Below are 144,179 nucleotides of genomic sequence, written 5' to 3' on the forward strand. Positions count from 1 at the left end.
CCTGCTGGCTTCCCCATTGAGTTTGCTTGTGAGAAGCCAGCATGGACGCTCACAAAAGGGATTGTGAGATCCTTTAACTGTCATAAGTGCAAGCTGGTTGCCAAGCATCCAGAACACAATTTCATACTGCTGGCCTGCTGGGACAGTTGGAACTTCAAGAACTGGTCATAAGAACCATCATTCAGTGCCATTGTAATTTCTAATGGTCACTGAACGAGTGGAGACACACATACATACTTTACATGTGGATTTGCAATCAAAGAGTAACTGTTGTAAATTAACATAACTAGCTTTTTTTAAGCAATGAATTTCTTATGCAAGTTTACCTTTTATTGTAAGCTGGACTCTCTGGTTAGGAAGCAGTGAAAAGGGAAGTATTATATTCTAAAGAAAATCCTATGCTGATTGATTACAGAATATCTTTTAAGATTTCTCCTGTCGGTATTATCTCCCGTAATATCGCTGTAGAATAGACACATATGTCCTTCCTACTTTAAATCTGAGATAGCAATTCTACATTTTTAATCTTATTTCCAAGATGCAATGTTTATAGCACTTATTCTAATTATCAGCAAATTCTCTTTCCTTTCCCCATTAAAATAAATTACATGTGCTTGTTTTTCTAAGTTCTGTCATTGTTCTGATGTTTAGATTGAGATTTATTCTGCTCTCCAATATATTAGCATTGAAAGCCTCTCTTGCGATGCAGATGGCTACACTTTGGCAAAGTAGTTAAACAAAACCCGAAAAAACGCAAATGTGCATAGAAAGACCAAATGCTTCCAGCTTAGCTGCTGTTGCATAAAATTCCTTTATCTGTTTTTTTAATCTACTACAGACTTTTGATAAGTGTGTAGAACTAGGCAAAATATTCTTAGTGAAATTAATGGAACCTTTGCAGATGTTTGAAAAGATATTTACTTAAAAAGTTATTTATTAATTTTGATCACTTCACTAAAAGTTAACACTACATATTCTGAAGACGTTAAAGCTACATTTGAATCTGTAAAATGTTTTATAATGGAAACTACTAATAGATCATTAATTACGCTACATGAGAATGGAATTGCTAATTTCTTCATATGCTAATAAATGTCAGTATTTGTGTGGCTAAGTTAGTAAATATTCATAAGTGGGAAAAGTAATAAAAGAAAGAATGTATATTACAGCATCTATAATGGTTGTAATACTTTCACACTCTTACCATCCTGAAAAGAATAGCATAATTAATCCACATCCTTATAACTTCTATCCTAGTACTTGCTCAGTTGGTCAGAACTGCATGCTATATCTGCCTTTTTCAAATTGACATTCAATGTTGAGGCCTATTGGTGATACTTTAGTACCATCTGTTTTTCATGGTAAGCTGTTTACAGTCTTTGTGTGTAACATTACGTTCCCTATTTATTTTGCAGCATAATTTTAATGGGTTTCTTGATTGATAACATTATTTACAGTACAGAGAGAAAAAGAAATCTAACAAGGAAATCTCCAGCAGTGTGTGGAATACATATTTTTATGTCTTTAAGCATAGTTTTTTAATATATCACATGGTGTTTTAGTTGTTTCCTTTCCTTTAAAAAAAGACATTGTTTTTGTTCTGAACTTGGTTTTTTTGTTCTAAATATAGTACCGTAATTATATGAATGAAAAGCTAATTTCTAAAAATGCGTAATAAATTCCAAAGTCGCTAGATACTAAAATATTAATTTTTGGAAGATCTTAAGCCTGCTGCATCAGGATTTGAAATACCGTTCTCCATGTTGCTGTGATATGTTTTCAGTGTATTTTTAATGAATATAATAGATTGCACTCTGGTGTTCATTTAAATATTCTAGCATTTATGTGCAGGTCTGCAGATATATGTTTTGTTGTAACAGATTTGGGTCTTTACTTTGGAGGTGGAAAGGACAGGAGAAGTTTTAGTAAGAAGCAGTAGGAAATGGCAAATAAAGAAAAGAAAAGCAGACCGAAATTTAGAATACTGAAATCAATTTTATTTCAGCTATGAAAAGATAAGGACTAGAAGACCACCAAGGTCCCTTCCAACTGGGTTATTCTGTATTCTAAGTATGTGATGAACACTAAAGGAGTACTAACACATCTAAATCCTGAATGGATGACAGGAAGGACTTATTAAAAGCAAGTCGTTTGACAAGTCCTTCCATGACTTATTTGCTTGACACATTTTATATGAACAGGATAAAGAATTCATGGTACATGTTATGTCCTTACTTCAATGATGGTGGGAAAAGATATTATAATTTATTATTTTATTATTTTATTTGTATCCTGCCTTTATTATTTTTACAATTAATTCAAGGCAGCAAACATATCCAACACTCCTTCCTCCTATTTTCCCCACAAGAAGGAGATGAGTTGGGATGAGATAAAGTGAGTGGCGCAAAAGATATTCATCCAGATCTGTAGGTTTGTTGTGTTTGATACTAACCCATTGGGGTTCCTTAGATTGTTTCTTATGGGAAATTGAGACCAGTAGAAGTTGCTGGTTCCTTAAACAATTTTCTGTGGGTGGTTAATAAATTGCTGTCACTGAATACTTTTTAAAAATGCCTAATTTTCTTTCACATTTTCTTTAATTTTCCCCAAATCTCATGTATTTGAGAGCTGTTTTTCATGTTAGAGGATTTATTTTAGCCTTTCATTCAAGACAGTTAAGAGTTTAACCTACTGCTGATTTACTTTGGTCATCATAATAAAGCTGTACAAACAGAATGGGTATATATTTGCAAAAGAGACCATCTGTGTGGTACATACCTCATTGAGTGGGGCAGCTCTCTTTAGTGTATAGTACAGCTAACATGGATTTACAGTTATGTAACATGGGAAACACATTTAAGTCTGCTGTCTAAATAAGAGATAGCATATATATTTCATGATGCAAACTGATGCTGATTTTATTTTCATTTGAACTTTAGAGTTCACTAGGTTTACCAGTTAAAAGAACCTCCTAAGGTAAGGATGGATATAGGCAAAGTATGTTGGGTTGTAAAGTACAGTGCAGAAGACAAAACATTTGCTGTTTGTTCTTAAGTATTATTAAACTCTTAATGTTGATTACGTGTCAGAAAGTATTTCAAAGTTTTATGGATTTTATTTTATTTATTAGTTGCTTGGTATATTGGTGTATACTTTTTAATTTAATCATAGAAATGCTTTATTTATTAAGTAGATTTATGAAATGCACTGAGAGATAGCCCAAGAAGATGTATTAGAAGATGAGTTTATTTTAGACTTCTATCTCCACCTTTATATACCATATTACAGATCCACTGTGAACACTGTGTGAAAGATGCAGTAGTGTTGTATAAAGCAGTTGCTTTACATCTTAGTTGTAAGTTGCTTCAATACAGGAGTATATTAAGCTTGGAGAAAAAAATACTCATAATAAACATTTCTAAGTGAGAAGCAGAATTCACACACTTGTGGAAATATAAAATACTTCAGCAAAGTTCTTAACTGGGAAGCAGAATTCATACATTTGTGGAAGTATAAAACACATCAGCAAAATCTATAGCTATCTGACCAAAGCCAATTACTTATGACATTTGAGAGAGCAAAGCACTAATTATTTTATAGTGGGGTACACAAAATCAAACTGATTGGTTTTCAAAGGCCATTTCATCTATCTTTGCAAAAACATTTGATCTTTTTTATTTGAGAAAAACGTGAATATATTTTTGTAGTGTCTTGACCTTTAGCTGGTCATTCTCATTTTTGTATTAATTTTCCTATAATTTATAATTTCAACATCATGTCACTGAAAATGAATACATTTATTTCTGTGTATCATGGCGTCATCCAGGGTAGTTATAAATTCTCATATGTACCCAAAGAGTCATAACTAGTAGTAATACATTAAAGATCAATATTTTGCTAGGGCAAAACAAGTTGCATTGTTTCTCTATTTTTACTTTATTATAGTCATCCTTTATTCCCATACTTCCAAGTAGGTTCCATTCTCTTGAAACAGCTTTGGGATTGTTGTATGAGCTATAATGGACTGGCAAAAATCAGACAGTCCATTTTCTGCAATTTTACCATGAAAGGGTAAACAACAATATGCAGATCTCAGAAAAACAGTAAAAAAAAGGAAAAGAAATTAAAGGCACGTGATCAGAACAAGAAAATGAAATCTAGCTAAAATTGGTTCACACCAACAACATTAAATATACTTGCTCGTACTAACTGTATTTACTTCACTATATCCTCTGCTCCATAAAAGCCACATTTTATATTTATACAGTATTCATTCTTTTATTGTATACATGCTTGAGTTGACTTATGCATCAGTCACATATTCAGAACCGACCTATTTCTAAACTGATATCTATATACTACTAAAACTGTGTATAATCTTTAACTGGGCAAAACAGTGCACTGTAGGATAACAACTTTTGCACCAAGGTACCTCAAATGGGCTAATGTTTAAGTCTACGATCCATGACTCCCATGGCATTGAACTTTAACAAATGTTGTAAAACATTTTGTGACATACAATTGCCATAAAACATTTTATGACATAATAGAAAATGTCATAAAATATATTCTGTAGTGAAGGAGCAGTTGCTCAAGTGCCAAGCCATAATAAGTAAGTTTCCCGAAAATTGCCTGTTGCTAGACAGACTGAAATTAGTCTGTCACGAGCAATGGACTCTGTCTTGATGGGGGAAAGTGGCATTTGAGCCATAGGTGAGTATGTTCTCACGTTCAATTTTTTTTGGCTCTGCTAGGTAATGTAATATTTTAAAACACAATCAACTGTGTTTAGTGATGTTACAGGCTTTTTCATTTATAGGGGTTTTCAGACTGAGCGATGCACTGAACTCTGTATACATAATCAAGCATGCTGGTTGAAGGAAAAAGGAATTGTGGGTCAGCATATCTAAAATGTCTGTTTTTATGTAGAAATTAATTTATACCAATTAAGACAAAATGAGGCATGAAACTTGTAGGAAACATTAATGTTCAAGTCCATTTTTTTAAATACAAGTAGATTAAATATCTTCTATATGAATTTCGGCTGGTTCTTTTGGCATTTCTTTGATGGTAGTGATGCTAGTTACTTGATTTAGTTGCTGTAAATTTATATCATACACATTTTTGCACATCAGCATAATACTGTATGAAGGTTTTAGCTATAAGATTGCATGCAAAAGTAGCTAAGCCTGTCCATGAATATTTCTTGTTAGTTTAAACTTAGTCTATGCACTCAAGAATCATTTTGTAGCTTTAAACGGGCGAAGTGCATTTGATAATGATGGACTAAAAAAATCTTTCCAATGTATGCAATTTTGGTGGCCTGCTGTGAGCATATTTTATTGTGGCATTTGCATGTATAGCTCCACATTTTAAACAAATAAACTGGATTATTGCAACATGTTTTATTGAAGAGTTTTTAGAAGCCCTAATAGAACAAAATATAACCATCAAATTTATATTTGGGGTAGGTTTTATGAAAAATCGGAACGCTGTTCATCTGTATATTTGTTATCAATGGAAGCCCCCGGTAGAAAGTAAAATTACTTCTACTTTTTATGGATCTATGGAACTCATTGCCATAGGTCAGAAATTATGAATTCAAAGTTATTGAAGGATGATATTAATCATACGCTATATCAATCTTCTTGCTCCTAAATATCTAAATACCAAAGCTTTGATAACTTACATTTTAAGTCATGATATTTTGTTTTCTAATAAATAGTTAAAATCATCATTCAACTGATTTATGATGATGGTTCCCACTATTTCGTAGAAATTATAGTCATTTCCAATATTTCTTTTAACACCATGGTGATTTTACCCACAATTAAAATAAATTATATAACTACTGAATTCATATACAAAAATGTCTTTAAGAGGGCTTTATCCTGTTTGTGTTTATAGGAGCAAACTTTAGCTTTGCGGAAAGAAGGAATTGGAGTTGTGTTAGATTCTGAATTGCCTCACTTAATAGGCATTGATGATGATCTTCTGAGCACAGGTATCATCTTGTATCACTTAAAGGTAATTCAATATTTATCTGCTTTCCAGTTTCTAAAAGGACAGTTGTATTTTAGTACTAATTTATTTTCTGAAGAAGCTAAACATCTGTTACTTCTCTGCAAAATGGGATGTCAATTATGGAATATTCTAACTTATTTAATATGCTTTTATCAGTCATCTCCTGCCTATATCTGCCCTGAGGATTAGTGATAGATGAATGACATTCTTTGTTCTTAATTCATTTTATTCTGACTAGGAGTTGTTGATGCTTTGAAACATTCAATTTGCTTTTCCTTAATAAGCCCAGAACTAGAAAGAAATAATAATTTCTAATAATATTAGAAATCATTTGGTTTTAAAATGAATGTGAGTAAATTAAATAATAAATATGACTAACTGTCATGGGAAGCATGAGATAAACAATACATCACTAACTAATAAGACCTCCAATTCCAGGAAAATGTACCTTAAGCTTGTAGGAAGAAACAGAATAAGTCAGTTGGTGTTTTGTGATTTTAACAACCTGAAATTCAGGAAGCAAAAGTGTTATTTTTTTAATCCAAAATTCACAATAAATTCAATAAATTCTTGAATGTAAGAATTAAGAGCAGCCCTTTACCTGCTTATAGAGCTATAGGAAGAGAAATTAAAAGCATAAGATAATTATTGCTATAATTTTCCTTTGTAGCTTGAGCAAAATAATTTTTCACATGCACTCATCATCTTTCAACATAGTAGTGACATATAGGTAGTCCTTTTTTCAGGATAATTTTATTAAAAGTTATAATTGCACTGATAAAAAACTCATACAAAGTAAAAAGATTAAAAAGAAACAATAGAAAGTGCAGAAAAGAAAAATAAATTAGAAAAGAAAAAATAACATAGTAAAGTTATATACATAACTTCCCTCTTCATCACAAGTATAAACAATTTTAATAACTTATTACCTTTTCTTAAAATACAACAGGTGATCTCTTCTTCCCATATCCCATATTTTATCTATAAACAAATCCTTAAAATCTCATCATTTCACCTTGATCAGCAAAACTCCATTAAAGATTACCATTTTAATCCTGATCAACTAAGCCAATTTTTATATTCCTTCCTTTTATTTTTAATAATCTTGATCTTTAGTCCCCTCAAATTATGTCCTAGAACTTGATTTCTTTTCATTTTTACTTTGTCCCTTCTCACAAAATCCAGATCATTTGCTTGGTTTGTTATTTGCATACTATCTCTTTTCATTATAAAGACATCCACTAAGGCATTTTTAAATCCACTTTCAGATCAATCTTAGTCTTTTCTGGTAAAAATTGTTCCTCTTCCATAACATCTTTTAAACATAGTGTCTCTATAGAGGCAGATATCTTAATATTAACTTCTGGATCCAGGGTTCAAAATACCCTCCAGTGTGCCAAATGTTAAAATGTTTCCTTCTCTTCTATATTTGTAACTCAAATTTAAGTGTTCTTTTCCTTTAATTGTATTCTTTAGTTCCTTCTGGTTCTTCCCAGAGTCCAACCTTCAAAGTCCCATCCTATCATTTAAAAAAAAAAAGAATTTAAAATAAAAGCATTTTCCTGCAGGAAGATTTCTTATAATTGACTCCAAAATCTAAGTTCAAATTCATCTGGAGCCTTAGTCCGTTTGTTATTTTCCAAAACCAAAGTTCTGATAACCTTTGGCTGTTTATTCCTATCAGTCTCCCCATCCCCAAATTTTTTAAAGCCCTTAAACTTGTATTTAAAATTCCTTTCACTAAGGTTGAAAGGAAACTCACCCAATGGTTTCAGGTTTTTTGATCCAAAGGTTCCTAATAGCTGAAAAAAAATTACCGTAAATGCCGGCGTATAAGGCGACCCGGCGTATAAGACGACCCCCGTCTTTATAGCCGGGCCGCATTCCTAGAACGTCGTCTTATACACCGGAAACTACCAGTATTTCCGGCGTATAAGACGACTCGGCGTATAAGACGACCCCCGTCTTTGGCGCCGATTTCAGCGCTCGCGGAAGTCGCCTTATACGCCAGCATTTACGGTAGTAACAATCTTGACTGGTGATGTAAGCCCCAAGAATATTTGGGAAAAGATTTAAATTTCTAAGAAAAAGCATAACTTTTATTATAACTTTTAAATAATTTTATGATTTTACATACACATAGTCCTTGACATACAACTGATCACTTAGTGATTGTTCAAAATTACAAAAGGGCCTGGAATAGATGCCGTGACTGTCATAACTTGTCTGCCATACCATAAACTGCCACATGAACAAATTTCAGGCACTTGGCAACTAGCTCACCTTTACAATTGATTGTGGTGTCCCATAGTCACATGACTGCAATTTGCAACATCCTTTGCCAATTTTCACTAAAAACAGCCCCGTTTGGAATATTGGATTCACACTTGTAACTGGTGTTCTCATAACAACCACAAAATTTGCTTAGCAACCACAATGATTCACTTAATAACTCCCTCAAAAAAATATTGTAAAATCAGGTCCGGACACATGAGTGCCTCAGCTTAGGACTATAACAAATTATGACCAGAAATCCAGTCCCACTTGTAGTCATAAGTCAAGGCCTACCTGTAGTCACTATAGCATGTCGACTTTTCTTCCTTAGGAGGGGCAAACACATGTTGGCAGAGAAGACGCTGCAAGAGAACAAGATATTGGTAAATGTGCTTGCTTTCTCTTTTATTTTAATAGATGTTCCAGCAATTGTTGGTTGCAGGGGTAGGGGGATGATTTCTAAATTTATAAATTTGAAAGGGGTTTTAGAATTACTGTTCTAACACATATACACACTGACATACAGACACACATTCTTCATTTCCCCCATCCATGGATTAGGGTTATGCGTAAAATACTCATTGCCATCAGCAGATATCTATTGTAGGATGCTTACAGAAGAAATCATACCTGTGGTTTTTGGAAGAATGGCTGATGTAAATAAAACGCTACATTATTTTTACTAAGGTTTATGGTACTGGAAGTAAGCCATTATATTAGCCCTTCTCTACTATTTTATGAATTCCTCCCCGTTGTTATCAGTATAATGCTGCATATGAATAAAAGTCTCTGTTCTCATAGCAATGCAGATTTATATTTTTGGTTATACTTCTGTAGCTCTCAAATTAAACCAGCCCTATATGTAGTCTCTCTTGTTTTGTGCCCCTGCACATCTGTATATACGGTAGATTTCTAAAAAGATAAAATTCAAAATTAAAAGTTAAAGACAAAAATAGTACCGTTGTTGAATCACAAGTAAAGGTGCCTGGTACATATATAAGCACAAAACCGGACAATATATCAGAATCTTGGCTGGAGCAAAAGAAGTAGTGAATAGAAGTTGTACTCTCTACCGTGGAATTTCTTTAGCATAGGCTAGAAGTCATGCAGAGTTGAGTAGAAAAGGTGCATATGGTTCTACTGAGCCACCCCCATGTGGATATCTATGCTGATGAAAGGAGGCAATTTTGTAACAACCTAACAAAACAACAGAGGGCAATGCTTCCAACTTGTCCAAAGCACAGGTCTGATTAAATTTTGGAATTGTGATTCAAGTAACCTCAATTTAGGACTACGATTAAGAATTTCTGTTGTTAGGTGATGGAGTCACAACATCATGTGACAGCATTGCTTAGCGGCAGTCATCCCAGAGCTCCCTGTTGCTGTTGTTAACTGAATTCCACTGGTCATTAGTCAAGGATACATCCCAATTTAAGCCATTCCCAGCTTGGTCTGTCCCAGCCCTGAGCCTTGTTTCTTCCAAGGTAAGGGAAAACTCAGCAGCACAATATGAAACTGCAGTTACCCAGAAAACCCCAGCTGCTCCAGGAATCCCCAGCAGCGTGGCATAAAACAGCCACCCAAGGAAGGCCAGCTGTTCCACAAAACCCCGGCAACAAGGAGTGACACTACAGTCCAACAGTGTGAAACAAATACCCACCCAGCAATGCAGCACATAGCTACTGCCCAGCAATGCGGCACAAAGTAGCTGCCCCACGAAGCCCCAGTCACCTCAGCCCAACTGCCCAGACTGCCTTGTACTTTGATAATCCTGCTGTCCTGCACTCCACCATACTAGATAACCTTTGCCAACTTCATGATCCCACTGCTGCTGAGGCATGCCTGCCCTGGCCCTTTGTAAGGCAGCTGTCTGTCGTGTGAGGCCCTTTTCCGCAAGTCTTGTGAGGAAACTGTCATGTGCGACCTGAGGAAGATAGCTTAGTGTGGCCAGCAACTGCATCTCAAAGGGTCAGGGTGGGCATGCTTGGTCAGGAACGGGAGCAAAAAGATAGTAAAGGGCAGCTAGGGCTGAAGGGGGGAAGGGGTCAAAAGGGCATTAGACGGAGAGATGATTGGAGAGAATTAAAGCCACCCTTGCAGTTGTAAGTGCAGGTGGGCTGCAAAGCACCCAAATTTTGATCATATGACTATGGGGATACTGCAATGGCTGTAACTTCAGGGACCAGCCGTAAGTTCTTCATTCAGCCCTACTGAAACTTTGAATAGTTACCGAACAAATAGTCGTAAGTCGAAGACTACCTGTAGAACAGGCACATACCCTTTACAGAAAATTCTATGATTTCTGAGGCTGAAGCCAGGCTTAGACTGGTTTGAAAACCAGTGTATAGGATACACCATTTAAGAACCCTTCTGTCCATTTCAAAGGGAAGCAGCTGACTCTCCAAAAGAGTAAAGACACTAGAGCAGTAGGAGCAGCTGTTAGTCATGTTAAAAGAATGATAAGGGGTGCTGTTTCCACTTAACTGAATGGATAAGACTTCTAAGTGTGCATAACTGCCCATTAGATGAAGGAGTTGTGCATTTTGTAATCAAGCCCAAATTCTGAAGAATTTGACATTATATGCTAATAGGACCAAATCTCTTTATGTTTACATTATGATATTCAGCACAATTTATTCCTTCCCAGGATTCATAACAGAGATCAAGTTATCTTTGACCGCTTCCACTACCTTAATGATATTTCAGGAATGATAATTGTTACAGCTGCACTGATCCCCAAAGTAGAAGAGGTTTAAAATATTATTTCCTGGAGAATATATATGTATATATAGCACAAAATTACTTAAGAAGCCAAAAAGCTGATGATTTTATTATTATTGAAATCATATATGGTTCTCTGTATCAAAGTTCCCCAATCCTTCCGGCTTTGCAGACCAGTGGGGGGGAGGTAGGGGAATGGTTCCACGCCAGCGATGGGCATGCATGCTTGCCTCTTTGTGCAAATGGAGCGTGCATGCATTGCTTGCTCCCCCAACTTCCGTGGCCTGGTTTCAAACAGCTCAAGGCTTGGTAGTGGGTTGGGGACCCCTGCTCTGTATGGTTCTCTGACACAATACAATTTTCAGTGTCCACTGATACCTAATCAATTCCATATTTGAATTATTATTTTAAAAATGTATACATTTTGATCTGGTTTTTTTTTTTCTTCTATCTAGACCGGTTTACTTATCTTGCTTATTTAAAATATTCTTTGTATACAGGCAATACAAAGACAATATGAAATCTGGGAATTAATGGGATCAGTGCTAATAGATTTAAACTTTGGGATTAGAAAATAAAAATCCTGTTGTAATAGTTATTACAAATCTGTTTTTGTGTTTTAGTACTTCATGGTCTTGATTTGGAAAGCGAGCACTGCATTTTTGAACACTTTAATGGAACGGTTCATTTGATACCACTTGTTGGAGCCCAATGTTCTATCAATGGAATTCAAATCACAGAGGCTACACAACTCAACCAAGGTATTACCCTAGATTTTTTCCCCCTTTTCTCAGTTCAGATTTCTTCTACATATTTTATTGCAGTTCAGCAATACAGATGATACACTAATGAGATGCAAGTACTATATTTGTCCAATCCAGCCTTCTCTGGTGCTTTTCAAATGTGTTTAAGATCGCATATTTTTATCATTACCAGGCCATCATGCTTTCAGTTCCAGTGCATCTGAAAACCGTCAGGCTGTGAGGAGGACAGATAGGCAGATAAATATAGTGAGGCAGTTTGTGTGTACATGTGTGCGCTGGTGGTAATAGAAACTTATTTTAGTGGAGACCAAAACACTTTGTGATTTCAAGGGATCTTAGGTCTAATCCAGTGGTTCTCAATCTTTCTAATGCCGTGACCCCATAATACAGTTCCCCATGTTGTGGTGACCCCCAACCACTTATACATCACCGGGTGCCAGGGGCGTGGCCAAAGAAAAGGGGGGAAAAATGGCGGACAGCCTTGTTTGGCGACCCCCGTGAAATTGTCGTTCGACCCCAAATGGGGTCCCGACCCACAGGTTGAGAACCCCTGGTCTAATCTTTCCGCAAAGTGAACAGAAATTAAGTCATCCTAGCCACACTTTGGAATATAATATATGCAAGTACTTCCTGCTTATCTTAAAGAACAACAATGGAAGCACCTCAGTTCCTTGCCAGTCCCTTGAGGATTTTGACGATGCAAGGACCATTTAATTCGTCTGTTTGCACTGAACTTGTGCCTGCAGCATTGTTCAGTTTGCTCAATTTCATTTTCAATAGTGTCTTGAAAAAAGCTGTTCCATTTTATTTGTTCCTTTACCATCCCTATTTCATCACAAAATCTTTCTTCTGGCTTCTGAGTATTAAAATGAAGGAAGGAGCGAAATAATTACAAGACCGCTATAGTTTTGCACGTTTTAAAGAATTCAGTTACTCTGAAAAATGCAAGGCTTTTCATCAGTTTCCTCACTGATCTAAGGACAAAATCAATATCTCCAGATAGATTATAGTATTCCAAATGCTTGAATCTTAACCCCTAACAGAGCATGCATCTATTTTTAATGTGCATTTCTCTCTCAGAGGTTTATAGAGCATCCACACACTATTTAAGTTTACTATCTGCATGCTGAGGAGGATAAAAAGAAATACTATGCAATTTAAGGTATTTCAATTCTATAAGTATGTTAAATTGAGACTTACGTGTTTTTGTTTTTCTTAATGACATTATGGGTTTAATCTGGAGAAGACATGTTTTAGAAAAAGATTTATATATTCTGGATTCACTAAGACTACTAGCTTAAATACAGATAAATGACAACTGTCATATTTCATAAATTATTAGCATTAGATTTAAGAACCATGCATTTAGAACTATTTGTTAAATATTTTTAAGTCTGGAATTTTAGGACCTTTAAATACCTGTGTCAGAAATTTTAATTAGCTTCTTCATGCTTAACTGTACCCTTTCATTTGAAAAATAGTATTAATTTGAAATGGTTGGGCAAAGGAGTAGGAGGGAACTTTATTATAAAGATGATGAAGTAAAGACTTGAGCATAATAAGACTTGCTAATAACATGAGCTATATAAGTAGTGTTATACAGGTTTAGAGCTAGTCAGTAAACAGAAGAGGAATGGAAATTCAGAGACAGTTATTGTTGTATTATTATTGTAGAGTAAGGGGTGTCCAGAAAAATTATTTATTTAATTAATTTTTTAAAGTACCTGTATTCTACTTCCTATTTTAAAAATCTCAGTTACAATTAAAATTCTAATGTTATACTAAATAATATTATCTTTCTATAGAGAGTGTGTGTGTGTGTGTGTGTGTGTGTGTGTGTGTGTGTGTGTGTGTGTACAGACTACTCCCTGCAGTTTTCTTGCCAAGATTTCAGAAGTGAGTTACCATTTCCTACCTTCTAGGGCTGAGACGAATGACTGTCCCAAGGTCACCCAGCTGGCTTTATGCCAAGTTGGGATTAGAACTTAAATTCTGCCGATTTTAGCCTTATGCCTTAACTACATTAGGCAAAATGAGTAATCACTTAGCATAAAACTAAGGTATGGAATTTGCTATTAAAGGACATTGTTTTCCCAAAGGGTGCTATTATATCAGATATGGGGATACAATACATCAAAGTATTAATTGATTTATTGACAGCTTCTATACCGGGCCAATAAGCAATATCCAAAGAGAAGTGGGTTTACAAGGCCTTTTTGTGACTTATGCAAATCTACTTTTGTTTAATTGGTTGTATTATATTCTTAGTTAATGAGCCACAGTCCATTAGGATATTATTGTCAGGGTGATTAATAAGATTATCCTTACTTATTAGGTTATTTATATGCGTATTAAAATATTCCATAAAGGGTGGATCACAAGAGATGATCCACCCTTTATGTTTTCCTAAACATAATGGAGTTCTTACCCCAAACAATGTCTAAGAACTTATAGCTAATAAATGTTATTTAACTTAAATAAAAAAACTTGGTTTCCAGCACTAAATGTTTCCAGCCATCTAGTGTACGCTTTAGTGACTTGCTTGCTTGCATTTTACTTATCCTGTTAGTACTTTGTTACTTTAGGCATGGATGTAAATGCCAGCTTCTGCTGACTTAAAAATGTGTGGTTTGTTCATTTATTTCACTGAGTTTATTGAAATTGCTTATCAGAATGTATAGGAATGTAAGTTCAAATAAAAAATTATCCTATTCTTTTCCAGGTTGTAGTGATGATGACCATTAATTTGGATAATTTTGAAAGCAATATTACTAGGCAATTACCACTAGCACTGATGATGTTACCTTATTTTGGGTATTGAAATATTTGCAAGAAAACAACCAAGCTCAGAGAGCATCCATTACTACTTTGCTGTGATGGGACAGTTTAATAGCATCAGTGACTGGAACAGGAATGCTTGCAAGAATGAGAACTCTTAGCTGGGTCATCCTTTTAATGAGGTCCAAAAGGGAGGAGGAGATCTTTGGAGTAATCTACCACAGGGTGGAAGTAGAACAGGTGGGCTTTGCAAACATGGGACAAACCAACTCGTATAGGAGAAGAACTTTAAATTCTAAATCAAAGTTGAAATAGCAAACCATTTTTGTTTCATTCTGCCTATGTCTGCAAAGTTTGGATGAATTAGTGATGCCAGATGTTAAGACTCACAGTTTGGAAGACTTTCCTCTAATTACAGGGGAAAAGCTTTGAACTTTTAACAAGCAGATCTGGAGACAGAAGTATGGCCTGAACAAAGCCCTAATAAATTCTATCAACAAAGGAACTACTATTGAAAGAAAATTCATATTTTAGTAGGAGGTACTGTATATCATTGGAAAATGAAATATGAGAAGCATAAACCAAGGGGAAAAAATGAAATTGTCAAAAATGAACCATTTAAAATCAGATACATGCTGTACTATTCAGGTCATGAAACTATGTACAGGAATAATGAAATTTGACCTACAGAATTTAGAGTCAGAATATAAGATCAATGCAACGAAGCAAGTACCATACATGTACTTTATATGAAAGAGAACTAGAGGGGCTATGAATGAGAAAACTGAAACCAGAAAAGATTCTGCCACATTTCACTTTTGTATTCACGTTTGTTATCCATTTATTACTCTTTCATTTATTTTATTACATATACGTAAGTAGTGGGAAGCTGACAGTGGTTTATTTGGCTTAAAAGGTGGCCTTTAGATGAGAAACCTAGATTACATAGAATAATATAAATATGTTTGGAGTAAAACAGATGTGTTTGGGCTTTGGTTGTCCTTGCAGTATGTTGGCCAAACTGTATGATAACTTAATGATATTGTGCCCTTACTATTAGCAGGACATTATGCATGTTGCACAGATGTAACAAAAACCTAGTCTGCTTCTTCTTGAATTTACTAATTTACTAAAAAAAAAAACCCTCTCAGTTTTCTATTCTGACCGAGAACAACTGGTTATGATGGCAAACATGCATATTTCAGTTACAATGGAGTTACATTTATACAGTTACAGGGCAATGAACATTAAGCAACTCCTTCTCCTCTTCTTCTTCCTCCTCCTCCCTAATATTACCAAGATCTCAAGAGTCTTCAGACTTTGCTTAATAACTATTGAGATAACAAAAAAGACCATATATTAATTGTATGGACATAATTGGTATCACATTTCACTTGCCCTTAAGAAATACTTTTAAACTCTAAATCCCTTTTGGTTGTACAGTTGACTTTGAACAGAATGACATTTCCTTCAAATGAAGTTGGAAATACTGAAATGCCTTCTCTTGCACTGTTTAATTGCTCTAAAGTTAACTTCTTTGTCAAAATAAATCCTACAACCAAAGTTTTCTAAATTATTTAAAGCTATTAGTTACAAAATATTAAATTCTGTATATGCTTGGGAAAATGTGATTTTTTATATAATATTGTAATATAAATGTGCCATATACAATGTACTTTTCCCATTGATTTGAAACAGTTGAGTGAGTACCCTTAAATGATTTCCTGAGCTTTCAAAAAGAAAATAGTAAATTTAACTTTTAAAGAAGAAGAATGTTAAGTAACAAACATCTGTTTAAGAGTTAAAAGAAACTATTCTATGGCATAGCTGCTGGAATTGTAACTTCGGACCTAGTAGTTGCAAAAGGAGTATACGAATTGAAAGTAGACCAACCCAATGCATCACATAAATTACAGTGAGAATATTGAAATAGCTTTACAGCAAGAAGTTATATGAAAAGTAAATCTTTAATATTAGCCTGGGATAAAGTTTAGTAAGAATTGTTAGTATAATTTTGAATGGAAAGAGAGCACTAGAACCTTTTTCTCTAAGAAACGATGCAGTAGAGTCCTACCAACTTTATTACATTTTTATTTCTATAGTGGATTGGAATATTTACATGAAATTAAAGGCAAGCCAAGGTACAAGTATTTGAAGAAAAATGAAAGCCATGTTACATGGAAATTACATTTGTTTGATACTGATTTCTATCTATAAACTCTATTGACAGCACTATGCTGGAACAAGAAAATTAATAGAATTTACCAAACAGAATGTAATCACCTGGCTATATTCAAGATCACTTAATTTTATGCCTCCTCATTTATAAACGATATTCTGTTTTCATCTATGAAAATTAATTCTTCCAGCTTCTCTTGCCCTGCTGAACTATTTAATTTTCAAGTCTTTTCAATCCATGTGATGGTTCATAATATTTATAGAATAGAATCTAGGATTTTAATTTGAATCTCCAGATAACTTTTTATCTCTCCAAGTCAAGAAGAAATGTTTGAGCTATTCTCAATTTGAGCAAACTAAAGCAGAACATAGAAATCTAATGCACTTGGAACAATGGTATAGAGTAGACAGATCAGATTAAAAATATAAATTCAGATTTATTTATTCATTTGCTAAAACTTACAAAATCACTCTAAGCAACTTCTTTCATTCATTATAAATCTAGCATTAAAATAGAATTGAGCCAAAAACAAAACCAGTAATGATGCAAAAATAAAATTATTATCATAGTGATACTTGTCATAATTCACAACAATTGCTATTTTTTCAGGAGCAAAACAGCAGTCATCCGTCCCCAAATAGCCTCCAAAAAACCCAGGTATTGTCTGTCTTAGAAAACAGCAGCAAGGATGACCCCAGCATTATAAAGAATCAGATTGTGCAGAGGGTATTTCTTAATGGTGATATTCCTTAGGACCGCTGCATTCTGTAGCTTCCATATGATTTTCAAGGGTAGCCCATATAAATGTGAAAGAATAGAGGCATTAGTGATGATTTACAATGCTACATGGTCTGAAAATGAACACAAGTTGTACACAATATAGAGCAGGGGTCTTCAAACTTGGCCCTTTTATGACTTGTGGACTTCAACTCCCAGGCATGCTGGCTGAGGAATTCTGGGAGTTGAAGTCCACAAGTCATAAAAGGGCCAAGTTTGAAGACCCCTGATATAGAACTCTGCATAGGTCTTCCTGACCATGGTCTCCATCTCCCCTTACAATAAGCTGTGATTCCAAGAGGAGTCATTCCCCCCCCTTGACCCCATATGGATATAAAATAAGACAGAAGAGTGTCAAACCCCATGACATCCCATAGTGGAGGGCTCCAAGCTTTGACTTCTCTTGTATACATCACCCTCAAATGAAACTGCTTATCAGAAATGATTACTGGAAAATACTTCCAATTCTGACTTCACAAGAATGCCATGCTCATTACTGAAGGTAACTGAGAGATCCAGCAGACCAGAAAGGCCATACTCGCTCTATCCCCTGTCCTACCACAGGTCACCGCAAGAGCAATGATTGTAGTCTTATTCCTGTATCCTGCCCTGAAACTGAGTGAAAAGGATTTTGATAATCTGCTGCATCCAAAGCACCGTGTAAGTAGAGGTCTGCTGCCTTGTTAAGAACATTTTCCAGAAAGAGAAGGTTGGAGAAAGGCTAATAGCTGGGTCAAGGATGCACTGCCACTTTCTTCAAATCAGGTAGCATGATCTCATTACTCAAGGATGCATTTAGCCACAGCACTTCACCAAGATGAAGTTACCTTATCAGTTTTCACCAACCAGATAGGAAAATATCTAATCCATGGTGCTGATGTCACAGAAGATCCTGTTCCTTCTTTTTTTATTTTTTTGCAAATAATTTTGCAAGACTGACTGTCATCTCTTTTAACCTTGCCCAGCAGTTTGTATGTGCGTGTGTTTTTTTTCTGGATGCCTGGAAAAATCATCACAGCACCCCAAAAAACTATCTTCCTACCAGAATAGTTTGAATTCCTCTAAATGGATGGCAATCTACGGAAGCAATAAGTGCAAAGTATTAATGTTTTGCCACTCTGATTGCCATAAAGTGGACCTGAATCTGTGCTCATGTTTGGTTGTATTTGTTCTTTTTGATCACTGATGTTCAATCTATTCTGCTACTTCATCTACTCTCTCCTGGTTGTGAGAGAGTAGACATAATAATATAGTCAAAAGCATTCGGATCATTGTCAAAATACTTATACAGCATATATGTGAATGAAATCTCTCCACTAATTCAGACTTATCCTTCCTGTATACAAGAGAAAATCCCAAACTAGGCTGTACCACAGCTCGGCATGGAAGCAAGCTGTGGCAATATGAGGTTCCAATTTGTTGAAATGTTCTCCTATGCATTTTTCAAACATGGACCCCAAGCTTCATTCAACTTTCTGATTAATCTATTTGTTTGATGATAACATGGAACAGATGTGAGATGTTCCATGCTGTAAATAGCTCATAACTTCCACATGATCTCTTGACAGGAAACTAAGTTGCTGTTCAACCCATTCTGGCAAAAATATGAATTACAATTTGATTTACAGTCTTAGTAATATTCAGTTTAGAACTTAGTGGTGAAGGCCGCAAGAGTGGATACAAAGTGGTTGTCCTGAGGGATCTTGTTTGAAATTTGTCTTATGTTGACTGTCTACCAATCTCTGGTATAGAGCTTCCATGATAGAGAAGGATTATAAAATGCCATTATTCCTGCAATTCTCCACCCTCTGGTAAACTTCACAGGATTTTAGATATTCGGTCAGTTCCCTGCCATATCCAGTTTACTATAAATATGGATTGATTGATTGATTGATTGATTGATTCTACTCATCCTCTTTTGTCAAATGGGTAGTTATGTATGTGTTAAGCTTGATATACTTATACTTAAGCTTGATATACTAGGCACAGAAATCTCTAAGACTTGCTTCACTGTCTTGAGGCAGATACCTGAACTAGAGTGGGAGGATGGTCACTGATTCATAAAGACCCTTTCAACTTTTATGATTCTATCATCCCATGTAATTATTAAAGTAATGGGGGAAAACACTTTTTCTGATGCAGAGTATCATGGATTGCTTTGGGAGAAATTTTGTCTTGCCAAACTTTTACTGAAGGTGATCAGTTAATATAGCAGTTGATATGATTGCTATTATATAGTACAATTTATTCAAATAATCTGGTACAAAACCAATGCTCTCTATGTGAGTTTTTATGAGCTTCCACACAGTTTTTCTTTTCAAATATATTTGAGTTTCTTTATGTTTGTTGCAAAATAAATATTAAAAAAACATGGTTATGATGACTAAAACACACTCTATTCCACTTGAATCATTTCAAAAAGCCTGGAGGATTTCTTTTAAATTGGGAGAAACGTTTATCGCCAATAATGGTTTTCTCTTGCTCTTAAAACATCTGAGTAAGCAATTTTATCCAGCTTAGAATACAAACATCATACATTTCATTTTTAAAAGTGGGAGTCTACAGCTCATTTTTTAAAAAATGTATTTTTCATTCCATGATGGAGTAAACAAATTTTGTTTTAGTCTGAATTGAAGAAATGTTGCTGCCTTTGGTTTGCTTATGGCTTCAATGATTTTCTTGCCAGGTGCTGTAATATTACTTGGGAGGACAAATATGTTTCGATTCAATCATCCCAAGGAAGCAGCCAAACTGAGGGAGAAAAGAAAGGTGAAATTATTGAGTACATAGGAAATTTCCATTACTTATAATCATAAGTACCTGATTGATCTTGGTGCAATAAGGTGAATGAGATTAAAGTACAATGTGTATGCTTCCCACCCCAAAAGTTTCTTATGCAAAAATTATTGTCATGGAGGAAATCATCTATATAGTTACTAGGAGTCAAAACCAACTTGATAGCTTATATAAGATGTTTTACAGGTGGCACCTCCCCCCTGTGAGAATAGCTAAAATGGACAAAAAGACCTCACCGAAATGTTGGAAATGTAAAGAATCGCTCGGACCTACTACCATATGTGGTGGGAATGTTCAAAAGTACAAAAATTTTGGCATTTGATAAAACAGTGGTTAGAAGAGATACTAATGCAGAACATCGAGCTAAAACCAGAACTCTTTCTCCTGGGTATCAGTAAGGATAGATACAATAAAGGATCCCTATACCTATTACTACACATGCTAATAGCAGCAAGATTAGCCTTTGCACAGAGATGGAAGGATAATGAGACACCCTCAGAAGAAGAGGTAATAAGTAAGATTTTATCCTGTGCGGAAATGGATAGGCTGATATTAGAACTCAAGGATAAGAGTGAAACAGATTATTATGAAATCTGGAATAAATTGTAAAATTGGTTGAGGAAAAATAGACGGAAAAACTCTCTGATTCAGCAAAACATATTGAAAATATTAAAATGAAAATTAAGAATATAGATGACAGGACCCACCAGAGAGAATATTTAAGAGAAAAAGAGACATTTGTTTGAATATGTGGATTACGAATTATAGAAATCAATTGTTAACGATCTTTCCTTACAAATGTAAACTAAGCAAACACAGTTAACCGACTATTATGTGATTTATGTTTTAAAAACTAATAAAACTTATAAATAAATTTAAAAAAAAACAACTTGATAGCATATAATCAGTTAGTCAAATAAATATTAACTTTTCTGTTGTCTTTAACAGAGTGGACTGCTTTCTTCCTTCAGTTTGTCCATGTCAGATCTTTCAAAATCTTGCGAAAGCCTCTCAACAGTGATGCTCTATAATCCAGGGTGGGTTCTTTTCCCTCAAATATTTTTTATGGCTGATACCAATATATCATATTTGTATTTGAACATATAGTGATTTTTAATTATCCTTCATATCTGAAAATAATACGTCTTAATATTAATTGCTGAGAGAAAATGGAGAAATGTGATAATCAAGTAGAAAAAAAAATCTGCTTGATAAATATTCTAACAGCAGAATTGTCTTTACTAGTGTGACTACTAGCAGACTGCAAATTATAAATAAATTTAACCTTTGTAATAGGACGTTGTATAGGTATGAACATTTCCCCCAACAAAAATATTTTGAATAATAGTCTTATATTAAGAAATGGTCCCAAAAGTTTGAAGATATAAAATCGAAAATAAAAATAAAAATGGAGGATTTTAAAAATACGATTATACATAAATATATGGGATTTATTTAAACTTATAATATTTTTAAAATTCTGTGCAGTTGATTGTATTAATTGTAATTGTATGTAACTGTATTAAGGTTACATGGTCCAGTATATACTATGGTCCAGTATATTTTGTGCAACATTTACTGTGGTCCAATATATTTTGAAGTATAACTGCAAAATAGCAATTGTAATCTTTAAAAGAATTGTTTCATGTATGAACTTTAGACCACTATATAGGTGATTAGAACAATTTTTCCCGATATTACTTGTTCCTTGCATGGGTCAGGTGACCGGAAATATCTCTTCCCTCTTCTGGGTGAAAAAAAATAGCTTACGATTTTTAACTAGTTGCACTCTCATAGCTTGTACCTCAGTAATCTAGTTAGTATTTCAGTCTACTTCTTTTAACCTAATACAGTCTACTTTTAACCTAATGCAGCTATGTCTGTAATTTACTTCTGCTTAATGTGTTTTCGATCTCTATTGTGCAGAGCAGATATATCTGTCACTTCAAATGGTGGTAGTGGAGAATAAGGCATTCAATAAAATGTCAAATTTTGCTCTGTAGCCCCCAAGTTGCTTATTCTTTTACCTTGTAAAAAATGTTCTATATTCACTCTCTGTATTTTTGTCACCTTCAGTGGGCAGGAGGTGGGGGCAGTCATATAAGTTTTTGAAGTTTACTTAAGTTTCCCCGAGTTGCAGTTTGCTTGGGAGTAGATTTGCTATTTAATTAAACTACCACCACAGCAAAAGAATACAATCATTTAATATGACAGGTAATTTGCTCCCAAGAAAAATGGCCCCTCAGTGTCAGACCAAAGTCTGTCTACTTCAGCATTCTTTCTTCAAGAGTGACCACAGATGATTTCTGGAAAGCACACAATCAGGCAGGCCTAGGCATAGTTTGTCTCTCATTGTTTGCACTTGAAATCATCTTTTCTCTGACCCTTATATACTACAATCATTAACAGGCATTAATCAATTATATCTTTCTGAGAGTGATGGCCCCATAAAAATCTAGTGGGGGGAAAATTGGAGTTTTCCCTGGCCTTTTTTTCTGCAAGGCTTATTTTTGTTGCCAGAAAAATTGGATTATTTCCTAATATTTGATTTTCAACTGAAGCATAAATTAAGGTGCAGAAACAATTATTGCCAAAAAAAATCAACTAAAATTTTAAAGTGTGGCAAATCTTTATTTATTTTACAGTATTTATTAACCAGTCCCAATTCCAAAGATTTTTTTTGGGGGGGGGGGAAGTATAACATTAAAAAAAGATAAAATCAAAACCGTAATAATGAATAAGTAAATGTAAATACCCCCCCAAAAAAAGAATCATAGCAAGCAAAGATAAAGCCCCAGATGGCTGCACACAGTCAATCATTTGGAATTAGAAGCACATTGTCATAAAACAGCTTTAACTTGTTTATGCAACTGTAGCAATTTAGAAGTTGCACAAAGTTCTAGAAGAGGAGAGTATTCCAAAAGGTGTGTGGGGGGGGGCTGTTACAGAGATGGTTGCCATTCATTCATGCCCTGTGGACGTCATGACAGGAAGAACTTTCTTTAGAAAAAGAAGGAACTGCTGATAGAAAGTATTTCAGATTCAGCAAATGAGACTTATTAGATGTGTATTCATAATCTTGTTCCATCTTTCCACAACTTTCCTTCTGAAAATTAATGTTGTCTGTATCCTGAGTTGTTATTTTTGTTGTTTTGTGTGGTAACCTACAGTTAGATTTACAGTCAAAGACTGGTGGAAACTTAATAATGCAAGTCTTCATCAAGAATCCAAGATTTATTAAGGTAGCATCAAAGAATATAGGCAATTCTAAGCAGGATGAGTCTTTTTTGTAAAATTAGGATGTTCAGGTCTGATAAATTTGGTAATTCCAGTTGTGGAGGGAGTCCTTTAGGTATTGTTCCAGGGGTTCTAATCACAGTTGATATAACAATGGATTTCTTTTTCCGTAAGCGTTTTACTTTGATCTGCAAGTCCCAGTATTTTGTAATTTTTTCCCCAATTTCCTCAATCCTAGCATCAGCCAATATAGCAATATCAATGAAGCAATCTTTCTTCTTTTTGACAAATGTTATATCCAGCACGCTGTGAACAAGATGCATGCCTGTTTGGATTTTAAAGTCCCATAAGATTTTAACCCGCTCTTTTTCCAAAACCTTCTCACTTGACGGTCCCAGTAGTCTCCCCTAATCCATCCTTACTGCTTATTCTTTCTTAAATGCTTTATAAAATTTCTTATGCTCACTGAGTGATCAAGAGGAACCTAATGAGGACATTTTTTGCTTTATAACAACCTGTATCAAACCAAGGTTTACATCTCATATGAAGGAGGCTAGAACTAATTGATAAAACTCTACAGTGAAGGAAAACATTATTTGATCCCCTGCTGATTTTGTACTTTTGCCCACTTACAAAGAAGTGACTGGTCTATAATTTTAATGATAGGTTTATTTTAACAGTGAGAGAAGAATAACAACAACAAGAAATCAAAAAATGCATTTCAAAAAAATTATAAATTGATTTGCATTTTAATGAGTGAAATAAGTATTTGATCCCCTACCAATCAGCAAGATTTCTGGCTCCCAGGTGTCTTTTATAAAGGTAACGAGCTGAGATTAGGAGCACTCTCTTAAAGGGAATGCTCCTAATCTCAGCTTGTTATCTGTATAAAAGACACCTGTCCACAGAAGCAATCAATCAGATTCCAAACTCTCCATCATGGCCTAGACCAAAGAGCTGTCCAAGGATGTCAGGGACAAGATTGTAGACCTAGAGAAGGCTGGAATGGGCTACAAAACTATTGCCAAGCAGCCTTGTGAGAAGGTGATAACAGTTGATGCGATTATTCGCAAATGGAAGAAACACAAAATAACTGTCAGTTTCCCTTGGTCTGGGGCTCCATGCAAGATCTCATTTTGTGGAGTTTCAGTGATCATGAGAATGGTGAGGAATTAACCTAGAACTACACGGGAAGATCTTGTCAATGATCTCAAGGCAGCTGGGACCATAGTCACCAAGAAAACAATTGGTAACACACTATGCCGTGAAGGACTAAAATCCTGCAGCACCTGCAAGATCCCCCTGCTCAAGAAAGCACATGTACAGGCCCATCTGAAGTTTGCCATTGAACATCTGAATAATTCAGAGGAGAACTAGGTGAAAGTGTTGTGGTCAGATGAGACAAAAATCGAGCTCTTTGGCATCAACTCAATATGCCATGTTTGGAGGAGGAGGAATGCTGCTATGACCCCAAGAACACCATCTCCACCATCAAACATGGAGGTGGAAACATGCATTGGGAGTGTTTTTCTGCTAAGGGAACAGGACAACTTCACTGCATCAAAGGGACGACGGACGGGACCATCTACTGTCAAATCTTGGGTGACAAACTCCTTCCCTCATCAAGGGCAATGAAAATGGTTCGTGGATGGGTATTCCAGCATGACAGTGACCCAAAACACATGGCCAAGGCAACAAAGGAATGGCTCAAGAAGAAGCATATTAAGGTCCTGGCCACTCTCCAGACCTTAATCCCATAAAAAATCTGTGGAGACGGCTGAAGGTTCGAGCTGTCAAATGTCAGCCTCGAAACCTTAATGACTTGGAGAGGATCTGGAGAAGGACAAAATCCTTCCTGAGATGTGTGCAAACCTAGTGGCCAGCTACAAGAAACGTCTCACCTCTATGATTGCCAACAGAGGTTTTGCCACCAGCTACTAAGTCATGTTTTTCGAAGGGGTCAAATACTTATTTTACTCATTAAAATGCAAATACATGTATAACTTTTGAAATGGGCTTTTCTGGATTTTTTTGTTGTTATTCTGTCTCTCACTGTTAAAATAAACCTACCATTAAAATTATAGACTGATCATTTCTTTGTCAGTAGGCAAACATACAAAATCAGCAGGGGATCAAATACCGTAAATGCCGGCATACAAGGCGACCCGGCGTATAAGACGACCCCCGTCTTTATAGCCAGGCTGCATTCCTAGAACGTCGTCTTATACGCCGGAAACTACCAGTAGAAGTAACAATTAAGCATATTTTAAAATATTCAGCTAGCAATTATATATTTCTGAATGAAGTATATTTTTACTTTTAAATACTTGTATTTTCAACAAGTAAACCATGATATGAATGATATAATCTAAAATATAATAAAATGATTGCATATCTATAAAGATAGATTTAAATATAAGTTCTTTCCCCCATCTGTTTATGTGCATGTAAGATTTTCCTCTGATTCACAATTCTATTGAAGTTCCAACTGAGCTGAGATCTAATAAAGTGATCATGTATAACACAATTACACTGAAGATAGAAGTGTTATATCTACTGTTGATTTACAGAGTAAATCCGTCTTCTGTATACTAAATTTCCAATAATATATAAATTGTATCTCAACCTGTTTGCTGCTTGCAATTTCCCCTAGAAAATTGCACCTGAAAGTTGGAAGCATGAATCTTTTGCAATGTGTTTCCAAATATAATAAGTAGTATTTTATTAATAATGCTCTTCATGTTTTTTTATCTATCCGTGAAACATTTCTGTTCTGTAGGTGTTATTGTTGTTTTTCTTTTTACTTAATTGATTACTTTATTTCTCTCCACATCTTCTGGCAGCCTTTTCCCTATAAAAGGACCAGTCTTTTTAAGGTAGAAAAAAATTAAATTCTTTATATTGAGTGCTTTACTTGCATGGACCTAACATGTAGAACAAATGCTGATCATTCTTCTCTCGTGTTTAATGTTTCTCTAACATGACTACAAATTAGATTTTACATTAAACTCATTTTGTTGAACATATTAAATTATAGAATTGCAGTTCTAATAATTCATTAAAATTCCCCTAAACATTAATATAGCTCTTTCTTTTTTGAAACAACAGATTAGAATTCGAGAGACAACAAAGAGAAGAACTAGAAAAATTAGAAAGTAAAAGGTAACTTATATTAATATTTCTTTGTAAATTTATATGGTTGATAAGTGATAAGAGAGTTTTTGATTTTGCTAGAATATTTTAATGTTAAAGCTTAGGGATTGAAAATAAGCCGATTTCATTCTGTATTATTAACTTTCTAACAGTTTTCTTTTAGAGAGGTCTAATGGCATTTATGTTGTAATTCAGTCTGATTTTATTTGAGCTTTGTAATAATCATAGGAACAGATTTCCATAGCCTCTTAATGTCTTATCAGTGGTTTAGAGATGAAGTCTAATACATAAGATTACCTGGACCCTTGTCCCGATGGAGCAATTGAGAACATTTTGCATATATTATTGCAGTGTCCTTTCTTTCAAACATAAACTTTTGATCTATTTGTGCACCCATTAACCTCATGTTTAGGTTAGTCCAATGAGTACACTTCTCTGATTTTGTTAGCAGACAGTTTATAGAAATCTTCAGAAGGGTTGCTAACTTTTGTTTGATTATAATTGCTACGAGAAGACTTTGATTTCATATTAACATTGCCTGATTTTTGGAAAGTCTATAATTCTATTACTTTCCTGGACTTTCTCCCACTCTTTTATTTTTATTTAATTGAGTTATAATGCATTTGATATTTTGCTCTTTGAGCATAAGAAAATTTTAACATCTTTTCTGGAGAACAAAGACAACGTAATTCCATTAGGACAATGTTACTTCTATGATCACAGTAGAAAATCAATTAAGAGAACATAATTACATCATAAAGACTAAATCTACAGAAAATATTGCTTCAGGGATATGTAACTTTCATTCCCATAATTTTGAATCCCATATGTATTAATATGGTTAATATTTATTTTAAAACACATGAGCTTATGATTTATTCAGTCATGGAATGGGATCAAAATCTGCAGTGGCAGCCATGGAAGTGTGATCCATGCCCACTCCTTTTACACATGCATACACTGTACCTGCTAACTTTGCAGATGTTGACCCCTCTTTCAAATGTCACTGATTCTGCAAAAGTCTCCCACAAAAATTATTTAAAAAATAGTAATAATAATCAAAGGTATGTTTTCTGTGTAGTCCAAAAATTTGGCGTACACAACCCCAAAAAAATCAGTATTCTAGGCTAAACTGGAAAGTTGAAAAAAAGAAGGTTGTGGAAGAATGCATTGGCAAATCATTATAATTTTATTGCAAAAAAAACCCCAGAGATATTTGTAAATTCACCAGAACATGAACTGTATTTGAGGGAGACTTTACTTGGATCAAAATCATGGAAAGAGATGGCACTATAGAGAATATTGGAAGCGTTTGAATTAAATTCTACATAGGAATGCTTCTGTTGGTAAAACAGAACATTGTGCTATGCGTATTTTCCTGAACATTCATAATAAAGGTTTTAAAATATATATTAAATATTATGGTAATTTCTACATTTATATGTAGAATGTTATATATACTGTATTTATTTAAAACATTTAAAACATTTATATAGCCATCCATCTTATAACAAATTCTGGGTGGCTCCCAATCAGAAATTAAAATAATATAAAATCATATTAAAACTAAAAATCACATTAGAAACAAAAACCAAGTCAAGCTTCCAATATGTAGTCATCTCATCCCAGGTCTTCAGAGCTTTATGGAAGGCTAGGGAGGTAGAGGCCTACCAAGCTTCAGGGGGACTAATGCAAGGGCTGCCATGGAAAAAGCACACCTTCTACTTTCTATAAGATGTCTTATTACTAGGAGGCTGCCTGTCCTATCTGACCTGGTATGATGGGTAGATACCCTTGGGGAAACATGGATAACTGATAACATGGCCCTGCTTTAAAGATGATGACCAGCATCTTGAATTGCATCCCGAAAGAAACAGGAGGTTGGTGCAGCTCGCACAACAGAGGTGTTACATGGACAAACCTAAGAGGACCCATGATTGTGCATGCTGCTGCATTCTAGACCAGTTATAGTTTCTGGTGATATTCAAGGGCAGCATTGCATAAATCCAAACGGGAGGTGACCAAGGCATAAATAACTGTGAGCATGGCCTCCCAGTCCAGGAAAGGGTACAATTGGTGCACTAGACGACTGTGCAAAGCCCCCCTAACCACAGCTAGTACCTGCTCCTCAAGCAGGAGCCTTGAGTCCAAGAGGACTCCCCAATTGTGTACCAGCTTAGTCCATGGAAATGCCACACTATACAGAGTCAAAGATGAATTATATAATTATTTTAATCATCAAGGGTTGTTTCTGAATAATTCCACTGAGAAATATAATTCTCCAATATTATTCTTCAAATATAAGGGAATGTTATATTTTTAGGTAACAGTCATTAGGTATATCTTTAGATAAATGAAATCTTTTTCGTTAAAATATTTTAGGAAACTCATAGAAGAAATGGAGGAGAAACAAAAAACTAACAAGGCTGAATTAGAAAGAATGCAACAAGAAGTAGAATCACAACGTAAAGAAACTGAAATAGTTCAGCTAGAAATCCGAAAACAAGAGGAGAATCTTAAGAAGAAAAGCTTTCACATAGAAAACAGGATGAAAGATTTATTGGCAGAAAAAGAAAAATTTGAAGAAGAGAGATTACGGGAACAGCAAGAAATAGAGCTTCAGAAAAAGAAACAAGAAGAAGAAATTTTTGGTAGCGTTAAAGAAGAACTTCAGCGATTACAAGAGCTTAATCAAAATGAAAAAGTAGAGAAAATGCAGATTTTTCACGAACTGGAAAAGCTTAAGAAGGAAAAAGAAGAACAGTATTTGAAATTAGAAGTGGAGAAAAAGAGATTGGAAGCTCAGGAAAGAGAACAGGCATTGCTGGTGGCAAATCTAGAGGAACAACTTAGAGACAAACAAATCATGATACAGCTGCTAAAAAGAGGGGATCTGCAACGAGTTGAAGAAGAGAAGAAGAACCTAGAAGACATCAGAGAATCTCTCTTACGAGTCAAAGAAGCTAGATCTGAAGCAGAGGAGGATTGTGAAGAGTTAGAAAAGGTGCAATGCAACTTCATGGATTTTAAGAGAAAACAACTAGAACAATTGACTAGTTTAGAGAGAGATTTGGTTCAAGAAAGAAATCATCTAGAAATACAGAAAATTGAAGAGCAAGAAAATCTGGATCATTTAAAACAGGTACACACAGAACATTTAAATTGTGACAAAAACGCACCAGATACTGCATTAACTGTCGAAGAATGTAACAAAATAAGGTCATGTGAATATAGGTTGCACCATAAAGAACAACAACTTCTGTATCTCGTTAATAATCATTTACCAGCTTTGCTGGAAGAAAAACAAAGAGCTTCTGAAGTTTTAGACAGAGGCTTGCAAAGCTTGGACAATACACTTTATGAGGTTGAAAAAGAAATGGAAGAAAAAGAGGAACAGCTTGCCCAATACAGAGCTAGTGCCAGTGAGCTGCAGCAGCTTCAAGAAACATTTGAATTCACGGCCAACGTAGCTCGTCAAGAAGAAAAGGTTTGGAAAAAAGAGAAAGAGATTCTCGAATCAAGGCAAAAACAGCAGCGGGAGGCACTGGAACAAGCAGTTGCTAAGTTGGAAAGGCGGCATTCTGCTTTACAGCGCCATTCTACCCTAGAAATTGAGGAGCAAAAGCAGAAACTTGCAACTTTGAACAACAGTTATAGGGAACACACAGGCTTGCAAGCAACAGTGGAAGCCCAGCAAAAAGCCCTGGAACAAGACCGAGAAAAGTAAGAAGGATCAATTTTGCCCTGAATGTATACACAGGCACATATTCGCATTCCCTGTTGTTTCATTGAAAATAGTTTTAATGCTGTAATATCAGTGGAAATATCCTGATTTTATTGTAACTGTCTTACTTCTCAAGAGGCTCTTGGGTCAATAAAGCAATATAGCATTGCTCCCTATGTAACTGCATCCTAGGAAGAAAAATTCCCTCACCCCATTTATATTTTAAAATCAAAACATGGTAAATATAATAATATTTTCAAGATCATGCATAGTTTTGCCCTCAAACATTTTTAATTCGGTTTCTTGGCTTCTCCTTTATTCACAAAATCATTAAGTTCTTTTGAAGAGGTTTTTTTTTTTCATCCCATTGGAGAAATATATAAAGCCCTGAAATATTATAGAACAAAATCTATTCTTATCTTGACTACTTTGAGGAAATGTGGACTTATGTGAAAAACGATTTATGTAAACGTGGCTAGTCTATTCTACAGAAAAGAATGAGTGATTCCATCTTTATCTCTGAGGTTGAATATTCATACCTGAGTAATGAATATAATCATTTCTGTAGAAAGCACATTCTTGCAAATATCCTGTGGTAGCTTGATGGAACTGAAAGAGCCAAATTCAAAAAAAGTTTTCTATTAATAAAAATTCCTTACTATATTTTAGTGCAGGTTTTAAATGATTGTTTGTGTGTCATGTGCAGTAAGGTGTGCAAATTATTTTGTTTTGCACTGTTGCAAATACGAGATAGTATATATTTCAAAAAATATTAAAAATCCTGAAAGTTAGTTTTCCACACCAAATACTTTTGTTTTTTTATTTAACAATACATAAAATACAATTTTATGGTAGATTTCAATGAGGTATCAACTGACAATAGACTTTCAGATATACTTAAAAACATCTGCATTCCTCAAGAGGTGAAATGCTTTAAATAACATCTTAATTTATATCTGCTGTAATTTAAATACCCTATTTTGACTTTTGCCAGTTCCTGTAAAGTGATTGAAATCATGATTTTAATTCTAAATAAAGCAACTTTGACGGATGTTACTTATGATCTGAGACTTGCAGATAACTATCTTTTAACGAGCTAAGATATTTGAAAGTTGCTACTAATTGTTAGTGTATCTAATATATTCACATCCAAATGTAGTTCCCTGTTGACAAATAATTATTTGATATTTAAGCAGTTTGAATGCCTCTTTTTGTTAATAAATTTATGTATTGAAGAAATGTCCTCATCCAGTAACATTTTAATCTGTTTGTACAGTATTGGCTCTAGTCTTGTTTCTGTCAATTTATACTTAAACATGCTTTGAAACAATACACTAAAAGTAATGCAAAAAAAAGTATCTGCTTAAGACAGTATAAGCATTTTACAGGCAATTTATTTTTGCCTGCTGGCACCTTTCCTACTCAACTCATCTTATTTGTGGTAAGGACTGTTGTATAACCCCTTAATTTCGCAGCTAAGTTTGAGACATCCTACTGCGTTGAAGAATCTTAAAGAATATGTATTGAACTTTCTTGACAGTTTGGATTTGCAGATACAGCAGTTAAAACAGAAAATATATGAAGGTGATAGAGTTGAAAAGGGATATCCTGGAGCTGTAGAAGAGAGGCTGACTCATAATAGTGCCCCTTCTAACATTGCAAAATCTCAAGCTCATTTTATGCCATTGGTTGATGACAGGTAAGTATATCCAGTTTTCTACTTTAGACTACATTTACTTCTAAAGTATTTTTAGATTATTAAAATATTATTCCTAGAATGGTTACAAGCACAGTAATATGGCATGGCAGATTGGCTTTAAAAAATTGAGATGTTTCCCAAAGAAAAATTTGAACTGGATTTGAACTGAAACATTTAAAATTGTGCCCGGAAACTCGTACAATTTTCTGATAATCTTTTTATTTTCAACACTTGGGAAATGTTGTGATTCTGCCTGCCTGCTCACCATGTGTGCCTTGTAGCCTTCTAATGCTACAGGCACTGATTTTGCCCCAAAGCAACATTCATATAACAGGACAAACACTCTGCTTGCATGCAGTATTTGCTTGGGTTTAATATTTTGGGTGATTCTGGCTCCATCTTTATTTTCTATTCTGAATAAAATCTGGACAAATGCAACCAGACTGTGTCTCCCTTTCCTGTTGCCATTTGTCTCCTTCCTTCCTTCCTTCCTTCCTTCCTTCCTTCCTTCCTTCCTTCCTTCCTTCCTTCCTTCCTTCCTTCCTTCCTTCCTTCCTTCCTTCCTTCCTTCCTTCTTTCCTTCCTCAAGAGCCAGAGCTCTGCATATAGTATTGATCTCTGTCTACCCACTTTTCCACCCTATGGCCATCCAGAAATTTGCAACCTCAAAGTTACATACTGCCTCCCCAGCGGGTCATAACCTACAGTTTGAGAACACTTGGTTTACTGCCATCTAATCAAGGGCATATGAAATATCCCCTAATAAATAAAGAGCTAAACCTTTTCATTCCTCCTCTCTATCAACTATAAGATAATGCTGTCTCTTTTTATTATAAATGAGTAAATCTCACAATGGGAATCTGTGCTGCCTGCAGTCTTGTTGCTGTTGAAAACAATACAAAAGTAAATCCCCTTTTGAATGTTAATGGAGGATTGGTATTGACAGCTCTCACTATATGCTTTAACCTAATAGGGGAATTGACTATTACCAATTTTTTTTGCTGACTACCATTAATAATTGTTGTAAACTTAAGCTGTTTACAAGTGTAAGTTGTTTTTGCTGTAGTTTTAGAGACATCATGAGTTTTATATCCCAGGCAGGTAACAATACATTAATGCCATAAATCTGCTAGTTATTAAACTACAATCATCATGTCCTATCCCTAAACACCAAAAGCATTGAGATCAATATCTGGTTTAGTTTTATATTCTACATTACCAGAATAGCAGTGTTCCAATTTCTAATGAATTATTTCTTGTTAATCTGCGATGTTTAATATTTCTAGAATAAATACCTTTATTGAAGAAGAAGTTCAAAGACGCCTTCAAAATATTCAGTACAGCTCTGGAGAAAACAGTATCAGTCTCTTACAGTCTACAGAAAGCACAAGGGTAAGAAAATACAATTGTTGATTATAAAGTTTAAAATCACTTCTTTCATTTTCTCCAGAGAGTTGATGTAATATAGTAATATTAGTAAAGTTGGAAGGGACCTTGGAGGTCATCTAGTCCAACCCCCTGCTCGGGCAGGAAACCCTAAACCATTTCGGACAAATGGCTGTCCAGTCTCTTCTTAAAAACTTCCAGTGTTGGAGCATTTACTGCTTCTGGAGGCAAGCTGTTCCACTGATTAATTGTTCTCACTGTCAGGAAGTTTCTCATGTAAGAAAGCAAAATTACACCTTATAAATGAAAGATTGTCATGGTGGATGATGAATATAATGTAATCTTGATGATGACAATAACAGTAATGCTTCATATCAAAATACATGGTAATTTAGAAATAATAAGATCATTTCTTGATTTTTACTTAGTATGCTGACAATTAAATTTTGTGTGTGGGGTCTGTGTGTTTGTATGAGTATTTAAACAGGGAACTTATTCTCAATTTGGTCTTGAAAATCTATTTTAATGTAGCTTATGTTATCTGATCTCTGAAAATCTAAGAAACATCCTTGTGTATATATGCTGTGATAGTATATATATTGTTATAGTTACCCTCACCTTCTCCCAAAAGTGTAAGGCTCCAAGGCCATTATGCACATTGGCAGAAGAAAGAGATATAAGAATTGAAACTTCTTTCTTGCATTTTACAATTTGCAATTGCTAGATTTACAACTTTTTTAGGTGTTGCACTGAACATAGTTATTGAAGTTTTGTATCCAGGAATGACGGACCTGTGAGCCTTCCCTTCTAATATCAGCCAAAAAAAACTTGATCATAAATAATATTAGCTAATATATAGCTAAATGTCAATACACAGCAATAAATATACTGCTAAAACACTGGGCACAAATTGCATGAGACTGAAAAAATAGGAGCATCCATAGTCTGGGAGTGCAGTACCAATGGAGGGGCCTCATTTACGAAGGATTGTAAGATGGGGGCAGGACTAATGAGATGAGTTTACTACTCTATTGCCAGTCTGAATATATGACCAGCATTCAGTTTTATTATTTAGAAGGTCATTACTCATTTTCCTAGATCTTTTCAATTTCATTCACCCCCAAGATATACTAACTAGTTAATTGTTATTATGAATAATATGTCCTCCTCAGCATATCATTGCCAAGACTTATGAGTAAGTATCTTCCTATAAATAGGATTGTGCTAAAGTAGGCATATATTCACACATATTTCTGATTTAGGACTATGTGTGGTATATTTGGAGTCCTGCATACCTCATTTGTACACAGAGGTTTTTTTGTTTTCTTTTTCACAGGCTGAAGGTCAGGATTAGTAAACTGAAATATGTAATTGCTTGGTGATACATTTCCATCTTCCTGTTAAGCCAGTAAAGAAACTTCATCTGACGATGTCAAATATTTAACTTATAAATATAATGGATTAATTATGTATTGTTTTGTACTTTTGAGACATTTTAGGCATTTAAAAAGTGAATACAGTTAGTCCTTGACTTAGTGATCGGAGCTTATGTCATTATGCAGTGTAGTCGATAAATTAGTCATGCTTGATTTTACAACTTTTTTTTTTTTTGCTATGGTCAAATAAGTGAATCAGAATGGTCCTTAAATTGGTCACACAGTCATAAAACTAATCACATAGTTGTTAATCTGGCTTTCCCTGTCGGCTTTGGTTTCCTCATGGGAAGGTTGCAAATAGCAAACATGTCACCCAGGGAATGCTGCAAATATCATAAATACATGCTGGTTTCTAAGCACTCAAATTTGGATCCCTTGACTGTCGGGATGCTGTGACAGTCTGTAAGTGCGAGGATCTGTCCTAAGTCACTTTTTTCAGCGCCATCATAACTTCAAATGGTCATTAAGCAAATAATCACATGTCAAGTACTATCTCTATATGGCAAACCTAATAATAATAATAGTAGTAGTAGTAGTAGTAATAGTAATAATAAAGTTGGAAGGGACCTTGGAGGTCATCTAGTCCAACCCCCTGCTCAGGCAAGAAACCCCATACCATTTCAGACAAATGGCTGTCCAGTCTCTTCTTAAAAACTTTCAGTGTTGGAGCATTCACCGCTTCTGGAGGCAGGTTGTTCCACTGATTAATTGTTCTAACTGTCAGAAAGTTTGTCCTTGGTTCTAGGTTGCTTCGCTCTTTGGTTAGTTTCCATCCATTGCTTCTTGTTTGCCTTCAGGTGTTATCATGTCCCCCTCGTCCTTCTCTTCATTAAACTAGACATACCCAATTCTAGCAACCATTCCTTATATGTTTTAGCCTCCAGTCCCCTAATCATCTTTGTTGCTCTTCTCTGTACTCTTTCTAGAATCTCAACATCTTTTTTACATCGTGGAGACCAAAACTGAATGCAGTGTTCCAAATGTGGCCTTACCAAGGCATTGTAAAGTGGTATTAACTTCACGTGATCTTGATTCTATCCCTCTGTTAATGCAGCCTAGCACTGTGTTGGCATTTTTGGCAGCTTAAGTACATTGCTGGCTCATATTTAAGTGATTGTCCACTAGGATCTGAGATCCCTCTCACAGTTACTACTATTGAGCAAGGTACCTCCTATACCAGGGGTAGGCAACCTTGGCTCTTTTATGATTTGTGGACTTCAACTCCCAGAATTCCTGAGACAGCATGGCTCAGCTTGGAAACTCTTCCTTTCCACTTAGCATGGCTGGCTCAGGAATTCTGGGAGTTGAAGTCCACGAGTCATAAAAGAGCCAAGGTTGCCTACCCCTGTCCTATACTATACCTGTACATTTGTTATTATTCTTATTCTGACAATCCCTAAATGTAGAACCTTATTTTTTTCACCGCTGAATTTCATTTTGTTAGATAGCGCCGTGTTCAAATCTGTCAAGATCCTTCTGTATCTTAAGCCTGTCTTTTGGAGGGTTGGCTATTCCTGCCAGCTTGGTGTCATCTGCAAATTTGATGAGTTCCCCATCTATCCCCTCATCCAAATAATTGATGAAGATGTTGAAGAGCACTGGGCCCAGAACAGAGCCCTGGGGCACCCCACTACCCTCCATGTAGATGCAGTTCCATTGAGGACTACATGCTGAGTATGGCTGATCAGCCAGCTATGAATCCATCTGGTGGCGATGCTGTCTAATCCACATTTTTCTATCTTATCAAGTAGTAGGTTGTGATCTACTTTATCAAATGCCTTACTGACGTCCAAATAAATTATATCCACAGCATTTCTCTGGTACACTAATTTTGTCACTTGTCAAAGAATGCGATAAGATTTGTCTGGCATGATCTGTTTTTGACAAACCCATGTTAGTAATTATTCAAATTATTAAATATTAGAAACTGCAATTACTAGGTAGCTAGTGTATTTTCTCTTGTCTAATTCTACAAATTGTAAGACTACTTTAATATCCCTAGTTTAGGTTATATTGCCTTTTATTGATAATGTACTAGTGAACTGAGCTACAGTATTTGTTATTTTCCTTTGTGCAGCTTTTTAAAAAAATGGACATTTTGCTTTTTAGGATAATGAGAAGTTTCATAATGGTGCTGTTCAACGCAAGTTGAAGTATGAGGTAAGTTATAGCTTGTCAGCTTGAAGAAGTGCTAATATTAAATTATGGCATGCTCTCTAATTAAATTTCTTAACATTTCCACAGCATAATTATAATTCTATATTCCAGCAAGATTAATGGCGGTGGGAAAAGCCTTAAAATTAAATCTTCTAATGTGGTAAAGATTTGGGTAGTTGTGATTGTGGGAATAATATACTAATATTGATGCTGCAACAGTATCCCTTTCATATGTTTTCAGATAGGAACTAAGTTTATTGTTAGAAATAACTAATTACAAACTAGTAGTAATACTGCACAGAAAATTACCAAATTCCAGTTATACCCATGGATTGAGAGAGGTCATTGTTCTAATCAAGAGGTTAGATCCTGAAAGCAAGACAAGTGAAGGTTCAACAAGACAATAGAATTAGAACATAATGTAGAAATATTATGTGCAGCATTGTAGATGTTTTTCTGCTAGCGGCACATCTATTAAATGGAAGGGGAATGATTTGCAATTTCCCATTTGCCTTCAAAATCTCAAGAGTGGAATCTAGCTCAGCATGCTACAATGGGAAAGGATGAAGAACAAGTCTCATGGTGCAAGCAAAAGTGTGTTCTCACAATGTTGGATATAATTCATCCCTACTTACAACAAAACATAATCAGTTTCTTGCCAATGGATATTATGTACCCTGTTCCAAATAAAAATACAGTAAATATTTACCAAAATATTTTCCTAATTATTTTTAAAAATTTGGAATTAGACGATACAGTCCTAGTTCATAAGGTCAGTTGGAACACTGTTCTAATTTAAGGGTATTGAGTGATCCTACAGAAAAGAAATGGATACTGTTCTAAATGCAAGATGATGGAAAAGAAGAATCATGGCTTTTCTTTTTGAATCAGATCCTGTTCAACATAATTTGATTTTTGCTATTTAATACAATCATGCTTAAAATGACAAAATCCACATCTAGAAATTTAAATTTGAGTAGCTTTCCTATTAAATATACAAAAGCACTTTTTTTTTTACATTTTAAACAGAAAAGAGAGCCTTGGCTGTCCTTTCATGGCTTTCTGACATTGTCTAATGATGACAGCAAATATAACCAGGCTGGAGAAGACACAAGGGTATCAAGAATCAGTAGACAGGACAAAGCCATAGGAACATTTAGCCCTTTCTCAAGGACAATTCAGGATCTTGGTATGACTCAAGAAAATACAAATCAAGAGAAAGAGATAGAACAAGAGTATGTCAGCTGGAGATATCCTGATGGATGTGATTGGAATCAACCCAAAGACATTAAAAGCAAGAAAACTTATTCTGACAATCCCACAAAATCAGTTTCTGACAGATCTGGAATGTTTGATTTGTTTGGTAAAAAATCAACATTTCTTCATTCTAGAAACAAAAGTCTTCTCGGTAATCATTGGGAACATAAGAACATAGAAACAGAGTTTGATTCATTTAGTTACCCCCACATGCCAACTTCAGAGCCCATATTTTCTTCTGAAGTTCAGCCTGGTGCTTCCCATTTTTGGTCTCTCCAAAAATACTGTAACAGAATTTCTCAAATAAATCAGCAGACTTCAGACAAGACGTTGGATGAAAAAGCAACAAATGAAATCAAAACACAACTACCCGAATCACTTATTGGATCAAAACAGAATTATGGGCTGGGACGTCTTTTTAACTTATTCTGCAATTCTTACCGTGGTTTCATTTGTCAAGAATTTAGAAATGGTTGGTTTTCTAAATGGATCAAAGATCTAGTCAGTGTCTATCACAAAAATGAGAAATGCACTCGACTGACATCATTTATTAAAAGCTGTCCAGTTATTAAAGATGTACAATTAAATCTGAGTTTAGGTTTGAAGGTAAATAGTGCAAGCCTTGGCCCAGGAAGGCCTTTAGAAAAAGAAGATACCATGAATTACTTATCATCACAAATCTCAATTGATATGCATACAGTAAATCATGCTGCAGAATCTAGTAACCTTTGCAGAAATGATACATTAATGAGTAGCCTGGTGCTTAGGCAAAAATTTGTGGACTTTTCAGAGGATCTTCTGAAATTACAAGAATATTCTTTGGAAGAATTGCTACAATACTTGACCTCAGCCTTGCCAGAAATTTGTGCCAAGACAAATGAATTAAAAAGAATATACTGGATTGCAGTGGGAAACCATAAAAAATCTGGACCGGAGCCTGCTTGCTTGCTTTTATATGCTTCTGTCTTGTATGCCATTATTCCATCAACCAATCAGTTAGAAAGCAATCAGAACTCTTTGGATATTTTTCATGTTTTCTCAATCAGTACTTTAAAAGAAATCCAAATTGGTTATGCTGGACAAAGCATTTCACTTTTGGGTCCCCATGTAGGAAATGAATTGAAACTATTCACCTTTAACAAATACCTTACACAAAGAATGTGCCATGATATACTTAGCAATATGATATCTCCATTAGATCATCCTTGCTTAAATCACCCACTCTTAAATGATGATCTGTTAAAACTTTCTGTTGATTGGAGTTCGGCAGTCACCAACTTAGTTTTGGAAAATAGTGTGTGCCTGTCCTGCAATTTTGAGAGTGACTCAGCTGACCTGCTTTATTTACTCCATGAAAACATGGACATCAACAAACCTTTTTTAGGTGACATTCAGGTAGTGCTCTATACAACAGTGAAACTCGCAGGTGACATCAGATCTCTGGTCCTTACTAATACTCATATTGGTCTTATGAAGGAAAACGGTTCCTTCTGCCTAATATCTAGAGTGCCGCATTGCGTAGACAGTCAGTCACAGTGTGCCCAAATTCAGCTGCACTCTTTAAGTGAACTCAGATGTGTGATTATCCCAGAGAAAGAGAATCTAAGAAAAATCGAGTTGGCATTTTCAAAAGCAGATAAGCTTGGTTCATCCAGTAGTTTACTGGGTCCTTCTCAAGGAGAAAAAAATGCTCAGTTGGAATCTGTTTCATCCTTTCGTCACAACCAACCTAGCAGTCAACCTTGTATCTGGAGACTAATTTTCAGTTCAGATGAAGATGCTGTTAGGCTAATGTTGCATTTGACGGGACAGTTAAATTTAAATTCTCTTTAGAGTTCAAATACAACCTAGTCTTCGGGGGGGGGGGATACACATAAAACAAGTATGTTTCTCTTTTTGTCTCAGTGCCTCTTGGTGAAAATCTGCCAGCGTTTCAGCTTAGAGTAGTTTATAATATCTTAAATATTTGTGATCACTATTCCTAAATACCAGATTCATGCATCAATATGTGCTTTTTAGGTTAATTAAGAAGCACATTCCTCTTCTCTACCTTTTTACTTGTGTGACAAAAAGTTGACTAGAATTATCTACGTAGTTAAAAATATAGGAACTAAATTTAGACTCACTTCCTTACTGCATATATCTTAGATAATTTGCATTTAGAACACTTCCATTCAGACATGAGTTTAAGGTTGAGTTATGATGACAATCAGTTGTGGTACATGTCCATACATCTGCAATAAGGAGAACAGGTTTCAACTAGCAATAAATAAATGGCTTAGTCATAGATCCAGATGAATGTGTGTTCTCTGTCCTTGGCAAAAAAAAAAAAAAAATTAGCTTAAAGACAGCTGCTTGTCTTTGAATATAATCTACCATTTCTCCTTCTCACCACATTTATTGCCCTATTTCCTTTCACTAATAAATTATTGTCTGTTCTGATTGCTTGAAGTCTTTTTCTATGTTATGTTGCCTGCTTTGCAAATTATCAGAAACCATCAATGTCTAGTTTGTTTTTCATGTATAAATGCTGAATTCTGAATATATGCTGCAAATCAAGACTACCTAGCTTAATTGTTCACTTGTTATGTGTGGATTACTGTGTATTGTTTAGAGACTGCCTTAATAATTATTCACTGAACAGTAGTATATATTAACATTTTAAAAACAAACATGTTTTATAGGATAGAAAAATGTATTTAGTTTTTAAGTCTATATATACAGAGATACAGACATTCTTTCTCTAGATAGAAATTGTATTATGAAATTTTTTTTTTATCTTGAAAATTTTTATTTTTTTAAAAAACATACAATCATTTACAATAAAATTTTAAAATAGAGAACCCCCCCCTTACCCTCCCTCCCACCCCCACCCCCCCTCCCTTCACTTCCCAGAGCAGAATACAGGGTTAAGAAAAAAAAAGAAAAAGAAAATTATAATAATTAAAAAAAAGAAAAAAAAAGAGAAAGAAAAAAAAATATCATAATTAACCTTTAACTCCATAACTTATAAAACAATTCTCTATAATATTTGATATTCATTCATAAAATAAATAAAACTTTTTAATTCCATATTTTTTCTGAATATAATCTATCCACCTTCCCCATACAGTAATATATCTTTCTTGTGTATGATCCTTTAAATAAGCAGAAATTTTTGCCATTTCTGCAAAACTAGATACTTTAAATATCCATTCTTCTAAAGTAGGCAAAGAATCTTTCTTCCAATATAGACCTACTAGTAACCTTGCTGCAGTTAATAAATTCAACATCAAAGTAGTTTCTTTTTCATTTAAGTCAACAAAAATACCAAGTAAAAATAGTTGAGGAGTAAACTTTATCTTCTTTCTAAAAATCTTTTGAATGTTCCACCAAATCATAATCCAAAAAGCCTTTACTTTTTTACAATTCCACCAAATATGAAAGTATGTCGCATCATTATTGCCACATCTCCAACATTTGGGCTGTATGTTGGAATACATACAAGATAATTTTTTAGGATCTAAATGCCATCTATAAAACATTTTATAAAAATTTTCTCTCAAATTTTGAGCTTGTGTAAATTTAACATTTCTTATCCAAATTATCTCCCATAAATCCAATGAGATCGGCTCCTGTATATTCTGAGCCCATTTAATCATACAATCTTTAACCAATTCTGTTTCCGAATCTAACTCTAATAAAACATTATATATTCTTTTTATATGAGCCGGACCTTGGTTTTTAATCTGAATAACCAATTGTCTATCTTCTAGTGTTATTCCCTCTTTCTTGTCTACAGTCCATCTATCCATTATTTGTAAATATTGAAACCATGACTGTAGAATATTTTGCTGCCTTAATACATCTAGGGATTTCAAATGCCAATTCGAACCAGAACAAATTAACAATTCTTTATATGAAATTTTATCAAAATTTGTCCCCTTAGAGGTTCCCTCAATTGCATGTCTGGGAATCCCCCAGATAGGTATTTTATAATTTAATCTATAATAATACTTCTTCCAAACACGAAGTAAGGCATTCCTCAAAATATGTGATTTAAAAGTCCGATCAACTTTCTTATTAAAAATTAAATATGCATGCCAACCATATATTAAATCCCAACCTTCCAAAAAAAGAATATCCATATTTGTTAAATTAAGCCAATCACTTAACCAAGTTAGGGCGGCTGCATCATAATATAATTTCAAATTGGGTGCCTTAAGTCCCCCTCTTTCTCGAGCATCCTGTAATATCTTAAATTTAACCCTTGGTTTCTTCCCGGCCCATATAAAATTATTGATACCCTTTTGCCATTCCTCCAAATTTGCCTCTTTTTTAAGAATAGGTATCATCTGAAACAAAAAAAGAAACTTTGGTAGAACATTCATTTTTACAGCTGAAATTCTCCCCAACAATGACAATTGCAATTTTTTCCAATCTATTAAATCCTTTTGGACTTTTGCCCATAGTGGTTCATAATTGTTCTTGTACAATTTTCCATTTGAAGCAGTTAGATATACTCCCAAGTATTTAACCTTTTTTACCATCTGAAAACCTGTGGCTTTAATCAAACTTTCCCTTTCTTTAACTGACATATTCTTAGATAATATCTTAGTCTTATAATTATTAACTTTAAAACCAGAAACATTCCCATACTGTGTTATAAGTTCTAATAAACCATCAATCGCCTGATTCGGCTGTTCCAAAATTAAAACCAAATCATCCGCAAATGCCCGCAATTTATACTCATTCTTCCTTATCTTTACACCCTTAACTAACTTCGATTCCCGAATCTGAATCAATAAAATTTCCAATGTTAAAACAAATAACAATGGGGATAATGGACATCCTTGTCTTGTCCCTTTTTGAATATTGAAATTCTCAGTCAATCCCCCATTTACAACAATTTGTGCAGATTGCTGCTGATATATAGCTTTAAGTGCATGTAAAAAATTATCCCCAAAATTCATTTTCTCTACCAAAGAAAATAAAAATTGCCAGTCCAATTGATCAAAAGCTTTTTCAGCGTCCAAAAAGATAAAAGCCACAGGAATCTGATTATTCTTATCCAAGTACTCAATTAAGTTAATAATTTGTCTAACATTATGTTTCATATATCTCCCTGTTATAAATCCTGCTTGATCACTATGAATCAAGTCTTTCATAACCTGCATTAATCTATTTGCCAAAATTTTTGTAAAGATCTTATAATCAACATTCAATAATGAAATTGGCCTATAATTCTTAGGCTCTGTAAGATCCTGATCTTCCTTCGGAATCAGTGATATAAAAGCTCTTTTCCAAGAAGGAGGAACTTGCATACCCAACAAAATACTATTAAAGAGTTCCTTTAGTGGCTCTATCATTTCTTCAGATAAAATCTTATAATACCTAGAAGTCAGTCCATCTGTTCCAGGAGACTTTCCAACCTTTAACTGCTTAATAGCTAAACCAATTTCCTCCACAGTAATTAAACTATTCATCCCATTTTGTTGTTCCTCTGAAAGTCTAGGAAAATGTACTGATTGTAAATATTTATCTATATCCAAACCCCTTATATTATCACTTGAATATAATTTTGTGTAAAAGTCCAAAAAGCTTTTTTTAATCAAATCTTGCTGAAAAACCTCAGTACCTTTATATTTTACTTTCTCTATAATTCTAGCTTTCTGTTTCTTTCGTAACTGATAAGCCAACCACCTCCCAGGCTTATTCGCATTGCAAAAAGTATTATGTCTCATATACGACAGATTGGTAGCCACCTGATCTGCCATCAACATGTTAAATTGTTCCTTAAGCATCTTTATAGATACCTTTAAATTATTATCAGTAGGGTTAAGAACCAACTCTTGTTCTTTTGATTTGATCTCTTCTTCTATTTCTCTACGTCTTTGTGACCCTTTTTCCCTAAAAACTTTATTCAATTGAATCAAAATTCCCCTCATATATGCTTTACTAGCGTCCCACACCATAGACATCGATGTTCCCTTATTCATATTTATAGTAAAAAAGTCCTTTAAATGTTCTTTACACTTTTGTACGAACTCCTCCCGATTAAATAAGTTCTCATTCAATCTCCAGGATCTTCTATTCCCGTCTTCCGAATATAACTCCATCCACACCGGACTATGATCTGACAATGTTCTAGGAAAAATTTTCACCTTCCTCTTCTTAACATGCTACATTAAAAAATTCTCCATGGTTATCTTATTTGCTCTTAAGCAATCATGTTACAATGCACTTCGAAATTATAATATTTGTAATGGCCTTTAAAAATGGCATTACTAATTTATTGTTATAGCGTGGTTCAAAATTCTTGGGGAGGGGGGAACATTTTGGCTTTCTTTAAATACAAAGAGGGAATATAAGACAAGTGTGTAGAGGAGATAAAGCGAAGGACACTAAAGATTGCCTATCTTTAGATATTGCTTCAGGAATGCAACCTGACATTCTGCTGGCTTTCCACTTTTGTAATAATGAAGCGAGACTGCTTACAGCCCAGCCTCAGCCTCCAGTTCTGAACCTTCCCCTTAATCTTCTATCTTCATTAAGTAAAAGAAATTAATATACATGTACATTACGTCAGTTCCATTTATTTTACATATAAAAAAGGAAAGAGGAAAAAACTTTTATAAATTGATCTAGTTAGATCAATTACAGCTTTACAACTTTCCCACCGGAATATAATTTAAAATAATTGGCTCATTCATGGAAACCAAAATAAAATTAATGTTTAAATAACTTCTGTCCAAAAAAATGCTCCTATAGCACAGGATCTCTTCCCATGTTGTATTTTGAGTATAGCACCTCTGTGAAAAGTCCCCTAGGTATTATACTCTTTTTGTTAATTTTTTTTTAATTTTTACAATTAATTTTAAATTGATACAAATTTGACATCAGATGCCTAAAAAGTCTCCTAATGATTTTCATGCTTGGATACTCAGGATCCTTATTCCATTCTTCCCTTTATTTTTGAACATCTAATTTAATATATTTTAACAACTGTTTATTTTAGATTTATTATTTGAAAAAAAGTTACATTTTCTTGTACTAGAGGTGGCTCTGAAGCACTTAGTGCAACTGCCCTATATCCATACATCGAAGATGTTACAACTCCAGGTTCCATCTATTAAAAGCTGTCATGTTGTGGGATGGAGAAAGTATGTCTTCTCTATCATTGTCCCCATAGTTTGGAACAGCAGTTCCATCCAGAGGTACAGATGGAACCTTCTCTCCTGGGATTGCAGAAAGCCGTTAAGATAGGCCTAGGGTTAATTTGTTTATGAGGCCCCTGTTGTGGCCGTTTTTTACTGTCATGGTTGTGTTAGTCTGGTCTCTCTGTGATATTTTATGTTTTCAACTGTTTTTATTGTTATTTTGGATTATTGTAAACTGCCTAGAGTAGGCAGTCATTTAATCCTATTAATTAAAGTCTGGAAGTGCTTGTCATAGTGTAGCCTACTGACTACAGGTGGTTTGTACAGATAGATCATGTCTTCCCCATTGTTCACTGGTGAGGACCACTGCAGAAACTCAATCCCTCTTCCCTGTTAGCTAACTTCCAATAGTTAGCTGTCCTCTCTCTGACTTAGACCTTACTCTATTCATTCATCAAAAGGATGTTGGCCAAAGCTCATTTTCAAACCCATATCTCATATCTCCATATATCCTGCCAGTTAGCTGGCCAGACCAGAGTTCCCCACATTCACCATCAGCCAATTTGTGAAAACAGATTCCTGTTGAAAGCTGGTTAATGGCAGCATGTAAGCACCAATACTTGTAGCAGTCCAATTCAGAATACTGACAATGCTGAACAGATCTTATGTTCATTTACCAGCCATGAGTCCACACATGCCAAATAGAGCTGTGGAACTATGATCTAATAAAATCAGCGCCCAAAATAAGCACAAATAGTTGATGCAAAATTCCATTTAAATAAAACTAGAGACCCATACATCTGTAATCCGTTAATATTCAGAGATTTTATTCAAGAAGATTCTTGCCAGTGTGTGCTAAGAATTGATGTTACCATGTCATAGTATACATAAAGTAATTCAAGTTGTGAAAAATACTTAATTTGGGACTAGTGTAAAAAATATAATTTATAATAGCAATAGGACTTAGACTTATATACCGCTTCATAGTGCTTTGCAGCCCTCTCTAAGCTGTTTACAGAGTCAGCCTATTGCCCCCAATAATCTGTGTCCTCATTTTACTGACCTCTGAAGTATGGAAGGCTGAGTCAACTTTGAAGTGTTTTAAAAATGAAAGGGATGGTAAGGTGTACACAAATGCAATAATTACCTTATTCACTGAGAAACATAAACTCCTTTGTTCTTAAAGAGAAAAATGTAGGAGAAAATGTGTTTAATTGGACTGTGATATAACAATTAATTTCCAACCACCTTCTATAAGAGCCATATTTTTATCTGCTCTGGAAGACTGAGATGAGAACTACATACATTTCAACAGGGAAGCTGTTCAGAGGAAGCTATAATTTAAATTATAGCCTGCCATTGAGACTCCTTATTCCTCCTGGTAAGTGGGGATTTTCGGCAGACTTTCTTAGTGATCTAGATAGGATGGCTGAAACTATTGAAAAAATAGTGGTCCCCAGAATGCCGAGACCCAGAGCCAATAGGACATTTTAGAAAGTACACTTGGAAATATAATGGTCACCAGTGTAGCTTGTGCAACAGAGGTATAATGTGGCAGTGCTTTGACTGATTACTAAGTATGTGTATTGCTGCATGCTGAATATGCTTAAGTTTGTGGGTAATCTTCAAAGAGCAAATCGCAAGAGAATATAAGGGCATAAGCAACCATCTTCAGTCCATCCTGTTCCAGGTAAGGATGCAATTAGTGCACCACCTGAAGTTATGCAAAAACCCTCCTGGTCATGATATTTCTCTCCTCTTCAAGCAAGAACTATGAGTCCAGGAATGAACTTGATGATCACGCTCCCTCCCTCTGAGGGAGCATGACCATCAAGAGCCAGAAATGGTACAGTACTAGAATCAAGTAATTCCATGCATCAACGATCACTCTCTCTTGTTTGGATTGAATGAACATGTTTTTCTCTATCCAAAATCTTAACCTCAGACATGGGTCAAGACTTCCATTTCATCTTCCAGTAGGCTTGAGGTGAAGTTGCCTAGCTTTATTCTGCACCAAAAGGATTATCTTGGTATTTTCAAGCTTTCATCTCCCAGAATGTTAATTAAAGATGATTAAGAATCAGTTGAGATTTGGTATAATATTCCATTATTGCTTTTTCTAGTAAAAAGTATAAAGAAATAAATATTTCATTCTTTTCAAAGAATTTGGAATCTAGTAACCTCACTTTTATAACCGGTATCAAAGGCCAATTCCAATATGGTCCATGAGGGCAAGTTTCCATGAAGGCAAAACCAGGCATTCAATTTACCCAAGAAAGAAGATACACTGTGATAGAAACTTACATACCAATAAATTAGTATTATCTAAGTCATCAACTAATTAATTTAGCTGTGGAAAATTTAGGTTTATCAATGAACAGTAATCATCTGGAGAAAGAGCTATGTATGCCAAGAGTTATTTAGTTTAGAGCAGGGATCCCCAAACTCTTCAGCTCATCAATCCCATCATGGTTTTAGATCAGTGGTTCTCAACCTTTTTAATGCCGCGACCCCCAATCGGTCGTAAGTCGAGGACTAAACCGGTCGTAAGTCGAGGATTACCCAACCGGTCGTAAGTCGAGGACTTTCCCTGCCCGGGAGCGCCGCGCATGTGTGGTGCCACCCCCTGCGCCGGCCGAGGCGTAGCTGGCAAGCGGCAGAGACAGAGCAGGCCGACCACCAGCTGGCCCAGCCCAAGGGAGGTAAGGCACCGACCGAAAAAGGGGAAAAAAATGGCGGACAGCCTTGCTTGGCGACCCCCGTGAAATAGTCGATCAACCCCAAATGGGGTCGCGACCCATAGGTTGAAAACCGCTGTTTTAGATTGTTCATCAACCCCCAAACAAGAAAAGCACAATATCTGTAATAAATATTGTAACTGCATTTATATTATATTTTAATGCAAAGATGATTTATTTTAAAATCCAAACAAGAATAACTAATGTAAGAAAGTATAATCTTGTTTAATAAATTGTTGTTGTTAATTGCGAAGTCGTGTGCGACCCCATGGACAACGTTCCTCCAGGTCTTCCTGTCCTCTACCATCTTCTGGAGTCAATTTAAGTTCACACCTACTGCTTCAGTGACTCCATCCAGCCATCTCATTCTCTGTCGTCCCTTTCTTCTATTGCCCTCAATCTTTCCCAGCATTAGGCCCTTTTCCACTGAGTCCTTCCTTCTCATTAGGTGGGCAAAGTATTTGAGTTTCAACTTCAGGATCTGGCCTTCTAAAGAGCAGTCAGGGTTGATCTCTTCTAGGACTGACCGGTTTGAACGCCTTGCAGTCCAAGGGACTCGCAGGAGTCTTCTCCAGCACCAGTTTAATAAATACCTCATACCAATTAAACTAGCCTTTTACATTTAAACATTCAATGTTAAACTGAACTGAATACTAATTTTATATGAACATTGCCTAAAATTGGATCAAGAATTTGATTAAAACACCCACCAATTATCAAAACATTGGAAGATAATCAAGGCAAGATGGCTTAGACAATTATAAAATGCACCAATTGTATCTAAATTAGGAATATAAGTATTAGCTGGAGGGAATTTTTTTCCCCAACACTTAATTACCATAATGATAATGGCCTTTTACATCTGTTATCATTCTTAACATAAAGTAAAGTGCTTTTATTAAAAGAGCCATACTTTTTTATATATAAAACTACTAATATAAACTTAGCCCATCCAATCTTTCTGCTACCTAACCTTTATCATCAGTAGTTATTTGTCTCTTGCAAAGATGCAAGAGCCTTGAGTCTTGTGAGTTTTACAAGGATTTGTTTTCCTTTGTCAGGGGTTTCCAGACTACTCACATAATTGAAAGACACAATCCAAGAAATATATGTGCATACAAAAATAATATTAACACAGAAAAATTAGGAAACCCAACTAAAATACTCGGTAAGTTTTGAAATCTTGGAAGTTCACAATGATTATAGGCCTTTCAAATATCGTGATAAAAAAGAGTTATAACATATACAAAATTAGCATATTAATTAAAATGGAACAGGAGACAAATAAGTATAGGTTCAGGATAATTAATTTTCTCCACAGCTGCTGTCATTCTTTCAAGATACTTTAAATCATTTCATTCATGTTTGTTTGAAAGAAGTTTTAGCGGGTCAATGCAGTTTCCTCCAAGATTCCAGTGAAAGAACATCTATCCATATATGAACCTGCCCTTTCTTTGATATCTACCTGGCTTTTCCCACCTTTTTGAAATTAGATGGCTAGCACTGTTGCCCTCCATTGAGGGACTTCAGCTGGTGTTAATTCTTTTCTTTCCTTCCTTTAGTCCCTAAGTTTTTTCTACGCCCTGTCCCCCAGGTGTTTGATGTTTTAAAATCTGTTATGATTTTTTAAAAAATATTTTAAATAATAATATAAGATTTATATTATTTTATATTCACATTTTTAGTGTTTTTCTGTTTCTGTAAGTTAACAAAATCTAAAATTAAAAATGTTTTTCAATGGTACATCTTTCATCTTAAATTATGCTGCTGGCTGAATATGTATTCCTAAACCAAATGTTAACTTAGAGCCAACCACCTTTCCTGAGAAATGTTTACTCAGGTTAAAGTTGATGTTGCAAGTAATAGAACAATGGTATTTCTTATTCCCTGTGATAACACATTTTCAAGGCTGTCTTTCTAGGATCTGATACAATTATAAAAGTCACTTTTACAATAAATTTTCTCCTTGTTTAAAGCTAGTGAAATTGTTCTAGAGCTATAAACATTTCAGTGACATCTAATTTTGGCAAGTTGTCAGTGATGGATACTACTCTAGACAATAAATATAGAAAATAACTATATAATTTAGATTTCAAACATAAGCTTTTGTAATAAATGTTTAATGGGAAACTTGTCTCTGTATTCTTTTGTATTCATGAACAACTAGGGTAAACTGTATACTATCTGAAAATGATCTAAAGATTCCGCTCATTAGATCCTCTTCTTCACTGTTAGATTTAAAGTTAGGAATATATGGAGCTTGATCTGCAGAGGTTGTATGATTTTTGTTGTTTTCTGTGTGATGAAATATTATCCGAATGTTATTAAGTTACAAGATAACAAAGTGCTTTTTTAAAGGAATGAAATGTTTGCAAAATTTCCAGATTACTAAAAGTGTTGTTTGATATCTATTATATACTAACATTTTTTTCTGATCATAAAAAACTTGTTTCTGATCTTAAAAGCTTTTGATTGTGAATTGTATCCAGAGCTATTCTGCACAAGGAAGTTTCTCTTTCATCTATAATAATTGAGGTCCAATAGAGTTCATGCTATCCAGTTTTTTTCCAATTCTTCCTTTTTCCCTATCAGTTTCTGTTTTCAGAAGATTGCCCAATCTCCAGAACAGAAAGAAGAAATTTGCCTTCTTCTACCGGTGGGATTGTACTATTAGTGAAATTATTGCTATGCAAAGCCTTTTGCTTCTACTGAAGTTACATAAAGCATAAGACACATTTTGCAGTGGTATTCTTCAGTAGCCATTCTATATTTGAAAGTCATGTTGACCATTCATGAGAGAACTATACTTTGCTATCATATAAATCCTTAATTATCTAACTAAAACTTTTTTTTTCTATTAATATATTCTGATTTCATGCAATGCTGTTTACGAAATGATGCAGTATTTAATTCCCTTTTAATATTCATTTGATAGCGCATGTTCTGTCGCCCTGTTAAAACAAATCCAGATGACATAAAGAATCCAGTTAAAATTAGTATCCCACGTTATGTCCTTTGCGGGCAGGGAAAGGATGAGCATTATGAATATGAAATCAAGGTAAGGTATTTAAATATTTTTATTTTTGGTGGTGTGCATTATTTGTCTACATATGAAATCTTTACATGTTTATAACTAATTATGGAAAAGGTTCAGTTTGGAAAGTGAAGAGTAAGCTAGATTGTAATGCATAATTGTCCTTTACTTTCTCTCTTTGCTATATTTGATCTTTGAGTGTGTCCATTCCTTGAACAACAGTCATAAACTGTAACCCTTCTGTTAGGAGATTTTGAGTGTTTCTAGAACTCTACTGGAAAGCATTTCTGCAAGATAGGGCACCAATTTATCCCAGCCAAATGTCTTCTGTACACCTCAGAACACTGATTAGGACAGGTATGAAGGGAATGTTTTAAATAGTTGAAGTGGGAGACTGAAGAAGATACAAATATGTAAACTTGGCAAGTATAGAACACCTAAGACATATTCTATACTAAGTAGTAAGAATACTGAGTATTTCATAGGAAGGTATTAGCGTTCCCTGCATCTCGGCATATAGTCATACTAACCACGGAAGTGTCTTCAGACATCGCTGGCTCCCTCGATTAACAAATGGAGATGAGCATTGCCCCCTAGAGGTGGACACAACTGGACAGGGGAAACCTTTACCTTTTATTTACTAAGTATAGAAGTTTGGTATAATCCCAAGAATCTTGATAAACTAACATATTCTTCAGCTTTATATTCTTTATTGTTTTATTCCATTGGGTTTATTGTGTCATACCAGTTCTCTTGAAGTGGTATCCAGGATTCAGGAAAGATGGGATGGGATGGGGTGGGGTGGGGTGGGGTGGGATGGGATGGGATGGGAAGGATAAGACAAAATAAGATAAGAAGATAGCCTTTATTTCCACTTTTTTCAGTGAACACACTGGCACACAATAAAAAAATGAAATTTTGATGCCTGCTATCAAAAGAAAATACATATGTATCCAAGGAAATATATATATATATATATATATTATATATATATATATTATATATATATATATATATATATATATATATATATATATCAGGGTGAATATATATATTCAGGGTGAATATATATATTCACCCTGAGGTGAAAATAAAAAGGAGGTGAGACTGATGATAGCAGCTTTGTAGCCTCACATTGCATCCTAATCCTTTACTGCATGCTTCATCACAGCATCACATATGCTGCCAGAAGGGACAATTTTTTTCTTTCCTCATTTTGAGGGAAAGCAACAAGATCCTGTTGATAATGCTGTTCGCTTGCAAATACTTATTTGTTTAATCAGTTAATGTTGATGTATGTGTATTCCATTGTATGATCTAATGCAGCAGTATTCTTATTCCATTTCAATTGCATAACTTATTCAGATAATTGGCACTCTTCCTCCTGGTTGAGGTAATGTCAAGTGATAAGAAGTCATAAAAATAGCCCTCCTTACAACAAATCTTCTATATTCTGCCCATAATCATAGAATTTACCTCATGGGAAAGTGACTTCCATGCTAATGCAATGATATATTCAGTGTCTCCTAGTAAACTGAAAACATTGGTTTATTCTGCTCCAAGTCAAATTTTGGTGTGTGAATAATCATGCTTAGTCAGGGAAAATTATCCATTATGAGAAGCCTTGTAATAGAAACCTTTATGTTCCTTTTCTGTTAATTATATTGTTTACTTTTACAAAACAGATATCAGTCCTAGATGAGACATGGGCTATATTCAGGAGATATAGCCGCTTTAGGGAAATGCATCAGACATTAAAATTAAAATTCCCAGAGGTAAGTTACTAATTAATTTTAATCTGTAAATGTATGTTTATTTCCTTTTGGTTTATACTGATAGCAAATACTGGTGAACTTTCCTATTTACTTTCTAAGAAGCTATTACATTTGTGACAGAAAGTGTTGTGTATGTTTGGATTTTTTGGCAGTTTTTATTTTACATTGATACTTGCTTGGAAGACATTCTACAAGGGATTGCTATGCTGTGTTTTGTGAGAAAAAAAATCATCTCTTAGTTCCAAAATTTTTCAGTCTTTATACATTTCTTTAAAATTATCAGACTTTTTAGAAATGACCATTTTTATGAGACCCTTCAGAGGTCTTTTTTGAAAGTGATGAAATTAAATCTGCTGTTTCACATTCATGGAAGTGAATTAAAACCAGCAGAGTTTTCTGCTCCACTAAGTGGACTTCCATAGGTTGAAAAAAGGAGAAGCAATATTTTTCTTTTTAATTTATTTCATTTCATCAACACCTCCCACTAATTGTGTTCCCAGCAATTTGGAGTCAAGGGCAGGAGAATTTACCTTCCCACACTCCCATGAAAATCCAAGGCACAGAGTTTTGTTCTGCGAAGTTATGAATTGAAATCATTTTTTGTTGTTACTTCTTTTCTGTATTTTATTATCTTTTATTCTTAAAGTCTCTATAGTTTTATGGGATTCTGAATATTCAACTACATTTACTTCTGTGATTTATCAGTTATAACCAGTTCTTTTTTTTTTGAAGGACCCTCATTTATCCTCCATTCTATTCACACAGGTGCTTTATGAGACACATTAAGCTGACAACTAATGATCAGCTCAGTTTTACTGATTTTCAGATTTGAATGCAGGAGTCATGGAAGGAAAATATCATCCCAATCCTAAACTAATTTTCTAATCATTACTTTGAAGAGTGGAACTGAAATATTAGCCTCTAAGAAAAAAATAATGATCAAAGTCATTAATTGTCACGACTTTGATTAACATCAATAATAAATATAATTAAATTAAATCTATGTCTTAGATGAATATTGCAGGTCCCAAGTAAAAATATGTGTTCCATGATGCAACCTAGCCAGGGTATATTGGTATTTTCAATAGATTCTCTTCTCTATTCATCAGCACTACCCAAGCATACATATATAATGTTTATATATATATTGAGGATAATAATTTATCCACCTAACACTGCCATATCATACCACTATCATTTATTGTGCAAGTCAACTCTGTGTAAGTAGCAATATCTATTGTCCTCAGCCATCTGAAGTTAAAACAGCACACTTTTTCTACATTAAAGTTATATTTTTCCATCTAGTTATCAATGTCAGTATAACAGTTGATAATGGAAATGTCTTTCTATGTCTTTGTGAGCATGTTCAAAGGATGCAGGGGATAGTGGAAAATGCCATCTTTGTGGTTTTGTTATTCTTTTTTAGAAGAAATGAAATTACTCTTTATTAAAGATTTAGGAAGGAATTTAAAAAATGGCTTTTATTTTCTTCACAAATCTAAGGAGATTTATTTAGCATTTCTTCACCCTATTTGATATTACATCACATAAATCACTTCTTCCCATATCTCAATGTTTATCCTTCCACAAATTCAAAATCTATTAACGTTTCTGTCTAGTATCAGCAAAATTAAATTAAAGTTTTATTTTTCCTAGAACTTTATAAACATATTTCTTAACCCTGATCATTATATTTCTTTCTTTGGTTCCTAACATTCTTTATCTTTGTTTCATTAATATGCTGTCGTAAGATTTGATCTCCATCAAAATTTTCTTCCATCTCAGGCATTTCTTTACAGCTTTAACAGATCTCTTTTGTAAATCCAATAATGAATCATTACAGGATCATTTTTCATCTCTTGACTTAGAGTTTGTATTTTCACTTTAATTTCATCTCTGTCTTACAGTCCACAACTATATCTGCCAGAGCAGATATTGTTGCTGTTATTGTATTGCTAAGTTTCTTTATCATTTCTTCAAAAATCCTATGAAATGTAATATTTGCAAGTGTCTCTACAGGTCATCAAATACAAAAAATAAGAAAGAGGAGGGTTTTCTTTTCTTTGTTTCTTCTATCTGGAATCTGTAGTCCCCTTTAGTGTGTCCTTTCTATAATCACATATTCTGCCTCAAATTTATTTTGCTTCTTTATCAACCAATCTTGTCTTTCCTGAAAGACTAAATAATTTATCTTCCACAATAATACTGTTTTTAGATGCTTATGTTACCTTCTTTTTTGTATACAATCCAAGGTGGCAAACATACCTAATATTCCTTCTTCCTCCTATTTTCACCCATCTAATTTTTTATGCCTAACGCAGAACTAAAATTCACAATCTCTTGGTTTCTAGGCCGGCACCGTAATAATTACACCAAAAGTCATACTATTTCAAATATTATGAAATATTTAAAATCTCTCTTTCCCCTTAGTTTATTTCAATGTTGTTAAGTTAATTTGTTATCCAGTTTTTTGCGGTTTATTTTATATTCTTTAATTTTTTTTAATTGTTTTTCCCCCTTTTCTGGAATGACGGATCAGTTTCTTGATATATTCACTTCTATTCTTTTTCTTGACTTCAGCATGCTTGATACTGTCAGCTTGAATGATACCCAGGTATTTATAGTGATCATCTTCATCGAGACTTTTGATGTTATTTCCATAGGAGATATTGATTCCTTCAGTTTTCACTATTTTTCCCCATTTGATGGTGAGCATTTCTCCAATCCAAGCTCCAGTTTTCTATCTGTTTATATTATTATCTTTTAACAATAATGTAAAGTCACAACTGCCAGTTCTTTAGCTAGTGTTGGCTTTCATACACGTTGAGTTCTTCACAAGAAACTAAGACGCCATAATATATCAGTGTAGTGTATGTGCAGATCCAAGCAGCATGAGCTTTGGAAGTCACCAATGAAAATTATGTCAATGTACAAATTTTCTATGTGTCATCCAAAATTTTTTGGTATAACAGCCAGTGTGCCAATAACCTTTGGAACCACCACAGCCAGTTTGTATCATAATAATTCTTCAATTTTCAGATCTTGGTACTTTGTGATTCCCAACTCCTTGTTAATAATTCTACTAATTATTATTTAACTTATGGATCATCGCACAGTCAGCCAGATGTTCAGACTGGATTTGGCATTTTGTCTACCTATCGAGTCCTTACCCAGGACCTGGGATAGGCAGATGTGGATGTTTGATGGTATTACAGGTATCGTCGCAGGATGGAAGCAGTTCCTAATAAGGCCGCCTTTTGCAATTGACTAATAGCGAATTTGTCAATGCCAATGGTGTTCAAGTGGTGCTCCAGTTGTTTTGGGATTGCACCCAAGGAGCCTATGACTATTGGTACTACCCTTGCTTGCTTTTGCCACAGTCTTTCTATTTCTATTTGTAGGTCTTTGTATTTTGTTATCTTCTCCAGTTCTTTCTCTTCTATTCTGCTATCTCCAGGCACTGCCACGTCCACTATCCAGACTTTTTTGTCTTTCTTATCGACAATTGTTAAGTCTGGGGTGTTATGTTGCAGGTGCTTGTCTGTTTGAATTCTGAAGTCCCAGAGCAGTTTAATTTTATCATTTTCTATGACTTTCTCTATTTTATGATCCCACCAGTTTTTGCTTACAGGCAAATGATATTTTTTGCAGATCTTCCAATGCACCATTGTTGCTACTTTGTCATGCCGCTGCTTGTAATCAGTCTGTGCAATCTTCTTGCAACAGCTTACCAAGTGGTCCACTGTTTCTTCAGCTTCTTTGCATAGGCGGCACTTACTGTCTGTTGCTGTCTTCTCAATTTTGACTTTGTATGCATTTGTCCTTAAGGCTTGGTCTTGTGCAGCCAGAATTAGTCCCTCGGTCTCTTTCTTCAATTTTCCTGCTCTTAGCCATTGCCAGGTTTTATTATTATCTGCTTTCCCAGCTATTTTTTTCATGTATTGGCCATGTAGTGCTTTGTCTTCCCATGCCTCTATTCTGTTCTTCATTTGGTCTTTCTTGTAGGCCAGTTTGGTCTCTCCAGTAGTTAGTAAGCCTTCCTGATATACTAATTTCAGTGCATCTTCATCATTGTTCTTCAGATATTCTTCCAAAGCCATTTTTTCTTCTTCAACCATCTGATGTACTTGTAGCATTCCACGCCCACCTATTTGCCTTGGTAGATAAAGTCTATCAATGTCACTGCGTGGATGAAGGGCATGATTCATTGTCATTATTTTTCTGGTCTGCCTATCCATTGCTTTTAGTTCTGCTTGAGTCCAGTCCACTATTCCAGCTGTGTACCTAATGACTGGGATTGCCCAGGTGTTGATTGCCTTTATGGTATTTCCTCCATTGAGTTTGGACTTTTAAGATCTTCTTCACTCTCTTGATGTATTCACCTCTAATCTTTTTCTTGACTTCAGTGTGCTTGATGTTGTCAGCTTGAAGGATACCCAAGTATTTGTAGTACTCTTCCTCATCCAGACTCTTAATGTTATTTTCGTGGGGCATCTTGATTCCTTCAGTTTTCACTATTTTTCCTTGTTTGATAGTAAGTGTGGCACATTTGTCCAAGCCAAACTCCATTACAATATCTTGGCTATATATACGGACAGTGTTGAGCAGCGATTCTATTTCAGATGATGTTTTTCCATACAGCTTCAGATCATCCATGTAAAGGAGGTGGGATAGTCTGGCAGATGTTTTTGATGTTTGATAGCCATGTCCTGAGTTATTCAGTATTGTTGACAGAGGAAACAGTGCAATAACAAATAGTAATGGTGATAATGAATCTCCTTGAAATATTCCTCTCTTGATATTAACCTCTCCCAGCTTCTCACCATTGATCTGCAACTGTGTCTTCCATTGTGCCATCGATCTTTGCACAAATTTTCTGATGTTTCTACTGACTCCTGTTATTTCTAGGCACTTGATTATCCAATCATGTGGCAGAGAGTCAAATGCCTTTTTGTAGTCAATCCATGCCACATTCAGGTTGGTCTTCCTTCTCTTGCAGTTTTCCAAGATCATTTTGTCTATTAGGAGTTGATCTTTTGTTCCTCTGCTATTGGGGCGGTTTCCTTTCTGCTCAGGTGGAAAGAGATTGTTTTCAACTAGATGCTGTTGTACTGCATCAGCTACCTACACCAGTTAGTAATTTGAAAGTTGTTGGTAAGCAGGTAATTGGCCTGTAGTTACCTGGTGTTGCCCCTTTTGCTGGATTTTTCATTATTAGGTAGGTTTTCCCAGTTGTTAGCCACTTTTCAATTTCTCCTCCTTGTAGTATATTGTTGAACTGCTTGGCAATGAGTGGGTGTATAACAGTTAGATGTTTCAACCAAAACCCATGCAGTTCATCTTCACCTGGTGCTGACCAATTTTTGATTTTCTTTGCTCTTTTTTCTACCATTTTTGTTGTTATTACTAGTTCTTTCATTTCAACTTCTGTTTTATTTGCATCCACCTCTTTTAACCAAGCCGCATCCTTGTTGTATTTCTTTGGGTTATCCCATATCTGCTTCCAGAACTGCACTGTTTCTTCCTTGTCAGGTACTGCCTGATTCCTTGCAGTTTCTCCATTGATGGATTGGTAGAAACGTTTCTGATTGGATTGAAATTGGAGGTTCTGCCTATAGTTTGCAATTCGAGCTTCATATCTACTGATTTTCCTGGCTATAGCTGTTATTTGTTGCTTTATTATTTCCAGTGCTTCCTTGATCTTCCTTGTTTCTAAGTGGTATTTCTTGATTAGGTATTCTTTGGTCTTCTTGTTCTTCAGCTTCTTTTCTTTCATCTGTTCTAGCTTGCTTGCATGTGATCTTAACTTGCTGATCTTATTTTCTAGTCTAACCTTCCATTTTTGTGGTGCACTGTTTGTTTGTTTTTCTTCTTTGTTGATTTTGCATCCCAGGTATTCAGTTATAACTGCAGCTGTGCTGTACATTAGTTGGTTTGTTTCTTGCAGTGAATTGGTGCTTATACTTGCTATTGCAGTATTTGCATCTTTTAATGCTTGTGCTAGCTGTTTCTTTGGAACAAGCTTCAATGCAGGCAGCCTTATTCTGTTGTTTTTGTGCTGTTCTAGATGCTCAGTTATTCTTTGTTTCAATTCTTTTATTTCTTTAGTTAGAGGGTTTTGTTCTTCCTGAGGAAGAGGTGCCTGGTTTCCAAATGAGAACAGTTGTATATCTCTACTGGATTCTTTCACTGCCAACTCCCCCTGGTTTGCCTCTACATTCTGAATTACTTCTTGTAAGGCTTTGATTTCTTTGCCCTGGGTAAACCTTTGCAGTTCGTCCAATTCTGTTTCTGTAAATACTTTATTTCGTGTTATAAATCGGCGTTGATCTGCTAGTCTCTGTTCTGTTATTTCTGATTCTGGATGTTGTTCTTTCCAGAACTGGTGCATTCGTTTTAGATATCCTCTTCTTGTTGGACTTGATCTGTAGTAACAGATCATTATTTCTTTGTTTTCCATCACTGTGTATCTGCGACGGGTAAACACCTTTTCTTCCAGTAGTTCTGCAGCTGCTGGCCCTGGTTGCTCAGCCAACAGTCCTGAGTCCTGTAACCATTTTTCACCAGATATCCAGGAACTCCAATATCTAGCGCGGACCTTGTTAACCCGGGCGACATCCGAGCCGGTATGGCATTCTGAATTTACGTCTCACCATATTTTTATGGGAGAGACACTCTTTGTCTGACTCCTCTGATGAGACCTGTCCAGTATGGTTGAACCTCTGGCATAGCTCTCATCTTCCTCAGAGTACACAAGCCCCACAACCACGTCAAGGTAGTGCCTCACTGGGGGATTTAACTTATTATTATTATTATTATTATTATTATTATTATTATTATTATTATTATTATTATTATTATTATTTACTAACTCAAGAACAATCACATTTATATGCTACTTTCATTGTGGAAATCAGCATTTTATATATCTCTTGGATCTTGGTAAAAGTCTCCCAGTCAAGAAAAAGAAAAAAAAAGATGGAAGCTCATTAGTGCAAGATCCTTCTTGGCGTCTCAGGAATTGCATATCAGTAATTCCCACTAAACATTATATGTTGGGTTGTGAATGTTTCCAGAATGCTTCAGAAGAAATACTTCAGAGTTTGCATGAACACAACACCTCTCTGCTGTTCATAAAAGCAGCAACATCCTTTCTCAATTGAACAACAAAGAAGTGCTGACCTTATATGTACAGATAGTCCTTGCTTAGCAACCAAAACTGAGACTGGCAAGTTGGGCTGTAAGCAGAAAATCATATAAGTGCCACTGGGCTTACAGTGTGAGTTCCCCTTCAGTCATTAGGCAAAGTGACAAGGTTGTTAAATTAAAAATTACATGACTATGACTTACAATTTTACTTCGACCTTCCATATTGTTCAGTATTAACTCTGTAAGCAAAAATGCATACTGGCTGTAAAGCACTTGAATGGTGATCCTAACACTGGGATGCTGCAGTAGTAAATACAAGGATTGGTTTTCAAAAGTTATTTTTAGCACTGTACCTCTACATTTAGCACCTTGACTGTAAGCTGAGGTTGTCTTCGACTTACACCACAATTGAGCCCAAAATTGCCGTTGCTAAATGAGACATTTATCAAGTGAATTTTGCCCCATTTTACAATCTTTCTTGCCAGAATTGTTAAATTAACTAAATCACTGAAGTTCTTAAGTTAGTAACATGGTTTTTAAGTGAATGTGGCTTCTGACAGTGTGTAAGAATGTATGAACTGGAATAGCCGTAGCAGTGAACCAGCCAATGGGAACTGTTATTTAACTGAGACATAGGATTGGCTGTGAGAAGCATGTGAGCCAGCCTAGGTTGGGCGTGGTTTAGTCTGTCCCTGTGTCCTGATCTCCTGAGTTAATTGTTGTTCTCTACCATGTTGCCAAGAACTGAATGAAACTGTGTGTATCATATTTATGTATACTTTATAGATAAAGTTTTTCTAAACTATGCCTCCTGCTCATTTTGAATGTGTGCTTATTTTGGGGGCTTATTTTTGTGCTGGAAAGCTGTAAAACTTTTTAACAGTTTCCCCATTGACTTTACTTGTCAGAAGGTCACAAAAGGGGATCACATGACTCAGGGACACTGCAACCATCATAAATATGAGTCAGTTGCCAAATGTCTGAATTTTGATCACGTGGTCATGGGGATGCTGCAATGGTTGTAAGTGTGAAAAATGGTTATAAGTGACTTTTTTCAGTTCTGTTGTAACTTTGAACAGTCACTAAACGAACTGTTGTAAGTCAAGCACTACCTGTAATAACTATAACATTAAGTGAGGACTACCTTTAGTCTAAAGTATTTCTTCCTAATCATGTTTGAAGCATAGGCATCTCTCTGAAGTGCAGACTAACCTTCTTTTTGAGATATTTCAGGAAGCCTGTCAACAGTAGTTACAAAGAAGTCACCCAATAGATTGACTTGCTTGGCTGTAAAAACAAACTATTGCTGTAAAGAATGTATGACTAACTTGTTGAACTGGAACTCAATTAACTATTAGAATTTGTCATGCATTACTCTTCTCTGACATAAAGCATTTTATCAGGTTTAAAATAATAAAGTATACCAATTGTTAATATCATATAACTTAAATATTGCATAATATTCTGTGAAAGTTTAAATTCCGTAAATAAAGGCATATTGTGAGACCTGTTTAACCTGATTAGCAAAAAATGCAAGCTGACCTGTGCTGGTAATGTTTAATTCTTTATTGCCAATTTTTATATCATGTAGTTACACTACTACCATATGATTCATTTTAAAGACTCTTGTTTGATATTCTGGTAGTACGGTTTTCTGGGGCGGGGGTATGAGACAGTCCAAATTCTGAAAGGCCGTGTTTCATAGTTAATCTTTTAAACATTAGACTTAATGAACACAAAATCTATTCTTTTTCTTTTCATTTTTTTTATTTTCTATTATTACGTTTGATTAGTGCTTAATAAACATTGTGTTGTCTGGGTTAATTTGTTTGCTTAATAATACAAGTTACATTCTTAGTCTCTACCCCTTTTTTCTAACCATTGATAAAATCTGTATCTTCTTTCTCTTTGATCCTCAATGTTAGTCTGTCCATTTCAGCACAGTATAATATCTTCTTGATTATCCCTTCATCTAATGTTTCTGCATTCTTCCAGTGCTGAGAAAATACAATCCATGTTGCTGTTAGTACATGCAATGTTAAATATACACTTTGCTTATCAGATTTTTCTGATATTATACCTAGTAAGAAAAGTTCAGGTTTAAAATCTACATGTTTTCCTAACATCTTTTCTAGCCAAATGTGTATTTTTGTCCAATTCTTTTTTTTTTTTACTTTAACACACACCCACCACAAATGATAATATGTGCCAGATTTTTTATTTTTAATATATACTATACTTTATGTAAATGAATCTCAATCTTACTGTTTTTGATTTAAAGTGACATGGTGTCTCTGCACCCCATTTTTAAGAAGAATATATATTCGTTTTTGGAGCGGGTAAAATCCTAACATTTTGAAAAAGTGAACGACTGTCACCTTGTAATTTAACACTATTACATTTTGCAGTGTATAATTTTGTTGAATCATGCACATAAATCAGATAAATGAATTGAAATTGATACCAGATTCAAGCATTTGATCAAAATAGGGACATTCTAATATGACTGTACTTGAGATATCATAGGTAAAGCACTGGATACATTGCTAATTATGCATTGGGCATTTAACCATAACTAGCTATATACTGTGCACCTTAAGTGCTCAGTATTTCTTGATCTTCTAGCATTTGATATAACAGTGATATTTTACAATATAATTCCAATGGCAAACAATAAATGTGTATGGTTACCATAAAATCAAAATTTCAAATAAGGGTGCACACTGCCATCCTCTAAATAAATAATTTAGTGAGTCAGTGAGTGTCTTTAATATACCTATTTCTTTTTCAATTTTACAATGAGAGTTAATGAAATACGTAGAGATACTAAAAGTCTAGAATAGCCTACCCACAAATTTAGTTCAAATATACTAGTAATTATTTACATCAATCTCATAACATTTTGAAAGAACTTTAGTTTTGGAATTGCTTATCTTATGTTTGCAGTAAGTCTCTGTCCTACGGGTCCCTAGATAACAAAGATGCATATGTTTGTGATATCCCGGAATCTCTGTCATAATAACACAAATTGCTGCAACTGTTGTGATTTTCTATTAGTAATTTCTTTAAAGAGCTTCCTGAAACAGGATTGTACAATACTACGTTTCCAATGTTATAACTAATACATAAGATATCTTGATAATAATCAAAATCTATTTCTTTTTCTGTAGATGTAATTCATTGACTTTCCCTAAAGTCCAGCTGATCTGGACTTTAGGGTTGACATTCTCCAGGTGCTTTCAGTTAAACAATGTTATCTGTTGGAACCCCTTCTCTATAACATCATCTGCCCTTTGGAATGAAGTTGCCCCTGAGATTTGGATAGCCCGCACTTTGCTGTTGTTTAGAAGAACCGTGAAAAGAGAGAGAGACAGAGAGACCCCTCACTTCATTCTTACTTTGATCTTTCTTTATGTTTTATTGATTTTATTGTAATTTCTGTTTGATTGTTGTGAGCCAACCAGAGTTGTTGGAAGATAGGCAGCATAATATAATAATAAGGGAATGTAGCATGGAAGACAAAGAATTGAAAAAGATCACAAAATACTAAGAGCTTAAATTTGAAAGTAAAGATTATGACATAAACTGGCTGTGATGATCCCAATAGTTATCGATAATTTGGGTGCCGTACCAAAAAATCTTGGGTGGCATTTAGAAGCTCTGCACACTGACAACAGTTCCATCTATCAGTTACAAAAAGCTACACTACTTGGACCCATGCATATACTATTTCAATATATTACATCATCCTAGATTCTCAGGAAGAACTTCGTGCATACGAAGGCCAACACAAGCTAAAGAACTTTCAGCTGTGACTTGACATTTGGTGTGCACTGATAGTAATTATAATACTACTAGAAGTGGTAGTAGAAATAGTAATAAACTCCAAGAGAAAGAAGACCAACTTGAATGTAGTTTATATTGATTACAAGAAGGCATTCAACTCCCTGGATAATTGTGCCTAGTAATAACAGGCATCAGTAAGAACATCAGAAGCTTTATGCAGAGATCAATGGCACAACAGATGACATAGTTGGTAGTTAATGGTGATAGATTGGAAGAGGTTAGTATCAAGAGAGGAATCTTTCAAGAAGACTCACTATCACCACTACTGTTTGTTACTGCATTGATTCCTCTGTCAACATTATTGAAAACGTCAGGCCATGGCTATCCCACCTCTTTACATGGACAGCCTGAAGCTGAATGGAAAAACATCGTGTGAAATAAAATCACTGCTCAACACTGTCAATGTCATAACTCGAGGACTACCTGTGCGCAATAAAGCTGCTTAAATTCCATTAATGTTCAAGATATTTATATGATCTGTTGCCAGTACAATCAATTCATTACTCTATTCATGATATAAACATAACAGAGTGGCATTTTTATTGAGTGCTTTCAGCAACAATCTGAACTGATGGAAAAATAAACTCTTCCCCCCCCCCCCCGGCCAAACAATGGTTGATTATTATCGAACTATTCATCTCTGGAAATTTAATATCCTTTCCATCCAACATTTGTATTGATGTCCCAGAAAAAGTGAGGTGAAAACCCTGACCAGATGTGCATATGGTATGTGCAAATAATAATGGCTCATACCTTAACTGATAAGAAATTGCATAATAGCTCTTAAGAGTTAACTTAATAAGGTCTAAACTACTTGTAGAGTCCCTAGATAGGCTGTAGGAATGCATGCTATTTACTCTATGCTCTCATTTTATGTATTAACAGTCTCCACTCATGCCCCTGATATTGTGTTTTTTTATCTAATTGTTGCCAGCTTACTTTAATAAGCAAGTAGTGATATTGCTAATTTTACCTAACTGATGTTCCTTTTTTATTAGTTTATAATATAAAATACAAAACTATAAAAGAAAATAGTAGGAAAATAAGGGAGGGAGAAGGAAAGGAAAAAGTGTAGGGAAATGAGAAAAAAGAAAGAAAAGGCATTGACTTCTGACTACCTTTGGTGCAGTAGAATAAGGTAATAGCATCAAAACTCAACTTTTTACTTTTACATAGTATATAACCTAGCCATTTCTATAACAACAAAGCTATAAAACCCAAAATCAAAGTTTCAATTTTCTTTCACCTCAAGCATAAAGTACAGAATTAGTTTCCAAGTAGAAACAAAAGTAATTGTGTTTTTTTCTTTAATCAAAGCAGTCGATTTAGCCATCTCTGCTAACTCCATCAACTTTTGCAGCCATTCATCCATTGTGGGAATCAAAGTGTCCTTCCACTATGCATTTTTATGCATAAGGTAATCTTGCTGCTGTCAACATATATAACATCAAAGTTCCCCCAAAAAATTCCAAGTCTTTTTCCATTAAACCCAAAAGGAATGTTTCTGGTTTTATCTTTTTATTCACTTTAAGAATCTTCTACTCAGCGAGTGGTCCTCAATGGAACTGCATCTATATAGAGGGAAGTGTGTAGTGGGGTGCCCCAGGGCTCTGTTCTGGGCCCAGTACTCTTCAACATCTTCATCAACGATTTGGATGAAGGGATAGATGGGGAACTCATCAAATTTGCAGACGACACCAAGCTGGCAGGAATAGCCAACACTCCAGAAGACAGGCTTAAGATACAGAAGGATCTGGACAGACTTGAACACTGGGCACTAACTAACAAAATGAAATTCAATGGTGAAAAAAGCAAGGTTCTACATTTAGGCAAGAAAAACCAAATGCACAAGTACAGCATAGGTGGCACCATGCTCAATAGTAGTAACTGTGAGAGGGACCTCGGAGTCCTAGTAGACAATCACTTAAATATGAGCCAGCAGTGTGCGGAAGAGCGAAGCAACCTAGAACCAAGGACAAACTTTCTGACAGTTAGAACAATTAATCAGTGGAACAACCTGCCTCCAGAAGCGGTGAATGCTCCAACACTGAAAGTTTTTAAGAAGAGACTGGACAGCCATTTGTCTGAAATGGTGTAGGGTTTCCTGCCCGAGCAGGGGGTTGGACTAGATGACCTCCAAGGTCCCTTCCAACTTTACTACTACTACTACTATTATTATTATTATTATTATTATTATTATTATTATTATTATTATTATTTCTTTTCTTTATCAAATGTCCACCATAACAGGAATGTAAAGTCCCTCTTTACATTTGCATTTCGAACATTCATTTGAAATATCCTTATACATTATTGACAATTTGTCTGGTATTAAATAACAATGATACATCATCTTATAAAAGTTTTTTTTTAATTATAATTTAGTGTAAATATTAGACCTTTTATACCCACATGTTCTCCCATTGTTCAAGCATTACATTATATCCAAAGTTCCTTCCCCAATGAATCATGCAATGTTTTACATATTAATTTTGCAAATTCAAATTCAATAACAATTTATAGATCTTAGCAATATGTTCATCACTACCCTGCAGTGGGATTTCCAAATCATTTTTCACAGTCTAAACCAGTGTTTCCCAAACTTGACAATTTTAAGGCATGTGGACTTCAACTCCCAGAATTCCACAGCCAGCATTGCTGGCTGTGGAATTATGGGAGTTGAAGTCCACATGCCTTAAAATTGTCAAGTTTGGGAAACACTGGTCTAAACCATAACTCTTTTTGCTGATTTAAATCTTTCTTTCAGTTGTAAATAAGAAAATCAACGGTGGACATGTCCTTCTGATTCTAACTTCTCTTTAGTTTTGAGAATGGCATCACCAAAATTAAAAGAGACTATTTGACCATAAGTCCACCATTTCTTTTCTAAAAAAAGCTTCCTGAGGGGATACCCCAAGAGGTATCTTCACAGAAAAGTTTTTATATATTCCAAATTATTAAGATGGCACATCTAAGAAAATGTTTATTAAAATCAATATTTACTTTAACCTTGTTATACCATAAATAGCTGTGCCATCCAAATCTTATTCATGGCCCTCTAATCAAGTGGTCTCTTATTCTGGAGATTCACCCACAAACACCAAATACAATTTTAAATTTTGTAAACCCAAACCTCCTTTTTCCTTAGCATCTTGCAGTAGTTTATATCTAATTCTTGTGTTTTTTCCCTTGCCATATAAACTTAGAAATATCCATCTGCCATTGTTTAAATGGAGTATCACTAACTGACGTTCCTAATATTAAATAGTGCTATTATAGATCTGTGGTTTGCCTTCTAAACCAATTCTTTCTAAAGTAAATTTGAACTAAATTTCATGAAGCTTATGTATTTTGAATTAGCATGGATCTTTGTTCCTAAAACTGTTTTGAAATAAAATACTATTGCAGAAGATAAACTTCTGACAATCATTTGTAACCAGCATTTTCATATTCTTCCCAATATTTAACTTCTGCTTGAATTCTGTGGTTGCAGATAACCTTTGTTCTTCTTTCAACTCATATTCCAATCTTCTTGAGAATTAGTTGGCAATGTTCTCAATACGGCTCTTGACAGTGCTTTATAAGTATTTTATCATCAGCTGTAGATTCCAAGTTCAGACTGAAAATGAATTTGCTATGCATAAATGTACATTTCTTGCCAATAGAAAATAAAAGTACCTTAATTAAGAGTAATTTTTAAAAAAGCAAGCTATAAAAACATACTCAGACTGATTAAATCCTCCCTTAATGTTCTTTTCTTTTGTTTAATTTTCCAGACTGACCTTTCACCTCTCTATAGATTATAGAAGTCATAGCTGTAATTGCTTCTCTTTCCCCCTGATTTAAGGATCCAAGTGCCTCAAGTATCTATCTTTGTTATTCATTTCTACTCTAACTCATCCACTGTTATTTTAATTAAACCCTATTCAGGCAATAGGAATATGTGTAAGTGTTATACATAAGGAAGGGAGCAGTTGTTTTTCTTCTTGCTTTTCATATGAAAAGACAGACTGTCTGCTGTGGGGAGGCTTCCTCTCTTCGTAGCAAGTCTTCAGTTCATTGTGAACCTTGTTTTTTTATTTATTTAAAGAGCCTCCTCAAATAGAGAAGTATTCTGTTTCAGACAGCCATCTCTACAAAAGAAGTATGACAAGAATAGTGATCAAAGACAGAAAAATTGCATACTTTAGCGCCCTCCTTAAATTTTCAACTTAAATATGCTTCAGACACTTGGTGGTTTTTTTAGAAGAGTTATAGTCTGGTTTATTGGAGATTATCCAACTAAATCACACATTCTGACACTATGTTTCTTGTGCTAAAAATTAATGGATGATAATCTGTCTGTTAAAGCTCAGACTTGGAAGTTCAGAATTCGTGGAATTTTTTTCCATTGGATCAGCTATTGAAAATATACTACCGACTATACAGGAATGCATTTTTCTTCTTTTCACTTTTTAAAAACATTCAAATTAAGCATTGTCAAGATAGAGAATCCAAATATCCAAATTACATAAATTACAGTAAATGTATTTCATTATTTTTACTTCTTTAATTTGTATACTGCTAAAATCTTAGAAGGTGGCTTGCCGTTCATATTTGTGTGTTCAGGTTGAATGAAAGACAATATTATAAACAACTTGGACTATTTTACAGTGGCTCTTGCCACCTTGATTTCTTGCATGCATTGTGATATTAATATTGTTCCTTAGTTTGCTTCATAAAAGATACTTACTGTTTAGCTCATTTGATTCATTCAAAGATGCTATTAGGACAGTGTACACTTCAGCTTTGAAGGCAAAAAGATACTTCAGAACATACAGAGATACAGATAAAGCAAGGGTGTCATCCCATGGTTTGGTCTAATTCTTGTGAACTGGTTCTTCGTCTTTCAAGGAAAAGATAGATGTCGGTGGCTTGAGACTGAGCAAAGAGCTCATGACCTCCAGCCAGAGGCCTGGGCTGCACCTTCTATTATTTTGTTGCTTGCATCCCATTGGCTACATTCTACACAGCCAGGGTTCTTATTTGCTCATGTGCTGATGTGATGCAAGAATCAAGTTTGTTTGTTTCCCTGCTTCAACCAAATCCAGGAGGCTGGCAGAGATGACTGCTTGAAATTGAATCCAGAGGTACATAATAAGATTGGATGGCTGGCATGGTATAGCATAGCTTGATCAAGTAAGGAAGCAGGCATGCTAGAAAGTACTGAGGAAGAGATGTTTAGTTATGATTCCTCCACCCCTTATCTTTAGCAGACCCTCCCTTGAAGGGGACTAAAAGGGGAAGAGGAGAGAAAACTTGGTGTGGTTAAGATGCTGGCCTAGAAACCAGGAGTCTTGGATTTCTAGTTCCACCTTCGTTATGAAAACTGGCGGGATGACTTTGGGCCAGTCACACTCTCTCAACCCAATCCATTTCACAGAGGTGTTGTGGAGAAAATAGGAGGGGGAAGGAGTATTAAGTATGTTCGCCACCTTGAGTTACTTATAAAAGTAATTTTGTATATTATTAAATGTGTATGCTATCCACCTCATTGCTGCAGTGACTCTGGGCAGCTTACAGAATGCTAAGAAGATTTAAAAAAATGAAAAAGATTAAATCAGACACTCAAAACCAGGAGAACAGGCGGTGGTGGAGATTTTTTCTCTACCCTGTCAGCATAAGGTGCCTCTTTCAGTGCCTCAGGCCAACTGGCAGAGCCAGGTTTTAACACTCTTTCAGAAGGCCAGGAGTATGGGGGCCAACCTCATCTCTACCAGGAGAATATTCCAAAGGACAAGGAACATAACAGTAGTAAAGGGGGGTTTTTTTTTTTAAAAAAAAAAAACTAATAAATAAATAACTTCTCCACCAACCTCCTGTCCTTCCCTGATTGCCTGAAAAACAGACAGAGGACAGCCAAAAGTTAAATCTGCTCCTTGGCACTCTACAATTCAGTTTCCCAATTCTAAATAGAGGAAAGGGATAGAATTAGGAAAGCAGTTGTTGCCTAATATAGATAATACCTCTGTCGCAGAGCACTAGTCTGCAGCTTCTTAAAGCAGCTGCATCTTTTCCTGGAATCACATTGCAGTCCTTTACAGTTGCCATGCTATGCCAGGAAAAGGTGCATTTGGTTTAAAAAGTTGCGGACAGATGTTCCATGCATGCCCATGTTTGCTCCAAAGCACTTTATTGCCTTTAAATTTGAAGCATTATAAAGCTTTTAATTTGCTACCTACATTTGTTTCAATGAATTAATAAATGTGCCCTGAGCCATCTTAATATAAATGGATAATGCTTTTCAAAATAATTAAGGATGAAAATTTACAATTTGAAAACAATTTCAAATGTTAATGCATTACATTTGCTATTTTTGTGTATTAAGTAGAGGACCAAAAGTTTTCTTCGTAAGCACAGAGTAACCATGCTGTTTATAAATGCTAGACTTACAGTTAAGAGTATCCATGTTCTAAACAGCTGTGTTTGCATTCTTCTCTGAACTTCTCTAAAAATATTTACCTTTAGACTGTATGTTTTTTTATGCTTGATTTCCTGCCTTAGGTGAACCGATAAGTCATTTGAAAATTAATGAGAAATATTATAGGTAATGAAAACACAGAGATAACAGAATCATACCAAAATATGCTTGGCAGGGTTATTTTTAATCTTCTGGTACAAAAGCACTTGAAGTTTAGTATGCCATTGATTGTATACCCCAAAGAAAAATCAGTTGTTCTCACCTCCACCCCATCTTAAATATCTTTCACATTCAGGGAAGAAATTTTTCACATTGCTCAAACAGAGGCAAACAATATTTAAAGGGCCAGGTGCTGTGAGAATTCATTTATGCCTCACTGAGGATGTCATCACTTTGAAGTAGGGCATGTCAGGAAACAAGGACTACTGCGTCTTTACTTTTCTAGGGTATAATAACAGAATCTGGAAGGCCTTGCAATTTCCTTGTTCTGTCTCTTATACTAAAAAGAGAATCAAAATGGGATTATCTTAATTTCTTTTTCACTGTTCTCTTCCTTCCCAGACACATGAGGGTCTTTTGGCTTAAGTTTTAATAAGGAACCATAGAATCATAGAACCATACTATTAAAAATCAGTGTTGTGATGAAGTTGCTCTGGAGTTGCAAAAAGATCTGGGTGTCCATATGCAAAAAGGGTATTGTCTATTCCTCTCGTGGAGTTTCATGACAAAAATCATTTTTAAAGTGGAATACATTGATATAAATTGTAATCTAAGATTTTGGGCATTGGACAGATTTTTTTTGGGTTGTGAGAATGAAGATAATATGAATGTATGTAAAATTATGCTAGACAAAATAGCTATAGAAAAAGTATAAGAAAAATGATGAGGGCAATGTTTGTGCCTTCACAAAATCCTTGCTGTTTTTTTTCAGCAAGATTTTTGGAAGTGGCTTGCCAATAGCTAGAGCTATAGTTATGTACTGATGAATTTGTGAGAGGTTTTTAGGTTTGTTATTTGTCTAGCTTGTTTTTTAAGTGTTAATTCTCATAAGCACGGGTTATAAGATTCAGCTTCAGAATTCGCCTAAGTATTATAGTCTTCCTCCTTCCGTTATGTATTCAAGATGGGCAGTGATTAATATTTATATGTTACTTATATGTAAGGGTGTAGGTCTATACATGTGTTGTGTATAGTATGTTTAAACGTGTATTATGTATGTGTACACTTTGAGAGCAAGCAACTAAATTTCATTTTTAATATATGCCATTGTGCCCACAGTAAAAAATGACAGTAAAGTTATCTATCTAGTCATTGTGCGACAGAAACTATAGTTACGTATCTGATTTAATTTTAAATATTTGTCTTAGGTGGTCGTAATCTATATACTGCATTTTAATTTCTGCAGATTCTGATAACAAAAAGATAACAGATTCTGATAAGAAAAAGAATGCCAATGAAAATTATTGTAGTAGTCACATACTTTGGTAACTTGTTTGCTGGATATAGTGCTCTGTACACAAGTTGTTTTTCCCCCACTGTTGGGGCTTTAAGTGGCCAATTTAGACTTTCCCTTTGTGGGTTTACTCATGCAGCGTGACTTGTAATTAGATTTGTAATGCCCGATTGTACAGTCTCACTGAGAAGGTCTGAGCATCTCTGAAACAGGTATGAGCACCACCATTCCAAAATCTATATTTATTTCACTTCAGTTGGGGGTGGACTTTTTTTTTCTGCTAAGGGTCATAGTTGGGCACCCCATCTCATGCAATGGTATATGGGGCCAACCCCAAATGGATGGGAATACCATTTTTTCTCTATCTGGCACATTTTTATCTCTCTTTTTCACCATCCCTTTTGTTATCTTCTGAAAGCTTCATTGTCAGGCAATATCAGTGAGACGATTATAGCCACTTATGCATTCATATTTCAAGGTAATATCTTTTTATATCTGTAAAGCAATCATGTCTACTTATTTATTCACAAGTATCTTGTACTTACATATATTTATTTATATATTTGATTCATGATTAAAGCTCAGCAAGATAATAATATAGGATAGACTAAAAAAATCACAATAACAAATTAGATACCAGAGGAATTGAATTTAGTTAGAAATATTAATATCAGTCCAACACAAGGTGTAATTATCCAAGCCTATGTATAATTCATCTCCATTATCTTTTAACAACAGTCATAATTGAGTAGCATTTAGCAACTTTCCTAGAGTTTTCAGTAGATTGATTCTGTAATAAAAAGCAGATAACCTTAATTTCAGGCTAATCCATACATTTATCAAGGAGAGGGAAGATTAACTGAGAGTACCAAGTCTAGTTTATGGAGCAGCACAACAAGACAAGTGAGGCTTTCTCAGTGGCCTCACTGAAGCATGGACTAAGTGCTCTAATGTTATTCAGTCTCCACACAACACGCTCAAGAGTAAGTTGTAAAGTTTTGCTTATGTAAATAGATGAGAGAGAGAATGGTGAGGTGATAATTGATATGGGCAGTTATTAGGTGAAACTTTCTGTATACCTTTTTTGTAGATACAAATATTATTGTGCAGTGCATAATCATTTTAGATATTTACCACAAAACCATAGCATAACTTTCATTCACTTCAGTCATCAGTCTGCTTGGACAACTTTGTAATATTCCAGCATGTCACCTAAATGTAGATCAGGATTAAATTATATGTTATATTAAGCACACATTTCAAGAATGCTATTTAGATGTTCTTTTTTTAATCAGGCCAGCTGTGTATGGAGGGCCTGCTCAGATCATGGCATACCTGAATGGCAGTTGAATTCCCAAGGTGATGTTTCCCTGTAAAGGGCTATTTTGCTGAAAGTAGCAAAATGTTTGGAATAGAATAGTGGGGTGGATTGAAGTGTGACTATCCACATGCCATTCCTAAATAAATAAAAAAAGATACAGAAGAAAAATATCATGGTTCCTGTTGTTGCTCTTGTTTTTGTTATTGGTACCCAGAAAAATAGCTGAACCCTGCCTTCTAATAATCTGTTGCTTTTTCTATGAATAATCAGGAAATTTAAAAAAAATAAATAAATTTCAGGCGATCATAAGTATAAAGCTAAGATAACATTTGAATGTATAACTTTATTGGTTAACATAGTAATGGGTCCCTTAAATTTTTGTTGGGAATTTGACTTCTGCTAGGAAGTATAGTGTCTGACTATCTCTTACTGAGTGGTAACTCTTACAGAAAGCTGAATACAGCTGCAGGCAAAATATATTACCTTTAAATCTTAAATACATTTAAGAAATCTAGTGAATATCACTGAGCATCTTGTATTGAAACAAATGAGTCAGTAGCAATAAACACATTTTCTGGAAACACTTTTTGAAGGATGTAACTAATTAGTACACTCTTTAGTAGCCCTATGCGTTTGTTTAGAAAACAGTTTAAAATTGAGTTAAGGCTACATATAGTTTATAGTATTTCAAAATGTTTTCATAAACTTTTAAATTACAGTGCATTCCATTTTTATTAGCATTGTGCATAAGAATGTTACCACAGTATGTACAATAAACACAATGCTGGAGTAATTTATCATACTATGTTACCTCTCATGCCTAATATTTCCAGTGTTTATTGCTATATCTAGCTAGATCCAAAAATTACTTTTGGGAATGAAAGATTCCCCTAACCAAGATAAATATTTTCTGCTGAGTTTAATTTGCTTCTTTAATAGCATTGGACAGACTGGTGTTAAAATAATGTAGTAAATTCTGTTGCCTAGATCTCCCCCAAATGCCTATATAATATTGGATGGAATTCCAGTCAATTATTGCTGCAGAAATTAACCATACTGTCTTTCTTTTAAATTATTAAGAATCTTCTTGAGCTGAGAGGTAAATCTTATATGCCTATTACTAATAGCAGAATTATTAAGTCTATAGGATCCTTGGTGCTCTCTGAGCTTGGTTGTTTTGTTGCAGACATTTCATTACCAACTAGGTAATCTCATCAGTGCTAGAACCACTAAGACTACCCTCACCAACAGTGACAGGGCAAACCACTAGTATATAAAATGAGAGCATACCTAACTCAGTTCTCGCACTAGCAATTCTTCCTAGTTTGATAGTGAAATGTCTGCAAGAAAACAACCAAACTCAGAGAGCACCAAGGATCCTACAGTTTAACCCTGAGTTACAGATATTGCCTTCCAATTATTAAATCTAATTTGAGCCAGTTTAGTGCAGTGGTTAAGATGCTAGTCTAGTAACCAGGAGACTATGAGTTTTGGTTCCATCTTAGGCATGAAAGCCAGCTGGATATCTTTGGGCCAGTCACTTCTCTTTCAGCCCAACTTAGCTCACAAGGTTGTTGTTGTAGGAAAAATAGGAGGAGGATGGAGTATTAGGTATGTTTGCTGCCTTGTGATACTTATGAAGTAATAAAGGCAGGATAAAAATTTTAAAAAACCAAATAAAATAAAGTCAGGATAATTAGGAAAAGGGAATGGAAAATAATGCCACGTGTCAAAGAATAGAAAAGCTGAATCATGAGAAGGGCCTGATTCAGTGGGAAAATTGTGAGCCTTTTGTTAGACTTATGATAAGTGAAACCACCTGCAGTTTGGATGTTATTCCTTGCACAATTGGATACACAATTGCCTACTTTTTTCAGTCTGATATTCTGTTGAATTAATGGAAAGAGGATCGTCTGAGTTTTATATGTGCTAAGTAATTTTTACCATGTAAGTAACTGAAAGTGTATTTTATCCATATTGATTTGAGAAAATTAAGTAAGGTGACAAGACCATGAAATGCCTGACTCAAGCTGGAGAAAATAACAAATAAAAGCATTTATTACTAATAATGTGCATTTATTTGTGTTTATGTCCGCTTTCTGTTTGAGAATATAATAAACTGAATGAATGATTTCACATACAATTGAGAGTGAAATTAGGAAATAATATGGAAAGAAACAGCCAAGCCACTTAAGGTCTAGTTCTCATGAGATTTTCAACCTGTTTCTTGACTGAATGTTCATGTGGTGCAAAACACAGCAACATCTTTTACGTAGACAATCATTCCAATGTAGAGTAAAAGCAATGACCTATAGTAACCAAAGTAGAGCAGTTCAGATCTGTCCTACACAAGCATATTCTTATTGTAAACTTGTGTACAAGACCACAGTGATTATTCATTGACCTAGAGTAACCCCATCTCTGACTGTTGATGATCATACCAATAGTGAGGAGTACAATAAATTCAGTACTGGAAAGAATTAAATTTTGAAGTATAAACTACAGTGGTACTATGAATAAGCCATAATTGCTTTGTTGTTTTCTCTTTAATTCATATACCGTATATGCCAGCGTACAAGGCGACCCGGCGTATAAGATGACTCCCGTCTTTATCGCCGAGCTGCATTCCTAGAATGTCATCTTATACGCCGGAAACTACCAGTATTTCCGGCATATAAGACGACTCGGTGTATAAGACGACCCCCGTCTTTGGCGCCAATTTTAGCGCTCGCGGAAGTCACCTTATACGCCGGCATATACGGTATATGGGTTATAGGTGTGTACACAGCTTGTCTAGAATCCTTCAACACTTGCAGAATCCATTGGCAAGGGATCTAATTTGTGAATAATATAGATAAGTAGTTTAGTCCTGCTAAATTTCTTCATTTTCATTTACCACTGTGATAGCATGTCTGTTCTTAGAGCCTGCCAATTCTAGATATTTTCCTTTTTTAAGTTTTATTTATTTTAATACGATTCTTTTTTTCTTTTTTTCCTTTTGTCTTATTTATGAGATATTTTAAAATATCAAACCTCAGTTCATAATGCCTTTCTACTATCAGCCATATAGCATTGATAGGGCTATTGCAATCTGAATGATTTTTCCAGAGTTTTTTCAAAATCCAAATAGCTCAGTTTATATCAAAGAAAACTACAGTGGTCTGATGCTTTAAAAAAATGAGGGTTTTTTTACAGTTTTACATATTGATACTCAGTCCATTTGATTTACTGTCACAGTTCAGATGTTGAATAGCAATAGCATTTAGATTTATAGATTGCTTCATTGTGCAACTAGGTGGTTTACAATGTCAGCCTATTGCCCCCCCCCCAACACTCTGGCTCCTCATTTTACTCAGAAGGATGGAAGGCTGAGTCAAGCTTGAGCCAGTCAGGATTGAACTGGTGGTGGGCAGAGTTTGCCTGAAATTTTGCATGCTAACCACTGTGCCACTCAGCTGAGTCATATCTCATCTGATGCACAAATGGGTGTTACATGCCTCAGCAGTGGCTATCACAAGTCCTGCTGTGAGAAAAGATGACCTTGTTTTTGATATATGTGATTTCATGCATTCTTTGCCCTCCTACCTTATTTGCTTGACATTCCCCTTCTCCTATATCATCTAAGTTGGTCTTGAAAACTGAACAAGTTCAATCAGAGTTGTACTTAATTAAGTGTGCTATACACAGAGGGGATCATCTACCATTTTTATAGATGCAGAACATTCTAAATGAGCTCTCTGTAGAAGCATAAATTCATATGTGCAAATTAATAGATAACAATTCAAATAATTTCAGTTATAGGAATATAAATTGTTCATTCCGTGACCAGAACTAATTGTATTTTTCAGAAAAAATAAATTAACCTAAAATAGGCCCGATAAGAAGGGGTGGGGGTTAAAGTTTTAAAGAAGTTGGTCCTTTGCCTGGATTTTTTTACCTTTAGCTAAAATTATTATTGTTGTAGCCAATGCTAACATTTTGTTTTTCACCTTTTTTGATAGCAACTTTATATTGTCCTTTAAGGATTCTGGAGAAATTTTGGTAAAGGTTGTTTTGTCTTCAAATAAGAAAAAAATGTCCCAAGTAATAAAGATATAAGCGAGTTGTCAGATTTCCAGTTTAGTAACTTAAACATGGATTTATCTGCATCTTTTACTTTTGAATTCTAGTACTTCTGCTTGAAAGTAGGACATTCTTCTCCCACCACCATTATTAGGTCAAACATAGATTAAGCAGATCTTGACACAGTATACAGAATAAAATTACATCTGATTTCTTCTCATGTCAGACATGGAAAATCAAAATATGGAATCTAAACCTAGTGACATAAGGCAACCTAAATCACATTTAAAATAACACTCTTCTATTTTTATTTGTGGTTATTGAAAGTAGTGTTCCTAAATCAAATGATGAGAAATATGAAAACACATATGCTTTTCTTTAAGCTTTCTTTTCCCTCAAGGCTCTGTGGTAGGTAATAAAACACGAATTTTCCCCTAAATTGAAAAGGAAGAATACAATGTAACTTTTGTAGTAAGAAGTCAACTGTAGCTAGTAAGTACTTTTTTTTTTTTCAACTGGGCTCATTGTGTAGGCTCTGCTGTACTGATCTGTACTTTTGTCATTCTTATGGGCTGAATTTAATGATAATCTGGAAGTTTCAGTGAACCCCATATAGGTTAATTTATAATTACTATAATTCATGAAATTATTTAACCCGTTTTATGTCAGTATTGTCTGCCAGTTTGCTTCATTAGCTCAAGGTGCAAGTGTTCAACTTCTTTATGACTTGAAAAATACACATTTTACAAATCATCTGATTTGGTTTGTATTAGATCCCATAATAATTTTCTTGGCTTAGACTCTATTTTGTCTTTCAACAGGATAAGATGATCTCATATTTTAGAGCAGTCTTAAAGGAAGAACATGTATTAAAGTTGAAAGTAATATTATACATTTGAAAAATTGGCAGGTCTCTTTTCTTACTTTCTTTGGCTATTTCTCCAATACCTTACATATGGATAAAACATATTCTTTATCTGCTTTTAGAAAATATTGCAAAACATACCTATTTCAACTTATTTAAAAATTTAAGTTTCTAACTGTGAGAGGGACCTCGGAGTCCTAGTAGACAATCACTTAAATATGAGCCAGCAGTGTGCGGCAGCTGCCAAAAAGGCCAACACAGTGCTAGGCTGCATTAACAGAGGGATAGAATCAAGATCACGTGAAGTACTAATACCACTCTTCAATGCCTTGGTAAGGCCACACTTGGAATACTGCATCCAGTTTTGGTCACCACGATGTAAAAAAGATGTTGAGACTCTAGAAAGAGTACAGAGAAGAGCAACAAAGATGATTAGGGGACTGGAGGCTAAAACATATAAGGACCGGTTGCGAGAATTGGGTATGTCTAGTTTACCGAAGAGAAGGACAAGGGGGGACATGATAGCAGTATTCCAATATCTCAGGGGCTGCCATAAAGAAGAGGGAATTAAGCTATTTTCCAAAGCACCTGAAGGCAGGACAAGAAGCAAAGGGTGGAAACTAATCAAGGAGAGAAGCAACCTAGAACTAAGGAGAAACTTTCTGACAGTGAGAACAATTAATCAGTGGAACAGCTTGCCTCCAGAAGCAGTAAATGCTCCAACACTGGAAGTTTTTAAGAAGAGACTGGGCAGCCATTTGGTGTAGGGTTTCCTGCCCGAGCAGGGGGTTGGACTAGATGACCTCCAAGGTCCCTTCCAACTTTACTACTATTACTATTACTAAAATTTATGAGCATTATTGAGCAAAGACTGAAGTAGTAAATGCTACTGGTTTATTTATTGATTTTCCTCTGTTACTTGTTTTTGACTTGTTTTGAAACTGCTTGGATTTGTGAAGAGAGGGTCTACAAATCCAAACTCTCTGTGTGTCTGATTTAGTGGACCATCTAATAAACACATATATCTTACATTTAGCATTTTTGTTTCATGTGTGCTTCATGTTTAAGAAACTTTTCTCAGCTGATTCAGCATCTGTTGTCTGTTGCAGCTGGCAATGTTAGAATTTCCTCCAAAAAGGCTATTTGGAAACAAGGATGAACGTGTTATTGCAGAGCGGCGGAATCACTTACAGGTAATAGAATTTTTAAAAAGAACTAACTTTTTTTGTAGCTTATATTTACACAATTATACTTGTGATCAATACAAATCATTTCATGTGGTTAAAAATTAGATACCCCGTGCTTCATTTAACATGGAGTATGAAAGCTATATGAGATATGTGCACACAACATAAATCTACGAAAAATATCAGAGTCTTGAGCTTATATTGCAATATTTCTTAGAATTCAATACAAACCATTTCTTTACAGACCTAAAAGATATATATGCAAGGTGATACAGCAGAAAACTATTTAAATTTGTTGGTCTGAATTTTCTTATCATTCTCTCCATTCCTGATATTCAGTAGTGTCCTGTTATGTTGCAAAATATTCCATTCAATAGGAAGGAAATATTAGCAGTGTTGGGAAAATCTGAAAGCTTGCAAATATGCAAAATATCATTAGAGAAAATCCTAGAGTGGCAAGAGGAAAAAAAAAAAAGCACTCCAGTGGACAGCTGGAGATAGATGGATGGATGATTCTGGGTGGTTTACAAACAATTTAAAAAATATAAAAAACCCAAAAACCAATGCAATAATTTAAAACCAAGGAAGAATATAAAAGCATATTAAACAATCATAAAAGTATGTAAAACTCATAACCAAGATAATTCCATTCTTCAAAATATTCAGTTCAACAGGCACTGACTCCACTACATTCTCAGGTCCACCCACAAACTCAGCTGAAAATTATTTTAGTTGTCTTGATGTGATGATTATTAATACAATGGGCAGGGCTCTGCTTGCAGGAGAAAAACTGCCTTTGTTGGGGCTTACATTTCTATATTTTTCCATTATAAATATATTTTCTCCAGTTAGCTATTTTTTTTGTTTAATTTTATTTGTGGTACAATATTTGTGCATTTCCTTTTTCAGCAAAGTGAGTTCAAAACTGATACTAGTATTACTATCTATATAGGTTAACGCGTACACTAACAATTCATTAAATTTGGGAGTACTGTTCTCTTAAATTATATCTTGCCTTTCTGCCCACCTATTTAATTTGTCAAGAATTGTAAGAGAACATAGATTTTTTTTTGTTATAGAGTCTTTTTCAGCAAATAGCTACAATGGTGAAACCATATTTATAATAAAAGGCTAAGACAGTGATGGCGAACCTTTTAGAGACCGAGTGCCCAACTGCAACTCAAAACCCACTTATGCATCATTGAGTGCTGGGTGGGTGTGGCCCATTGGGTGGGCATGGCTGCAGTGGTAACAGCAGACTGGGTGGGACTAAAAAGTTCAATCAATCAATTCCAACTTTGCAAGATTTTTTTTTCCCGCGAGAAGTTGAAATTGACTGATTGATTGAACTTTTTTTTTTTTTTTTTGTACATGGCAGCGGAGGCCTAAAGCAAAAAGGTTTTATAAAACCCAGCTGAAGGCCTAGGACTGGGGCGACGACATGCATGCCCACAGAGAGGTCTCTGAGTGCCGTCTCTGGCACCCGTGCCATAGGTTCGCCACCACTGGGCTAAGAACTTGATCAAAAAATTATATTGGGAATGAAAAAGCATGAAATGAAAAGGTAATGGTGAGGCAGATGCTTTTTTAGCTGTCACAGTATGCTCATCCACCATAGTTATACAAAATGAGTAGTTAGTGATTTCTGATTTGATGCTTTTCCTTCTAAGCAAAAAACCTAAACAGTGAAAATTTAATCCCAAGAGTTGCTTCACTTTAATTTGCTGTGTCATTTACTTTCAACAACTTTTTTTTTTCAAAAAAAAAAAAAAGGATTACGCTAATAAGCAATAAGAAGAAAGTATCTGTCAGGGACAAACATCAAAAGAACCTGTCCTCTGGTCAAGATTACATCAAACATTTTATGGTTTCAGAATCTGAATGGAATGCCGTACAGCCAGGTGATTTTTTTTTTTATTTAAAGAACCTTCTGAAGTATTCAACCCTTAAAACTGGATTTTTACCATTATTTCTCCTACCTGCTGTTGCTACTTTCCATCATTTTTTTTTCTTCATGGAGGTTTCGTTGCTTTCTTAGCTTCAAACAACCCTGTTTGATGGCTGAATTCTCATACTCTGCCTCCATTCCAGCATTCCTACCCCATTTGTAGCAGGAAAGCAGCAGGCTGTCTTCACCCCACCCCTATTGTTCACATGTTAATTAAATCATCGGTTGGTGAAGAATTCTGGGTGCATAATGGCACAGGGAATGATTCACATTGTGTGAGTTGATATGTCTCCAATGCCTACTTTTAACTCAAAAGGGAGAGCAAGCTGTCTTTGGGTGGGCAATGCTAAATAAAATCAAGAATTCAGCATTCTGAGATTGTATGTCTGCCAGTTAACGCAGTCCTGATCGTTTCCATTCTGTGGGAAGAGCTGAATCTGAGATGTAGGAGGATGTAATAAAATCAGTGAGATGAGTAATGACAATTCTTCTTCAATCACTTTTAAAGCTGTGATTAAAAAGTGTTGAGAGAAATGAGCTTAACTGTGTTGGAAAGATTTCTAATAAACACTTGCAGTTTTGCCTTACTGGGGGGATATACTCCATGTACAGTACTATCATTTATCACAGATCTTGTTTTTCTAGCAGAAACTAGAAAAGAACAATGCTGTGTTTTCACAAAATTGTATTTTCATGCATTCAACTACTACTGTTCTAATAGTAACCATCAAAAACACTACTATAATGTAGCTAGAACCTTATAAAATGTAAAGTGAAATGCTGTTTCTGTTGCTATATATAATTTAATTGTTTATGCTTTGGTAAAAAGCTTGTTATTTTAAAAATGGAACAATATTCCATTCTCGGAATTGGAATTACATGCTATTTTTCTATACAGCAATTTAATAAATTATTTTTTGTTTTATTGTGTGAGCAGTCTAGCAAAACTGTGGTGAGAATTGTTGGATTCTGCCCAACTGATTGCCACCAGAAGATACTGAGTTTGCCTTGTGCTTAAGATTGAGTGATTTGGTTTAATTCATCAGAAAGTCACCGCCACTCATTTTTTCCCCCTAATATGCTAACTCCCCATCTTATTTTGTTGGTATAGTCCCCATTAGCATTTTATTTTTGTTAGTCTTTATTGTAAATTAAGTCCAGTTTTAAGGTAAAGATGCCATTGCTATGGCAATGGGTCTGAGTACCATTGACTTAGATTTTGTATCCAATGCATTCTTTCCCTTTTAACTTTGCTCTTGAACTCCACTAGTATAAATGCTAAGTAGAGAGTTCACAAGACTAACCTGCACAATAACATAGTCCCTATGTTCTGTGGGTATATTTTGAAAGTTTGATTTCTGTCACGTTTGTTGTTTAGGGTTTGGAGAAAATGCATTTACAAGATTATATGGCACTGTTATATGTGGAAATTTTGACATGCCAATTAGTACTGTTCCATTCATTACTTTTCGAAATGTAGATAACTTCTGTTCATTATTATTGGTCTTTACTTTTAAAACCAAGCTTTGCCAAAGATTTCTTTAAGCAGAATCTCCAGCTCAAACTCCAGCCCAAATGTCCTTCCCTGTGTTACATCCTGAAGCCAAGTTAATAATCTGAATTTTAGATGTAACAGTCTAGTATATATCTTGATTGTATGTGTAAATTCGTTATGTTATAAGCAGGCTCTCATGTCAATGTAACTAATAGGCCAGGAAAAGATTTCTATGTTGAGTCAACAAGCAGCTGCTGAAATATTAGCTCTTCTTGTCACCTGGAGGAATAACTTAAAAGGGCAATAGCACAGGAAGCTTGCTGTAAAATTTTATCACTGAACTGTAATCAAGTATTTTTGAGGTATGAAAAATATCTACCATTTAGCATTGACAGGGGCTAGATATTTACATTCAACTGCTGTAGGGAAAAATAAGGAAGAATATTACATTTGCCATCTTGACTTCTGTGTGTATGTGTGTGTGTGTCTGTGCATGCACATCCCCCAATGAGGTTCAACTATACTGGACAAGTCTCATTAGAGAATCAGATGAAGAATGTCTCTCCCATAAACAATATGGTGAGATGTAATTTACAAAAACCCATCCCACATCACTCATCAGCTAGATCAACCAAGGACTGGGCTAGGTGTTAGAGTTCCTAGATGTCTGGTGACAAATGAGCTAAACAACTCAAGACTGTTGACTGAGCAGCCAAGGCCAGGAAGCTGCAGGACTACTGGAAGAAAAGTTGTTTACACATCACAAATATATAAAGTTTGAAATCAAAGAAATAATGATCTGTTATTACAGATCAAATCCAACAAGAAAAGAATATCTGAAAAGAATGTACCAGTTCAGGAAAGAACAAATTCGAGCATTGGAAATAACAGAATAGAGGCTACAGATCAACACTACTGAAGAGGGGGGGGGGTATAAAAGCTCATGGTTTGTTTGTTTTTTAGCAGAAGCTCATAGATCCATAACTTAGCCTCCCAACTTAAAGCGACAACACCTAGACATAGGATTACCAGCTCTGACAAGACTAAGCCAGCTGTTAATTTAGTGGTTTATGATAACTTCTTCCACAGTAAACCTCTAAATTATTTATTCAGCAGTTTAGTATGCAATTTTAACTTTACAGCGGGCCTTCCTTGATTAAATCTGTCTTGACTGACACAGCCAAGAATTTTGTTGATTAAAGTAATGAATAGAAGTTAATGTTTACCCATTCATGGCATTTGATAACTATAAATAGGGAAATGCCATCATTATTTGCCTGTTTTTAAAACCCTGTGGGAATTTAAAGAAAAAAGAAAAAGATGCCAACATTTAATTTTAAAATTACTTCTTTTGGAAAGGCAAGAAATTACTTGCTAAGTATGGAAATGTTTTATGTATTAATATGAAATGCACTGACACCTGAATAAATTTTTCTTTGATAAATCAGCAGTAATAACTTAACCATCACTTAGCAGCCTCTTTTTAACATGGCAAATGCAAATATTTGGAGAAGAGCTACCCGGAAGGGTTCAGTCACTGCTTTTACACAAGTTACATGAAATGGCTATAACATTCAGTTCAAGAAAAGTGGAAGCAACTTAGGGCTGAAAAGAGATGCTCCTAAAATCTATGGAAGTGAAAAATGACCTAAGCATTTAAATATAGTATTTGAAGAATCAGTGCAATGACAAACAGCTGTGGTAATAGTGAGTCTCTTCAAAAGATTCCTCTCTTGATTTTAACCTCTCCCAGTCTTTCACCATTAACCAGCAACCAGTGTCTTCCATTGTGTCATTTATCTTTGCACAAAGCTTCTGATGTTTCTACTTTCTCCTGTTATTTCTAGTCACTTGATTATCCAGTCATGTGGCTGGGAGTTAAATGCCTTCTAGTAATCAATCCAACCTACATTCAAGTTGGTCTTCCTTCTCTCACAGTTTTCCAAAATAATCTTGTCAATTGTTGAAATGGAACTGACACTTTCTGGAAAAGGCTCCAATGCTGGGGAAAGTGGAAAGAAAAAAAAGAGAGAGTGACCAGCAACAAGGTGGATGGATTCAGTTACAGTTAGGATGAATGCACCTTTGGAAGAATTGAGCGGTGAGGCTGGGGAGAAATGTTCTGAGTGGTTGCTAAAAGTCAACATTGATGTGATGGCATACATACTAATCATAATTAGTCAGTAAGAATGAGTCAAGAAAAACCCTCAGCTCAGGTATTATGGTTTGCCTCCCCCAAAAGAGGAATGTCTACTTTTGCTGCAAATCTGCTTAAGAGGATGTTTAACTCTCCATAGTTGAGTTTCATCCAAAGCTAACACAAGTCCTTAGAACAGGGGTGGGCAATTAATTTTTCTAAGGGGCCACATGAGAAACTGGCACTGTTGTGGAGGACTGCTACCCCACTCTCCCACCGTCATTGCAGGCCAGACTGGGACTGCCCACAGGCCATAAAATGCTCAGATCTGCTCTAAAATTTTCCTATAGACTCCATAAAAAAGAATACATAGATGCCATTACCATTACACCATATCAGATTAAATTGTTTAATTTTATGAGCCAGAAGTGTGGTAATAGTAAATAATAACAATAGATGCATCTTAAAGAAGGATGATTACACAAATGAAAGAAAATTTGTGTTGTCAGAATCTAATTCTTTGCTGGAGTCATAGAAATAATTTGCTAATACCAATGGTTTCTATAAAAAGGAATCCTGGTGCCTTTTTATAGTTAGGATTAAATATAACTATTCTTTTTTTAAAAATGAAGCTTCTGTCATTTATAATTAGTGACCTCATCTAAATCTTTCTTATGTCTTTGTTCTATAAATAAGGATTTTTAAGGACTAAGTAGAAGAAGGAAGAATTCTTAGAAAATATTTACAAGTGTATGTCTTTTCCTGGTAGAATTTTATCAAATCTTTATGTTCCCTGACTTGGACTGAAATAATAAAATACATTTATTTTACAGTTACAACACCTGAGGGAGACAGGAATGCTAAGAACAAGATGAATTGCTACCCTAATACAATGAGCCTACTGTTGCCTTATATAAATGAGCCAAGTATTCTACTCTAGCTTAATGTGCTGCTAACAGTGACTGAATCCAGCAAGTTAACAACACACTTTTGATAAAAATTAGCCTTTATCTGACAGCATGTTATGTTTACACCTAAAATTTATTTAGCCATCCAAGAAATCGCCTGAGAAGTACTAGAAGAGTAAACCACTTTGATCTCTGCAGAAGTCACAGTAGAGTAGAATATGAACCAGCGGCTAAAAAGACCCACACTGCAAAGAGAGTGGATATTTCTGAATCTGACCTTGAGAATTCTTAATGATAAGATGTAAAACTGAGGCTACAGTATTGAGATCTGTGATGAAAGTACTAGATTATTTGCACGTGTCAGTGTTACTATAATAGGTCTATTGTAGGTATGTGCAGCAAGTAGGAATATATCCTTGTTTCAAACCCAGAACTTATATTCCTGTTCCAGCAGTTCTGCTGAAGTGTTGTGGATCAGCCTTGGTTCAACAGAGCCGAAACCTAGACCACTTTTGTTGCCCTTCCCTCAGGTACTAATACCACTGCCTTATCCATTGCCTTCAGGGCACCTTCCCTCCCATCCCTCAATCACCATTTCTCCTGTTGCTATCACCAATTACCCAATGTGGCATATCCTGCTAGTCCACATGCCACACCCCTGTGCTCATGATATGTTCCCTCCTGCTACTTCACCAATATCCACCTGTGTAAAAACAGTTCATACTGTATTAGTTTATTAGCTGGCTTTGGAAGATGATGTTCTTCTTTTTCTAAGTACCCGACTATTGAATGTATGTAAAAACTGAGTGGTAGTAGAGCAAGAACACATCATTGTTTCATCCCCTTTCTAATTACATCCATTTATGAAAGATTCCCTGCTGCATTGTGTCATTTTGTAATCCATACGAGAATAGAACAGAACAGAACAGAACAGAATAGAATAGAATAGAATAGAATAGAATAGAATAGAATAGAATAGAATAGAATAGAATAGAATAGAATAGAATAGAATAGAATTCTTTATTGGTCAAATGTGATTGGACACACAAGGAATATGTCTCCGGTGCATAAGCTCTCAGCGTACATACAAGTAATAGTGCTAATCATGATCATATGCAACATGAAATACATTAATCATAAATCATGAACTACAACACTTCATCATAAATCATAAAATGCAACATTTAGTGATAGTCATAGAGTACTAGCTAAGCAAACAACATAAATCATACTAGGATACTAAAAAAAAAACCAACATAAATTTAAGATACAAGCAGTAAAGCTATAGTCATAAGAAGATAAGGATAGGTAATAGGAAAGATGAGAAGTATCATAATAATACATCTTTACTAAGTATTTTGACAGTGTTGTAGGAATTAGTTGTTAAGCAGAGTGACGGCATGAGGGGAAAAAACTGTCTTTATATCTAGTTCTGGTGTGCTATGCCCTGGCCTATAGCATCGTGTTGAGACAAGAAGTTGAAATAGTTTATGTCCAAGATGTGAGGGATCTATAGATATTTTCACAGCCCTGTTTCTTGCTCGTGCAGTATACAAGTCCTCAATGGAAGGCAGGCTGGTTGCAATTATTTTTTCTGCAGTTCTAACTATTTGTGGAAGTCTATGTTTGTCTTGTTTGTTTGCAGTTCTAAGCCAGTTATAGAGGTGCAAATGACAGACTCAATAATTCCTTTGTAGAACTGTATCAGCGGCTCCTTGGGCAGTCTGAGTTTTCTGGGTTGGCGCAGGAAGAACATTCTTTGTTGTGCTTTTTTTGATGACATTTTTGATGTTAGGTGTCCATTTTAAATCTTGAGATATTATAGAACCTAGAAATTTGAAGGTCTCTACTGTTCATATTGTGTTGTCTAGTATTGTAGAATAGTAGGGTTTCTCCTAAGTCTATCATTTCTACAGTTTTTACTATGTTCAGTTCAAGATTGTTCTGGCCGCAATACAAGGCTAGTTGTTCAGCCTCCCCTCTGTATGCTGATTTGTTGTCTCAAATGAGGCCAATTGTTGCTGTGTCATCTGCAACCTTCAGTACTTTAACAGAGGGATCTTTTGAGATGCAGTCATTGGTGTATAGAGAGAAGTGGAGAGAGCACACAGCCCTGGGGGGCCCTGTGCTAATTGTACAGGTATCTGATGTGATTTTGCCTAGCTTCACTTGCTGCTTCCTGTCTGTTAGAAGGCTTATGGTCCACTTACAGGTGTAGTCAGGCACGACTAGCTGATTTAGTTTAGTGAGAAGAATATTTGGAATGATGGTATTAAATGCCAAACTGAAATCTACAAAAAGGACCCTTGCATAGGTCTTTCGAGATTCAAGATGTTGTAGAATGTAGTGCAGAGCCATATTAACAGCATCATCTGCTGATCTATTTGCTCAGTAGGCAAACTGCCAGGGGTCTAACAGCAGATCCGTGATGGTTTTCAGGTGGGCCAGCACTAGCCTTTCAAAGGTTTTCATAACTACGGATGTCAGAGCAACCGGCCTGTAGTCATTCACTTCTTTGATTTTACACGAGAGAAAGGAGGTAGCTATCCAATATCTGTACTTACTGATAGTCAAAAGCTTCCTTAAATTCCAAGAAAGCAACATATACACCTGCTTTGAGTAGTCCAGTATATTTTAGATTAAATGATAAATTACTGTACTAAACATTGATCCACAGTGGGTTGCCTGCTGTAAAGCCAGTTTGCTATCTATCAAAATAATCTTTCCTTTCAATCAGCCTAGCACAGAGGTAGGTATGACTCGTGGACTTCAACTCCCAGAATTCCTGAGCCAGCCATGCTGGCTCAGGAATTCTGGGAGTTGAAGTCCACGAGTCATAAAAGAGCCAAGGTTGCCTATTCCTGATCTAGCAGTATCCAATGCAAATGTTCAGTGGTGCTTTATACAAAAGTGCTGTCTCAGTTCCGATGAAATGTCATTTAAATTTTTTTTTTTGAAGAAAATGATTTGAGATACAGATACTTCAACTTTGCAAGAATTAAGGCACTACTGTTATTCTTACTTTTACAGTTGAAATGTAGGCTGTGGCGTGCTGTTTCTTTCTGTCCTCTAAATGAGTTTTTGGAAGGTTCCTAAATATTTTTACCATAGTTTATTAACCTTTAAAATAGCAAAGCAATATACCTTCTATGCTAGATTTGTAAAATATATGTTGTAGTTTGGACAATATACATCTTATTGGAAAAAAAAATACCATCTATTTTTTCTATTAATTTCTCTTGTTGTCAGATCAAGGCAAATTCTTCGGTTATGCCTGTATACTGAGTTTGTATGTACCAAGTTTTCAGATAATGCTCACAACTCATGTATATCAATGACAGGAATGCTCAAGTATAGAAAGAAGATGCATTTCATCTTGTCCCTTTACAGAGCCAACTTATCAATCATCCTTCAGTTTTTGATTTCACTCAAGGAAGTGAAGGGTGATTCATGTCAAGCATTTGGGCTAGCTGTTTGCCAAAGTCATCTCAGAAATTGACACCCTGTCACTGCTAACCTAGAGACGTGTAGTAAATTCAATTCCTCTGTTGTTTCCTGTGAATAGTTTTTGACAAGACTTGTTTTGACTATTGCTCAGGAGAAAAGATTGATTTCCTTCACTACCAAGACCTATTTTGTTCATTTTTAATATAGCCTTATACATTCAAAAAGCTCACAGAGGTGCAGAAACTATAAATCATAGGTTTTACTCTCCAGAACAGGTAAAAGAGTAAGGGATTTTTCTCTCTATTGGCAGCAAATAACTTTATTAGAAAGATTATTATATTCTATGGATTCTAAATGGATTTCATTTATTAAAATATAATAGGAAGCATTATTTCAAATAATTATTGCAGGTTGAACTTGACTAGCTGGGACAGTTAATTTGATGAATGACATTCCGTATAATGTTCATACCAGCAGATTTTCATTGGAAAACTCTTGGTAATAAATGATGCAGGAAACATTAATAATATAATGTTTTTGCTATTGTAACCGGAGAACAATGAACTCTTAGCAATTTAGCTACGGACAATGGCTTTATCCCAGTTCTATTCATTTTCTGTTGCAGCCCAACAAACATTTCAGATAACTGTTTCACTTTTGTTTTTTAATTACTTTTTAAGTGGCAATAGCAACTTTTGGCTGAAATGAAGAACAGCCCAAAGAGTGATGGTCCCATGATTTCTGTTCCATAGAATAAAATCAAGTCATTAGATTCAGACCTGACCTAAATGTATGTCTCTAATCCTAACTTTGGTCAACGTATACCCAGATTCCAGTAATCACAATAAATACAAAATATCTAAGAAATCTAAAAAAATGTTTAAATTTGCTTTACTTAAACACTTGCTGAAAATAAAATCGTTGGAGGACAGCGGAAATAGTTTTTAATTTGTATTATCGTAGGTCAGTGTTTCCCGAACTTGACAATTTTAAGGCATGAGGACTTCAACTCCCAGAATTCCACAGCCAGCAACGCTGGCTGTGGAATTCTGGGAGTTGAAGTCCACATGCCTTAAAATTGTCAAGTTTGGGAAACACTGTCATAGGTGATATTAAGCAAATTCCAAGAAATTAGAGTTTTTATTGCATCATAATATAATAATTACAGTTTTATGTATTTTTATTGTCATATTCTTTACCTCAAAGGCCATAATAAAACTTTTAATTTGATTGTGTCATAAATCTTTTAGTACCAAAAGAATGTTTCATTGGGTCATGCGTTTGGACAGTACCCAATACTTTCATTAATTGCACTTAGATATCATAATGTTTTTACTAAGGGTTTTAACTAAGTTTGGCAATTGTTTCTTGTGGTCCTAACTTTCTTATTTGTTACCTGGTTAAAACTGAGATTTCCAGTGGGGACGTGAGTGGTTATTTGTCTTAATTGGTTTCTTATTATATAAGATAGTTTCAGAAGCTATAATAAGCATCCAGTGATACACAAGATGCTTCTGTATAACTTCAAGGGGTATGTAGCACCATCCAATAGTAAGATGTGTGATCTGATTCTTGTATTTACGATTTGTATTTGTATCACAAGGATAATGTGCAAACCTGTCTTAAGATATTAAAAGTAAAAGCAATAAAAACAGGTTTCTGTAATGCATAAAGCTACCTATAACGTAGTAGTGATATCAAGAAAAGAATACCATATTTTATTGTGATAGAAAAACAGATTTCTGATAGTCTATAAATATGTGACATTTAGGAAAAGTTTTGATATGCATCTGCTGTGGATCTTGGAATTTTTTTAGACTCTCTGCTTAATTTTCCAACATCCTGGAAACTATAGTGTTTGAAACTTCTAAATTGCAGATATCTTACAGCTGATATAGGTAGAAGTAGAAGAAGAAATAAATGTGATGTGCCACAAAGAAACTAGAAATTTCTAACATCGTCAAGGCAACCTTATTTACCAATACCACAGACCTATTTTGTGAGGATAAGCTTGATATATAATTAGCTTAAAGATTCAAAATAACATAAGATTTTATTTGATATAGCTCTGCTAAGAAATACTTTAAAAATTATAAAATACTCTCTCCTCCATCCAAAATAATATTACCATCTTAAAACTAAATTACACTTACCTTAGACCAGAGGTAGGCAACCTTGGCTCTTTTATGACTCGTGGACTTCAACTCCCAGAATTCCTGAGCCAGCTGGCTCAGGAATTCTGGGAATTGAAGTCCACGAATCATAAAAGAGCCAAGGTTGCCTACCCCTGCCTTAGACAATAGTATACAAATAATTCTTTAAAAAAATGACTATGTTTAAAAGGCAGCTTCTCTAAGTGCTACAAGTGTAATAAAAGCCCTTACTAATTTTGGTAGAACTTATTCTGCCAATTGCCATAAGAAAAGTACAAGTAAATTTCCTAGAAATTGAAGGATTCCTTTAAATGCAACTTTTAAATGTTTATACATCTCTAACTTTTAAATGTTTATACATCTCTAGATTCGTATTTCTTTATGATCATAAAGCCTTAGATATTGTTTTAGTTGAATAGTATCTGATGTTATTGAGAAGTAATTATTTAGATTAAACAGATATGTTTGCAAACTTATGCAAATATTATTTAATGTTTAATAAATGTAGCACTTACTGTATAAACATGTTGAGAAAATTATTGAATCATTAACATTTGAAATATTTAAAATACCTTTTCAAAACATACGCATATGTTTGCATGTGCCACAGAAATTTAATTTTGGCCCTAAATGTAAATAAAAAAGCGCATTATTTTTTTTTCTAAATGCTTCTGAAAATCATTTCTTTAATTTATAATTTTTAGAGATATTTGGCAGCAGCATTATATTCATTATCTTATTTTGCCTCAGCATTAAATCTTTATACACTAGAAATAATACAATTAAGCAATTTATCATACTTTAACAAAATTCTAATAGTTTATATGGGGTAAGTGATATTGTAACAATTTAACAAATAAAATTCTATTAGCAAGCTAAATTAATTTAGATTATATGTGTACCTTTTCAGAACATAGAGTAAAAATACTCTTTTTTAAAAAAAACCTGTAACATACCATTCTAAATATGAAACTGTATTTCTATGTTGATACTTAAATTTGTTGGATGAAAATACAAAATGTTTGCTTTAGTCACATATAAAGTATTTTGAAAACATTCCTTATGAAACTTAAGTTAGTTAAGTTGATGCTCTATTGAAGTTCAGATGATTTTCAGAAAACAAATCAAGAAGAATTATATATATTTTACTATAGAAAGTAATTTATCTTTGTGGATTATGAATTGTGATATATCGTGCTTTTTAAAAAAAATATTTTTATGATTTGTTAAAAGTCCTAAGGGGAGAGCAAAAAGAGCACAGTAATGGGAGACAGAAGCATCACTTTTCCCCTACACAATTTTTCCAAATAATTTGATCAACACTGTATCTTGTTTCCTTTTAGTGAAGACATAACAGCTAACATAACACAGCTGATATACTTTATGTGTTCCCATAGGTTTTTGTTGGGTTGTTCTTTCATTTTTTTGTGTTTTATTTCATTTTTATTACCCTTCCCACCCACCCAAGAGTCCCAAAACAACTCTTGGCAGCTTACAACATAAAAACAAACTTAATGAAAAGCATAAAATCAAAATAATTAATCAGTCAAAGACACAGTAATGCCATCAGCATAGTGATGTCCACTCTCTCGCTAAATGCCCTCTAGAAAAACCAAATTGTTCATAGGTTCTGGAAGACCAACAAGGACTAGGACTAGCCTAAATTTTTCAATGATAGTTGACCTTTATTTATTCACATTATGTATAATTTGCCCTTTATTTGCCAAGATGTTCTAGCATACACTGACATGTAATGATATTCAAAGACTATTAGGACTGTCCAGTGCTTCAGAACCCATCCCCAAAGTCTGAGTGCAGAGAATATCTGCATAGTATCTATTCACAGTGGGATCTAGGAGCTGCAGCTGACTCGCCCAGGACAATTCATCACAGGACAATTCCACGCAGGATACCTTAAGAGAGGAACAAGTGAATTGCAGTGGGCCTTGTCTTACTTTAGGTTTGAATCTTCTCAAGTTAAAAGTCCTCGAGGCTGGGGAGCTACGATTCTACTTGTCGCTCTCTTGGGTTATCCTGCATTGATTGTCTTGCAGTGAGTTGTCCTATGGCATGTCAGCCACAGCAAGTTGTCAGCCGGGGCAAGTCAGCCACGGGAAATTGCCCCATTCCAATCCATGACATCTTCATATGTGTCTTCCTGAGATCATACAACAATTGTATCCATGCTCCCGCACACTCCCAAGTGCTCTTGAGAGACTGAATCCAAGGTGCTATATAGCTCTGCTTTTTAGACAAAACCAAAGAGGCCACACCCATTGTGTTTCTTTGAATCGTTGACCTCATAGATATAAGAATTCACTTCTTATCACAAACTGCATTTCAGATTTCACTCACTTTCAGAAGCAGGAGGTCTTGTTCTGCATTTTTGAAGAAAAAAAACTTGTAGACTTCATCAAAGGCTCACTGCATACTAGTTTTTAAGTCTTAAGTTGTCTAGATTTTGCAGCCAATTCACATGTAAAGGTGTTTCATTTCTGTCTTTATTTTCTAGTGTTTCAAATAAAAACATTGTTATGTAATGTATATACTTTTAATTATGTAACATTAATATAACTATTGTCCTGGTTTACTTTTCTTTTCCAGAAATATCTCAGAGACTTCTTTGATGCAATGCTTAATTCTCCGTCATCTCCACTATATGTAAATAAAGAGGGCTTGATCCTGTCCAAACATGACATTTGTGAATTCTCTTCATTCTTTAAGAAAGGTGTATTTGACTACAGCAGCTATGGCACCGGTTAATGATTGGGAACCTCGCTTCTTATTAGAAAAATAAATTCACCTGTCTTTCTGTGTGCTGTCCAATCTCAGAAAATAAAAAAGGTGGGGAAAAGCTGGATAACTTGCATAAATATTCCTTGTCAAACCGACCTTTTCCATGTAAAACGTAGCTCATTTTCTGCCAGAGGAAACGAAAACAGTTTTGCTACGACGTGTTGGTTGAAGAAATAGCTAATGAAAACTTCTGAGGCTCTTTGGATCCCCTCAACAGCTGACGTTCCTCATACATGTTCTCAGACCCTTTGTTGTAGCTTTCTTTTTCTACTTGACTCTGTCCTTAGCAAGCAACTTCTTCCTGAAGAAGGTTTCTTGGAGTAAACAAATTATTCCAGATTTTTTTGTATTAGGTTAATGCACTGTTACTGTGAATTGCACTTTATCTTTTTGATCATACTACTTTCACCTTTGGTATATTAGTGGAAATTTGAACATTGACAAAATGTATATGCACAGACTTTAAAATCCTGAAGTCTTCCACACCAAGCTAAACAGAATCATTTGCTGAACAATTGAAATAAATGAGATTAAGCTTCTTTTCACCTTTTCTGATTATATAGACTGTTACTATGTGTTATGTTTCAAATAAGTTCCTGGCTGCACCATTACAAAAGGCAAGTGGGTATTATGATTTTTGAAAACAATTTTCCCCATAAATGTGTAACCATTCCTCATTAGCTGATTCTTTGTTGCAAAATATGAATTACATTTTAATGTGCTTTAAAAGTACTCAGGGCTTATTTAAGATAGGACATTTAGAAAGGCAGCTGTATTCATTTTGCAGAAATATAAATTGAAAAATGCTGTGATGTACAATAGCGACAATAATAAAAGACTGAGAAAAGCAAATCATTTTGATTCTAACTTGTTTTGAGGACTGTTATACCCATTGAAGAACACTTTCATGGAGTACAGAGCAGAGGTTAATGAAGTGTAGGTGTTAAGGAACAAGCCTCTAGTTTTATATTCAGGAGAAGTTAATCTTGATTGTATTAATTATTTTTATGCTTTATGTTAATAGACGTTTATTCCAGAGTTGTATAAACAGTAATCATAGGAGTTCTCCTCAAAGGGGTTTCAAAAATGCTGTGTTTTATAAGCTGATCTGAGTGAGTCAACAGGATGACTTCTCTTAAGACAAAGCCACTGTATTATAACAGAATAACTATTAATTTTTTGTATATGATGAAAATATTGCATTCAACAGCTTTAGGGGCACTTCTCCACACTTCCAGGAGGTACCACTTCATGCATTCTCCCCAGCCAGCACTCCTACCGTGTGCCTTCCTCAGCCCATGTAGCACCTCGGTGACACCCTGACCCACATCACCACTACCCCGTGTACCATCCTTCACCTGCACACTCCTGAGCACTCCCTGACACCCTTGCACACTCCAGATTACGCCCAAGCACCTCTCTCACACACTCGAGAACTCCCAGGCATCCTTCCTAACTAAAACCACCATCCCAAATGCTATCCTCAACTAGCATAGCAACTCTTACACACCCCTGAGGTCCCCATGCATTCTTCTTGACCACCACCTCCACAACTCTACCAATCTGTACAGAACTATACCTGTTGTGCATTTCCAGGCACACTTCCCAATCTAGGTCAGAAGTTGCTCTTGCTTCCACTGCATTTTGCCCACTCATGGTCATTCTGTTTCTCTGTTTAGATAAGGAAAAGACCCAACAGGGCACAAGCTGTCTAATTAGCTCACTAAAAATGTGTGTAAGAAATTCCCCTTCCAGAGTCAATCCCACTCCTTAATTCTACAAACCTTTTAAAATATCTTCTGAATTGGACAAATCTGAGATGATAATATTGTGAGACAGACAAGTCAGGAGAGGGGAGAGTTTATGAGAAATCTACATGACATTTCAACTGGTATTATCTTGTAAGGTTTTCATGGATCAAAATTGTATGTGTGACATAATGTTATATATGTCTTGCGACATTAAGTACACATTTTAAAGCTGATGCCCACACAAACAAGGATCTCAATACTTATCAAGATTTCCGTGGGGTCAGATAACATATTGTATCTTTCGTTTATCAACATTCAAAATTCCTTATATCAGTAACTAAGGTTAACATGACTACCCAATGATAAAACTGAACACTTGGAAAAGTAAGCCATCTTTCTTGATAGGTAGTTGTAATTGTACAAAAAGAATCTTTTTGTACATTTTTTTTTAAAGAATATAAATGAATAAACACAGATAGGCATCTACGGTGGCAATTATATCCTTGTCCTGTTTGTCTAGCCATCCATATCTCTTTGGTAGGTGCATCGGTATTGCACCAATACTTAAAAAGGGTGGATTTGTATCACAAAACTCGGGGCACCATCTGGCACATTTGACAACATACCACCACACAAATTCAGCTGGGCCTCTCCAGTGTCAATCCACTTGCACCATAGATAAGAAACCAGACTTACAATTACTTAAATAAGAGTAGGAATATGGATTTCTGATTTATTTATAAATGCTACATTCTGGCATCTGCTGTAATTCTATTAACATTTTCAAAAGTTCTGCTTAGTAACTAATTCTAGGTACTAATGGCTAGTGGTCACTCTCATTATGAAGCTACTTCATAAAAATGGGATATAAGTGCTTGCAAATATAAGCATATTATTTTGAAAGATGATGTACCTTTTACTGGATTTACTTACTGAGAGACGCTTACTCCGGTTGAGAGTCCAAGAGCCACTTCTGCTAGAAGTAGAATATTGGTGTGGAAGTGATGCTTTCCAGAAAACAAAATTTAGCTTTAGAGCTTTTATACACAAGTAGCTATTTTTTCCATGGTAAATTGAGCTTTTGTAATTTTCCAAAATAACTAATGTCTTAAGGTTGGAGCCTCACTGAGAATGTGGTTATAAAATGTGTATTAAACCATTTGAAAGAGTAAATTCTGTATATTTTTAAAAGCTTCAGCTATAAACTTTTGAACATTTTAATTAACATTTGTATTAACAAAGCAGAAGAAAAAAGCTATTTTCACCACTTTATTTGAAACAATAAAAAGCACTCTCTATGAAATTATACTGGATCTTTGCTGCTGATGCTTTTCTTTTTGTTTCTTCTTATAACCTCATAACTTTCTTCACTTCATAAACACCTTCATTTTTTCCCCAAAGAAATTTGCTGACATTTGCTAAAAATATTAGCCTCAAGCAGTCTCACTTGTAATTCACATGCAAAGAATCATCAGACTTTGAGAAATATACATTTTCTTTGCAGAGATTTTGCTATGACTTCTATTTATTTTATTACATTTAGATATCACCCAACTTCTACCGTTCCAGTTTCTTCTAGTCTCTAAATTTCTATATTTTGGTACATCTATACTGTTTGATACTAACTCCTTAACTTATGACCACATTTGAGCTCAAGATTTCTGTTGCTAAGTGCGATAGTTGCTAAGTGATTTTTGCATCATTTTACGACCTTTCTTGCCCCAGTTGTTAAATGAATCAGTGCAGTTGTTAAGTTAGTAACATGATTGTTAAGTGAATCTGGCTTCCCCATTGACTTACTTGTCAGAGGGTCACAAAAGTGAACATATGACTCCGGGACACTGCAACCATCATAAATATGAGACAGTTGCCAAATATCTGAATTTTGATCATGTGACCATGGAGGACGCTAGAACAGTTGTAAGTTTGAAAAACAGTCGTAAGTCACTTTTTTCAGTGCTATTGTAACTTCAAACAGTCACTAAATAAATTGTTCTAAGTCGAGGACTATCTTTATTTGGTATGGTTTGGTTTGGTTTGGTTTTGTATCTAACAGTGCTCACAACACTGGATAATTTGCAATTACTTTTGATCCTAATTCATTTTACTCAGGTGCCTTAATTTTAACTTTTTTCATTTACACTGATGAAAGTCTCTGCTTCTGATCAACTGCCAACTGTTCAACAGAGCAAGGGAATGGCCTGTAATTTCTATTACATTCTGATTAGCATTTCCTCTATAATTTTTGAAATTGCTGTTGCGTGGAACTTTCTGCAAGCCAAAGGCTGAATCTTGTCTCTTAATTATATTCTGCTTTGTAAAAAGGTTGTAGATTTGGATGGGTTTTTTTCTGCTATAAGATTTGAGAACCTGTTTTTGGGACACTATTATTATTTTTGCTGGTTGCCCAATCAGCCAGATGTTTAGATTGGATTTGGCATTTTTATCCACTATTACTTCCCAAGGACTTGGAATAAGCAGATGTTGTTTGATGCTATTAAAGGTGTTGTCTCAGGATGTAAGTTGTTTCAAGTAAAACTGCATTTTGTAATTGACTGATGGTGAATTTGTCAATGCCAGTGGTGTTCAAGTAGTGCTCCAGATGTTTCAGTATTGCACTCAAGGTACCTAAGAGTCCTGATGGTACAGTGGTTAGAATGCAGTATTGCAGGCTACTTCTGTGGACTGCTGGCTGCCAGCAGTTTGGCAGTTCGAGTCTCATCAGCTCAAGGTTGACTCAGCCTTCCATCCTTCTGAGGTCAGTGAAATGAGGACCCAGATTGTTGCAGGCCATATGCTGACTCTGTAAACCACTTAGGGATGTAAAGCACTATGAAGCAGTATATAAGTGCTATTGCTATTAGTATTGGTGTTATCTTTGCATTCCTTTGCCATAGTTGTTCTATTTCTCCTTATCTGGAGAAGTCGCATATTAAGTGGTTTGTCATTTTTATTCTCCCTAGGGCTGAGAGAGTGACTGGCTCAAGGTCACCCAACTGGCTTTATACCTAAAATGGGTTTAAAACTCACACTCCTGGTTTCTAGCCTGATGCCTTAATCATTACACCAAACTGGCATAATGCTGCTATTAATGCCATGCAGTATATGAAATATGGAAAAATAAACCTGCAGAGGAGACATAAATCTTATTTTATTTGCTTTCTGTCTAATCTTCTGCTATGGTACCTGCTATAATCCATAGATTTTTTTCCCCAGATGTTCATAACCAGCTATATCCCATCATTGCATAAAATAAATTTTGCCCCATTTTGCTTTCTTTCTTCACAGAATTTGAATCAAAGGCTTAATGAATATAGTTGGGTGATATTGTATTTCCATACTTAAATTTTGTACCTTGGCATCCCTGATAATAACATTCCAATTATGCCTTTTTTTTTCAAATCTCTTAATTCTCAGTATTCCAGCAGATTTTGTATATATTTCCTGTATCATTGTTTGACTGTCTTTGCCATGTATTGACGTTTACAGCATATGCATACAAATGCTTACACAAGTGTACACACATTTTTTTCTTTAATTGCTTGTTATCTTTAAATTTTTGTCATTAATTTCTATGTCCTCAATACCAAATCTCCACTTTAAATGCTGAAATCTCGATACTATCATCCCTAATTCAACCGGATAAAAAGTCTCTTTATTGTTTGAGATAAACAAGGTCAAGAAGCAAGTACAGCAGGGATTCTTCTTGTTGCTGTAGGGTAGAATAAAAGAATTTTGAAAGTTTCTCTCAACTCCCATCTTATACCAAACAAAATAAAAGACTGTGCTTCCCCCCCCCCTCACGTCTCAATGTGGGAGCTTCATTATAGCCCCAGGTGGGATGCATACAGGAAAACAGCATTGTTAGCATATAATACGAATATTGGGTTTTGAGCTAGAAATGGAAGATGAAACTTAGTTCTAGCGAGGGCCTGTACAATACTCTTAATATAGATATTTAATAACAGGATTACTTAACTAGTCTTTCATCCAGATGAGGCTTGGAAGCCTAGCACCACTTCCTGATGAGATTCCTTATTTTGCAAGGATAAGGAATACTGTTTCCTAGAAAGCTTTAATCTTTGTTGCTTCTACTATTTTGTGTTTTAATATTTGACTGTAAATTTTAATTGCATTAAAATTTTGTGTAACGTTAGTATGTTATAAGCTTCCCTAATAAAGTCTAGCTTTGAATGGTAGTGTATACATTCTCAACACTTGCTTTGCAGCTGTCTTTCGCAGTACCCTTTTCAAACTTGGAAACTGTCCTATCTGTAAACAAATCACTAGCCTACAAGGACAGATCATTTACCTAGAGTCTGTAATCCATGCTCTTCGGGTAGAAATTAGGTGTCCAGTTCAGCCCCTCTACTCTAGTAAGCCTCCGTGCTATCAGCCCCCTTTACCACAAAGATCCTGCAGGAGAAGGGCAATGTGGACAACCATGGGTTCTGGCAGGGTGAGAGCTGTGAACCATAAACACCAAGCTTTCGCTATGTCCCTGCACAACAGTTACAGTGCCCTTGCTGACCTTAATAGGGACATTAAGGAGACAGGTAAAGGTATTTGTGAAGATAACTCAAATAAGCAGGGGATTGTGGTCCGAGATGAAGAACTAGATTTCGATAGGGAGAAGTGTGAATCAGGTATTACACATCAGTCATGCAAGAACAAAAAGGCACCCAAAAAGAGAAGCTACCTTCTGGTAGGTGATTCAATTATAAGGGATGTAAATTTAGGAAAGGACACAGAGGCTTCGAAAGAGGTCAGGTGTCTTCCAGGTGCTACTGCTAGTAGGGACAAGAAGCGTATTTCTAAAAATAATCAACAATGGCAGCAAGGACTGTGATGTGGAGGCTATTGTACATCTTAGCACTAATGATCTGTCCCAAAAAGATGTACTCTCTGTGCAGAACGATTTCCAGAGCTTGGGGAAGGAACTTAGCAGAATAGACGGTAGGCTTACTTTCTCAGAGGTTTTACTAGTGTATAAGGAGCAAAACGGAAAAGGCTAGTGCATAGCACAATTCAATATGTGGCTAAAGGAGTGGTGTAAAGGGGAAGGCTTTGGATATATTAGTCACAATGTCTGTAGCTGGTCCAATGAAAAGATGTACAAAAGAGATGGTTTTCATCCATCAAAAAAAGGGACTGAGTTACTCGGTTATAAATTCACAGATTTTCTGGAGGGAAATCTAAACTAAACAGCGGGGACAGGAAGTTAATTGATACAGAACAATCCTGTCCCCGGCAATCTAAAAATTATAGGGCTATCAGTGCATGTAGCATAGATGTGTGTGTGGACAAGAATACCAACCTTGCTATCAAGCAAAATGTAGCCTCTAACAGCGAGTGCCACACGAAGTGCACTAATCAAATACTTGGTAAGACAATAGGGGAACTCCGGCACCACACAGGTTATGTAGAAAGGAAACACAGGGCCACTCACAAAGGACTCAAATGTTTATACACCAATCCACAGAGTATGAACAGCAAACAGAGTGAACTAGAAATTCAGGTTAATGAGGGCAGATACGATATTGTTGCCATTACGGAAACATGGTGGGATGAAAGCCACACATGGAACACACAGCTAAAGGGATTTAAGTTATTTAAAAGAAACAGACCAAATAAAAGAGGAGGTGGAGTTGCTCTCTATATAAGAAATAACTACATCTCTACAGAAATAGAGCACAACAATGATAAAAACTCTTGAATGCATTTGGGTCAATATAAAAGGGGGGGGAAATGACATTGCCATAGGTGTATACTACAGACCACCCAACCAAACAGAGGAAATAGATGAACTTTTTGCTAGTCAGCTAACTAAGATATGTAGGAAGCACATCACAATAGTAATGGGGGACTTTAACTACCCTGACATCAACTGGAAGACAAACTCCACACCAAGTGCAAGATCAAACAGGTTCCTGGCAAACCTAGCAGACAACTTTGTCTCTCAAAAAGTAGAGAAGGGAACTAGGGGATTAGCCATTTTGGATCTAATTCTCACTAACAGAGATGAAATGATAGAAGGTGTTGAAGCCATAGGAACCCTGGGAGGAAGTGATCATGCAATATTAGAATTCATCATTATGGAAGCACAAGCAATAGAACACAGTCAAACTAGAGTCTTGGACTTCAAGAGAGCTAATTTCAATAAACTTAGAGAGGGCTTGGGAAGGATTCCATGGATGAGAATCCTCAAGGGGAAAACAACTCAAGAAGCTTGGGAAATTTTGAAAAATGAGATAATAAAAGCACAGTCTAGCACAATACCAACAAAGAGGAAAAACAACAGCTCTCAAAAGAAACCAGCATGGCTGCATAAAGAACTCTCTGACAAATTGAAAGATAAAAAGGACAAGTATAGAAAGTGGAAAGAGGGGAACATAACTAAGTCAGAATATCAGCAAATAGCCCGAGCCTGCAAAGATGAAGTGAAGAAAGCCAAGGCTCAAAATGAACTAAGGCTTGTGACCAAAGTCAAAAATAACAAAAAAAGCTTCTTTCAACATGTAAAAAACAAGAAAAAAGTGAAGGAAATGATTGGTCCATCAGTGGGTGGAAGTGGCAAGAAGGTGACAAGCAACAGGGAGAAAGCAGAACTATTTAATTCGTTTTTTGCATCTGTCTTTACACAAAGGGAAAGAACAGACCAACCTATCAAAAATAGTGCCATAAAAAACAAAATAGAAACACAAGTTAAGATAGGCAAGAAAATGGTAACTGAGCAGCCTAGATAAGTTCAAATCGCCAGGACCAGATGGATTACATCCCAAGGTTCTTAAGGAACTGGCAGATGTGATATCAGAACCACTGAACTATATTTTTCAAAGATCCTGGAACACGGGAACTACCAGAGGACTGGAAAAGAGCTGATGTAGTTCCCATCCTCAAAAAAGGAAAAAAAATGGATCCAGGAAATTACAGACCTATCAGCCTGACCTCAATACCTGGGAAGATCCTGGAAAAGATAATCAAACAACGAATCAACGAACACCTAGAGGCAAACAAAGTCATTACTAAAAGCCAACATGGGTTTGTCAAAAATAGATCATGCCAGACAAATCTTATTGCATTCTTTGACCAAGTGACAAAATTAGTGGATCAGAGGAATGCTGTGGACATAATTTACTTGGACTTCAGTAAGGCATTTGATAAAGTAGATCACAACCTACTACTTGACAAGATAGAAAAATGTGGGGTAGACAGAACCACCACCAGATGGATCCGTAGCTGGCTGACCGGCCGTACTCAGCGAGTGGTCCTCAATGGAACTGCATCTATATGGAGGGAAGTGTGTAGTGGGGTGCCCCAGGGCTCTGTTCTGGGCCCAGTACTCTTCAACATCTTCATCAACAATTTGGATGAAGGGATAGATGGGGAACTCATCAAATTTGCAGATGACACCAAGCTGGCAGGAATAGCCAACACTCCAGAAGACAGGCTTAAGATACAGAAGGATCTGGACAGACTTGAACACTGGGCACTAACTAACAAAATGAAATTCAATGGTGAAAAAAGCAAGGTTCTACATTTAGGCAAGAAAAACCAAATGCACAAGTACAGCATAGGTGGCACCATGCTCAATAGTAGTAACTGTGAGAGGGACCTCGGAGTCCTAGTAGACAATCACTTAAATATGAGCCAGCAGTGTGCTGCAGCTGCCAAAAAGGCCAACACAGTGCTAGGCTGCATTAACAGAGGGATAGAATCAAGATCACGTGAAGTATTAATGCCACTCTACAATGCCTTGGTAAGGCCACACTTGGAATACTGCATCCAGTTTTGGTCACCACGATGTAAAAAAGATGTTGAGACTCTAGAAAGAGTACAGAGAAGAGCAACAAAGATGATTAGGGGACTGGAGGCTAAAACATATAAGGAACGGTTGCGAGAATTGGGTATGTCTAGTTTTAACGAAGAGAAGGACAAGGGGGGACATGATAGCAGTATTCCAATATCTCAGGGGCTGCCATAAAGAAGAGGGAATTAAGCTATTTTCCAAAGCACCTGAAGGCAGGACAAGAAGCAACGGGTGGAAACTAATCAAGGAGAGAAGCAACCTAGAACTAAGGAGAAACTTCCTGACAGTGAGAACAATTAATCAGTGGAACAGCTTGCCTCCAGAAGCAGTAAATGCTCCAACACTAGAAGTTTTTAAGAAGAGACTGGACAGCCATTTGGTGTAGGGTTTCCTGCCCGAGCAGGGGGTTGGACTAGATGATCTCCAAGGTCCCTTCCAACTTTACTATTATTATTATTAAAATGACTGATAATTTAATTAGCGAGAATGTAGCAGAGGAAATAAATGTTTAATTTTTAAGTGTCCTAATGACAATCAAAATTTGGAAAAGCAGATCTGGAACATTTTGGAAACAGATTAATATGCAGTTAAGTATTTCTCAAAGACTGTGTCTAAATCCTCTGCGGTTTTATTTAATCTTGCAAAATCAGTTAAAATAACTCACTTCCCCATGAACTTATTATCACCTTGGATTCCTACAATTACACTTCATATCTGCATGATCTGCTCTTTAAATGTTTAATGAAATCATCACATCCTGTAACAGCAATAGCAACGATAAAACCTGCTTCCTTTGCCACCCCATTTTCATTAAAACATGTTCCTAATAGGTTCTTTTTCAAAAACTCCCAAATAATGCAAACTTCATTCTGTCCCTTGGGTTCCTGTCTGCACATTCCTCCATCAACTTCAACACTGTTCTGGGTTTATTTTGTAAAAAAAAAAAAAAACTTCAGCTAAGCACTACTTGCAAACAATTTCCCCTAACCATTCATCAGATTTCTTGTTCGTATTTCAGCAATCCATAAATATATGCTAACATATTGCAAAACAAAGTGTAACATGGATGTGCATACTTATTGACTGTAGATGTAGCTGCATCCATAATTCTGTCTCCAAAATCCCAGTAAATGATGGTGTTGAATAGGTGACATCATATATTTATATGTAAATCTCTGGCCATTAATGTGCTTTCATTCGAGCACTGTAAACTCTTGCTGACTGCCTGAATATATCAAGAAAACATAAAAATTGTTAACATTGTGGTTGCCTCAGCCATTGTTTTGTATAGCTACTGTATATTATTTTGGAACAACAAAATGTATACTTCTCTGGTTCCAAACAACCTATAAATTCTTTATCTCCTTATTTTAAAACTTCTGTAACTAACTATTGTTTCCCAAGACCTCCAATCAATCTTGGAAGCAAAATATCTCCTGGTAGGGGGGAGAAACATATGGCCCTGTTCCTGGATTCGACCTTCAGCTATCATTCATAATTGACCATGTTGGTTCTAGCAGAAGTTAGAACAGAACATTATCTGGAGACCCACATTGTTGTTGATCTGTCAAATGGATATTTCTAGAGCCCCCAGACTATTGATGTCAAGAACTTAAGCCTTTACTCATATCATCAACTCTCCACTGTACAGTTGCTGTTAATATTTAATCAATTATCGCTTCCCTGGATTGTCAAAGATAATTGTGGTCCATATGTCTTTATTATTCTGGTTAAGCTATCCAATGTGTCTTTTTAGCTTGTCTTATTTCACTTTAAGAAATTCCTTACTTTTCATTATGATAGATCAGAGTTGTGAGGAGGTTTTTACATAGGAATGGTTGCATAGACAAGCCTTTTAATGATTGCATAGACAAGCCTTTAAAATTTAAATAAAAAAATAATTTATTTAAATTCTTTTTCATGAAAGAATCCTCAAACTATCCTCCCACCAACCCCAGCATTTATTATTTTTTTTGAAGAATGTCACTAAAGGGATGTGTGTTTTCAAAAGGTGCCCATAATACATTCGCATAAAGTCCTGGTGTTCTATAGATAGAAAGTTATTGCTAACAGGACTGGCAGCACCATGGAGAAGGCTTTCCCCCATCTCACTACCAAGCAGTCTGGAAGCCATGCCTCAAAGAACAGGACCTGTGGCTCTCCTAGATTTTTTCTCCTACTACGGTAGGGCTGGTTTGCTAGGATTGGGGTTCTTTGCTGCTAGTTTAGGCATGAACTTTGTGTAGATCCAATTTTCCCCCAGTTCACTTCCAACTGTCTTCCTTTTGCCCCCTCTAAATTTAGAACATCAATATTAGAGTATCACAACCCGTGGAACTCCTTGAGATCTACTTTTCTGAGTTCAGGAAAAGCCTTTCATGGACTGCAGAATCACAAGCTCAATACCAGAAGGGACAGATCCAGTTTATTATGGGCCCATTAAACATTTTGAGAAATAGATTTACCCCAAATCACTGTAGCCAATTTCCATTTTCATTACAATATTTGCAGAAATCATTGAAGTCAGCCTGCAGGTTTTCAAAAGCAAGTGATTCCGTAAAATCCATTTACCACTTTTCAATTCAACTTCTGCATCAGACTGAATATACTAAATTAGGATTCAATTTACTGAAGTCTATGACACAAATTACCATTTATATAACTGTGAATTTGTCTCCAGGAGACAGCCATTTTCCTGGTGATAATTCTAGCCTTTTTACATAAAGATTGCAATACCCAAGGTAAATTATTATTTTATCCAGCACTTTTTACCACAGATATACAAAGAGAGAATGAAGAGTATATGCAATTCTAATCATAATTTAAGTATGGGAACATTATTAACAGTAGTCTAAGCACATACATTCCCTCCCCCTTTGTAACTTGGAGTAATTACAGCATCTATCACTTTTGCTAGAATTAGAAGCTCCACTTCATTGGACATTCTCTCCCCATACACTTCTAATACATTTTCTTACTCAGAAATCAACACTTTAAATTAAACAATTAAAAATTTAACAGTAGTTTGTTTCTGTAACAATGGAGAGAATAGTAAGAAATCCTCTCCCTATCATATTACATAGACCAGTGATGGCGAACCTTTTAGAGACCGAGTGCCCAAACTGCAACCGAAAACCTACTTATTTATTGCCGGGTGCCAGGTGGGCGTGGCCCACTGGGTGGTCATGGCTGTGGTCATGATAGACTGGGTGGGTGTGCCCAAAGTGTCATGGTCACCTTGATGTTGCTCATGGGGAGGGACACCTATGGGGCCCGGGCAGGGTTGGGGGAGATCCAGGGGGTCTCTGGCAGATGGGGTGGTGGGCAGGAGGCTCGTCCTGTGGGGTTAGGTGAGGCAGGGGCCGGGGCAGCTGCTGCCTGACACCATTGGCCCCCACACACACAGGCCAGCGAGCACATGGGGGTCAACAGTGTCCGTCAGCAGCCACAGCCTATCGGCCCATCGACTAGCACACTATGGGGCTCTGCAGCCCACCACCAGAAGTTCAGAGAAGCCGCCTCTGAGGTGGACAGACGGCCAACAGCTAAGGAGGCGATGCAGTGGGTCATGCCTGGGAAAAGGAGAGCATGCGAGGCCAGGAGGGATGGGAAGGGGAGAGGGAAACCAGCCACATGGGACCTCGGCGAGTTAGTGGGCGGCTGGTTGAAGAGGGGTGGTTGCCATCTCCAGAGCATGGTGCGTGTGCCCACAGAGAGGGCTCTGAGTGTCACCTCTGGCACACGTGCCATAGGTTCGCCACCGCTGACATAGACTGTAGCTTGTCTTCAAATTAAGACAAGACAAATTAAGACTCTAAAGACAAAACTAGATTTTTCTCCCATTAGGTCGGAGAATGATTGCTTGTCGTGAAACTAGAATAATGTATTTTTGGCACATTTCAAGATTTAACAAAAGGTTTTGTTGTTTTTTTAAGTCCTGCAGAGCTCTTACATTCTTATAGTCAGTTTTCCTTTGTCGCTTGTGATGTTCTTTATTAATTCATGACATTTATATTGCATCTTTATATTACTTAAAATGTAGGGAGAGAATGAAGTTATCACAGAAGTTGTCTTGCAGCCAGGTGCTGAACCTTGTACAGATCACCAAACCCCCTTCATTAACAAGTAATAACTGATACTGTTTTACTCAGCATCAGTTTATTTTCTTGTTTGAGAAAGTTATATGACATACTCATTTTAATATTAAATAAAGCAGCAAGCTTAAGTTATATATTTAAAAAGACAGTGATGTCACATAGTATGTAAATACATTTTGACTGATTGATGCCATCCATGGATCAATCTCCACTACATTAAAAATGATGGCCATTTAAAAAAAAACTTGCACTATGAGTTTGCTAAACTAAAAAACATTTGTCCTAAATTTCTTATGCCAAAAGATACATGAAATTATGATGAACAGCAATATATACATTAAATAAAGCTCATTATATATGCCTAATAAATATATATAATTAACTCCACTCCCAAAGTTAAATGAACTTTTATTATTGCTCTGAATCATTGGGAAAATCATCATGTGATTAGGTTTTGTATCTGAATAATATTTTTAAACTGTATCATTTATGGGATGTCCCATAAGGAATCCCATGGCAAAATTATTTCATTTAGGGCAGTGGTTCTCAACCTTTCTAATGCCACGACCCCATAATACAGTTCCCCATGTTGTGGTGACCCCCAACCACTTATACATCACCGGGTGCCAGGGGCGTGGCCAAAGAAAAGGGGAAAAATGGTGGACAGCCTTGTTTGGTGACCCCCGTGAAATGGTCATTCGACCCCAAATGGGGTCCCGACCCACAGGTTGAGAACCACTGATTTAGGGCAATATAAGACTTGATGCCTCCAAGATTGGTTTCTCTGAACCTGATAGGCCTCTTCATTATTTGGTAAAAGTAAAATGGGTGAGGAAGCCAGAATATGATAGTTAATGATACCCTCAAGAGAGATTCCAACTGTATTCTAGTGAGACAATGTGATTTGTTGTTTTTCTTTTGTTACCTAGAGCAGAAGTTCTTAAACTGGTTTGCAGATCAATGAAACAAGCTGATCTATCCTCTTCTGATCCAATTGTAAAAGTAGCAGTTTATCCTGACATAAGATGGATCTGAAAATTCAGAGAAAGCTAGCATAAACATCCACAAGCACAATTAATTAAAAAATATCAAACTATATATCTGCCAAATTCTGTCATCTTAACACAAGGCTTCAATTTTCTAAAGGAATGTTTGTGGAGTTTTATGATAGTGAACTCCAGACAATTGAATCTTCAATATCTAACTCACAAGGTTTTCCACACCATTTCTTTCAGCTTTTTTTCTTATTAGACAATTCATTAACAAAGGAAATATGGAACAGTCACACCATGTTACGAGATTTGAATGCTATTGTTAACAGTAGCCTTGAAGCATTTCAAAATGATGGAGGAATAAAGGAATTGTTGTGATTCTTATGAATAAAGAAAGATAATTTGGAGGGTAAAAATATTGATTTTGAAGCAAGAGGCTAATCTACAAAGTAAATGGCAGTGTAATCCAACAATTTTGCAAACCCATCCTTAGCTGATAACTATTTGACAGCTCCCACAAGAAGGAATATCTTCTGAAGGACTCAGGAGAAACCAATCATTTCCCCAGCATGGATTCTGTTCCCTGAGTCATCTAGGAAGCATTAAATTCATCTCTGCTTTTCAGAACCATCAGTCTGCTGTTTGGGGCTTCTACCTATACCAGCAGTTGGAGATTTTCTGTGTTCCACTCATCTTTTTTTTCACTCCTTTCTTTCATAATTTCCAGCCGTTTTACTAATGAATTTCTGATTAAGTTCTGACATTTGGCAGTTTCTCTCCAATTTAATGTGATTTCAGTTATGTAGAGCAGAGGGATTTGTTTTTCCATTCCAAACTAGGAAACAGAATGAGTCTTACTATGGAAAGGTCATTTAATATGGGTTTATGCTTTCCAAACTTCACACAAAGGCACCATTACAAGTTAGAGAAAGCCCTGGAGATTCAGAGAATGAAAGCTAAGTCAGGAAATATCTCTTGTTTTTTATCTTACTGTATATCAGAGATGTACTGTGTACAACCTCACTTGCCATTAATTGGAACCAGCCATCAAACTGCAATTTGCAGTGTGCCTGAAGAGGAAAATTACTCAATACAGAAAGCATAGTAAGATGTATTGAATGTAAAGTAATTTAAAACTTCAGTTAAAAGAAATTGAAATTATTTTTTCTCATGACTCTGCCTACATTTTGTACTACAGGTCACTGAAAAAGCCAAGTATGAATCTTAGTTTGAGAGGGGAAAAAAGCATCCATGCACATTCTTGGTTTAAGTTTATTTGGGGCTGTTTCTTCCCTCCCACCTTGTTTTGATTAATTCAAATGCAGAAAAATGGCATTTAAGCATTAAAAGCATTTTCATATTAAAGAGGTAGAAAGTAACCAATTTTAAAATTAAAAACTTTTTTTTCCTCAGGAGAATAATTAATACATTTAAAAATACATTCCTGTCAAAAAAGCATGGACACTGTAAATGAAGAAGGGATGCATCTACTTTTTTAGATTTATGTGGTTTTAAAGTAGATAATGGAGAAAGGGAAGAGACACAAAGAAGGAATCCTGAAGAAAACTATTGGATTTTTGACTCCACACAGATAGAATTCTTGAAGCACCTCTGGAGGATTTCCTACTGGGAAAGTATGGCCAGTACCAAATGCTGGTGTTTTTATCTTTTAACATTTAATATACAAGTTACAGTATTGGTGCTTGTTAGAATGTTATACAAGTTTATCTAACCCAGCTTACTCCACAAGTCCTGCTGTGCTGCTTCATTATAGTGGGTGTATTCCTGGGATGAGTGAGCAAAGAATATTGAGAGTATTTCCCAAGAGTATACATTCTCAGCAGAGTCACCTAAGGCATAAAACTGGCACCAATATTGGAAGATAGTGCAGAAAGATGCTGGAGACAGATAATCACTTTATGGACAATGACAAAGACAATACAGATAGTCCTCGAATTATAACCATTCATTTAGTGACCATTCAAATTTACAACAGCATTGAAAAAAAGTTTCTTATGCATGTTTTTCACATTTATGACCTTTACAGCAGCCCCATGATCATGTGACCAAACTTTAGACACTTGGCAACTGGCATGTATTTATGAAGGCTGCAGTGTTCTGGATCATACGATCACCTTTTACAACCTTTGGACAAACAAAGTCAATGGACAAGTCAATTCACTGAGCAACTTAAACTATCCTACTTTGGACATATTATCTGAAGAAAGTAAAAAGTAAAGTAGATGGGCCCAGCTACAATGGCAATGAGTGCTCTATTAGAAGACCTAAAAGACCAGATTAGAGATAGATCATGATGAAGAAAATCTGTGTGATTACTAGCAGTTAACACTCACTTGATGGTACACAATCACTGTACATTTGGAACTGTTTGGTGTAACATAAATAAACAAGCAAATACTTGAAAACATCAACATGAGTATGGAATTTTCTCCTTCTCCAGTTTTGAAATCCTACCATAAAGAGGAAACAAATACAGCAAAATTATGTTTCGCTAAAGAACCGCTAAGATAACTTTGGTTGGTAGAACTTCCAACTGGAAATTATTGGTTCTGTTGTTCATTCCCATGGGCAGTGTGCCAACATTATGATAAGGTCAAATTTTACAATTGGACTTGACCATATGGAAAAAGAGATTCTATATCTTGATTCTATATCATCTGGAATAGACCCAGGAAAAAAAAACCCTCTGGTGAAGGCTTAGATCAAATTCCAATAGTTTTTCTGTTACAGGATTTCTTTTCTGTTTCTTTTTGATGAAAAAGGTCATGAATAAATGCTAAAAATCATTTACCTGAAAAACTGCTTCCCCCCCCCCCCCGTTCTATGGAAATCTCACTGCTGCACCCATCTTTTCCATGTTACAGTCACAAGTATAACATTTTGATTGGTTTGTCTACTGTTAATGGCACATAATTTATTTCTTATGTAAAACAGAATAAAAAACTTAGTATTTACTTTTACAAATGTTGTTTACACCTTTCCTGTACAATGGATGGAAAGACCTAAAAATTAGTAACTGAATACATTTTTGCACTATTCTAAGAAGTGGCTGTAAAATTGAAGCTGGGGAAAGTGACAATGCCTTTCACAGTAAAGCAATCAACCTAATTCCAGGTTGGGACTGATAGGATATTTTCTGCTGCAGGAAGGAAAAGGATCTTCAGAGGAAATATTGAATTTGGTTATTTAATGTTTTGGTTCAGTCAATAAATAACTTTAAAAACCAAGAGTTAAGTTTAAGATTATACAAGATGCACGGGAAAGAGGAGGACTTAAGGCGCCTAATTTAAAATTGTATTATAATGCGGTGGCTTTAACTCTGATTAGCGATTGGCTTAAATTAACAAATAAAAATATATTTCTTCTTGAGGGATGGGATTTATTATATGGATGGCATGCATACTTAATTTATAATAAAAAAGTAGATCAGGTTTTTAAATCTCATATTTTAAGAAATGCTTTATTACGTGTCTGGAAGAAGTATTATTATAGGTTAAATTATAAAATTCCAATTTGGGGAATTCCTGGACACGTGATAGAGGGGGTATCTAGAGGAGTGAATTTGGATAGGATTTCTTATAAGGAATTACTTAGTTTGGAAGGGAAGGACTGGCAACTAAAATCTCTAGCCAAGTTGAAGCAAGAAAATATTGTACACTCTTGGTTTCAATATAATCAATTGTTAGTTAGGTGGAGTTTAGATCAAAAGATTGGTATTATTTTAAAGGATGCGAATTTGATATAACAGATTAAAGATCAAACTTGAGCTCATATAAAGAGAATTTATAATGTCTTAATAGAATTGGATTCTGAAACGGAATTAGTTAAAGATTGTATGGTAAAATGGGCACAAAATATTCAAGAGCCGATTCTATTGGACACATGGGAGATAATTTGGGTTAGAAATGTAAAATTTACTCAAGCTCAAAGTCTGAGAGAAAATTTTTATGAAATGTTTTATAGGTGGCATCTGGATCCCCAAAAGTTGTCTTATATGTATCCTAACTTGCAGCACAAATGTTGGAGATGTGGTAGTTTGGATGCAACTTATTTTCATATTTGGTGGACTTGTAGAAATGTAAAAGCTTTTTGGATTAAAATTTGGTGGAACATTCAGAATATTTTTAAAAGAAAGATAAAGTTTACTCCTCAACTATTTTTGTTGGATATTATAGTAGATGTTGATGCTAAAGAAATTAATTTGATGTTGAATTTAATAACAGCAGCAAGGCTGCTGGTAGGGCAATATTGAAAGAATGGACGCTTAAAGTGTCAAATTTAGCAGAAATGGCAAGATTTCTGCTTATTTGAAGGATTATTCACAAGAAAGATACATTTCGGTTTGGAGAAAATGGATAGATTATATTCAGAATAAATATGGGACTAAAAAGTTCAATTTATTTTATGAATAAATTTTAGAATATTATTATTGTTACTTTATTTATTATTATTAATAGTTTAGTATAGTGGAAATTTTATGATATTGTGTTGTTTAGATATTAGGATTTTAATTTGTTTATATGATTAAGTTTATTCTTAAATTGTTTACTTTGTGTTAAAAGAGAGTTAAAGCGCATTATATTTGTTTATCTATATAGTTGGTTAATTTTAGTTAGATTATGATTATTATATTTATTACCCTGTATAAGTGGGGGAGGGGGTAGCGGGGGTAGGGGGGTGGGTTTGGGATATATTTTGTAACTTTTTGTAAAACTTTTCAATAATAAATAAATAAATAAATAACTTTATGGAAGTATATTATAAATGCTAGCATTGCTGAATGCTGGGTTTTCCAAGCCAAATAAAATCTGATATGATCCTTGAGAAAGAAAAAGAATTCAGAAGTTTGGGTTGTACGTACTTCCTTAATGGAGTTCATCACTGTAAAGGCTGTTCTTCCACATATGTTCTTAATTTTCGTTCCCTACAAGCTGACTTTGCAAATAGTCTCTTACCTGCCTATTATTCTTTCAGAAAGTGAGGTTGCTGAGGTTGCTCATTTGGACAACACTCTAGTTTTGAAAGTTTGGGGGTGGGGGCAAAATTTCCACCCTGAAAAAGTCAGCAGGCAGAAGAATACACTCACCATGTTCCTGTCTAACTGATTAGAAGTATGCATACAAGCAATTCATGGCAACAACAGCAAAAGATTTGTGGTAGAGGAAGAGCGCAATGTTTGCTATCCATTATTCATCCAAGCTGACAGGCAGCCTCTTGAGATCAACACTGACAACAAGGAGGTCAAGGGAGAACTGGCACCTCAGATTTAACAGCTTCTTGCAACTATGAGTTTCTCAGCAGGCCAAATTGCCATCATTCTGCTGCTGAGCTCTGGGGCGTCCCAGTTTATGAGAAGATTTATTAGGTGGGTAAACATTTTTGTTCATCCCAACAGGCAGCACTGATCACTTAGCAGACTGGGATGGATTTAGCCTCCCTCTGCTAACATAATGATTTGGCTATCAAACAACTTCCCTGCTAAACAGTTGGAAGCTAATATCAACACATTCACTTCGTCTGAAGCCAGAGAAAGGAGGAAGCTAAGCATGCATGTTGCAATATCATTTGATGTCTCAGAGGGTTCTCCTCTAGAGAAAATAAAGAGATGTCTATATTTCAGCTTCTGTCAGAGAAATGCAAAGACTCCTGTATAGTGTGGGAGTGAAAAGAAAATAAAGCAAACTGTTCTCACTTCACAGAATGTTGGATGTTGACTAATGTTCTTCTTTACAACAAATGAAGCTACATGTATGTCATAGACATAGATCAATTCAGAAGCAAGCTTCAGGAAGCAAGCATCCATATTGCATTTGATGTGCAATAAAGTTTGCCAATTTGGACTCTTGAGTATGCTTGCTTCTTGGAAGTCAGCCACCTGAAGTACTAAAATAAACAAATTAAGACCTAATGAGTTTGTGGGTGATGGCAGATTTCAGTAGAAAGAATCTGGTTCAAACTCCTTATCTCTACCATTAGACTTCCTTGTTCTTGACCCTATCAATCAAGTAGAACTTTGCTATATTCCTGGAGATTTCACAGGGAAAGTCTGCAACATATTTTTTTTTAAAAAGCAGTAGGTTCAATTTCTGTGCAGCAGGTAAGAAGTGGGTATATAAATTTTGTGTGCTAAATACAACAAAGCGGACAATGAAAATAAGACATGAGGATAAGATATGAGCGCAATCTGCTGCAGCATCTGGCACCCCATTGATTGTCAGGGTTGATTACATATAATTTTATAATTTCACTATGATGGATGATCTATTTTTCAAGGGAGAAATGTTGCTTGCCTCTGTACGGAACAAGACAATGTTTATTCTGTCATCCTAAGACAATGAATGATACCCTGTTTCTTCCTTTTCCCAGCCTTAAAATTATGCCCTATCATTTATTTAAGTTTGTAAACTGACTGTCATAACAAGATATATAGTAAGACTATTTTTTTAAAAAAAGATTCTGTTTGTATAATTGCTCTCTTATCAATTATTTAAATTTGTCTTTTCCAAAAGACTGAAGGAATGCAAGATGAAACCATACATGGTATATTTTACTATCTTTCAACTCATCTACCCATGAAGCTTTTACACAATTACAGCTGAAGTCTTTCCCCCAGCAGTCTTCTGCATTGAGCATAATTCTTGTACAAATACCCTTTTATTATTGTTTTAGCCATTCAGTTGTGTCCAACTCTTGCCGACATTATAGGCAAGTGCTCTCCATGCTACCCTGTGCAGCACAGCTTTTTTCATTTGTTGGATGTTCATCTTTGAATCAGTTTTGATGTTATCAAGCCAACATGTTCTTTGCTTGCCCTTCTTGTTCCAATAACCAGGGTTTTTTTTTTGTCATAGAACGCCCAGAACGGAGTTCCAGCACTTTTTTGGGATGGAATCTTGTAGGATAGACAAGGCGGGTTGTATGACGAGTGTGAGTTCCACCATCTTTTTTTTTTCTTCAAAAAAAGCACTGCCAATAACCATTCTTAGCAACAATGACTTCTCCAATGAATTTGCACACATGACATGGCCAAAGTAAATCATACGTAATTTTGTAATTTTTGGTTTCTAATGTTGCCTCTGGTTTTGTACAATTCAGCACCTCTTGATATTGTCCATGATATATGAGATAATTTATGCCAGCACTACAGTTCAAAGATGTCAATTCTTCGACCAGATGTTCTTAATGTCCAACTCTTCAAATACTGCAATATTACTATTATGTAATTATACATGTGATAATATATTTACAAATATTTAACAACAGAAAGGCTGGACATTATCATGGCTGGAAAGAACTACTGAAGTTTAGAACTGATGTGCAAATTTGAACTATTTCAAATTCAAAACGTTCTGAGTTCCAAAGAATTGTTTCACATTTGAAAAATGGGTTATGCAGAGCAGTTGTAAAATAAATAAACTATTCTAGACAGGGGTATCCACAGAAGAGGTTTAGAAATGGCATATCTCTTTATTTCTGAGATATAATCTTTGATTCAACCCTGTTCTGGATTGAATCATCGTTTCTAGACAGTGTCACAAACTGCTGTGGCAGCATTTCCATAGCAGTTGTTCTCCATCCCAGACACTTACCTGTTTATAGCAATTTTCTATTGCTAAACATTAAACCAAATTGGAACCAATGGGAGTCATGCCTGCCATTGTAGAACTGTAATCTGAAAGTGATGAATTCTTGATTAAATTGTCTCTCTGCATTTTCTTCCATGCCATAAAAAGAATCCCTCGAGTCTTTATCCAGCAGTTTTCTTGGCAGCATTAAGGGAGTCATTTACTGTTGTTTTCTTCTAGGTTGTTTCCCAACTTCCCATTCTATCAGAGAAGCCATCCAGAAGCAGAAGCAGAAGCAGAAGCAGAAGCAGTCCTCCGTAGTTATTGAGGTACTGTCGCTTGCTGAGGCCTTTCCTGCTGTACTATTGCCCTGTTCTGAAGGACGATGAATTATTGTTTTCAGTGTTTCTCAATCTTGACAATTTTAAGTCATGTGGACTTCAACTCCCAGAATTCCACAGCCAGCAATGCTGGCTGTGGAATTCTGGGAGTTGAAGTCCATATGCCTTAAAATTGTCAAGGTTGAGAAACACTGGTTTAGATAGTCTAAAACAGTGGTTCTCAACCTGTGGGTCGGGACCCCATTTGGGGTCGAACGACCATTTCACGGGGGTCGCCAAACAAGGCTGTCCGCCATTTTTTCCCCTTTTCTTTGGCCACGTCCCTGGCACCCGGTGATGTATAAGTGGTTGGGGGTCACCACAACATGGGGAACTGTATTATGGGGTCGCGGAATTAGAAAGGTTGAGAACCACTGGTCTAAAAGAAGAGATGGTGTTCATACACTGCATTTTTTTTTCTAACGTTATTTTTATTTTGTTTGTTTTCTAATTAAATACATCGATATTCTTCCTTCAGTCTATAAAAATACAAACAGGTTTTAAGAATACAAGCAATAAAACTGGTGTAGGCAATCCTTTGTTGTGTTATTTAAGCTCATGTAAGACACTGAGAATTAATCATTTTGCTAGAAGTCTAAGTTAATAGCAAAGTTATTTCCCTTTGCTAGCTATAATGACCAATTGGACTATTACTTCCCTGTTTCTACATTCAGCCAAATCTTTTAAATGCCCTTTGATCTGAGGTATGTTATGCTTTGTCATGGGCATAAAGGAAAATTACTCCCGTATGGCCTGGAGAATCTACCCTGGCTTGTATTGTATTAATTATTGAAACGTTTGGCATTGATTTATATGTTTGCTAATACTTTCATCTCTGTTATAAGTAAAGGCATGGCAATCTTCTAGAATCTTTGCAAAATATAGTACTGTAGCTTTGCAATGCTACAGACACAAAGTATACCGTATCAGCTGTAGGACTCCAGATACCTGCTAGATGGCAGCAAAGGGTGGAATTTTACACCCCCACTTTGTTTTTACCTAGTAATTGTCCAGATTTTATCAGCCCAAATAGGGTATGCCTACTGCCACTCTTAACTGGTGGTTTATGACATCTGCCAGGTGGTCCACCAAATCCTCCACACATTTTCACTAGTCAGCTCACCGGGCTGGAAGTCTTCTGCCAACTCAGCCCCAGGCTTTTCATGTTTACTGCTAGTTAGTTGGTTCTTGAACATGGGTCATTGGTTGAAAACTGGTTCAATGAAGTATTCAAATGATAAGGGAAGAAGGAACAAGTCTCATGCATGGTTATGTGTTATGCTAACCAGTGTTTCTCAACCTTGACAATTTTAAGGCATATGGACTTCAACTCCCAGAATTCCACAACCAGCAATGCTGGCTGTGGAATTTTGGGAGTTGAAGTCCACATGCCTTAAAATTGTCAAGGTTGAGAAACACTGTGCTAAGCCGAATTGTGATTTTGCCCAAGGAGCCCAAAAAGAAAAACTTAAATAGAAAATCCTGCAATGATTACCTGAAAGTGAAATTTCATTGGGCTGGAGATCCAATTCTCCTAGTTCCTACTATTTAGAGATTTGTACCAATCAACATTTTTAACCATTAAGCTTATGACAAAAGTTGTTGTGGACAGGATACAAAAAAATAACCCAAGAAAGATATATTTAATTAAAAATGGTATGAATATGCATTTTTTAAAAAGAGGATTGGAAGGGACACACAAATGCCACTAGTTATTGGTTCATTTGCTAAAAAAAGGAAAAAACTTCCATGCTCTTAAATTTTTTAAAAAATGAAGGAGGAAGATTTTGTCCCATTGATTTGCCAAATGTTTATTTTGTGTTTGCAGCTGTGGAAAGTTTAGGAAGCACTGACCTAAAGACACCATTATTGCAGTTTTATGTTTAATGCAATAAAAAAATCTATTTAGAATTAAGCAACACTGAATTCACAGGGTCATAAGCTACATTCATATTGTTTATTGTTCTTACTGGTCACTGATCAAAACTAGGACATAAAAAAGATACACATATCAAACACAATTACCCAGTTAACTTAAGATCATGGAAATACAAGAACTGCAAAACAAAGAATTTATCTAAGTATAAATGGATCATTTTCATAGCAGCCACTACATGCATATATCTCCTTTTTAACTTGAGAAAAGGCTTCAAAGCAACTTATAAAAACAATAAAATTAATTAAATACATGAAGGCAGGAGAGAGCATTAGCCGGCAAAAGAGAGAAACCGTCAACGAACAAAATTTAATGCTGTTTTTCAGTGGTACTTAATTCTAAGTGCATGGGAATTGGATTCCACTATCACAATTTTCCCCATTTGGGGAACCTTGCAACAACATTCAGATTTAAAACTGAGCCTAAGATTTCAAGCTGAGGCACTTCTTTCATTAACTCTTTCAGAGGGGAAAATGTTTCCTAACTTCATTACCAAAAGTTCTCCTCTCTTATGTATCTGCTAGAAAGTTTAGTAGCATGGTCCTTGGTTTTAATCAATTTCTCTCGATAGCTTCACCAGAAACATGCCTGTTGAATGCATTAATGTAAGAATAGGAATAGAAATCCATCACACTTTCAATTTAGCATACCTTTTTAAAGTGACTGATAGTAATCTTGATTTCACAAGGCATGTTGGAAGGTAGATTTCAGTTTTAAAAAAAATCCCATTAGAATGCACTAGAGATGCTCTAGAGATCCATAAGGAAGCTGACCTATTTTATACTTAACTTCAGAAACAGCTAATTCCATTTCTAATCAAAGAGCAGCTTGAATTTCTTAGAACAGGGGTCCCCAATCCCCAGTCCGTAGCATGCCAGCAAGTGGGCTGCACAAACAAGCAAAGCTCCATCCTTGGGATGCAGGCAGTATTCAAAACCACGCCCCCTCTGGTCCATGGAAAAACCTTTCTCCATGGCACCGGTCCCTGGTGCCCAAAAGCTTGGGGACCTCTGCCTTAGAAGAACTGAAACCAATGTCCTGATCACCAGAGTAAGCAACTGGAGTCGGGGGGGGGGAATGTTAAATGTGAAATTTTGGCACATTCGAGTTTACACTTTTACAAAATGGGTTCCCTTGAGAAAATGTCTGATTCACAAACTACCACAACAGATGGAAGTGCATCACAACATACACATTTTACTGGAAGGCAACCTAGTCAGGCATCTCCTGGCCATCCTGCCCCCCTCTTTTTTTAAAAAAAGAAATGGGTGGGAGAAATGTTTTTAAAGGATTAAACTCTCCACCATTTCCTGTTGAGCTCAGAATCATTATTATTTCACTGGGAGTTAGGCAGTATATAAATTTAGTATATTAATAGTAATAATCCCAAAACATCTGGACCACCACATGAACACCGTCGGCATTGTCAAAAGCATCATCAGTCAATTGCAAAAAGCAGCGTTACTTGGAACAGCTTACATCCTGCGACAATACCTCTAACACACGAGTGTCAAACTCGATCACATCACATGACGTATTGTGACATATTGTGATGTTTTTTGCCTTTGTGGAGCCAGGGTGCATGTGGCCTGCACATGACACATCTGGCCCGTGGGCCACCAGTTTGACACCCCTGCTCAGACAACAACATCTCCTTATCTCAGGTGCTTTGGAAAGATTTGATAGATGAATAAACATACTAAATCCAGTTTAAACATCTGGCTTCCTATGCAACCAACAACAACAACAACAACAATAATAATAATAATAAATTTGATGCCAAAGCTGAGACTTGCTTTCACAGCAAGCCACCTTTCCTTAAAAAGGGAAGAGAAGGGGCTAAGGCAGGAATGGCAATTAATTTTATCAAGGGGCCACATGAGAAACTGGGAATTTTAGCCAACACCGCCATGCTCACGTCCCATCACCCCAATGCCACCCCAAACAACATTGCCCCTCTGTCAACACCACCCCCAGCTAATGCTGCCCTGCCCCCTGATTCTGACACTCTGCCCCTCCCCACGCACACCACTGATGCTGCTGGCCAGACAGGGACAGCTGAAGAGCTGCATGTGCCTTGTGGGCTTAAAATGCCCAGGTCTGAGCTACAGGAAGAATAAACAGTTACAAAAACAATGAACCCCTATTACTGGTATTCCTCTATATATTCCAGTGCTGGAAAAAAGCTGAGTTCATTAATTGATTATCCTCTTCCCACACTTTTAACTCTGAAGTGGCAATAATAGAATAATTCAATAGTCCCCAACCTGAATGATCTCCTGGGATGTGGATTTGAATTCCAAGATTTTTCTATAAAAACTGTCTATTGCTTTAAAAAAAAATTTACAGGGGGTCACCTTTACCCATGGAAGATATCAAAGTGGGTGAGATTTGAAACAGCTGTTCCTAAAACATTGGTTAGAGATTTAAAACGTTCCCATTTAATCAGGTCCCTGATAAGATAGGCAATAAGTGAGTAAAGCTTCTCAGTATCTGCTAAGGGTAAACATGAGGTGCAAGTTTGACTTCTGACAGAGACCAAATTGCTCCAGTCGCAGCATTCCATCATTTTGAGCTGCCTGGTTGTGTTTCTTAACCTTAACCCAGAGAGGTAAAAGCCTTCCCTGTGCAAGGGAAGAAAAATTTAAAAAGTTTTGACTATTGGTAGTCCTCGACTCATGACCACAATTGAGCCCAAAATTTCTGTTGTGAGACATTTGTTAAGTGAATTTTGCCCCATTTTACAACTTTTCATGCCTCAGTTGTTAAGTGAATCACTGCAGTTGATAAGTTAGTAACCCGGTTGTTAAGTGAATCTGGCTTTCCCCCATTGGCTTTGCTTGTCAGAAGGTCACAAAAGGTAATCACATGACCTTGGGACACTGCAACCGTCATAAATATGAGACAGTTGCCAAGTATCTGAATTTTGATCACATGATCATGGAAAAGTGGTAAATGTGAAAAATTATCGTAAGTCACTTTTTTCAGTGCTGTTGTAACTTTGAATAGTCATTAAACAAATCATCGAGAACTATGTGAATTTTGAAGGAAAACGTATGATAAACCTTCATGCTCTTTTGCTTTTTATCCCAGACTCAAAATATGTGTCAGTCTGTGTTGATGGCTATCTAATGTCTAGTTTGCTAAAGGGATGAATTCACTGGTGGGATTCAAATATGTGAACAACAGGTTCTCTGTGTGGATGCTGCTTCTGGAAGTCCATTCTGGGCCTGGGCAACAAAAAATTAGCTACCGATTCTGCCGAACTGGCTGAATCCCACCACTGGATGAATTTAAAAAGGATGATTTTAAACAGTTTTAAGGTCCCTTTAATAGGACATAAGGAGAGCTCAGCTCTTTACTGTACAACTGACAAACCAGATAATAATCTGCACTCAGAAAACTGCCACATAGAAGTCTTTTCAGGCCTCTAAATAAATCAATCCAGCACATTAGCAGGAACCAATCCTGATCAACATTATTTTCAATTAGCTCGTTCTGGCCTGAAGGTCAACACGGCTGGCAGGCACACGTCTCAGTCAACAAATGCACTTTCCCTGCTTCCAGTGGGTTTGTTTTTCTAGTTTCAAAATATTTCTAAAGATTATAACTTTTGGGCATTTTGTTTGTTTGTTTGCGGAATGGTAGGAAGCATTGTATGACTCAGTGGTGGGATTCAGTCGGTTCGCATCAGTTCGGTAGAACTGGTAGCTAATTTTTTATTGATTTTGGTGGACCGGCTGAAGCCCTAGCCCTTTTTCACAAGCCCAGAACGGACTGCCAGAAGTGCATGGATGCCACTTCTGGAAGTCCATTCTGAGCCCCGGAAGCCTGGGGGAGGCCTTCCAGGCCCAGAATGGCCCACTGGAAGTGTGTGGATGCCACTTCTGAAAGTCTATTCTGGGCCTCAGAGGCCCAGGCCCAATATGGACTTCCAGAAGCAGCATCCACACAGAGAATTGGTTGTTCAGGTATTTGAATCCCACCACTGGTATGACTTAAGTTAAAGGAACAGATCTGAAAACATTTTGTTTCTCTTTTGCAACTTGCTTCCCGAATGAATAGCTTTTTCTTTTGGAGGAGAAATGGGGAAAGACTATAAATGAACATACAGCAGGAAGATTGTAAAAAATACTCCACAGAACTGTGGGCAACATAAACATATTATTTATCTACTGTACCTGCTCTGAAGAAGTTTTCCGCAGCCCAATTTTCTATCTTGTCTGTGTTTCTTTTTGGTTTATTTATCTGATACGCCACATACACTCTTTTCTTCTCCCCCCTCTCCTCATAAATACAATGTTGGGGAAGTAATGTTTGGCTAAGAGAAAATGACTAACCTATCCGGTGAGTTTCTGTGGCTGAGGATAAATTAGAACTTTAGTCTTCCAGCTCCTACTTCAACACAGTAACCACAGGTTACCACAGTAACCAGGTTTTTCTAATGTTTCTTGCTGAAGTTTTTATCTACATAGCATTGTGTATCTGGCTTCCACTTTTTATACAGAGCACATCATCAATTTCTGGTTGCATTTTTCTGGGCAGTCCCTCCCAGACACTGGCTGATATCAAAGCAGTTTCAAGTTTGTCTACTTTGCTTTCTAATTTTCTACAAGAAGCAAATATACTTATCCCTATCATCTAAATCAAGCTAAGTGCATAAAAACTCTCATTACTATGGACAACAGTTCATCCTATGATAATTCTACTTGACCAACAGCCTTTTAGTTTAATGTAACAGGGCGATGGGATGGGGAAAGTGTTGTTGAATAGAATTTGCTGTTAATTGAAACTGAAAGTGGAAAGCCAAGTGGCAGGCCTGGCTTCAAGATAGTTCACTAGAATAAAACCCAGAGAAAGAAAGGTGTCCAAGTGATTAACTGATAGCAGAATCTTTAAGGAACAGTACTGATTGATTCGGAGAGAATAAATTGATTACTGTCTAGGAGCAGAGGATTTCCAGAAATAGCAAATGTATATTTGGGTCATGATCACAGGTAATAATTGCATGTCAATACAATGCTAAATTATGATGTCATGATAAGAAGAATCTCAGAGAGCTTTGGCTTTGCACGTTCCTCTTCTTTCCCCTTTTCATATAGCTGTAAGATTGGAAACTTCCATTTGAGCGTACCATCTATCCCCCAATTGTAATTAATCTTAATTTTAGTTTGCTGAAATCAGCTAGCTTCAGTTCATAAGTAATGGTAAGAAGTTGACTCGTTTCAGACCAAGGATCATGAAGATTAACCTATTTGTCCAATTCCTGCTATGCAGCAAGCTACAGTTAATTGGAAGTGAAAGGAGCAGCTTCCAGGGCCCTTGTTCAAATGGGAGGATGCAGAAGCCTGGGAGGGCCGGATATTGTTCTTGCAGTAGAAAACTATAATTTGATGTAGAAGCTGAATGAACATTATAGGGGCTCTGGTGTTTATTTGTTACATATTTATTACCATTGTTGTATATTGCCTCATGCAAGATCTGAAGCAACTCACAGCATAATCAAAACAATGAAGCAATAGAACGCAGTAATTCAAGGAATCCAATATAATTTTATTCTTTTATTTTGGGCACTGACTTTATTTTTTTCTTATTTCTGTTTTTTTAAAAAACTTGTAAATCACCCAGAGTCATTAGGTGGTATACAAACTTAATTTAATAATATCAGTCAAGGGATTTCAACTGGTAGGGTCCAGGAGAAGAGCCTTTTCTGTTGTGGCTCCTGCCCTTTGGGACATCTTGCCCCCCAGGGTGAGATCTGTTCCCACCCTTCTGACATGTAAGGACCTGGAAATCTGGCTCTGCCAGTTGGCTTGGTACCCCAACGGGTGAGTGCCATGCTGGAGGTGGTTGATGGACTAATAGCAGATCCCATCTCTCACCCTGCACATCATGTTCCCCCCCTCCCTATTGTTTTACTTTATAATTTAATTGCTCTATATATTCTTATTGTTTACTGCTTTTAACTTTGTAAGCTGCCCAGAGTCACCTTGTGAAGAGATGGATGGCAAATAAATGTACAGTAATAAATAAAATAACATCACATCATAAGAACTCATAAAAGTGGAGCACGGCTATCATATAGCAAAAACCAGCCTTAAAACCAGACCTTTGCTGGATGTCTGTTTGACACCTTAGACCTCAAAAGCTCTACAAAAGAGGATGGTCTTGATAGTCCCTCTAATATTAATAGGGAGGGAAGCCGTCATGAAATCTGGTAGGGAGATTCAACTAAGAAGCCTGATTCTAGCCCCTATCATCTAGAAAGCGATATCCACAACTCATCTTCTGGCCCACTTGTACTTGAAGGACAGAATTTATTTAGAACAGACAATGTTGAATGTAACCAGGATTGATTTGAATTGGGAAATAAACTGATAGCCAGTAGCAAGTGAGCAACATTGCAGATAATACCCATAATGCTCTTTTATAGTGGCCCCAAGCTTGTAGAATAGCCTCCTCCAAATTGCACCATAGGTTGGTATATTTAGGAAAGTTGGAAATACTTAATTTAGTAATATTGAAATTGAATAGCTGTTAATATTGACCTGGGGTTGACAGCATGGTTTATAATATTATGGTAAGACAGCCTTCTATTATTTTCACTTTTAAAAAATTTCATTTATGTTGTGCCAATCCTGTTGTAATTTGTCAGAAGTTAATCCTGACTCTGGCAGTATATACTGTAATTTTTATTTTATTTATGTATTCATTCATTACATTTCTATACTGCCCATCACGTCTAAGTGACTCTTGCACTATGACAATAAATGTGATAAATAGTAAGCAAAATACAGCTGAGGCTTCTGGACCATTTTCAGGCAGCCCTATAAATAGAGTAGTCTAAATAAGGGGTCCCCAACCCCCGGTCCATGGACCAGTACCAGTCTGTGGCATGCCAGCAACCGGTCTGCACAAACAAGCAAAGCCCCATCTGCGAGATACAGGTAGCACACAAAACCATTCCCCCTCCAGTCCATGGAAAAACGTCCCTCCAGGTAACTGGTCCCTGGTGCCCAAAAGGTTGGGGACCTCTGGTCTAAATGCAAGATGAAGAGGGAGTAAGTCATTGCTGCAGAGCCTCCAATACTAGCAAAGGGTTTCCTATAACCAGGAAAATTCTCAAGCTATGCATCTCTTCTTTCAAGGAATACCCATCTAGAGCAACAGATGAAACAAATCTGGAGACACAGGGCATCTATGCAAAGAATAGCTCCATCTTATTTGGATTCAGCTTCAGCTGTTTTTATCCCATCCAGTTCTCATAGCCTCCAGAGTCTGAGTCAGTAGTTCTAATGCATCTCCTACCTGGCCTGGAGTGAAGATATGTTGCTAGATATCATTAGTATACTGAGGATACCTCAACCTTGTGGTTTCATGCTAAAAAAAATGCTAAGTCCCAAGGTGGCGCAGCAGTTAGAGTGCAGTACTGCAGGCCACTTTAGCTGACTGTGTTCAGCAGGTCAGCGGTTCAAATCTCACCGGCTCAAGGTTCACTCAGCCTTCCATCCTTCCGGGGTAGGTAAAATGAGGACCCAGATTGTTGGGGGCAATGTAAATATATATATATATATATATATATATATATATATATATATATTATATATATATATATATTACTTGCTTACGGTGTACACCGCTTAGAGAGTGCTTGCACTTAAAGCGGTATATGTCTCATAAATAAATAAATAAATACTCCATATTGGAGTGGGCAAGGGTTCAATGTCTTCTTTTCCCACCACAAACTGGAACCACCTGCTAAAAAATGGCCTGGATCACTCCAGAGCAGAGCTTTCAACTTCAACCCTCACCAGAAGACTGGCCGTTAAGCATCACTGAAAGATCCAGCAGGACTTGAACTTCCTCTCCCCAAATCCTGTCACAAGGTGACTAATGCAAGTTCCATCATACCGTATGAACTGAAACTGAAAGAAAGCTAGGTGATCTACTTTATGTAGGATTCTTTTTTTGCTGCTGCATGGCCATCTGAAGAAGAGACCACTACTGTGAGACAGAAATGTCCAGGATGGCTGCGTTCCTAGTAAGGGTGTATCATCCCCTCTTTCAAGCTTGACAGCAGCCCCTCCAAGTCCTTATCCATTCCCTGGCAACTGATGCACTTGATGTAGTAATTTGGTCTGTCTTCCAGATGGGAATGAAAAGGGTGTTGAGGTCAGTGGCTTCCTTTGGCCTAAAAAAATTACTTGAAGTAAATTATTAAAAGCTACAGGATTAGTTGTTGCACAACATAATGGAAAATTAACAGGACCCCAGGAGAGCAGGTGCACATTTATAAATAGCCTGGGGTGCCATTCCAGGCCTCCTTATCTTGGAACACAAAATTATCCTATCAAGTCAATGTTGCTCAATATAGCTCCTCAGCTGGCTTAAGATTTTTCCATTCAAAGGGAGTACATTTTATTCCTGAGTTTGCAAGGTCTTTCTTGCTAAGGTTATTTTTTGTCTTCTTTAAGGTGTCCAGGTCTGTAGTCCATGTTTATAATAGCTATCTTGCCAGTTCCAAAATTTATTAAGAATGCTGCCTTATGGTTAAAAATAAATTTGGTTTCTCAAAGATGTGATAAGGCATGATAAGTGGAGAAAATTTGAATTTTGTTTGATGAATCTGAATGAATTAAGGTTTAATATTATTTTGTTATTTTAAAGAGATGGATTGATTCTGGGATTATATACCGTAAATGCTGACGTATAAGACGACTTCCGCAAGCGCTGAAATCAGCGCCAAAGACGGGGGTCGTCTTATACGCCGAGTCGTCTTATACGCCGGAAATACTGGTAGTTTCCGGCGTATAAGACGACGTTCTAGGAATGCGGCCCGGCTATAAAGACGGGGGTTGTCTTATACGCCAGGTCGCCTAATACGCCGGCATATACGGTATGCATAGGGCTGATTAATATTTTATTGTTATTAGGATAACTATTGTGTAGCGGAAGAAGAAATAAATGAGATTGGTGATAAAATGAGGAATGTGAGAGATTAAGAATTAGAATTGATAATTCGTTGTTTTAAACTTAGACTATGGTAGTAAACTGATAAAGTTATAAAACAGGTTTAGTAGTAATAGAAATTTAAAATAGAAATGGAATATTTAAATATATCATGTTAATCGAGGGAAATGTATTGAGTTGACTTGTTTATATATGTTTTTACTTTTGAATGTTGGATCACCCAACACGGTGGGTCTTGAGTACTTTTTCTTAAGAATCTAAAAAAAACAATAAAATGTGTTAAAAAAATAAAAATAAATTTGGTTTCTGTATATGACAGAGATTGCTACTATCTTATTTCTGGTTAATATATATATATTTTCTCTGTGGGTCTGGTTTCCCTGGTTCTCATAGACAATTCTAAATTAACCTGGTTATGAGCAGCTAATAGCAGACTTTAGGTCTCTCTTTGAAGATCCTCTACCCAATGGAATTTGAAAATGGTTTCTTCTGGGCGATATTCTATAAGCAGGGTACTCCCACTGAAGTTACTTTCTTCCATGCCCCATTTCTAAAGTGACTGGTGAATTACTGAGGAATATTATCAAGATCCCTTCAAGATCCCTTATTGATGAATATTATTAAGATCCCTGTACAGCCATCAACTTACGAGCCCAAAATTTGTTGCTAAATAAAACATTTTTAAGTGAGTTTTGCCCCATTTTATGACTTTTTTTTGCTAGAGTTATTAAATGAATCACAACAGTTGTTAAGTTAGTAACACAGTTGTTAAGTGAATCTGGTTTCTCCATTAACTTTGCTTGTCAAAAAGTCGCAAAAGGTGACCATATGAGCCCAGGACACTGCAACCATCATAAATATGAGTCAGTTGCCAAGCATCTGAATGTTGATCACGGGAATGCTGCAATCGTCTTAGGTGCAAAAAATGGTCATACGTCCCTTTTTTCAGTGCCATTGTAACTTTGAATGGTCACTAAATGAACTATTCTAAGTTGAGGATACTGTATTTTTTCTTTTTAACTTTGCTTTTCATAGTTCTTAATATCTTAGTATTTAATAATGAATACTGTATTTTAGCTTGTTGTACATTACCCAGAGTCACTTGTTCTGTGAGACAGGTGGCCATATAAATTTTACAAATTGAAAAATAAAGTGGATTTTAAAGAGTGGTAAGCTCATGCAGAAGAGATGTGCCACTGAAGTATTAAAAAATAAAAGCTTTTCCCTGTAGAAACGAGGTTGAAATGTCACCTGTCTTCTGACTGTCGTGCTCCTGTTATAAATACAAGAATTGCAGCAGGACAGGTGACAGCCCTCCCAGTTGGGGTATTGCTATGTCTCATCAAGTTCCTTGATTGAACAGAAGGGGAAAAAAGAAAGAAAGCCTAAGCTATACAGCTTCCTCATTCAGAGCAGCATTTTCTTCCAGACATCTTGCTTTGATCAAAGGCAACAGATGGAAAACTCTGCAAACAGCTGACGCTGCTGTTCCTGGCTATAAATCAGAATCAAGAATTGGCTCAGGTGTTGGCTTCTTCTCCTCAGTATTGCAGTTAACTAGATTTGTCTAGAGGATAAAAGAAGCAATGATTGTCAGAATTAAGCATCTGCATGCAGGTAATTTGTCTGGATGTGTGCTTCACTATTGCTAATGAATGACTTTTTTTTAAGGGAATTAGGAAAGTCTTAACCCAAACCCATGCAAGATCCAGTTTCTAATTATACAAAGAATTAGCCTATATGGGATACTAACTGTTCTTCTTATACCTATGGCTATGTATATGGTCATTTTTTTTTTTCTGCTTGCTGTGATGAAGAGAGACAGTGGAACATTCATTATCATGACTGCCTTTGGCATGATACCTCCGACATAATTTGCTACTGCTGCTTCCTTCCTCTTAAGCTTGCTGGAAACTAGAGGATGACGTGAGTGAGAAGTGCTGACCCTCCCTTAATTTACCTCCTGATGATTCTATATCATGAAGGAAGATCAGAAATCCAATGCAAGTGGGGGTAACATTTCCTCTCCCCACTATAAAGGTGCAGAGAAGAAACAAAGTCACCTATCAATCAGTAAGAAAGACCTAAAGACAAGCATTCCAACAATCTCCCAGACCAAGAAATTTGGTAGAAATAACCAAAAAACAAAACAAAACAAAAACCTACCACCCTTGTTTTATCATTGTCTAAAACTCTTGTGCAGTTCTTCTTTTACCGTCTCACTTCCATACATGATTTAAGGAAGATGCATTTCCTAATGGCAATAGTAGGATACATGGGCCCTAGAAAGTGCAAATATGCCAATTTATATTAAGATCATTCATTCAAAGAAGTTTCTCCCAACCTGCTACACCAGACAGAATTTGGATTACAACCCTATCAAGACAAAAAGTCTGGAAGGAATTGCTCTAACACACGTTTTGCTAGCCTACAAGAAGATGGAAGGGCAAAAAAAGATGTTCTTCCAAAGTTTTCTGTTAGCTGTGTATGAGCATAATAAAGGAATGAAGAGATACATGTCTGTTTCCAGGGAAGTTTCAAGTTTTCAAATTTTATTCTGTTTCACAAAGTAAGTTTTAGAGCACAGAGAGAGGACAATATCTGATTTAATTGTTAATTCAGTTTGGAGTGAAGATCTAATTTAATTTGGATATCCAATTTGATTCAGAAAATCTGATTTGATTTGGATGTCTGAACTGAACAAGCCAACTGAATTGATTCACAAGTCGTCTTTAAATCAACTTGCTGATTCAGTTCAGAAATTTCAGGCAGAGATTTAATTGAATTGCCTTTGGGTCAACTCTCCATATTAAATGTTTGCAGACCTCTAATGTGTTTGTCCTTCTTTCTGGAAAACAGACACCTGTGTTTTTTCCTTCCAATTGTTGTGTTTTTATTTCAATATTGGCCTATGTTTATTTCATAGTGTGGAAGTATCTCATGGATTTGGAAAGAAAATCAGCATGTCTGTCTGAGATGCTTTTGTGGATTTTGTACTAAGCAGAAGGCTAGACTAAATGACTTGTACAGTTTCTTCCAGTTTTAAAAAGGTATACACCTTTAACTATTTTTTTCTCCCTGAGTTCATCATTCTTTGGAATTCTATTCTTTTTTTATTTCTGGCACACTTGCCTGTTTTTCTGGTCTCAATTATCATTTCTGAGTTGTCTCTCCTTGTCTTTCCTTTGGCTCCCTTGGCTGCCAATTCTGGTGTTGCATGATCAAGCCAAATCTTAATACAGGCAACCAACAGTCTGTCTGCCTGCACTTATCTTTTTCTGGATATTATTCAAAATGAATTATCAACTCCTCTGCCCTAAATCATTGCCACCAGACTTTTCCAACAGTAACTTTTCTTGAAGAAAAATAAGACAACTTGCCTGTTCGCATTGCAAAGATACAGGTTTTAAGGTTTAATTGTTTTCATCATTGCATTCTTGTAAAATGGTGTCTTCCAGCCTTTTTTGCAGCATTAAACCTTTTGTTGCTGTTCAGAATTCAGCTGTCTGCATTTGTCTAACACAGGACTTTGATCATGTCTTACCTCTTTACTGTTCACTCCACTGGTGTCTTTCATACCCAATTCACACCTTTGCTTAAAGCTTTGTCTGTCTTGGCCTTTCTGTTCTCCTCATCTTTGATCTCTTTTTACATTCTGTTTTGTGCTCTCCTCATTTTTGTTATCTTGATAGACCTCTCTCTCTCTCTCTCTCTCTCTCCCTCTCTCTCTCTCCTCCCTCCCTCCCTCTCTCTCTCTCTCATCTCATTCCCCCCCTTTTTAAAAAGTATTCTCTGTACTGCCTTCCCACTAATATCACCCATGATTATTCTTCACCATTTCTGTTCAAAGTTCCTGAAAATATCATGGTTGTGCCTTTAGTGCTGATCAGACAAAGACACTGGAGGCAAGGGTAGATTTTACAGCTGCTTGCATTCCTGAAAACTTCAAGATGAACTAATTCCCATAAAGCCTGCAATAGTTGTAGCATACCAAGGCAGTTCAAGGCAATTAAACAACAATACTAGATCAAAGGCAGGCTTAAGCAACTAATGAGAATAACCTAATTCAGTCTGCCCCCTCCCCATCTGTGGTGGAATTCCTATGGAAACGGGATAACATCTGTCACAACAACCAATGCTTACATCCATGGAGAAACCACCAGTTGTGTGTATACTTCAGCGGAGCGGGTAAATCTTACTGTTTGTATCTCAGGAATTACAGCTATGTCACAGTCACATCAGCCACAATATTTTCATTCCGTACTTCTGTGCTCCTCATCTGGTCAATATTTACTTCAAAATGTTATAAAGAGCAATCTGTGTAATATAAGAGGTCCAGTTTTGTCTTTGCTTTTTTTGATAGTCTACTTATATTCCCCTCTACAGTTTACGGCTATATTTTGTTCAGTGGGAAAATGTTTCAGTGTGAAATTGCACAGCTTGTTTCAACTGTTCAGATGCTTCTCAAATTAGATTTCCAAATTAAATTATATTCTTAAATGCTCAAAATATGATCATTCAGCATCCTTATTTTATTATTTTGTTGTGTATTACAGCCCTTTTAGGTTGCATATAAACTTGAGAGTGTAGTGGCATTCCTAGAATTTTCCTGAATAATCTCAGCTATCCAGATCTATGTAAGAGAAAACATGTCAAAAGAAACCCATTGGATGGGGATTGTTTCAGATTGTTAACTTATAAAAGTAAATGAGGCAATCTATCTACATCTGCATGATTGAGTGTCCTTTTGAATTCCACTTTGTAGCTGTGTCCCCAAGGAACAAAGACAAATGCTGGATTTGAAGAGCTGCTCTAAGAAGAATCTTTTTTTGTTGACTGAAACTGGCAGTAGTGGCTGATGATCAGTGATGAGGATAAATATCTTTCTATGGAAGTATTGGTTGAAGCTTTTGGCTTCTCAAACAATCTCAGTGTGTTCCTATTCATGCAGACCTTTTTCTTTACAGCTAGCAAGCATGATGCAAAGAACTTTTGATGTTCCTGCTAACTTTCTTAGCAGGTGACATAACTGTGCCCGGTGCCCTATTGTAATGTATCCTGAGCTGGTTTCACTGACAAATGTGGTTTATAAGGTGTGAACTCCATGTCTGATGTCGCTTGTTTGTTTGTATGGAAACTTTTCAGTCTATCACCATGCTCTACCCATTTGTAGACAAATGTTAAAGGGATGGGCTACAGTGGCCAAGTTTAGCAGGATCTAATCACAATAATTAACAAATCTTAAAAAGGATCATAGCTGTGACATGTCACGTGGCTTTGTGAACCTCTGTAGGCTTTCTGCATCAATGGTGTGTCTGTGATATGTAATGCTAGGTTTTCTAAAAATTCATACTTATTGCACTGTTCTTTAACCTTTGTCACCTGCATTGAGGTTTGGCCAATAAATCTGATCATTTTCTCCAGTGATGGTGGTGTCATCAAAATTATACTAGGAGCCTGGACAATCTGGTACACCTTGGTCCATGGCTATCTGCCAAATTGCTGGAGCAGAAATGTCTCCAAATACCAATCTGTTATAATAATACAACTTTTTGTGTATTTATGATGTGAAACATCTTGGAATTTTTCTCCGTTTCTACAGTAAGTACAAATAAGCCTCTGCAAGGTCTATTTTAGTGAGAAACTGTCCCTCATCCAAGTTAGGAAATAATGTTTTCAATTCTAGACCCAAGGCTATTGCTCAGCCTCTAAAAGAAGATTGATGGTAACTTTAAATTCCAACAGATTTGAACAGTTCCATTCTTCTTTACAAGAATCACAGATACAACTCTTGGGCTTGAGTCAGGTTTTGAAAGAATTCCTTAAGTTTCCATCTAATCCTGTTCAATTTCTCCTTTTCCATATGGCATATACTGTATACCTGGACATGTGAAACTTGGGTGGGGCATTTCCCCGTGACTTTATTTTACTATTAAAGTGCCAGTGCCATCTCTGAACACAGGCACAGTATGGAATACTTGTGTTACCCTATTCCCAGTGGTCTCCACGATAAGAAATTTGGTTCAATCAGCACAGGTTGCTGATTGAACCCAAGTCCATGTCAGCTTCCTCAGCCAATCACAATTCAAGCGTTGGTTCATCTTTTTTTCATAACTCTAAGCCCAATCTCCTTTGCTGGCTGCTGTATTTTGCAACAGGTATTATTACTCCATGGAAGTTCTCTCTTCTTCAATATAGGTATCAGAATAGAGCTGGAACAAACCTTGGAGGTCTTCTAGTTCAGCCCTCTGCTCAAGCAGGAGATCCTATACCAGTGATGACGAACCTTTTAGAGACGGAGTGCCCAAATTGCAACCAAAAACCCACTTATTTATCGCCGGGTGCCAGATGGGTGTGGCTGTGATGGTCATGGCAGACTTGGTGGGTGTGGCCAAGGTGGGCATGGTCACCTTGATGTTGCTCATGGGGAGGGATGCCTATGAGGGCTGGGCAGGGTTCGGGGAGATCCAGGGGGTCTCTGGCAGGTGGGGTGGTGGGCAGGAGGCTTGTCCTGTGGGGTGAGGTGAGGCAAGGTGAGGCAGGGCAGGGGTGCCATTGTCACAGGGCAAGGCGAGGCAGGGGCTGGGGTGGCTGCTGCCTGACATCATCGGCCCCTGCACACAGAGGCCAGCGAGCGCATGGGGGCCGACAGTGTCTGTCAGCAGACACAGCCGGCCGACCCCTCAACTGGGGCACCCTGGGGCTCCGCAGCCTGCCACCAGCAGTTCAGAGAAGCCGCCTCTGAGCTGAACAGCTGGCTGACAGCTGAGGAGGCGATGTAGTGGGTCGTGCCCGGGAAAAGGAGAGCATGCGAGGCCAGGAGGGATGGGACGGGGGGGAGGGAAACCAGCCATGCTGGGATGCATCTGGCCACATGGGACCTTGGTGAGTTAGCAGGCGGCTGGTTGAAGAGAGATGGTTGCCATCTCCGGGGCATGGTGCGCGTGCCCACAGAAAGGGTTCTGAATGCCGCCTCTGGCACGCATGCCATAGGTTCGCCACCACTGCCCTATACCATTTCAGACAAATGGCTGTCCAGTGTCTTTTTAAAAACCTCTAGTAATGAAGCACCCACGATTTCTGGAGGCAAGCTGTTCCACTGGTTAATTTTCCTCACTGTTAGGAAGTTTCTCCTTACTTCTTTCTCTCCTTGATTAGTTTCCTTCTTGCTTCTTGTCCTTCCCTCTGGTGCTTTGGAAAATAAGTTGACCCCCTCTTCTTTGTGGCAGCCCCTCAAATACTGGAATACTGCTATCATGTCCCCCCTAGTCCTTTTTCCCTCTAGAGTGGTTTTTAATTGTATTTCTCTTGGTTTTAATTTAACATCTCTGATATTTTGCTCAGTTTCACAACCATGATATAACCGAATGTCCATTTGCATTGATATGGTTTTGCCAATTCACTCCTACTGTGAATCACACTGCTGGTCTCATTTTACCTTTAATGGTATGGATTTCCCAGTTATCCTTGCTTCATTTTCATTTTTTTTTTCATCAGTGGCACATTCTACAGCAACATTTTAAAATAAGAGCTTAGTTTTTCATCTTTAGCAGAAGATTTGCTGTTTCCGGAGCAATAGGCTCCCCATTCTTACTGCATTTTCTGCAGGTTTCTCCTTTAGATCTACACACTAAGTCATGCATGAACCTCTGCCACAACATTTTAATCTATTTGTCTCTATATCTATTGTGAGCTTAATCGTATTTGCTTTTACTCAAAATTCCACAGACTAGCCAATCGCTGAATCCATTCTTAACTATAATCCATTCATCAAATATGCAATATTCAGATGTCTTTTTTAAAAAAAAACATATTTTGGATTTGGTTGTATATGCTGCAATGGATATTCTCTCTTAGCATTCAACAAAACCTGAAATATTCTGCAAACAATAATGATTTGGGTGCCAATGTCCCTGCATTATTTTTTACTGGTTCTGCAAGGCTGAATGGCAACAGCTTTTGTGTGCATTTTATTAAGCCATGTATGCTTTGTTTCCCATAATAGTCAGGAGACTAAGTAGGGGTGTTTTTTTTGTTTAGCAATTTTCTTATTTGCCTCAAAGAGTTATTCAGATCTCTCATTATGCCATCTCCAGTCGTCTGCAGATGTGTGGAATTCTCAGCCATGCCAATGTTGGCTAAGAAGTTTTGAAGTCTAGCTATCTGAAAGTTGATCAGATTGGGAAACTCTGTTCTATAAAAGTTAACTCCTGCCAACCTTCAAGTGTCATAAAGGCAACCCAATCAAGCAACAATACAAGATCACAGGAATGCTTAATCAACCAGCAACACTATTAACCCAATACACTGCAATTACTTTCACTCTTGGTTTTTCGTTTTAAAGGCAATGAGATTTATTCATTGGAAGAAAAATACTTCATATATTTGAGATGAAATAGCATAGAAGAGAAGGCCAAATCAAATAATTGTGCTTTTTAATCTATTGAATGCAAATGTTTTAAACATAGCTATACCACAGCTTTCATCATCAAAAATTTCAAAGTGATTTAGAACAAAGTAATAAGTAAAACAGCAGTAAGTGCATTCCAAATAGCCAGAAATGAGAAGCGCTATTAAAAAACAGTTTAAAATAACAGAGGTTCTATCAGAAGAAGCCAAACTGCCCCTAGTTGCTTAAGCAACTTCCCCTTGAAGATTAAATTGGTTAATAGAATAGCAAGCACAGTTTTTTGTGTCCAGTGTAAATTTCTTTCAAAGCAAAATGCCCCCAAATCTCTTATTTCTGGCTTTTATTTGAACGAGGCCAGGGATAGGCAACCTTGGCTCTTTTATGACTCATGGACTTCAATTCCCAGAATTCCTGAGCCAGCCATTTCTAAACTAGGCTCACAGTTTTTTTTTATATCAGACATACAGTATATGAAATTATGTTTCAACAGACTTCATATGTCTGCGAAGATTCTCAGTCATCCAGATCATACTGGTCTCAAATGTGCCTTTTTTCTTCAAAAGGCAACTGGACTGTTTTTTTCCTTGAGGAGGAAGAAGAGGAAAATATTTCGCTTATCATCCAAGAAGCTTCATCAGTTCTGATGGCAGGGAGGCTTCATAGATATTCTAAATATCAATCCTTTATGGCCAAATAAATGTTAATTGTTGGTTTTCAGTGTTTACAAAGCAAGGTTAATTTTTAAACTAAAAGAACAAGAGAGGAGATTGCAAAAGACATTCTTAAGAATATCTCGGATGCCCCAAACCAGATGCTGAACATTTTGGGGGAAAAAGCCAACAGCATTATTTTAGCTGCTAGAATCTGAATATTATTGTCGAAGAAATAGAGAGCAGCATTTGATTTTCTATGCAATTATGTGATTATTTGTGAATTAGGTTTCTTCCTGAAAAAGAAAAATCAAGAGTTTAGAAACTTTTTTATATTTACTTTACAATGAAAAATATAAGCTATACATGTTGTTTGACTAGAAATCCTGGGAGCCATTTTCCCAGTCCATCAATACATGACCTGATTAGAAAAAGGACTGTTGAGAAAGTTCAAGAGTTAATGTGACTAGTTGATTATATTTACAAACTTTCCAAGATAATGCTAAACTAAAAAAAATATCTTAAATTGGTGGTTTTTTTTACATGTTACCTGCTTAAGCTTTTATTTTTAGTCAGATGGAATATCCTTTAGAAGATTTCAATAGTCTTATGGAACAAATAAAAGTAACTAAATCATAATTACATTCATTCTTAGCCTGCCCAATCACCAGTAGATAAACATGTTATAGTAACAGAGATATTAAATAATATATTTATAAATAATATGATATCTTTTATAAATGAATTTCTCTAACACACTGCTCTTCTTTTACCTTCTAAAGTTAACCAAGGAGTGGTTCACATTTATTTTATTTTACCTTTCAAGTACACTCACCCTCTTTTCATCCAACGGTGAGCTGTTTGTAAGCACATTCTTGTTAACGAAATTGATTTGGAATCCAGCATTGTCTTTTGCCATATTCGCCAGAGTTTCTCTCCAAAGAGAGTGTGCTCCTTGATACGCAAATGTTGCTCTTTGCCGTCTGTTTGGTTTCTGTCCCAAGGATTTTCTTTAGAGGTTGTGTGAGGGCAAAGGATCACACACAGCTGCCCATCTGTTTAAGATTCAGCAGACCTAAGGCAATTTGTGCAATCTGATTTGTGTGCCTCAGAGTAGCAGTTTCATTTAGTTTTCATCCGAATGATCGGTAATTGCTATACGTTAGGCATATCCACCAGCTCACTCACAAAAGAACTGGCAACTAGCTGGCTTAAGAAGAATGGATTATCTGATTGAAATAGCAAGCCCCAGTATCTAAATGATCTGAGGTTACAAGCCCACAGATATTTACCTAGGAGTAAATCCTGTAATTGAGAACAGTGATTCTTGTAAGCACAGAAATGCACTATAAGCTAAATGTTGATAGATGCAGTTAGGAATTCTAATACAATCCAAATCAACAACAATATAATAACTCAAAATGAGCTGAGACTGAATGCAAAACTAAGCAATTTCTGTTTTGTGATATATATCACATTATAGTTATTAGGTGTAAATCTACCTCCTTTTTCAAACAAGTAAATTATGAGATCCTGCACATGCAGGTAATACCCATATCTATGTATATATGTTTCCAATAGTAAGCAATGATATCTCAGAGTGCCTGCATCTTATTCAAAAATCAAGAAGGTGGCTGCATGTGCATCACACATAAAAACAGGAAGAACTTCAATCACCACAGTAGCTACCATCTTGACTTTTTTTCTAATCACATTCTGCAGATAATCCTTAGTAAGTTGGAATATTTTTTATGATATTAGAATATTTTATTTGAGCATTTACACTCTTATGAGGGCTCAGAAACCATGTCTCGTTTTGTTTTCTTTAATATTTGTTTGCTTTCTTACCTTTCACTCTTCATAGACCTTCAAAGTAGCTTATCTATTGGAGTGAGATAAGGAGTATTTTCCAAGGATAGCTTTTCATTAGATAAATGTGGTTAAAGACGCTGAGCTTGTCTGCTGGAAAGCTGATAGCCAGGGTTCAAGACCCAAGGGCTGCATGACAGGTGAGCTCCCATTACTTGCACCAGTTCCTGCCCACCTAGCGGTTCAAAAGTACAAATGCAAGTAAATAGAAACCACTTCGGTGGGAAGGGAACAGCATTCTGTGCGCCTCTGTGTATAGTCTTGCTGGCCACATGACCATGGAAATGTCTTCAGACACCCTGATTCCCTCAGCTGAGAAATGGAGATGAGCACTGCCCCCTAGAGTCAGAAATGACTGGACAGGGGAAACCTTTACCTTTTGTTTCTAAGAAAACCTAGATGCCTTGGATTGGGAAAAAGGAAGTTCTGTTTCCGGAATTATATGAGGATGGAATTGGGTGAATGGGTAAGGGGGTGATATTGTAAAAGAAGGGCTGATTGGAATGTATATAATCTGCCCTGGAAGAAGAGGGTCTTTGTGGCTGACTACCTAATACAGTGGTTCTCAACCTGTGGGTCGGGACCCCATTTGGGGTCGAACGACCATTTCACGGGGGTCGCCAAACAACGCAGTCCGCCATTTTTTCCCCCTTTTCCTTAGCTGTGCGACTCCCTTTTATTCTATTGGCTTTTGAAAGCCAATAGAATAGACTCTCTGGAATAGAGTCTAATTCTATTGGCTTTCAAAAGCCAATAGGAATTGTCCAGGCTGTCTCTGCCCTGCTGAGCCCGCCAAAAGTCCCATTCTGCAAATGGTGCTGCACCAGTTGAGTAGTCCTCGACTTACGACCGGTTGAGTAGTCCTCGACTTACGACCGGTTGAGGGTCGCAGCATTAAAAAGGTTGAGAACTACTGACTTAATAGCTTGCCATTATCATTCTTAGGTGAAAAATAAAGAACTTAATTTCATGCATCTGCCTACTTTCTTCATCTCAGCTCAAATAGATTTGGAATAAAATATTCTTAACAATAACATGCTGTAAAATCTTAATTATTACATTTACTCAGTGTTCTTTATATATGAAATTGTTTCCATTTTCCTCTCATTTCTGCTCTGAGTGAGCTTGAGTCCTTCCAACATCTGCTGGCATCTGCTGATTTGATAGACTATCCATTATACCCTCAATCTCTTATTTGGTGTTTTCCCAATTAAACCTAGAGTATGGAGCATGAAAGCTAGCAACAATGCAACACTCACAAGATTTCTACTGAAAATACACTTTTCTAGCAGCGCTGATTTGCTTTCATAAAGACAAGAAGCTGAGTCTGTTTTCTCAACATTTGCTGCAGTTCCCTGAGATAACCTAAGCCTCACGCCCACCCACAGAGCAGACAATGTTGACGATGCTTTGCAAAGCAATAAATGCTCACAAACCTACCGAGACAAATCTATGGATTTTACTGGGTGAGGAAAGAGAAACTTTTTAAAAACTTCTCTTTAATCCTTTATCTGAATTTGAATTCATAGGTGTCAGGGAACAAGGGAAAAATGAGCTATTTATTTATTCACGGCAAATGAGTGCTGGTTGCTTGACTTACTCAGTAGGTGGGTGGGTACTATTTTCTCCACTTATCTACTGGCTGATTTAGCTGATATGTTATTTAAAATTCATATTCTTCTGATTAGCATGAGTGAAAAGACTGATTTTGACATTGATGTCAAAAGAGAATGTTTATTTCTTTATTGAATTCATATAGCTATCCATTTGCCAAGAAGAACTATACTGTAGGTGGCTAACAAAAGATTTAAAATAATAGAGTAATCGTCATCATCCCCTGACTATCAACCATGTAAATACCATGTCCTGAGAAGATTACAATGAGCATCCTGGCCATGTTGGAATAATAATGGAATATAAATTTAATAAATGTTTTTTTTTCTTTATTTGTTTGTGATATTTAAAAGAGCATAAGAACTGGCAAGAAACTAAAAGGTTGTAATAAGCAGCAGTGATGGCATTTTATAATGGAAAAACTATTTTTGTCGTTATGGGCACATGAGCACAAATGTTTTGTATGGGGAAGATTAGGCTTAGGTGTGGTTAACTACAGGTGCTGCCTCTGTAGATGTTGTGGCTAACCACTGATAAGAAACATCTGTCCTGGCTAGTACATAGATCCCCATGCAAGGTAGAAGACATAAACAGGTGAAAGAGAAGTACATGATAGACTAATACCTTATAGCTACCTTGTTGATGATTGGGTTAAACTTTTGAATTAGAAATCTATAAGAGAGTTTGTGAGGAAAAGTTGTGTGTAGCCAGCACCCATCTCTGCCAAGTTGCTGATTTGGGCTCTATTGCAATAAGCAACTTTCTGATCCTCCACAAGTGTTGTCCTGTTATTGCACCTGGCTTGGGAACCTACTTCTTAACTTCTAACTAAACAAATGTTCTTGAGGGGGAAAGCAGGTGTTTAATGCTGCACCAAATGCACAAGGCCAATCAAATTAAGGTGGTGGGGGAGAAGGTGAGTGCTGCCACTCACCTAGGAAGGGGATACTTTCTAGGGACAGCAAAGTGACATGGGACATGGAGCATGTCTAAGCTGTAAAAGTGTTTGGGACTGAACAGTAGAACTGGAGATAAGCAGTCATGCAAATAACTGGTCCTATCTCATGAAAGGCTTAATATATGATAACTATTATCCTGAGTCATACCCAGAAGCCTATCGGGAACCACTGTGTCTTACAAAGTAATGATGTTACATGGGTGTATTGTGATGAGATCATAGCTACCTGCGCCCCTGCACACTGGACCAAGGGAAGCTTTTGACCAGTCTTCAAGGAAAACCCATGGAGAACACACTGCAGTAGCCAATTGGGAGGTGACTCAGGCATGAATGACCCTGTCCAGGAAAGGATGCAATACCAGTTGAAGTTGTATCAAGGGTTTCCTGGACACAACTGCCACCTGCTCCTCTTATCAATTTACTGCTTTGCTAGCAATGAAAGCCTGTTTCCTTTCTATTTATTTTATAATTGGCAGGACAGTGCTGAATAGGTGCCTGCCTAGTAGGACTTCTTGCACTCCAGTCACAACTGCCATAGTAGATAAATAAAGATGGGTCGAGTCTTTCACAATGGAGATCACCAAGATACAAAATGTATTCCCATCTCCCTTCTTTTTCGGGAAGAAACTTTTGTAGCAGAACAAAAGCAAGCAACAGCAACTATTAGGAGGGAGGGGGCACTGTTTATTTGGAAGGGGAGGATATTTAGTTTTTGAAGCTGATGGAGCTAAGAGGAGGTATAAATCATAATCTAAAAATATTGAGAAAGTATTCTGTTTCACTTCATTCTTCTATTCCAGCAACAATACATCACATAGAAAATACAACCGGAAGATAAGTTTCAAGTGCCTTTAAAAAAATATAAAGTATATTTTAAAACTAATTAATGAGAACTATGCTTCTCCCATTTTGTCTCTTCCCTCCCACAACCAGGATAATGTTACCTGATGCTTTTCAGGTATTAAGGAGCGGCATCTCCAGAATTCTTCACCTTTGCCATTTATTTATACGATTTCTATAGCCACTCATCTTAACACAGACATTCAATAGGCATTTAAGGAGGAGGGAGGGGGTAACCATTAGGGTGATCACTCTTTTGCCTGCCCTAATTGGCCAGTCTATGGGGGAACCTGTGGGAAAACCTAGATTAATAGTTCATCATTTGAATAGGCAGCCAGAATAACCAGTAATCCTGTGAGCAATTACATATTTTAAAAAAATTAATGGAAAACTCCGAAACTGGAATAACTTTGGAAGCGAAGATGCTTAATGTTGATAATGGCACAACCACTGCCAATAGGTACACATGGCATAATAACCAGTAGAAAAGACATATTTCTCCTCAGGGACAAAATAGAGCAATCAGAATACTATTTAATCATCTAACTATAAGCAGCAATCTCTCTGTAAGAAAAACATTAACTACCTTAGTTGAGAGAGAGCATTTTTTTAAATTTAAAACATCTGCCATATCTTTTATGAGCTATGGCTTCCATAGTAGTCATGACTTACACTGTACTCAACACAGAGCAAATAGCCTTTCCCTTTTGTAGTTTCACATTCCAAAACAGAAACAAGCATCTTTCAAAACCTTTCACATGCAAAATTCCAGTTATCAGACTTAGAAATTTCATCCCAAAATTGGCCTAGCTCTCTTGGCCTAGCTCTCAGCCTAGCAATCTGCTAGTTTGGCATGGTACCAGCTACAAGAATTTCTTGCCAGTTTAATTAGGGACATAAATGCCAATCCTAAATTGCTTTCAAATATATAAGTGGCCTGATTATGCAGTGAGTCAACCTTTTCCTCTTGGAATCAGATACCTTCCTCATTACCCCCTTAATACTATGGTCTTCTTTCCATTAGAGTATTAGAGGTGCTGAAAGTCACAGAGTTCTGCAATCATTTGGGAAACCTTTGGGCACAGCATTAAATGCAAGTATGCAATGTCCATCCATGCAACCATCCATCCATCCATCCATCCATCCATCCATCCATCCATCCACAGAGAATTTGCCTGTATCAAGATGACACTTTCTATTCCATTTCTATTAAGCTACCATCTTCTGCAGCAAACTGAGAATTACCAGTAAGCCGGTCAATTGTATGAATTATTTGATGGGTGAAATGTCTTCGGGTGTTTTTTTTTTTTCTGATGATACTCAATTTGCATCAATGATCACACCCTATAGAGCAAAGGGCCAGGCACCGTAACGTTTTAGGTACAACTGGAATGTCTCATTCCTGGTTGCCGTTACTGTGGAACAGATGAGGACAGAAATGTTAGGGATAGAATATTTCTTGGGAATTTGGAATCCATATCCTAACACAGGGGTGTCAAACTGCCGACCCACGGGCCGGATGCGTCATGCCAAAACTGCACCCATCCCATTGCCCACAATGGAAAAGGAGTTGCGATACATCACAACACATCACGTGACGTTGCGAGTTTGACACCCCTCTCCTAACAGAATTAAATTCTAGTCAAATCAAGAAAAATGAGTAATATTACTACTATTTTAAAAGAAGCAGCCTGAAACTATATGGCTACTTGAGTGATCTTCTGCTCTTGTAGTCTGTGAAATCTTCCCAAAAGAGGTGTAGAAGGAGGAGAAGTAATAGTTGCGCTTTTGACTGAAGGTTAATAATATACTTCAACATAGAGCCCTTTGGTTGTTTCCAGATTTTGACTCCAGGGTCTCCCACATAGGGTGGGAATTCTGGGGATACTCACTGGATATTCTATGAAGCAGCAAATTTGGTGCTTTAAACAATTTTAAAACAGATAGATAGATAGATAGATAGATAGATAGATAGATAGATAGATAGATAGATAGATAGATAGATAGATAGATAGATAATTATATATCCTGCCCTTCACTG

At 36.1% G+C, this 144,179-nt stretch overlaps 1 protein-coding gene across 1 annotated transcript; it reads left to right on the forward strand.

The window, feature by feature from the left end:
• The first annotated feature begins 3,812 nt into the window (after positions 1-3,812).
• LOC120311317 (kinesin-like protein KIF16B) lies at positions 3,813-97,332 on the forward strand. Its single transcript, XM_039350682.1, has 16 exons — positions 3,813-3,827; positions 5,908-6,027; positions 8,630-8,681; positions 11,643-11,780; positions 20,204-20,286; positions 21,262-21,350; positions 26,394-26,426; positions 26,659-26,712; positions 29,086-30,426; positions 31,968-32,126; positions 33,413-33,518; positions 37,058-37,108; positions 51,175-51,297; positions 52,959-53,048; positions 79,314-79,397; positions 94,084-97,332. The coding sequence occupies exons 1-16, from the start codon at positions 3,813-3,815 to the stop codon at positions 94,240-94,242; spliced, it is 2,697 nt and encodes an 898-aa protein (XP_039206616.1). The 3' UTR covers positions 94,243-97,332.
• Positions 97,333-144,179: the final 46,847 nt, after the last annotated feature.

The sequence above is a fragment of the Crotalus tigris genome, unplaced genomic scaffold (genome assembly GCF_016545835.1).
Source record: "Crotalus tigris isolate CLP2741 ecotype Arizona unplaced genomic scaffold, ASM1654583v1 scf7180000018347.1145750, whole genome shotgun sequence".
NCBI classification, from domain to species: Eukaryota; Metazoa; Chordata; class Lepidosauria; order Squamata; family Viperidae; genus Crotalus; species Crotalus tigris.

Excerpts from the sequence above, each read along its gene's own strand:
- LOC120311317 (XM_039350682.1), top strand. Across the intron at positions 26,427-26,658 it reads AAAGGACCAGTCTTTTTAAG|ATTAGAATTCGAGAGACAAC; the intron begins GTAGAAAAAAAT and ends TTGAAACAACAG. Across the intron at positions 37,109-51,174 it reads AACGCAAGTTGAAGTATGAG|CGCATGTTCTGTCGCCCTGT; the intron begins GTAAGTTATAGC and ends TTCATTTGATAG.